This window comes from Ochlerotatus camptorhynchus, unplaced genomic scaffold, assembly GCF_037179485.1.
Source record: "Ochlerotatus camptorhynchus isolate MF236.1 unplaced genomic scaffold, CSIRO-AGI_Acam_v1.1 ptg000281l, whole genome shotgun sequence".
Lineage (NCBI taxonomy): Eukaryota > Metazoa > Arthropoda > Insecta > Diptera > Culicidae > Ochlerotatus > Ochlerotatus camptorhynchus.
The window spans coordinates 4270-148448 of NW_027040770.1; the positions used below are offsets into that span (position 1 = coordinate 4270).

At 38.5% G+C, this 144179-nt stretch overlaps 2 protein-coding genes and 1 pseudogene across 2 annotated transcripts; 2 read left to right on the top strand and 1 right to left on the bottom strand.

The window, feature by feature from the left end:
- The first annotated feature begins 45142 nt into the window (after nucleotides 1-45142).
- LOC135706463 (wee1-like protein kinase) lies at nucleotides 45143-62907 on the top strand. The gene is made up of 4 exons (XM_065228076.1): nucleotides 45143-45432; nucleotides 45507-47052; nucleotides 47137-47279; nucleotides 61586-62907. Exons 2-4 carry the CDS (start codon nucleotides 45515-45517, stop codon nucleotides 61729-61731), a joined length of 1827 nt encoding a protein of 608 aa, XP_065084148.1. The 5' UTR covers nucleotides 45143-45432; nucleotides 45507-45514; the 3' UTR covers nucleotides 61732-62907.
- Nucleotides 62908-62923: 16 nt separating this feature from the next.
- Nucleotides 62924-78129, bottom strand: LOC135706470 (cilia- and flagella-associated protein 251-like). The gene is made up of 13 exons (XM_065228086.1): nucleotides 78058-78129; nucleotides 77842-77997; nucleotides 77509-77776; nucleotides 76943-77452; nucleotides 76685-76886; nucleotides 75481-75620; nucleotides 75202-75353; nucleotides 75002-75136; nucleotides 74709-74945; nucleotides 74438-74643; nucleotides 74210-74369; nucleotides 63318-63392; nucleotides 62924-63252 (listed from the first exon to the last, which is right to left on the bottom strand). Exons 1-13 carry the CDS (start codon nucleotides 78127-78129, stop codon nucleotides 62929-62931), a joined length of 2637 nt encoding a protein of 878 aa, XP_065084158.1. The 3' UTR covers nucleotides 62924-62928.
- A 17618-nt stretch (nucleotides 78130-95747) lies between these two features.
- LOC135706461 (uncharacterized) lies at nucleotides 95748-102490 on the top strand (annotated as a pseudogene).
- The last annotated feature ends 41689 nt before the right edge of the window (nucleotides 102491-144179 follow it).

Genomic DNA, 144179 nt, shown 5'->3' on the forward strand with positions numbered 1-144179 from the left:
TATCCATACATATTTTTAAAACATGTCTATTGACCGTGGACATTTGTCATAGCCCACAGTAGTTTTCTATAGAGATATTTTTGTACTGTGCTTGTCGCCAGATTTTTGTACTACACGCTGAGAAAAATATTTTAAACGTATCAATATTTGACATAAAATTAATAACAAATTCATTTTATTTTGACTGCAAAAAGAAATTAATTATTGTTTCAACAATTCAGTATTTTTGTTACTCAAAACCCATGGATTGTTAAATCAAAAAGATATTTTTTTTTTCGAATTTAAAAGAGCTTTCATGGTTTTGACGTAAGCTGGGTCGACAAAAATATGTTTCTTTGTTAAAGAGATTTCTTGTTGATCCAATCATATTGATTTTATGAAGCCTGACAATACACGCAAAATAAATAAACATATTTTTATTGATTCAATAATAATTTGGCGATTATTTTTATGTTATGTTTTCTTTTTGTAACAAACAGAATTTCAATTAAAATTAGATAACCTTTCCTTCAAATGAATTGTTAAGGCACAGTTACTGAGTAAAACTATGTATATCGTTAATTTTTTTATTTTCTCATAAGTCTTGGTAACAGAAGTGAAAATTTATGAAATTTCTGTAGGGGTTGAAAAACAGAACCGCAATGTTAACAGAAACAGGTACAGCAGCAGCACCAGCAAGCAACAGAAGAAACAAAAGCGTAGCGCATTTAATCTTGCACTTATTTCCTAAAATTCACAGTTTAAAACAATATGTACGTGGAACGCGGAAAACTAGAGGTGAATTCGAACGAGAAGAGTTTTGTGTTGCTCAAGTGCAGACTTACTGCTGGTTATAAAGGGTGGAACGGTCAAAAATTGGTCAATCATGACTAAGTGCACACTGATTATGTTATTGTACAAATGATCAAACTTAATTTCTTTTTGAAGTTGAGTGACTACAAAATACAGGAAAATTAATTGATTGGGCTCTCGATTTTCCAAATGCGAACTGTCGGGCTTTACGTGTCACACCTTCCATCAGATTTTGTACCGCTGTTGTATCAACCTTATTTGATGCTGAACATCAATTGGCTTTAAGCTGTTTCTCATTTTCAACTATTTTGTGAGTTTTCTTGAGATTCCGCTTAAAGATTGCCCAATTTATTTTTTTCGATTGGGTGCTGCTCCGGTGAGTTTGGATGGTTTTTGCCCTTGGGTACGACTAGCACGCTGTTGGTGATATACCGTTCCTGAACCATTTTTCCGTAGAGACAGGAAGCGAGGTCTGACCAAAACAGCACGGAACAACTGTGTTTCTTCAAAAAGGCAACCATCGTTTTTGTATCAATTTCTTTTCATAAATATCTTGGTTGATAATGCCAGTTGTCACGAAAATTTCACTTTTAAGGCCTGACAAATCAAGTATTTTTTCGGGATCTTTGACAACTTTTTCTGCTTAAACTCATCTTAAACCTTTTCTTTTCCGTGTTAACTCTTGACCTGGGAGCTGCTTGAAATCCGCCTTGACGTATGTATATTTTGTCGTTCATTATTATATAACGCAGTTAAATTTCTGACGCAATCAATCTGCGTGGGAATAATTTAGATTTCGCTTATGCGCGAGCAAAATTTTGATACGTAGTTCCTCTTGCTTCAACGCCATTTTGAATGGAAAAAGCAAAACAAAATAGAGGCAACATTCCGTACACACTGACCTACAAAATTAGGGGTGCTCAAGTTTTTAAAAACCCACGATTAAATACTTTTCAGCGTTCCACCCTTTATTACTAGTTTCTGCGTAAATTACGGGCCGCACTAAGTTTTTATATTTTTTCTATGTTTTCCCAAGTGTTTTTGTTTTTAAGGCGTGATTATGGCGTTCATGCGCTTGTCAACAAACATAACAATCACAATGTTGGCCTGTGGAATATATGAACTTTTATTTTTAGTGGTAATCTAGTTCAAGGTTGCAAATACTATATGATGTATGATGACATGAAGAGGTTACACAGTATGCGTTTGAAACATAAAACCTGTAAATTTTGCTTTATAGAGTCACAATCAGCGATTTGCTGATCGCTGAGTGAGTGAGTGAGTGAGTGAGTGAGTGAGTGAATGGGTGAGTGAGTGAGTGAGTGAGTGAGTGAGTGAGTGAGTGAGTGAGTGAGTGAGTGAATGAGTGATTGAGTGAGTGAGTGAGTGAGTGAGTGAGTGAGTGAGTGAGTGAGTGAGTGAGTGAGTGAGTGAGTGAGTGAGTGAGTGAGTGAGTGAGTGAGTGAGTGAGTGAGTGAGTGAGTGAGTGAGTGAGTGAGTGAGTGAGTGAGTGAGTGAGTGAGTGAGTGAGTGAGTGTGTGAAAAATCGCTGATTGTGACTCTCATGAAGTGAAATAAACAGGTTTAATATGTCAAACACTTTCTTTGCAACCTCTTCTTGTATCTTACCTATTCAAAATATGATCATAGCATCTAATTATTTCATAATTAAAAAAACATTGTTTTAGCTGAACTGAGTATTTGCAACCTGGATTTAGTTGATACGTTGCATAAACTGCCTGAATTTTGTTGCAAAATATGAACAAAAAGCCCATATAAATTCAAGAATGAATATCTCCATAATACTAACTTGAATCGTGATGCTGCCTTCAGCAAAATTGTTCCTTATAGTTAAGCTACATATGCAACATTCCGAGCTTAATCGAGTTTTCTGAACCAGTTAAATGCACGAAAGAGTGAAAGAATGTTATTTCTCCATATATTTCAACCGAAATCCCCGTATGAACTTTAGACCAAAAGCGCCAGCTCGTGTTACATCCGATTGAGCTGAAATTTTCAGAGAGTGGTTTTCTCACCTAATGGGGTTGGCTAGTTGAAAAAATCTCCCATATAAATGTGGGCTAGTAGTTAGCCTATCTTCTAAGATTGTCTTCATTTTCAGATAAGTTGAGTGTAAATGCTATTTCAAAACTACCCAAATTTAGGTAGAAAATTCGTCCAGATCCGTCAAAACTGAACCTACCCAAAAATGGGTAAACTATGTTGGGAGTGACAAGTTGACTAATGAACAAAGTCGATCGGATTCAAAGATTAAAAAAAAGGATTCATGTCGATGTTGAAGGGATTGAAAGCTATCGATTGACGTATTAAAATAGCATGTACAAAGTCTATTAATTTTTTAATAAATAAATTTTCTTAGTTCCTCTACTACTGGCTCACCCAGCTTATACGCATCAATTTGTCACAAGATCATTTTTATGAGAAAGTACATTGATGCCTTCATTCACATTTTTGCAAAAATTCAACCATTTTGGATCTTGTATTTTTTTTTTAAATGGCGTCATTATCAGTTTTTAATAAATTGTAGCACGAAAACGTAACTTTTGACATCTGACAAAGTTGTAGAGAAAAATAAAGTCTTTCTGCAAAAATAATACACAGAGAAAAAATTTTAAAAAAAGTTTTAAAACTCAAATGTCTTAATAAATACATATATCTTTCATCTTCATATATTTTTTTAAAGCTCATGAAAATTGCAAACTCAATATTTCGCAAATCTCAAATCACTCTGGAATTGGGAAAAATTAATACCGGCTTAGGTTCCAAACAATGGTACCTCAATTTATATACTTCTGTTCAGATAGCCCAGGTTCCACTTCTATCAGTTCAGGTTCGAAAATAATGATAGTGTGTCGAACTTAAATTAGGAAACTATTTTGACGTAGGACTACGTCTGTGATTTCTATATGGGGGTACACTTTGTGAAAACCGAAAATGAAACATGAAACAAAATTGTGAAAGATTTTGAATGTTAATAACTCAGCTGCCCCTGGTCCAATTACAATAATTTTATCACCAATCGATCATAAATATGGCTTCCGAATGTTGATTTTCAACAAGAAACTATTGAAAATCTGGTAAATGTCCAGCATTGTCCAAAAGCGTCGAATTAACTAACAAATCCACCAATTACGTACATGCATATGCTGCTTCCCCAACACAGTCATCAGAGAATCATTCCTAGACGAAACATGTTGATGTAGCAATACGACTAGGTTCGGTAGTTCAGAGTGGTTACCGTTTCTGCTTACTGAACAGAAGGTAGGGAGTTCAATCCCAGGCCTGTCCCCTTCCTTGCAACTTTTCACTTTGCCTTATTCTGTCCCCACTAGATTTAAATAAAAACAAATTCTGCTTTAACCGATTGCATCACTTACCACAGTGAATCCTGATCCAAAAATAACCTACCTCACTAGCACAACTATCCTTCCCGAGACAGCCGTGGAGATGTAGAGGTATTCTCGGTCTCTAGCTAAGAGAAAGAGGTGACAATTGGCTTCTTCCTCTTTTATTTATATCTCTATCTCTATCTTTATCTATCTCTATCTCTATCTTACGCACATGAAATCGGCCAATCAGGAGCTGGTTTACGTTTGACAGAAAAGTGGTTCATTTTCGCCCCCGTATTGTCACCTCTTCTCTTAGGTCTCTAGTAACAACCGGACGTCGAACTAATCATCCTTCCCTCCGCAAAAGACCGTGAGGACGTGGTCGGTGCTGTGAATTGATCTATTGATTGAATTAATGTGCTTGTACATTTAAGATGGAAAGCTTATCTCATGCACCATCTATGTAGTTCTCTGTGCAAGTGGATTAGTTCTGATCATTCACGGAGGAGCAGCTACGAAGTGCATGGTCAGATAATGTTAACTCGACGGCAAACACATCCATTGATACGTTTGTTGTTGTGGATGATAGAAGAGCATAGCAGAAATAGTGCGAAATAGGAAGCCATGGTCATCACAAAAGAGGAAATCGATAAAGAGAATTGGCTTTCACCCTTCTGATTCTAAGCCCCTTATAGTCATCGTCATAGCATCGAACCACTTTTGGTTCTAGGGCACTTGCTGGTTGCAATGTTTAGATCAGGATTCACTGTGATACGATCAGTTGTAAGCAGCAGAAATTTCCTTCCCAACTCTCTTGTGGAAAATTTTAGTGGCTCTGAAAAGGACCGGTTTTGTTAGATTTCGACGGAGAAATTAAGAGCGTTCACCACAAATACGAAGAGCCAGCTGAATGTCCTTTGGCATAATTGTGACACGCTTGGCGTGGATGGTGAACAAACCCGACCAGATAGGCCTCGCTGGATTCCTGTAGGGCCATTAACGGCCGAGCTCCAAAAGCGCAGATCGGTCTTGAAGTCCTGGACGATTTCATGGACCAGACGCTGGAAAGTCAACTTGCAGTCAGCAGCTCGGTCGATTTCTGGTTGAATGCAATCTGTTGAATAATTTTTTTTCTCTGACTTCCATTCTCTTTTATAACATGCTTTTGCTATGTTCAACCAATCATAAACGATGAAGGAACAAAAACTCAACAACAAGAAGAATTTAACCCTCGAGTAGGTATAAAAAAGCAGAAAATTGGAATTTCTTGTTACATTAGTTTCAACCTTACCCGAAGAAACATCAACAGCATAAACAATGACTGGACGTGGCAAGTGAGGCAAAGGACTCGGAAAAGGAGGAGCCAGTTGTGTTGCATGATAACTTACAGTGTATTACCAAGTCCGCCGTCCATCGTCTGGCTCGTCGTGGTGATGTAAAGCGTATCTCCAGTCTGATCTAAAACCCGAGTGTGCTCAAGGTAAGGTGATGCTGGAAAACGTCATTCGTGGCGCTGTTACCTGAAGCGTCAGGGACGCACCTGAGGTTGAGCTTCGTTCATTTTCCCTATCCTAAACGGCCCTGTTCAGGGCCACCAACTAATTTGAAAAGATATTGTTTAGGAATTCTACTAATCTTGGCATTAATGAAATTCCAGGAAAATGGTAGCAACCAAGCTTCTAATCCTGAAGCAACTGGGCTCTCTGAGTGCCCATTTCTTGTAGCGATGAAGGCTAGCGCTGCCTTTCGAACCACCGGGTCAACCCGTGTCCAGCGTAGCTGTTGTAAGTGCTAGCTACCTCAGTTGGGAGCGATCCTGAAAATCCCTGACTACAATGGCCTCAGGGTCGGCACGCTTACCCAACTAGGTTCCACGTGGCAAGGAATGATCGCACTGGATACAGCAAAAACTCCTACAGCACTTCAATATTCCAAATTACCACTTTTTATTGTCGGATTCTACTAACACTTTTATTCCTCCCTACGTATGTAACACTCCCACTTTCTTAATTTCTATCTGACCTGTTTCGGTTGTCTTTCCTTTCTTCTGCGGGGCCCATTGCAGATCCACCACCACCTTCTTCCTTCTCTCCTTCGGCGGCGTTGGAAATCTCCTTGGCGCGCTATTCAACTTGTTATGCTGGCTCGGCCACCGAGTGTGTTGACGGACTCGGCTTCGGCGGTTCGTGCCGGAATTGTCCTTACTTGGATGGGGACTGGCGTAGCCTACCGGTACGTCTATCAGGTATACCTCAGCGATTCTGTCTCAATTTTACAGCGGGGTCCTAACAGACAAACGGTTCACATTAGGACCTTTGAACCAAAATGGTGATTCCGGGAATTTACCTGCTGTCCGTTTTTTTCCTCTCACTCTCTTTCACTTTCCTCTTACGATCTTCAACTATCTTCTATCTGCACAGTAATGTTTGGTATTTTCTAGGCTTTGTCTGGTTTCGATATTTCACCAGAGACTATCGACCGTTTATCTTGATGGTTCTTTGATGATAGACCTGATCGGTGTATGTAGCCTAGAAATACGTTCTTTGGGTCACTGTCCTTTGACTATTCGTCAGTGACCCAGGCCATTCGTTTTCCATCGCCAGTCATCGTGTCCGTTATGTCGTTTATAATGGCCTTTTTTGTCGTCACCTCTCATGGCCGCCTAAATGCTGCTTTTACTCCATCTGGTGGTGGGTTTTGTCGACTACGGTGGGTGGATGGCTGCGTAATACGGTAGGCTACTCTACTCTGGCCTATTAGGGAGATTTACTGACGGAGAAAAACTGCACTCATATACGAACATTACTTGCCATGATTTTTCAACATATTAACGAGTACTCTACACGATATTCTAAAAATTACTCGACACTGAAACGTGAACACTCACACTGTACAAAGAAGTAGTTATGGTGATCTTATATGGTTGACACAGAACAGCCTTATTGCATTGAGAAGATAGAAATTCAAACAGCCATAAAATTTTTGTGACCCTGAAAAGGACCGTTTGATTTGTCAGATAAGTTCTGTTGGCTCACACTCCGGTACGGTGCAGATTGGCAACGATGATTAACGCCCTGAGTTAAGAGCCTAGAAGTCGAAAAGTGACAAAACTGGGCGATGGTTTAACGTGTAAGAGTTATACTGTTTACTGCCAAGGCGGACGTTGCGAACGAAAATTAAGTCCACTCACGATCCATGTCCAGGTGCAAATATTTCTTCATGAACTCGACGAATTTCAAGTTTCCTTCGTTCATGAGGTCCATGTTAAAATTACCCAGCACAATCATGGGTATTGGCTCCAAGCAATATTTCGTCAGATTCCGCGCACAAAAGTATTGCTCTGCTTGTACGACAAATCTGTACGATAGTAAATAAAACAGAAGATCAAAATATAAAAATGAGGTAAGGAAAATAATTAAAATATGGTTGAGATTAATACCTGGGTCAATAAAGATACACATTACCATTTATTATAGAAGACCACGTAGTCCTACGTCATCATTGCGTACAACCCCATAGGGCTGTCCCTTGTAGTTTTTTTTAATCTTTATAAGCGAGATTTTTAGCTTTAAGAAGCTGATTTTAGTAAATATGGTCCCCATTTATGCGTATCTGACCTTTCTTTCATGGTAAAGCCATAGATTTGTGATTATACGGCTAGCAATTATTGAGATAACTCAACTTATAAAAAAAAGCAATCCTTAAGGAGTATTCTTGATTCTATCGCAACGTGGTAAAGAGCTTTAATTCATGTACGATTACGTGATACGATACTCCTTTAAGAGCTTTGATTACTACTGCTCATCCTGTTCTATCTCCTTTTCTATTTCTTATCGTCACCTTTCTACTGCCTTTTACGTTAAATAAATGACGAAGGCGAAGCACTAATCTCCCATCTGTAGGAAAACGTCAACGTTTTGATATTGGACTTGGTCACAAAGCCCGTTAGGTCTGCTTTGAAGGTATTTCGGATTTGTTCATTGACTCCTGATTTCACCAGTTGAGTCCTATAGACCTGCACTCAAGGTACACGAAGCTCTCAATCCCTAAGATTTTTCTTACTTTTCTTTTTATCTCGAAGATTCACAGGATTAGTACGCGTTTGAATATTGTTTTAAGCGTCTCAAGCAACAGAGAACATGTTTATATAACCTTTGTATGACTAGTATTGGTTGGATAACAGTTTACTCAACATAATTCTAAGAATGTGTACGATTTGGGGTTACAGGAGGTTTCTGATTATCCATACGTACCTAGTACAAAACCAAAGAATCAATCAACTCACTCATTCATCTAAATTATTTTATAAATAAATGCAATACAGGTGATGTCACATCTATATGATGGTTAAAATGGCTAATATTGAAATAACCGATTAATGACCAGTAAGCATCATTAATCACAAAGGTGTTTCATTTTAAGTGTTTCCTACGATTTAAATTCGTTATGCTGGTGCTCAGAAGATGAATGACCTATTTAAGGTATTTTACTGACGATGGCTATGATTCATACAGTGTGGATGGCACTGGAAAAATATTAGCAAAGGAAACAAGTAAACGCGTTCAATTAAAAAAAAAAACAATTCATCCTAATTGAATATTGCCAAAATAAATGCTTACCTTTTGGATAAAAATTGGGAATTAAAGATAAAGAAATTAAGATAAATTATGTTTCATAAATTTGCAGATGGAATTATCAAAAATTCAATTCAACTTACCTACTTACTCGTAGAATCAGTTCTACAGAGATTGAATATTTATTCAAAGTGTCGACCACGGTAAACATTTTTCAGTGTTAACCCACGGCTACGGCTGCCATGGGAATCGGTTAATTGTGTTGTTATTTATTGTCCGTAAGCAACATTTTAACCATGCACATTAGTTTCCGTAAATTAAATTATAAAGAGTGGGTTTTGCAAATTAAAGGCTCTCATTGATTTCTCCTCCCCTTGTTTTCTGTTGCCAAGCGGGTGCGCCTCGCATATGCAGTTTTTCGCTCTATCGGCGAAATGATCATCAACAGCATCAAAACGGGCACAGCATATGAAACATTAAAATTCGCTGCCCGATTGCCTGCAATGCCTGATTCTGGCAAATACATATAGTGGGACGAATCGTCTCACAACGACCGGTCACGCCGACTATCGAGTGTTTTGTAGCTAACCCTGTTGGGCTGATGGGAAAACAGCGCAGCGCCAGAGTGAAGATTTATGACGCATCGTAATGGGTTTTGATCTTATGAGACTGTGCGAGGAGGCACTGGATTAAAAGGGATAATTCAATTTATGCCATGAAAAATCGTGCAGTTCCATTTAACGGATTGCCTTTCCCATGAAGTGATACGCAAGTGCTCATTAAAGCAGTCGGTCTCAATTATAGCTGAGAAAAGGGCTGCTATTAAGGATTCTCCTCGGGGTCTCTGCTTATTGAAAGATTTTTATATGAAAAATATTGATTCATTTGGGATGAGATGTGAGTGTCATTTACGAGTAAATAAGTGTGTAATAAAGACCCTCCCTGAAAAATAATGTACACACATAATAAGCCAAACTTTTTAACCATGATTTTCTTTATTTGACCTATATATAGAAGGATCAAGACACCATATGTCCTAGAAAACCTAGAGATCCACGATTTTCTTTTCTAAATTGCATACAATTATGAGCATAGAGGAAATATACTATCACCATATCGATTTTGCAACCAAGTGGCCAGAAAACGGTCCGGTGGAATATCCGGAGCCACCGGGAAAAAAAGTTCATTCTTCAAAGTAGACATAGACATCCGTGTTTTTTTCTAGATTTGCTTACAATTATGAGCATAGAAGAAATTTGTCATCATCATATCGATTCTGCTACTTAGTGGCCGGAATACGGTCCTCTGGATATCCGGAATCACCAGGAAAAAAGTCAATTCTCAAAAGTTGACCTAGAGTCCCACGATTTTTTTTCTGAATTGCATATAAGCATGAGCATAGAGGAAATATGCCATCATCATATCGATTCTGCTGCCGGATGGCCATAAAGTGCCCTTTTGGATATCCGAATTCACCAATTCCTAAAAATGGTCCTAGAGTTTCACGACTTTTTTCTTAAATTACATATAATCATTAGCTCAGAGGAAATATGATATCACCATATCTATGCTGCTTCTGAGTGAACAGGAAACGGTCCTCTAAATATCCGAAATCACTGGAATCAAGGTGATTCCGGATATCCAGAGGACCGTTTTCTGGCCACTTGGTTGCAAAATCGATATGGTGATGGTATATTTCATCTATGCTCATGATTGTATGCAATTTGTTCAAAAGTACGGATCTTCAGGTCTACTTTTAAGAATTGACTATTTTCCCGGTGATTCCGGATATCCAGAGGACCGTATTATGGCCACTCGGTAGCAGAATCGATATGTTGATGTCGTATTTCCTCTATGCTAATGATTATATGCAAGTTAGAAAAAATCGCGCATCTCTAGGTCTACTTTCTGGAATTGACTAATTTCTCGGTGGATCCGAATTTCCACAGAGCCACCTTTCACGGGTTTTATCGTTCCGATTGGCCACCCACAACTCCAATCGGTTCCTTGTCTATTCCTTTTGAAAGTAGATAGTCATAACTTTCATGTAGTGGCTCAATTGTAAGATGTCGTAACCAAATTGCCGAGAACCAGTCATGTCAACATGAATCGACACGCATTTTGCTCGGGACTTTTCCGGGTTTTTCCGTTCCGGCTGGCCAACTACAGGCCCAATCGGGTTGCTATCTATTTAAAATCCTTTGATTTCATGTTTGCTTCTTCTTCTTCTTCTTCTTCTTCTTCTTCTTCTTCTTCTTCTTCTTCTTCTTCTTCTTCTTCTTCTTCTTCTTCGCATTTCAAGCTTATTGCATATCGCATATTAGCTTATTGCGTGCTCTCAACTTAGTTTTCTGGATGCACTTCCACAGTTATTAATTGAGAGCTTTCGATGCTTTTACCATTTTTGCATTGGTATAATTGTGTGGCAAGTCCAATCATACTTCTATGCCCAGGGAAGTCGAGAAATTTTCCAACCCGAAAAATTCCTAGACCAGACCGGGAAATTGAACCCAGCCACCTCCAGCATGGTTTTGCTTTGTAGCTGCGCCTTTACCGACTGAGCTAAGGGAGGTTTGCTGAAAATGGTTTTAAATAAATATATTGCCGTGTTCATACTACAAGCCTTGTTATATGTTATTCAGAATAGGACCATAAAACATGTATCATATAACTACCCACACACTTAGAAATAACTAATTTTACACGCAACGGAATCCATCGTTGATATAAAAGATGAGACGTGAACAAACATGTCAAGTAATATTAAGTACTCCGAGACTGAAAAGTTCGTTGGTCGACGAAAAGTACGTTTGATTGAGCTATATTTCGCGTCTGTTATGACTCAAATTTATGTCAAATTGACGCTCGTATATGTCACTCTCACGGCACCTAGATTTACATGAATTTTTCTAAGTGTGCAGATCACATGTTTCCAAGTGATATTTAATAACATTACAAGGCTTGTAGTAGAAACAAGACGAGACATTGAACAATAAATTTGATAAGTTTGAAAATGTTTTGTAATAGAACTTATCTGAATAATACACAATAATTGAATACAGAAACAATTATGTAATATTCACGCTCTAGAATGCAAATTATTTCGGGTGGAAATGGAGAATTATCGCTTTCCTGCTCTGATCTAATTTGTTGTTGACTTGTCAACTTCGCGAGTAACGTTTGGCATGTTTGTTGACATTTGCTTCCAAAAGCAAAACTAATCAAATTAAATGGATGAAAACAGTGGTGCCATTTCAAATGATAATCATTTTGATTGAAAAGGTGTTATACAGTACATCTTTTTCAACGACAAATCCCTTTGTTTCAAAACGTGAATCACTTGAAAATCAATGATAAATCACTTCGATTCGTAGTGCCGCATGACAGACTGAGTCATGTGCACGAGCATTTGGATTAGATGTGACAACTTTTTACCGTGTATGGACAAGATAACAAAATCGACCTCCATGCTGAGTTCATTACAAAACGTCACGATATGTGATAAGCAGTAAATTATAAAATTCTTAACCTTCATGTACCCTACCCTACCGAAGATTCATTACAGACTTCGCATAACTTCGCATAACAACTTGCATTTGAAAAAATGGCATCGATCACAAAATTTCAATAAATTATAGTATTGAGATGATTCGACCAATACGCCATTCTAATGTATCTATACCTCATTTAGATGCCCCTAAATTTACTCGCTGATCAATCCCATCCCTCGGAAACAGGAATAAAACAATCACAGCATATTTGCATCAGCCGGCAACGCCGCGGTACATGACTCATCCTGCTGCCAGACGATGGACCTCCAAAAGGACTCTACTCGTCGTCGTATCATCAGAAGGAGGAGGAGTAGACAGTCTCTGCAGTAGTGTACGAAGCCGGTTGAACGGTGCTTGACAACTGTACGAGAGAGAGAGGGGGCATAAGATAGAGAAGACTTGCATACTCGGTCCATTTTCCGTAGAGCAGTACCGGTTTTCGGAATGCGGAGAGCCAACATACAAATCGGAAAGGAGGAAGTGGCCGCAGAGACAGAAGCAACATCAGCATGCTATTCGAAAGGCGCTACTCCATGGAGATAAACCGAACTCATGCAACCCGTACGGCAGACACAAGAACAGCGGCGCCACATTAGTTCTATTTCTATAATATTTTATTTCTTTTCGTCTGGGAATATTTGCCAAAAAAGCGGTATATTATTTATCATCTCGGATGCTCAAGAAAGACCTACACCACCACGGTTTCAGTCAGCTTGCAGTCCGGCAGATCAGGACTGCGTTGGACATGTTGTAATCTGTGTATGGAAGAGCAATGATTGGGGGAAAAGAGGCACGTTCGCAAGACTTTTGCTTAGTCGTGTCTGTCCATTCGGCCATATTTAGTTGACCGATCAGTGTGTAGCTGTGATTTCTAGCAGACAACGTGCTGGGGTTAATGTCTGGTAAAGTTATTACTCGTATCAGACGTGTTAAATAAATTGTGCAGGTGTTCAATCCAATAAACACAGAATTTTGAAATAACATAAAATCTCTTTGATAGAAGACATGCTTGGAAATCATGCCATTCGTAAATTTCATTCGAAATCATGAAAGAAACCGAGCCAGAATGCTAAACAGAACATAACATACATTCCATTAAACCATCCCCAACTCCTATCAGACGAGCTGAATGGCAAACAAAAGAGACGCATAATTTATTTGATATTGTTTTGAATGATTAATATTTGCTTTTTGGCACATTCAGGACGTATGTCGACGAGAAAATTGCATTTCTACTATTTAGGCTCCAAACCGCTGCCTATGGCTCACTGTTCACTGTTCGAAAGCATCAATTTTTCATTCGAAATATAATATCATCTATTTGTCAGTTTATATGACTGTGAGTAATGGCGATTCATATGCACTTCATTGTCCGAACATGGGACAGTGGTCAGTGTCCGAGGCCCGGAGTTGAAAACAACTAATCCTGCAGGCTATTAAAACAACAAAAATCATTTTAAAAGATCTATTGGCCCTAGAGCAAATTTAGAGATAAAAACACACCCAATAGTATCAACAGCCAAAGAAGTCAAACAACTGCCAGAAAGTTTCTGTTTGGCAAACGACATGGCACAGTTTAGATTTGCAGTGTCGCTAATGGAACTACAAATCAAATTACTATACTGCTGGTCTTAGAAAGCGCCAGTAAATCAAATACAATACCGGCGCCAGTTTGGAAAATCAATGCCACACTGATGCTCATTAATTTATTTCACTACCAAAATTACGCAGAAATAGTAGCCTTTTTTGGTGATGCAAAAGCCAAAATTCAGGTCATCTGGATTATACATCTACGTTTCAAGAGGCCATGAAATGCCCAAATAACACAATCTTCGTGCAATTAAGTTGATCCAGTTATAAGGAAACATCGAAGAGTTTTCCGGAATTTTATTATTGTACTCGGACGATGACACGTCGTGTAGTACGGGATTTTCAAAGTTCACCTCCGACATCAGCGACACCGAGCGGTCCAACACAATCGACGGAGCGGGTTCGAGTGGGTTTTCAAATGCCGTTCCCGGGGCGGTCACTGAAGCTACGGTGGGAAAGCTATCCAACGGTGAAAAAGGAGAAGCTGAAGGACGGAAAATATAAAATATATAAATAAATATTGGTTTGACGTCACTGCAGGCGTCATTATCTGCGAGTTTGTTCTCTTATTCTTCCTCGTCGTCCGTACCTGTTGGCAATGTCATGCCACAACAGTTGCAGCCAGGCATGGAAAATCATTTGTATTCATTTCGTGCATTCATTTACATTCATTTGCCCCTAACTTTACTCTTCAACAGCATTCCGCAAAATGATGTAAAGAGCTTTTGTAGGTTTTGTTATTAGCTACAACTTTTGTTAACAAGTCAAATCCGTATCTCTTATACTCACAGCAAGTTCTCGGTAGTACCCAACAAACATTGAAAGTTGAATAAGAGCTTATTCAGGCAAAATTATGCTTCTTTAGCTAAAAGATAGCTTATTCAGCTTTTAATCAGCTCAAATTGTTTGCTGGGTACTTTCACTGGTACTTTCACTGGCACGAACTGACAGTGCCGGTATCAGCACTGCCAGTTCGAGTCTTCAAACGCAATCACCCGCTGGCGAGGAGCTACGAGTGCCCCATTTACACATCAGTTTACGAGGGAAAAACTCTGTGGTCATAAAGAATTCGAAAAATGATCGGAAAAATAGTCAAAGCGGTGGTGAAGAGGATAGTGATGGGAACAATTTTCAGCTGAGTAGGAAAAGCTCCATCAAACAAAGTAGTCATTCCACGGACAGCCGACTAACGGTGTTAATGACTAGCGATGTAAGCATTCGGTTAAAAGTCGATGACGCTGCATTGTCTGGGACGTCCGGACATTCTTCGATGCCATCCTCACCGAATCATCACAACCACAATAGTATTGGCAACAGTGGAAGCAGTAACTCGCTGATTACGTCGATAGCTGCTGTTGCCGGTCTCAAAGCTAAATCGAATAAAATGGAAGATCTGAATCAGCCATTGACGGCAAATGACCTGTTGGTCCCGTTGGACCTGCAACATAAACGTTCAGCGCCGGACTTATTTCTGAGTCTCAATGGAATGATGTGTCCTGAGAAAAAGCGACGTCTTAGCACTGGTTCTAGCACGAACCAACAACATACAAGCACAACGGACGAGTCGAGCATAAGTGCAAGGAATAGTAGCAGTAGTAGTAGTAGTAGTAGTAGTGCAGCCACCAGTATAAATGAAATCAATGAAATTTACGAGACACTGATCTCGAACACCATATTGGGTCGACAAACGTTGGCACGTTGCCACACACATCTCTGTTAGCAGCGGCAACGTCGTCAGCAAAAAACTTGAAGAGCTCCAGCACGAACAACAGTATCAACAACAGCGCGTTTGGCAAATGCATTAGCAAAAGGTAAAGCCAGCGCAGTCGATCCCAACGACGTCGTCCGTGTCATCGCCTGGAGCTCTGGTTGCTGCAACGAATACTAAGAGCTCGACGCAGTCCTCAACAAAACAACCATCGTCATCCCCTTCGTCAGAGACGGCAAACAGTGGCAAACCGCCGGGAAAAGGTGATTCCGACCTTACCACAGGGGATACCGATGAGAAGGACAATGAAAGTAACAAAACAAGCAGCAATACAGCAACCACTACCTCAGGTTCAGAAGTGTCCATCAATCAGCGGGTAAACAACACCCATCTACACCATCACAATCGTCCACCGGAAAAGACTGGCGATTCACCCGCTAATACGTTAGAACAATCCATCAGTCAACAGCAACCAATCACATCACAGCAAGGGGTACGTGGATCACCCGGATCTCAAGCACAAGGTGAAGACAGTGGAATTGAGTCTATGGATGCTTTATCGGAGAAAAGTCCCCATCAGTTGTCGCATAGTCTTCAATGCAATGATCCAAACAAGCTGCTTCGGATGGATAGTCCCAAGGATAAAGCGATACCTGCAGTAGAATCAAAAGAATCATCGAAAGATGACTCCATTGGCAATAATAACAACAACAGCCACTCAAATTTGGACGAATACACAAAAATCGAAGCGGAACGGTGCATGTTACCCCCGGTACCTACTATGAGCTCTTCATATTCGCTTTTAGTCTATCCGTATTCCGAAGCATGGAGAGAGCAGTGCAACGTTCGCAACGTTCGTGGTTTGAGTCCAGTCGGGCAACCTTTTTCTATTTTTTTTTTCGACATGATTCAATTCACTTTCTAATACACTCCACATTTTTCTTTCTCTATTTTCTTGCATTGGACCGCAGCTTGGTATATCTCATCCCCCGTTCATAAGGTCTTCACTAACATCCTGTAATGATGAATCCCTCATTATTGTAAGCAAATCTTTTGGGTTGGGTGTACTTTCTGTGAGCGTAATGCCGCAGATACACATACACACTTAAATTTTTTCGCCGAGATTCCAACAGCCGAGTAATTCTGCAATTTATTTTGCTGAGATTCAGTAAAACAATTGCCGAGACTCAGCTAACAAATAACATTTTGCTGAGATATCAGCTAACAAACATATATTTTGCAGAGAAATCAGCAAAAGTGAATGCCGAAGTAATCGGTTTTTGGAGATTTTACCGAGCTTGATTAAGTGTGTAGATGACAAACTACCCAACTAACATTTTCAGCTTTGTAAGCCAACTTTTGCAGCGTTGTACTGTAAAGTAGCTGAAAAAAGCAGCAGATACAGCTACCAACAGAATCTAGCAAAATTGTTTTGAAGAGCGTTTACTCAACTTTCTCACAACCATTATTCAATTTGCCAGTCTCACTGAATAACAACAACCAATAAACGCTAATGTCACTTTTATACACATCCTAATCAACTTTGAACTTGTAGCTGCAAAACAAACTGATTTGATGGCTTTTACACAACAAACCACTCTTGCTGAATAACATTAACATCAAAAGCGTTTTTTTTTTTTTTTTTTTTTTTAGCCGGCTCCGGTGGTGTAAAGCGTGACTGCTTTCTAACATCCCAATGGGTCTGGGTTCAATCCCAGTCGAGTTCGGTGGGATTTTTCTGAGGCATAAAAATCTCTGGTCACGACTTCCTTCGGAAGGGAAGTAAAGCCGTTGGTCCCGGCGCATGTGTGTTAAATGAATGGGTGCGATATCCTACGCAGGGGTGGAAGCTGCCTTCCTGCACATTCGATTGCCGTCAATGGATGGCAATCGATGTCCGTCGGTGATTGGCACTAGATTGCGGAACAGAGACCGACGTTAAATAAAAAAAATTGTTTTTTCAACAACTGAACAACCTGTACTCAGCTAATAAACTGTGTTAGCGCTACTTTGGACGCATTTTTACAGGCAGCTAGGTTTATTTTTAGACGTGTGCAGTTTTACAGCTTTTACTCTGCTCCTTTACAAAGGTGAAGTAACTAGTCGAGAGAAGTGAATCATGTGCACTCAGATTTGAAAAAAATCATGAAAAAATCATGAAAAAATCACCAGCATTCACTATGAAATGAATTTTTCATCCATAGTGAACTTTGATGAATTTTAGTGATTTTTTCAGCCCTGTGTGCACTATTATAAAGCCTCTACTCAACGATTTTGTTGTAGAAGGGCATGTGGATTTTTTTACATCAGTTCAAAGTGTTAGCGTAGCACAGTTCGTAGTGTGAAGGATTGCCAATGCGGTCGTCTCGAGTTCGATTCCAGATTCCGGTGCAGGGTAAATAATTTGGTGGTGTGTTGTGCTTGTAACTAATTTGGATTAATTTGAATTACAGCAAAATATAAACTCAATCAACTCCTCCATTAAAAAATAGCGTAAACAATATTTATTCCAGCTTCAAGACAAAGCTGTGTAGTGATTATTGGATAACCGGGAAAAGGTTGAATAAGCGCCTTTCAAGTCCACACATAACTAAACAGCAGGATAACAGCTGTATAGAAGCGTTAAATAGATATATATGCAATAAGAGCTTGTCCCAACAGTCCCAACAGCCATAAGTAGCTGACTAAGTTCACCAGATTTGCTCGTTTGTATAGAGATTGAGTAAAAGTTTCCTCATATCGTATAACGTTTGAATACAGCTTGAGGCTGTATAAATGACATTAGTTAAGCGTTTTCATTGTGAAAATTGTTAGTTAGGTATGAGCATGAGCATTATTTGTATAATTAATTCCCTAGAAGCACACTTGTCACTGAACAGCTGTCGTTACTTGTATGTATCTCATTTCAGTCACAATCAAGTTGCAGCAACTTATTATGCTGGATGTATGTTCCTTGGGTTATGACCACATCCATGGTCACACTTGTATAGTTTGGACACAGACAAACAGACGTAACTCTCACAATCACATTCATCGCAAATAATCTTTTAGTTGGGAATGTGCTTGCATTTGTCATCGTGGCACCACTGAAGCATTGAGCAAGCCACCACATTTCGAACTTATCAGTGATGCCAGTTATTTTTCACGTCTAGTTAGTAGATGTCAGCTTTTGAAAATGATAAGTGATCAAGGCATCCCACTGTAAACACATACCACATCTGACAAATACAGACAAAAAAGTTGTTGAATATTACATCAACACTGCTGCACATTAGTCATTCCGTTCGTAATATTACGTTGTACGATGTACACATAATTCGAGAACAAATCATGTTGATGACTGTAATATTCTATCTATTTTTACCAGTTATTGATCTGTGTGATGGCAAACAGTGTAGCTCAATTTGTTGTGCAGTGAAAAAAATATTTTTAATTACGTGTGAAATTGTGTTGTGTGCCGCGATTGATTAATTGCAACGCGTGCCCAATTGTATTTGATAACAGGATAAGTAGGAGAACAGGTTACAAAAGTAGCCGTTCTCGTAAAATTTTGCTTATTCTTCGATCCCCCCGGCGCACTGAAAGGAAGCAATTGCTTTCCTATAGCCCGCATAAACGCGAACCATAAATTGACCTTACCGATAATGGTTATAAATTGTTTATAACCCTAATAAAAAATTACCATAATCGAACGATAACACAAATAATTGAAATATTCCACAAATGATTTGGATGATTCCTCGAACACGTTGTTAAGCAAAATAACCTTAACAATTTTGTTAGGGAATCCCTCCTTAACTTTAACTGAAATGGTTTTGGAACCTTACATGAACGTTTGTGTGATAAAGTTTTAACCTTATGTATTATGGTTTTTAGGAAGCGGACCTTACAAATAATGGGTTGTTAAGAACCATTACCATTTCAAATTCTTGTTTTCTCCATACATTTTCGGAAAGAGAACTATATTAGAACGTTTTTACTTATGGTTTGAGAACATTAATGGTTATGGTTATGGTAGTCAGTAAGACCCATGAATGGTTTTGTAACATCGATCAACTTTATGTGGAATATATCGCGAATTGGTTGCCTGTAAATTAATAATTATCAGTTCGCGATATATTCCACGTAAAGTTGAGCGATAATACAAAACGATTAATGGACCTTACTGACTACCATAACCATAATCATTAATGTTCTCAAACCATAAGTAAAAACGTTCTAATATAGTTCTCTTTCCGAAAATGTATGGAGAAAACAAGAATTTGGAATGGTAATGGTTCTTAACGACCCATTATTTGTAAGGTCCGCTTCCTAAAAACCATAATACATAAGGTTAAAACATTATCACACAAACGTTCATGTAAGGTTCCAAAACCATTTCAGTTAAAGTTTAGGAGGGATTATAAACAATTTATAACCATTATCGGTAAGGTCAAGTGAGGGTTTGCGTTTATGCGGGAGTAGCTGCGGCGGTGAAATCGATATTTAATTGTCTCTTCTGTACCCTGTGTATTGTTGCATGCAGCGTCTGTTGACTGTGTTTAGGTAGAAATAAAATGTCCAAAATGCGAGTCGGGGGTAATGGCAAGCGATCTGCCGCTAACCTGTAGTGGTAAGTGTTCTCGTGTGTTCCACATGAGATGCACTACACTTACTAGGAGTACGGCAAAGGTTGTCATGGAGAATGTTAATCTCCTATTGAGTTCTCCAAGCAAGATCTCACGAACACTACACTAATAACATAATTTTACACACACTAACGTATACGGTCATGTGCACGGCAAGAATCAAACATCCCTTTATGAGTAAAAGTGAACCCATTGTAAATAAAAGTGACACTACTAATTAATGAGTTATTTTTTATGCCAATTAAGTAGTAACTTTAAACTACTGTTAGCAGAAACTCATTGTTGTTAAAATAACTTACTCATTAATGAGTAAAACCACTTTTATTAAAAATGGGTTAACTTTTACTCATAAAAGGGTATTTGACTGTTACCGTGCAGCCGTAGCGTTTGTTTTTCGTTTTGTTGTTTATTTTTACTTTAAAATGACAGTTCTTACAGCAAACACAAAATTTCTCACAGCTAACAAAAAAATTTACCTCACTAACACACGCAAATCGCACCAATACGAACCCGCCTGGAGAGGACTATACAAGTGTGACGATTGTCTGTCTAGTTGTTACGAGCCGAGTGATTCGATCTCGCATGTTAGAAATATTGAGGAAGAAGTGAAAAGAATATCTTCTATTTCGGCCTCGATCACAAACATGCGAGATCAGATTGCTGCTCAAATGGATCATTGAAGATGCTGAGGTTTTGACAGCACCGTACTGTGGCTACCACAGTATTTTACATTGGTTCGTCCGTATACAGTAGCACCAAATGAAAGCTGTGGTGGGTTCAAAACTCAGCCATCTAAAATGATCTATTGATAACGCGTTGAAGACCGGTATGGAAGCTATCCGTTTAAATGTAAATGGTACCCTGAAGGAAGCCGTTGGCGGACTTGAAATACATATTATTAAAAATTGGAAAATATGACTAGTTCATTTTCGAGAATTATTGCGGACAAAAATTTAGTTGCAATGAATAATAGCAGTGGATCTGGGCCGATTCCCTCTGAAGCGGGTCAAATCCCCGATGGTAATAGTAATAGTCATGACGAAGAGAATTCTACTAATGATAAAGTTAAATGTAGTTTCGCGGATGCTTTGAAAAACGGACAAGGGGACAGTAAAAGTAAGGATATCAGTAAAAATAAAGTTGAAAATGATAAAAGTAAGTTTGAAAGTAAAAAACTGAACAACCGTAAGGCTCGCCCGGTCATTGTGATTAAACCTAAAGAGTCCAAACAAGACTGCGAGGAAACTCGCAAGTTTTTGAAAACAAACCTGGATCCAAAAACACACAAAATCAGTAACTTTAGAAACGGGAAAGATGGCTCCATTATTGTTGAGTGTGCAACAGGATACAATGTAAATGAGGTGAAAAAGGGCATTGAAAGCAATTTGGGTGAAAACTACAACGCTGTTGTTCCCACATCGGTGCCAATGTTAAAAGTGGTGGGCATGAGCGATCAGTATTCCTCCGATGTCTTCATTGACTTCTTAAAAAGTCAAAATGAAGACATCGCAATTGATGATGTAAAAGTAGTTAACATGTTTGAAAATCCACGCTTCACTTACAACAAGTTTAGTGTTGTGATTGAAGTCGATATCGAGACGTATAAATGTTTGTTATGTGCGAAAAAAGTAAATGTAGGGTTTGATCGGTGCTCGATAGTTCTCGCGATTAATGTTTTGCGATGCTTCAGATGTGGAGAATTTGGGCACAAAAGCACGGATTGCAAAAACTGCGAACGATGCTCTAGATGCAGCAAACAACATAGCACCTCTAAGTATACGTCAACTGTATTGAAATGCGTTAATTGTTTAAATCTAATAAAGAGCGTAAATTAAATCTGGACGTCAACCACGCAGCATTTAGTTCTAATTGTTTTGTGTATAAAAAACTATATGATCAGAAAAAAAGCAGCTTACATTTCAATAAATAGCAACCAAGTTCCAGTAGTAATGTGAGTAAATTAGAGATTTTATATTTGAATATTGCGGGGTTATCTACAAACTACGTAACATTACGTCAGATTGCAGAAGAAAATCGTCCACTTTTGGTTTTGTTAGCAGAAACACATATTGTAGAAATTGAATCTTTTGATCAGTATAGCATTCCGGGATATAAAGCTGCTGCTTGTTTGTCACATTCGAGGCACACTGGCGGTGTTGCTATTTATGTCAAAGAATCAGTTCAATTCAATATTCGCCAAAACGAAGTTATTGATGGCAATTGGTTCTTTGGCATTACAGTTGAACGTGGCATGAAGATGGGTAATTATGGTGTTTTGTATCATTCTCCCAGTTCAAGTAATCAGCGTTTTATTGAAATTTTAGAGAACTGGTTCGAGACATTTTTAGATTCAAGTTAATTAAATATACTTGCGGGTGATTTTAACATTAATTGGCATGATACTAGCAATTCGAACCATCTGAAGCAATTAGCTGATTTCTTTAATTTAAAACAATTAGTAAGTGAATGTACGCGTATTTCCCGGCACAGTAGAACTTTGATTGACCATGTTTATTCTAATTTTGATTCTGTCAGTTCAGTTACTCAAGCAGATTTGAAAATAACCGATCATGAAACTTTAGTAATTAATGTCTTAGGCAGTGTTAACGATAACGATAATTTTGTAAAATTGAAGTGCTGGAGGAAATATTCGAAGCAAGCTGTTTCGAATCTTGTTGAGAGAAGCGTGGATTTTTCATTAGTTACCGGAATTTTAGATGAAGATGCAGCTGTTCTTACTAACGTTTTGAAAACTTGTACCAATAACTTTGTTGAACAAAAGTTTGTTTCTTTGAAAAACTCGAACAGCTGGTACAATTTGGATCTTTTGCGTCTTAAACGTAAGAGGGACAAATGGTACAAAAAGTTTTGTAGATCTAATAGTGATAATCATTGGAACAGGTACACGGTCGTGCGTAATAAATATTCACAATCGATTAAGAAAACTCGATGTGAATATATTCAGAGGAAAATTGATCAGCATCAAAACAACAGCAAAGAGTTATGGAAAAGTTTGAAATCTTTGTTGAAGCCTAGTAATTGTAAATCGCGGACCATAACTTTTGATGACATATTAGAACAGTCAGAACCAGTAATTGCTTCTAAGTTTAATGACTATTTCGTCGAGAGCGTTTCACTGATCAATCAATCTATTGAACTGATCAATGAACCGGACGAAATAAAACAGCCGATTAATAGTAATTGTAGATTTATTGCTTTTCACCCAATTACATTAGATGAACTTAAAAATATTTGCTTTTCATTAGGAAAAACGGCTGGAGTAGATAATGTTAATGCTAGAGTAATTCAAGATTGCTTTCATGTCATTCGACACACTCTGCGGGACCTTATAAATCAATCATTGCAATCTGGGCACGTGCCGCATATTTGGAAAGAATCTTTAGTTGTTCCTATACAAAAAGTTGCTGGGACGATTAAAGCCGAAGAGTTTCGTCCCATCAACATGTTGCACACATTAGAGAAAATTGTAGAACTTGTTGTTAAAGGCCAGCTGTTAGAATATTTAAATAGTAACTGTTTGTTGATACCGGAACAATCGGGATACCGGGAAGGCCATTCTTGTGAAACCGCGTTAAACTTAGTGTTAGCTAAATGGAAAGAAAATTTGGAGCATAAAGATACGATTGTTGCTGTGTTTTTGGATCTAAAACGCGCTTTTGAGACAATTTCTAGGCCCTTATTGTTAAGAACAATCAAGCGCTTTGGAATTTCGGGTTCTGCATACAAATGGTTTAAAAGCTATTTATCTGACAGAACACAAAGGACTGTTTTTAATGATTTTGTATCTTGTCCCGTTGACAATGACCTTGGAGTGCCTCAGGGAAGTGTATTAGGGCCCCTTTTATGTATTATGTATATTAATGACATGCGACGAGTTTTACGGTTTTGTGATATTAATCTTTTTGCTGACGATACTGTGTTATTCATTGCAGCTAAAGATGTAGAAGAAGCCGTTTCACGCTTGAATGAAGATTTGCGTTCTCTAAGTAGATGGTTGAAGTATAAACAATTGAAATTGAATATAAGTAAAACTAAATTCATGTTAATTTCGCGAAATCGTGTAGATGAGGATGTCTTTGTTGTAATTGATGATGAGACAATTGATCGCGTTCAGGAAACTAAATATCTTGGCGTGATTATTGATGACAAACTCAAGTTCAATTCTCATATTGACAATGTCATCATGAAAATTGCCAAGAAGTATGGAATTCTATGTCGCTTGAAAAACGATTTAACTATTGGCAGTAAAATACAGTTATACAAATCAATCATCTCCCCTCATCTAGACTTTTGCCCTTCCATTTTATTTTTGGCCAATGAAACACAAATATCGAGATTACAGCGTTTGCAGAATAAAGTAATGCGTTTGATTTTAAGATGTAATAGATTCACTTCCTCAACTTTTATGCTGGACGCTTTGCAATAGCTGTCAGTGAAGCAAAGAATTGTGTTTTTGACTATGGTGTTCATTTTTAAAGTAGTTAACGGTTTGCTGCCTCGATATTTGTGTGATCGGATTGAAAGAGGAAGTGATTTTCATAGATATAACACTAGAAACGCGGATGAAGTAAGAACACCACATCTTTTGAATAATGCTTCACAAAATTCATTATTTTTCAAAGATATAAATGTTTTCAATTCGATGCCTAGACACATCAAGCGTGCAACTACACTTACAGAATTCAAGAGACGCTGCATTTCACATGTAAAAGCTGTTTATTGAGCAGTTAAATTTTTATGAATGGATAAATCATGTATCTAGACAAAGTTATCTCTAACGGATTATTTTGTATGGAGACTGTCATATAGACATTTTAGTAATTGGTGTAGCATATACAAAAAACTACATTGTTTGCCTCGATGGTGATGAAGGATTTTTAGTTTTTTGATTTTGTAGTAGTAATAGTAAAAATAGCTTTGAGTAGTCTACAATGGTTTGAGCCTCGCGCGCGGAATACAGGTATAAATGACTAATACGTGGAAATTGTGGCAAAAGCCTTGGATTAGTAAAGGATTGGCTGGAAGTCGTTTCCTTGGATATAGTCCTGGCACTGCGGAAGCTTAAACGTGTAAATCCCAGGTCACGTGTAAATGGAAGTATTGTCGAGGACTATACTTGGACTTTTGATAACTAGTTACACCTTTGAATGTTTTTGGTTGATGCCTATAGCGTATATAACAGGACATTTATATCTGTAATTGTAACCAGCTCGATTTTGTTTGCAAACCTGGTTAAAATGTTTATATTTAATTATCTTAAAGATAACTCGTCCAGCTCAAACCTTTGTAGGGGTAAGAGGTGGGACCATCATCATCATCTTCTTCAATACTTCACCATGAATATCATTGATTGATACATTTTTTTTTCTTCTGTGTACACATTGAAGTGATGAGCGGTGATAGAAAGGGCACTAATAAGTGATGCATTACCTTGCTTCTAGCAGAAGAAAAAGCACACTAAGCAAACAAAACAAATCCCTAAAAAAAATCTTAGCTTCTGAGAATTTTTCCTACGGATCCGTTTTTCTGCAGAATTCAATCAATTCTGTAGATCTTCGGAAATATTTCGTAGAACCGACATCACTGACTTCCAACTATTTTGTTTTTATTCAACACAGCTGACGCGTTGACACAACGAGGGAAAAGCAACTAGTGAAAAAATTGCATGCACGAGGGATGCTCCGGTTGCAAAACATTGCTTGGGAATGTGAATGACAGATGGTGCTAGTGCGCATGCAAAATACGCTTGACGATATTTTTTGAAGAATTTTCTTCTAAGAGCTATGTCTGTCTGTCTGTGGTTTGGATATAGTTGTTGTATAGCGCTCATAATTATTATACAAATAATTATCATGTTCATAGTAGGTCATACAAGTGTATCCGCGGCATAAAGCTTAGTAGAGTAACCGGAAAAAAATGTTTCTGATAGCTCAAGATTCAAATTTAATGGCACCGGTGGCAAAGTGGTGCGCATGACTGCCGAGGTCGTTGGGATTTTATGAGGTGAAAAAATCTCTGGTCATATCTTCCTTCGGAAGGGAAGTAAAGCCGTTAGTGCCGCCCCCTGTGTTTGAGTGAGATATCCACCCAGGTGTGGACAATGGATAGCAATAGATGTCCGTCGTTGATTGGCACTAGATTTCGGAACAGACCGACGTTAAATAATAGAATCGAGAAGAAGAAGTAGATTCAAAGTTCATAAACTACTGCACAATGAGCGTGGTAAACATTGAGCCACGTCACGCCGACCGACACACATAATACCAGCTTGACCTAGTTTGATTGATATTAACTACCCGGTCCCCGATGGTGAGACACTTCATCACATCAAGAACAAGGAACATTCGCCGGATAAATTTATTAGTCTATCAAACGCTAGAATACAGTCTTGGTGACAACTTTATGAGTCTCATAAAATCCCCCATCTTTGCCTTGAACCTATGTGCCCGTGGTATGTATAGCGGAAGTGATAGTTTCCTGCATCCGAAGAGTTTTTTTTTTTCGAAACTCGGATATTGTTCACAACTTATCCAGGGAGATGGGCCCCTTTTCTATGATTTTTGGGCATTCAGTTTTAGCCCCCGACCTTCAACACCACAAGTCCAATTTCCATACTCTTTAATATTAATTCACTCTTTGAGAAGAGAACTCTAAAATCAAATAGTTTAGTCAATCATTTCCCTCTTGCAGCCAAACATGTGGTTGCCGCGCAAACTATATTTGAATAATCGACGTTTTCCGCAAATCAAACGCTTTCGATTATTATAAACTATCACATCGGCTTGATGTGTGTAGTTGATCCAATATTCGCGATTTCGTTTGGCCACGACTGCACTGCCTGTACCAATCATGCATACCTCTATCAAATTAACATAAATAAATTATATATGATTCTGACAGTGCACGTGTGAATCGATTCACACGTTATTTTGGGATCCTGTGGGCATTTGAATGTTTAAATTGAAATTCACTGCCGATTTTTCTCACCAGCCATGAATTAAAAGAGTAACATAAAAAATTAAAGTGTTGCGCTCCTAGGTGCACTTCGTTCTAGACCCACTATATCTGTTGAGTTATGAGATAATCGTCCATTCTAATTAAGGCTCAAGACACCGTCAATCAATTCGGATTCTTCTTGTTTTTGATATATTCTTCAATCATCATCATTAGTATACAATACACGCAAGTCATCCGAAAATTTAAAGCAAGTATTTTATGATTTTACATCGTATATTTTCTGTATAAAACACCATCACTGCATTTACTTACTTGTGTTCTTTGTAGCATACTACAATTTCACGTAATCGAATACACAAAATAAAACACCAAGAAAATCACTTCGACTCCACTTCTTCACTATCGGACGTAAAATAATCATTGAACAAGCGTTGCCAGATGTATTACCTCTAGAAGTGAATATAAGTTTATTAAAACATGCAAATACGAAGTTTCAACCAATATCTTAGGTAAGTGGATGTTTTTAATGATGAATAAATATCAAAAAATGAATACATAAAACTAAAAGGACCTTTTTGGAACTTAAACGTTCCAATTACAAAGGTAAAAAATATTGAATTAAACACAAACAGGGGTCATAGCACCATTGCATGTAGGGGGCTGTTCATAAACTACGTAGCCAATTTAGAGGGGGAGGGGGGTTGAAAATTATCCACGGCCCATACAAATTTAAATTTTTTGTATGTACAATTTTCTACGCAGGGGCAGGGGAGTCAATAATCCCAAAAAAAACTGTATACGTAGTTTATAAACAGCCCCTAGCCTGTTATTGACTTTCCTGCTCAGGGGTGTAAACAAAATGTCATACTGGCAGTGTGTCATGTCATGCGCTACCAACGAATTTTACCAATACTTTTAGAAAGTGATGATTTAGGAATACAAGAAGAAGAAGCAAAAGCAAATCGAGTGATGGTTAGTTGCCTCTTAATACCATCTCAAGTGGAACTTATGCCTGCCCTTGACTTGGTATTCTGTTTGGTTCCATTGGCTAATCAAAGTTGGCACTCGTGCATAATAGAAGAACTACACTCATAAAATAAATCACATAACCAGTGGAAAATATCCATGTGAATTTCACATAACTTTCATGTGATCCCATAATTGGAAATTGCACCACTAAAACACATGAACGTTATGTTTTTTTTTTTTTTTTGTTAATTACTTTATTTGTACAGGCTCAATCGAATAAACTTTACAGAGCCAAGTTATCATTTTGTTTATACATTATAAATGTCTTAAATCTAAAATTAAAGGATTGGAACCGATTGCTCGCGGTCTTCTCGAGGTTAGTGGATGACAATTGTTTGGATCGGGAGAGGGAAAAGGAGATTTGGAATATGATTTATGATTCAAAAATTTCACTATTTCTAAAACATATACTTAATCCTATCGACGTTATATCAACTCTGTATTTATACAATTATTACAGAAACAAATCTACAAAAAAAAACACACACACATACAAAACACAAACTAAACACAAGGTTAATCAAACTTACAATCTATGGTTAATATTCTTCAAGAAAACATATATGAGTTGCATAAACTCCAGATCGCGTCTAGCCAAAATATCCCGAACTGGAACATTAGGTTGTCTACCTCGAGCCCGAAGGGAATCGTACAACTCGGATCTGACTCCACGGTGCTCAGCACATGACCAAATAATGTGATCTGCGTCCTGGTAACCTTGTCCACATTCACAGAGATTGCTGTCTCCCAGCCCAACACGGAACAAGTGAGCGTTTAACGAGTAGTGATTGGACATGAGGCGAGACATCATACGAATGAAGTCTCGACCCACATCCAACCCCTTGAACCAAGGACACTTCGACACCTTAGGGATGATTGAATATAACCATCGTCCCAAACTCCCTTCACTCCATTTATTTTGCCAGTGACTGTTGACGATAAATGAAGAAAAATTCGTCGTAGGCGATTTGTCGATCGTAAATATCGCCTTCTATAGCGCCCACCTTTGCAAGCGAGTCCGCCTTCTCATTGCCCGGAATCGAGCAATGAGATGGGACCCATGCAAAGGTGATGACAAAAGATCTTAAAGATAAAGCACTTAGAATCTCTCGTATTTTCATGAGAAAATACGAGGAGTGCTTTACCGGCCTCATGGAGCGAATAGCCTCGATAGAACTGAGACTATCCGTAAACATAAAATAATGATCTGGTGCAAGTGAGGCGATCGTTTCTAGCGTATAATGTATTGCCGCCAGCTCCGCAACATATACGGAACAAGGAGCATGAAGCATTCGAGAGGCGCTATGAAATTCGTTATAAATACCAAAACCAGCGGACGCCTCTATTAGTGATCCATCTGTGAAGAACGATCTTGCGGAATCAACTTGGCCAAACTTTGCAGCGAAAATTGACGGAGCAATCATGGAACGATGATGCTCTGGGATTCCGCGAATCTCTTGCGTCATTGATAAATCAAAATGAACAGAACTGTCGAAGTCGGAGAAGCAAACACGATAGGGATTATGCTGCGAAGGGCTGACATCCTGTGTTATGTACACGTAGTACAATGACATAAAACGAGTTTGAGGGTTTAGCTCAAGAAGCTTCTCAAAGTTTTCGATTACCAGTGGGTTCATAATTTCACAACGGGTGAGGAGCCTGAGGGATAATTCCGAAAATCGATCAGAGAGTGGCAACATGCCCGCTAACACTTCGAGACTCATCGTATGAGTCGAGTGCATGCATCCTAACGCGATACGAAGACAGCGATACTGGATCCGTTCCAGTTTGATGATGTGCGTTTTAGCCGCCGACTGGAAACAAAAACTACCGTACTCTAAAACCGATAAAATCGTTGTCCGGTACAACGTTAGAAGATCTTGCGGATGGGCTCCCCACCACGTTCCGGTAATTGTTCGGAGAAAATTGATTCTTTGTTGGCATTTCCGCTTCAGATACTCAATGTGGGATCTCCAGGTGCATTTTGAATCGAACCAGACCCCAAGATATTTGAAAGACATGGAATGAGTGATCGGCTTGCCCAAAAGTTGAAGCTTCGGTTGTGCTGGGTTATGCTTCCTAGAAAAAACGACCAACTCAGTTTTCTCCGTGGAGAATTCGATACCTAGCTGGATAGCCCAAGTAGACAAATTGTCTAAGGTATCCTGTAAGGGTCCTTGCAGGTCGGCCTCTCTGGGTCCTGTCATAGACACTACTCCGTCATCTGCAAGTTGTCTCAGCGTGCAGTTGTCCCTTAGACAATTGTCAATTTCTCTGACGTAGAAATTATACAGAAGGGGGCTTAAACATGAGCCCTGGGGGAGACCCATGTAGCTAAATCGTGAAGCTGTAGAGTTTCCATGAGAAAAGCTCATATGTTTCTCTGACAGCAAATTGTACAAAAAGTTATTAATTAATGGAGAAAGGCCACAAGCGTGGAGTTTGTCTGAAAGGACTTCAACCGATACTGAATCAAAAGCCCCCTTAATATCCAAGAAGACAGACGCCATTTGCTCTTTATTAGCAAAAGCCAACTGAATTTCAGTGGAAAGCAACGCGAGACAGTCGTTCGTTCCCTTGCCCCTACGGAAACCAAATTGAGTATCTGAGAGTAGGTGGTTCAACTCAACCCATTTGTCCAGGCGAAAAAGGATCATTTTCTCCAACAATTTTCGAATACACGATAACATCGCAATGGGACGATACGAATTGTGATCTGACGCGGGTTTTCCAGGCTTTTTAATGGCTATAACTCTCACCCGCCTCCAATCATCCGGAACAATATTAAGCTCCAGGAACTGACCAAACAAGTTCAACATGCGCCTCTTAGCGACGTCTGGGAGGTTCTTCAACAAGTTGAACTTGATTCTATCAGCCCCCGGAGCCGAATTGCCACACGAAAGGAGCGCGAGTGAGAGCTCCAGCATTGAAAAAGGCTGGCTGATCTCGTCTACCGAATTCGTCGTTTCGCGAGGAATCATCTGTGCCGGCACAGAATCAGGACATACTTTTCGCGCGAACTTGAGAATCCAACTATCGGAGTACTCCTCGCTCTCGTTGTTTGAAGACCGGTTACGCATCCTTCGCGCCGCATTCCAAAGCGTATTCATCGACGTTTCGCGCGATAATCCGTCCACGAATTGCCGCCAGTATCCGCGTTTCTTGGCTTTGATGAGGCTCTTGAGTTCGCGTTCAAGAGCCGAGTACGCTTCGAAATGTACGGGTGTTCCACGTTTCCGGAAAAGCTTAAACGCGTCGGACTTTTTACGATAAACCTCAGTGCATTGCTGGTCCCACCAAGGGGAAGGAGGTTTCCTACGGAAAGACGTTCCTGGAACCGGCCGAGTTTGAGCTTGAAGCCCGCTGTCCAAGATCAGATTGGAGAGGAAGTTATATTCCTCCAACGGTGGAAGCCCTTCTACCGACGTTAGGGCATCTTCTATCACATTCTTGAACTTTGTCCAATCGATATTACGGGTAAGATCGTACGCGACGTTAACGGGTTCCGACGGATTGAACCCACTGGCAACTGAAACTTTGATCGGCAAGTGATCACTACCGTGGGGATCTTGGATCACATTCCACGTGCAATCCAACGATAATGAGTTAGAGCAAAGTGTGAGGTCTAATCTACTTCCATTCGAGGATGGGCCAGCCAAACGTGTTACTTCTCCATTGTTAAGAATTGTCATATTAAAGCTGTCGCAGAGGTCATATATCAAAGTAGAACGGTTGTCATCATGCAGTTCCCCCCAGCCTGTACCGTGGGAATTCAAATCTCCCATAATCAACCGTGGAGCAGGAAGTACCGAACAGATATCTGAAAATTGTTTGCGATTAACAACGGCTCTAGGAGGAATATAAACAGAAGCAATACAAAGGCTCTTACCTTTAATAATAGCCTGACATGCAACAACTTCAATACCTGGAAATTGTGGAAGATTCACTCTATAGAAGGAATGGCACTTTTTGATCCCCAAAAGTACCCCTCCTCCACGCGAATCCTCACGATCCAGTCGAATAATGTTAAAATCATAAAAAGGAAGATCGATATCTGAAGAGAGCCAAGTTTCACAAACAGCAAATGCATCACAATCATTATTGTGAATTAAAAACTTAAAAGAATCTAATTTAGGAATGAGACTTCGACAATTCCACTGTAGAACAGTGATCAAATCCCCGACCTCGTTTGGAAAATTATCCATCGAAGGAAATGATTGCTGCAATGAGGGGCCACTTCAATGTCAATTGCTTCAAGAGGGTCTTCACAGAAGGAAGCATTGCCAGAACAATGCTTTTGAGAGGATCAGAAATATTGAGGTACTTGAGAATATCGTCCACAATTTTATCAAATGAGAACAACCCGGATGAAGAAGGGGCTTCTGTTCTTAAAAATGGGCCATCAGGGGTTTTTGATGTCCCCGGGAGAGATGAACTTCCTTTTTTCCATCACTCCTTGATTTGGGCAAGCTGATTTGGGGTTCCTTATCTGCAACTTTCCGCGAACGGATGCGTTTTCGTTTCCGTGCAGAACCTTCCGGAAAACTGAAAGAAACTCCCTCCTCAGCCAAGTCAGAGTCAGACTCGTCATCAGACAAAACAGCAAAGGGATTTTTGTCGTTGGTTGATGGTGTGGCTGTTTTTAGCATTGCTGCAAAAGACTGCCTGGAACGCTCCTTAAGAGAGCGTTCTAGTTTCTCCCCGCGTTGTTTGTACGCCGGGCACGATGAGAGACCATGAGGAGTTCCCTTACAGTACACGCATTTTGGTGCAGTGACTGTGCAGGCGCCATCCTCGTGCTTCTCCCCGCATTTGGAACAGCGTGCCTTGCTGCCACAGTGAGAGGCCGTATGTCCCAACTGTTTGCAGTTTTGGCAGTTCATGACCCGAGGAACAAACAAACGCACAGGTAGCCGAAGTTTTCCCAACTCGATGTAGTGAGGAAGGGCTGAACCAGAAAAGGTCACCCGAAACGAGTCTGTGGGGGTAAAGCTCTTTTTACCCTCGCTGAAAGATACTGCGTTCAACTTCTGGACTTCCAGTATCTCAACCGTTGGAAGCAAGGGGTTCTTGAAACGGCCAACCGCTTGCTTCGCCAAGATCTCGGGGGTCAGACTCGCTTCGGTGACCACACCTTCGATCTCCACATTACGAGCTGGGATGTACACTCTATACTCGAGTGTAAAGAGCTGGGAGGCAGCAATCTCGTTAGCTTGTTTCAGGTTAGAGACGACAACGCGAAGTTTATTGTACCTCACCTTCGAGATTTCGGTCACGGCCGAGAACCGCTTCGTCAGATCATTAGTAATTTGCATTACATTCAAAGGTTTCTTTTTGGGCTGAAAGTAAACAACCCATGGGCCAGTCGAGTCTTCTGGGTAGGCTCGCGATCGGGGGCTTATCTGTCCCTGTCCATTACCAGACTGAGATGACGAAGCAGGGATGGCATCATCTGATTTCTGGGATGACAGACGTTTCCGACCCTTCTTGTTATCGCGTGGTAAAGTGGTGTCGTCTTCCGACAAAACGTCCATTTCGTCTTCTGACAAAATGTCCATTTTGCCGTACTAGTGGGAGCGAAAAACGCTCTACCACAGCAAAGATAATCAAAATTACTCGGACACAATACACGAAGAAAAAAAAAATACTAACACAGAAACACAAACTTAAAATTTAACAGATGGGAGAAAGAAAGAAACAAGAACAAAAACTTATCTGATAATCCTATACTACTATCACCGAGCGTTTACACAGCAGCAGCGGAGCGACGCACAGCTTGGATGATCTTCGATCCGCGTGTGCGGGCGGTCTTCGTTGGTGTGTGCTTGTATGAAGCTCGGCACTCAGCTGAACACACGATGATGGATGAGCGGTTTGAATGTGGAGACAGATGCTGACACTCGATGACGATGATCCGTGTGCACAGGTATGCGTGACCACGCACCGATGGTGCGCAAAATGATTGGCGAATTGCCAATCGCAAAAACAATTTTCGATGATCCCGAAAACACACTTTCTTCTCAGAAAAAAACTCACTTTTTGATAAATTTATCCGGAATTATGCTAGGAATCACTAAGCGAGAAAAACTGATTATTTACGTCAGATAATAGCGAGAAAACTTCCAAATTAACGGAGCGCGAAACAAGTCGACCGTACTTCTTGCTAGGACGCGGTGGTGTCTTGAACGTTATGTGTCCAATGAAATCTATATGATTTCTCATATAGAATTTCTAATGCTATGTGATATTCAGGTAAAAATCATTTTTTTTGTTTTTGGAAAAATACTATGTGCGTTCCTAATAGAAACTAAGTGAAAACTTTTCTCAGAGTAGGAAAGTGATGATGGTTTAAAAATTTTACACGGTGAGGTACACGAGTGCAATCTTTAAATGTATTTGCTATGCAAACAAATTATTTAAATAAAATCGGGTTAATGCTACGTTAGTAGAAAACTTCCGGGCTACTCAATAGACATATAATATAGAAAAAATAATTTCTTGTCAGATTTTAAGTTGTATACAGTGTATCTCAAAATTGAGCGTACAGATGTCATTAAATTTTAGAAAAACAGCTGAAAAGCTCAATTTAAAGAGATACGTTTCTGAATTTTTGGCTGCTGAATCATCATACATTTATCAATTATTGGTACAGTATTGGGCTTATTTGGTTGCTTTTATTAAAAATAAGAGCTATTTGACAAAAACGTTTTTTTCTTGATATACCTTAATATCTTGAAATGCAATAAACTAAACGTTTTGAAATTTTGCTCACATTTGTCATAATAAAGATCATCAATATTCCACTAATTTTACTAAAATTCGTCCACTAGGTAAAAATTTGAAAATCGAGCGTTTTACTAAAACAAATCTAACTTCATACAGGTTCTTCCAATAAAGTCCAACACTATAGCGAAAAATCAATAAATATCTGTTTAATCACCAGCCAAGATTTAAAAAATATATCTATTTACAATGTTTCGATAATAAATCCATTAGGATGTACGCTCAATTTTGCGATACACTGTACATAGATTTAAGCTTTTCTATCACAATAGCAGCAACCAGATTTAAATAAAATGCTCCATTTGCAAAATAAAAGCAATTTAAGATTCCACTCGTATACCTAATCTAAATAAATAGTTCATGGACTTTGTCATTCACTTTTTTCCTGGAAAATATTGTTAAACAAGCTGCAATAAAATAAAAAAAATGTTTTTTCTCCTACATTTTTCAACCGCTTTACTACTAGACTCCAGAAAGCCAAAAAATCAAATTTGAGAGAGAAAATTTTCTCTCACGAGTTCAACCTCTCAACACGCCATGTATTTTGATCACACTCGATTTGTGATTTCCCTTTCACAGTTTACAAAATAGAGTACCGTGCGGGACCGAAATCCGAACACCCTGTTGAATTTGTTTATTTATATGCATCATTACAATGTAAATATTATACATGAATACATATTCATGTTCATTCATGCATTAGCTTGATGTTTACGTCAACAATTAAGCAGTAGGTCATGCAATTAAAATAAAAAGAAGTAAAAACCTTATCACGTGTCGGGCTTTACTGTCAATCGGTTGCGTTTTTAACGATTTTCTAAGAAAATCTTTCTGATTTACGTATTTAAATGATTTTTGCAAGTAGTTTCCAGAAGGTCGATCGGAAAGGTTAGTGTTTATCGTTTTATATCTCAATTCTAAGCAATGGATCGTTCATATGGTATTTATTTATCAAAATTAGTACTGTACGGATTTCGATCCATATATAACAGCTGATTCTAAATCCGTACACTTGTGCATTAACAATGACGACCCTACTTTATCCAATGTTTTTCAGCAGATCATGGAAGCTAAATACACGCCGGAGGATTTGGAGAAGACTGTGGCAATGATGCGTGCGGGGAAATCTTACTGAGAAGCATCCAGGGATTTTGCCGTTCCATTCACCACCATAAGAGATGCCGTATTGAATCGCTTTGCTCTAATTTTATTCGTATTGTAAATGTTATATTATTAATATCTTTTAATGAAGAGCGTCAAGAACCAGCCAAAAAGGAAAACAACGCAGCTCCCCTACAGGATATCACCAACACGCCTATACAAATTACAGAGAGCAGACAGAAATGGGCAAGAAAGCATTCCCAGCAGTAGCCACCAGCGAGGAATGGCCGGAAATGTACATGAAAGTAGAGCGGGAGAAAATTGATAAAGAGAACGCAAAGAAACAAAGGATTGAGAACAAAAGAAAAAGGTTGAGCAACAGGAAGAGGAGGAAAGAAAGTTGGAAGCAAGAAAGCATTATAACTTGAAAAGGCAATGGCAACAATGGAGAAGAAGCAGAAGAAAGCTGCGGAAAAGAAGCAATGAAAGATCTGCATTTTTTATGATTATTACTCTCTTGAAGTTTTAAATTGAATTAAGCTATAGTCGTTAACTTACCAATTTTATTTCTCATGCACAAAACGAAAAACTAATCCTTGATGTCAGTTTATTGCCTTTTTTTTTTTGGTTTCTAAGATGGTTGTAATTTTTGTTTTTTTTTCACTTATCCGCCATTATAGGGCTACCATCTTAGGAAACGCTTATTCTATCGCTGAAGCGTTTCCATTATCGGTGTATTAAAGATGTTTCGGCAGTCTTCTCTTCAGTTTGCTATTATCGATTCGATAACATTTTCCAAGCTACACCACCCAGTTTAGTCTCGGTTAATAATGTTTTGTAGCGTTGCGCTGGAGTACCCCCAAGTTCCAAAGTATGGCGCATCTTGTACGTTATCACTCTTGGAGGTTAAAGAGAAGAACAACCTGCTTGGTTGGTGGTCTAACAGAAACTAACATTTATTTTCTGAGAGAATACAAATTAATAATAGCATGGCTTGCTTCAATGTCGTTCTTGTTTCTACTTCAACACTCCTTCTCATGGACGATGTTCTGCAAGCCAATCTCCTCCCGTATCTTCTGCAGCTTAATTCGGCCTAGTGGTTTTGTCAGCGCATCCGCTAACATCTCCTCTGATGGACAATACACGATGTTGAGGACTCCTGATCCGTACAAATCCCGGACAAAGTTATACCTGGTATCGATGTGCTTTGTTCGTCTCGTCACTCCTTCGGCACTCAGCATACTGATACAGCTTTGGTTATCTTCGTAGACGGTCACGGGTTGCTGAATATCCTCGCCTAGTCCTCGCATTAACTTGAGTAGCCAGAGAAGCTCTTTGGTGGCCTCCGCAAGTGCGAAATATTCCGCTTCGGTTGAAGACAAGGTCACGCACTCCTGCTTGCGAGCTGTCCAGCTACTTACTCCTCCGCCAAGTTTGAACAGAAATCCAAAATTGGACTTTCTATCCGTACGGTCACCCGCCCAGTCAGCGTCAGCGTATTCTTCAAGATTGCCTCTTCCTCCCAGTTGCAGCTTTAGTCCAGCAGTACCCTTCAAATACCGCAGGGCTCGTTTCGCTTCCGTCCAGTCACGTTCCGTTGGTTTGCTGACTTTGCGCCCAAGGATGGACGCCGTGATCGCTAAATTGGGTCGTGTGCAAACAGCAACGTAGAGCAAAGCTCCCACAAGGCTCTGGTATTTGTCGATGGTCAACATTTCCTCCTCCTTTTGCTCTATGGTGATGAACCCGGGGTCCATCGGAATCGGTGACGATTTTGCTTGTTCCATCCCAAACGTGGTCAGCATCTTCGAAATGTACGTGTCTTGACACAATAGGAAACTTCCATCAGCATCACGTTCAACACGAATCCCAAGGTAGTTGCTTACATCACCCAGACACGACATCTTGAATTTCTGCTCCAGGTGCTTCCGTACTCGTTCGTACTCATTGACGCCGTCGGTGACGATCAACATATCATCCACATACAGTAGGATGAAGGACAACTCACGACCGGTCTTTACGAATAGACAGCTATCGTCGACCAGCTTGGTTTTCACGAGCTCCAGCGTCAATTCATCGTCCGCCCGACTCTCCAACGCGGTCGTCAGCGTGTTGAACGATTTTGGTAGACTACTGAGCACCAACGCAACCTGCAGCTTTTCGTCCAGCTTCAATCCTGACACGGAAAGACGTTCGAAAACTTCCTCCATTTCGTTCACGCGCTTCTCCATGTCCTCGCCTTCACAGTACCGTTTGGAAATCAAGTTCCGCAGATACGATACCTTCGATGTCAACGTTGGCTTCTCGAAATGGTCCTTCAGCTTGTCCCACGCTTCACGAGCCGTTTTCGTCTGCTTGATGAGACCATGCTGGTTTGTCTCCATCAAAAGACCGATTGTCGCTCGTGCGCGCTGGTCCCCAGAGTTCCAGGCCGCATAGCGTTAGCGTTAGCGTTAGCGTTGTTATGATATACTTCGTAGATTGGATACTAGCGACACTCACGTCTCTTCTGAAATTCTCAGTTAGACTACTTTCAGGAATAATGCTGAGGAGTAAACATTGGTTCCAATCTAAACAAGAGTAACAGAAGCATGACTGTCGCTATTCCCGGCCACGCCCATCTTTACCATAACTAGGGATAGGGAAGGAAATGTTGATGTAGTACTTACTTAACGAGAGGCCACCGACTTAGCGACACCCTCATAAGTGCTACGGAGTTGGAGGGTTGGGTATGGTATTCGGTTAGGATTCACCTCAAGTTGGCGATGCAACCAAAAGTATGTATTGTTTATTTGTTGTTTTTTAATCTCTCGATAACCGGCTATCGAAAGAACATATTAATTTTGTTTAGTGATAATGAATTTTAAGAGTCATGACGGAGAGCTTGGGATTAAACCCATGATTTTCTGCTCAGTAAGCAAAAACGATCCCTCCAGGGTCATCGAGCATCTCAGAACCATAACGCTTCGTGACAATACAGGACTACGTTTTCGCTTGATATGCAAATAGTTTCTGAGGTTAATGTTCAATATCAAATATACAAATGATGGTGGCGATTTATTGTGCTGTGGAAGAGCTTGGGGTTAAATCCATGATTTTCTGCTCAGTAAGCAAAATCGATCCCTCGAAGGTCATCGAGCATCTTATAATCCACAGCGCTTCGCGTCAAAGTACGAATATATGCATGAACTATCTATTATTGAATAACTATTATTTACGATAATTACATGAAATAAATAAAATATAAACTACAAACAAAACGTGACTGCTAAAATCTCAAAAAGATATTCTCCCAAATATATATCACGCCACCAGGAATCTCAAAACCATTAGACGTTATAATGATACTCTGCACATGTTAGACACAAGAAGAGGCAAAAAAGCAAGCGTCCGACACACAAAACCCGTCAAATCCACTTGCAGTCACAATCAACGATTCTACGAATCGCGAGCGCTCACGAATCATAAAACCGCTGACTGCGACACTCTGAAAGCGAAATTGACAGGCTCTATGCGTCAAACACCTGCCCTCCAATCTCCTCCCGCATCCAACAGCACAAATCTCCATTACAACATCTAACGAATTCAAAACTCCGAAAATCACTCATCTATAGCAAGTGAGTGGAAGCCACCCTGCATGCAACCATTTTTCATGATACACTTTTTCTGCCTATCTTTCTATTAGGCCTGTGGACATGCGTTAGCTTCGAAACTTCTAACCAAACTGGGTAAATTTTCAGATCATAAAAAAAAACTTTCAAAGGTAATTACAAGTAAAATAAATATTGATTATTTTACGCAAAAACGAGCAAGTAATATTAAATCTCTTGTATCATATGCTAATGCAAATTGACTGTAACAAAAATAATATGCTTAAATAAAATAAAATATTAATAAAATTATATGCAAAATTTACAAAAAGATCATTACTTTATTGGTGAGAAGTTTTTAATAAGTCCTCCCAGTTCCTCTGCATACAGAACAAATCTGATACTCTAATCAGAATTGCTCAGTCTGCATGAAGCAGCCGATTTCATCAAGGAAGTTCTATTAACAACCAAGAATTAATCGTTTGAGGTATACTGAAGCATTAAGAAGGTGATATGTGTCACTATAGGAAATCATCATCGTTGCAAATATAAAGAAATTAAACATAACCCTTTGCTTCAGTACCGTCAACCTCCATGTCCATGGGGAGGGGCTGATCCCCAGAATTCCAGGCCGCATTTCCAGAATCACGTTCCGTCGCAGCTCGTGCTTCTGGTCTTGCCCCGGTGACGTATTTCAATAGATCTTCACGAATCAGCAGCAGTTCGGTGCTGAACTTCCAGCTGCTGTAATTCGTTCCGTTCAACTTTGGGACTTGAATTTTCTCCATTTTACCTGGCTTCAATGAAAATTTTCTTCCGTTGTTGATCCGTTTCTTGGCAACCCAAGCGCTGGGCCCATAACCTCTTGGAGGTTAAAGAGAAGTACAACCTGCTTGGTTGGTGGTCTAACAGTAACTAACATTTATTTTCTGAGATAATACAAATTAATAATAGCATGGTTTGCTTCAATGTAGACTAAATTTGCAGAAAAATGTAATTTATCAGAACATGCTTTGATAAGCAACTTGTATATAGTAGGTTAGGTGTATATAGTAGCTGTAGGTTAGTTGTAGTTGTAAATAGTAGTTATAAGTAGCCTCCTTTTTCCAATTCAAATCAAACCAATCCCACCAAGGTGGTCATACTTTAAAATAGGCCTGATAGGACTAGAAACTGTAAATAATAATTAAAATCTCACTGTACTAAAGTTGAAAAGACGCATCTGTGTCACTTGAAAAATGCATACATGTAAACCACACAAACACAAGAAATAAAGATCATTTAACTAAAACTAAAACTTTGCTTCAATGTCGTTCTTGTTTCTACTTCAACAATCACATGTCAAATTTCAACGACTCGAAGTTGTGATCGGAGGTAAACTCTAGTAAGAATATTTAACTCTCGATTTTTAGACCTGTGCAGTTTTACCATAGAGGTAACTCTAAGACAAGAAGGTCCCGAAATAACGTGCTCAACTTTTTGGCTCAGCTCTGGTACTCTCTTCGGTCCCAAGCTAATCGATTCACCCCTCGAAACATGGGAAAATCCACTAACCCCTCATTTTATCTGTCAAACTTCCATAGCGAATCAAAACAAACATTGTGTAGTAGTAGAATTTCGACTGGACCGAAGATAGTACCAGAGCTGAGCCAAAAAGTTGAGCACGTTTCTTCAGGACCTTCTGGTCTTATAGTTACCTCTTTGTTTATACCCCGAACATATTCCAGTGTTTCTAGTTTCCACCGGTTGGATTTACCATAGAGGAACTCTGAGACCAGAAGGTCCCAAAGAAACGTGCTCAACTTTTTGGCTCAGCTCTGGTACTCTATTCGGTCCCAAGCTAATCGATGTACCCCTCGAAACATAGGAAAATCCACTAACCCCTCTGTTTGTACAATACGTCGTATATATGTACACCTACCCTACCGGCGATACACACATTCACACAATAAGATACAAATGATACCGATGATAACAATAAATATATATCAATAGTTTCACTGCCTCTGCCATGGCAGGACGGCAAAGCAATCGGTGTTGTTTTATTTTATATCCGTAACACAACGTAGGGATCCCGCCCGTGCGCGATCACCCTCATTTTATCTGTCAAACTTTTATAGCGAATCAAAACAAACATAGTGTAGTACTAGAATATCGACTGGAATGGGGTACGTTAATCGATTTGCTTGGGACCAATAGGCTAGTCAAGTAGTGAGCCAATTCAAAATCGTTACTTTCCACCGGTTGGTATAAATTCGTCGGTGGTATAAACCTGGAAGGCGCTTGTTACACTCTTTCATGAGTCCCAATTAATCATTATACAGCAAGCGGTGAAAAGCGTTTATTGCACTTTTTAATAAATATCTAATAACCGTTGTGTAAACACTCACAATATTCGCAGTTTAAAAATTGTCGTGGAACACCAAAATAAGCGCTTGTTACTTGGATTATTTCAAATAAAGTTTTCGTGAATGTTTTACATCCCTAATAACCGGGTACCATACACTAACGCTATCATAGATGGTACGACCATACCACATAAATTTGCGATGATATCCCGAATTGGTGGTTAGGCGGTTATTGTTTATGCGGGATGTTTTTACATTCCATCGACCCTGAAATCTAAATATTTTAATTTTTATAATAATTATAATAATAATAAAATCATAAACCAACATCGCACGAGTTAAACAAAGTCAATACTTAATTAATAATAAACTCAATATTAATAACCTTTCAACACTACACCAATAAGCCACTTAGCTTTACAATTGGTCATATGAATAAAACAGTATATATGACCTAATGTCTGACCGTCTACACGAGACGAAAATTAATTACTTTATTCATGTGTTTCACTTATATATTTTTGCCAAAACATCAGCCTTATACATGCCATAAGACAACTACATCCCAACAATCCCAACAATTGCCTATTGTAGAAACGACTTCTTGACGATTTTATTCAACTGCATGCTTAATAATACTTGTATTATTTTGAAAAATAACTTCTGTTCAGGCTTTGTTCACACAAATCTGGAGAATTTATTCAACCACAACATCGAAATATTTGGTGTTGAATAAAGTATGTCGAGAAGCTTTTATTCGACTTAGAAGAGTTGTAACAGAGCTTATTCGATCCAATTTTTGATTATTCAGCGTTTATTAGACATCATTGCTTCCTTAAACAGCGATGGTATAAAGGTGTATTTAGACGCTTGATTCTCATGTGAAATAATGTTTAATTAGACACTATTATACATTTATTAAACGATTATTCAACTACGAGATAATTAATCTGAAAATAAGAACGGGACAAAGCAGGGTGGTTCTTCTCTTTAAGGATTATTGTGTCATTATTTCTGTCGATGCACGCACCCAGCACACAGATACTAGAAAATTTATTACATACATACATACATACATGTCGTTAAACGAGATTCGAACCATGACCTTCCGATCACCAGCCGCTTGCTTTACATTCTGAGCTATCCTAGAATACATCATGTGGGCAGCTAAATAAGCAATAAAAGCTTGAATCTGAATACCTATCAGCACTCCTAGTCGTAGCTCTAGCTAGTTCAAGGAGATGTGAGAATGATTAATTCATTCATAGTTGTTTAACATAAGACCAACGTTACATCTCCATTTCGATGGAAAGGGTGCTATTCTTTTCGATAGATCTATGAATTGGTTGCCGTGAGTGATACGATCTATGATTACGATTTAAATTAATTAGGCGTAGAAAATAAATAAAAAAAAAAAGGTTGATGTTGGGATTGAACTCGCGACCTTCTACTTGGAAAGCGGAAACGGTAACCACTATGCTACCAATTTCGTTTTGTTGTTAACCTGAAGCAGTGTTGTGCAATAATGAAAGAATACGCCATTTGTAAAGCATTTACAAAGCATGAAATTAAAACATGGATGCATAGTTGTATAAGAGCTATTTTGCTGACTGTATTCACCTTTATTCAGCAATATTAGTAAGCAATGCAATGAAATCTAATAATGGAGCTAGAAAACAATTATTATACGTATAATAAGGCATTTTATTAAATCAATGTATGTTATTAAATCAAACTTCGGGTGTTAAATCAGGAAGACAGTCATCGTTTGTATTGTTTTTAATAAGTATATTAATCAAATCAGAGACATCTGCGGAAAAGTTTAAAGAGCACATAATTTGGTAACCCGGTTTATTCAGCATTGTACACTGTTATAAAGCATTTATTCAATCTATATGTTTATTTGTGACTCTAAATTGTTTGCTGGACAGTGTTGTGGAATAATGAATCTAATACGCCGTTTATAAAGCATTTACAAAGCATGCAATTAAAACATAGACGCATAGTGGTATAAGAGCTATTTTTCTGACTGTATTCACCTTTATAAAGCAATATTGTAAAGCAATGCAATGGAATCTAATAATGAAGCTAGAAAATGATTATAAGACCAAAGATGAATACGTGAATACGTGAATAAGACGTCTAATAAAGCATTTTATTAAATCGATTGAAAACAGTCAAATTAAAGCGACAATGTATGGGCAAATTACACTTATTCAGTTTGTTATTAGATCCAACTTCTGGTTCTGAATAAGGAAGACAGTCAACGTTTATAAAGCTTTTAATAAGTAAATTAATCATATCAGAGCAAACGGCGGGATAAAGGCGCATCTATCGATCTCAATGAGCTTTTTTCAGCACATAATCCTGTTTTATTCAGCATTGTACCACAATTGTACACTGTTATACAGCATTTATTCAATGTGTATGGTTATTTGTGACTTTGAATTGTTTGTTGGGATACGTCCTATAAGAATGCATAAACGGTATGTGTGACGATTTATACATTTCATTTGACACATGATCTTTATTAACTTTTTGCAAGGCGTCTGCTTATTAGTTGACTTATTCATTTTATGAATAATCAGCAACGGAAATTTTCCAAAAGGTATAAGGGGATTTCTATCCGTGTAGCTAGACATATTTATTACCCGGTCGACTGATATCCGATACGAAGATTTGGCTGGCTACACTATTTCTCTTGCTTACCATCAAGTACTGCGCATCGCAGCTCTTTCACAACTTCGGATTGGTAGTGCGATGACAATAAACTACATGAACTAAACACGCGATTGTGTAATTAATTTAACGAACCATTCAAACAGATTCATACCCATACTTTTTTACCGTTCCCGCCACTAGATGGCAGTGCAGCAACTTCGCTTGCAAATATTTCGTCTCCATTTATTTTCTTGCAACCGGAAGTCCGTTGCACTTTGACAATCAGCTGTATTTCGCTCGTTTTGAAATTGAACGGCGAAAAGAGCGACAAAGAGAGAAAAACGGTTAGCAAATCAACACAATCGGACTCGCGTCGTATGCGAAGAAGAGAAAGAAAATATCACTAACTGAAACGGATTTTTTTCGCTGCTGCTGCTTAACCGTCGGATTTTTGTAAAGTTGTTTTTCAATAGTTCAAGTAATCAGAAGTGTACCATTTTTATCAGAAATTGTAGCTGAAACTTACTATCAGCAGTGAAAAGTGAAATTTATTGAATATTTGCCAGTTATTGCGTGGGAAATTGTGTGAAAAGTCGGTCGGTCGGTGGTTGTTTTCGTTTGCTGTTTTTGCTAGTTTGTTGGAAGCCGCTGTCCTTGAGTGAAGCGATTTTCTTCGGACGGTTGATATGTTTGTTTTGCCGGTTCGGCCGAAAATTCCTGAGCTGTAGTGTTTGGTTTTGCATGAAATTGTGAGTATTTATTGCTTTGAAGTCGGTCGTATTGGATTTTGTTTGAGGTAGAATTTTATTACTTCTGTCGGTAGGTAATTCGATGGATAATTACACGGAAAGCAGTGGAGGTGATTCATCACCCGACATGAACTCCAGCGTTGAACTGCCGTCGCCTGATCGTTCGATTGTGATGCCTCGAAAGTTGACTTTTGGGTTGTCTCCCGAGAATGATCACCTTGCAGGCGACTATCATCGTGCTACGTTGAATGTTAGTCCCCGTAAACAACAATCAATATCGCCTCCGTATCGGAAAGTCCGAGCGTTGCGATTGTTTGACTCTCCGGCAACACCGAAGACGATCATACAAAAGTCAACAAGTAAATTCATGAAAACACTCGCCAACGTTCCTTCCAATGATTTGGATTCCCTGGTCAAACCGTTCGATGCCAATGGAACCATCATCCATGAGAAGCCTCGCGCCGTCCCGTTGCATCGGAATTACGATAATTTGATTCCTTCGGCCAATGTGAACCCTTTTACACCTCCGGGAATGTTCATGCGAACGAAAAAGCGAATGCGATCCGGTCTGGAAGGTGGGGAGACACAGCTGAATTCCAGTTTTCCGTCGATTTTCCCGTGCAACAAAGTCAATCAGCCGCCGTTGCGGCAAACTTTCGGTTATTTCCAAAGGTCATGCAACGAATCCCTGAAATCGACAAGCCTGCTAGAAGACGATTTCGGAGAAATCCATCAGGCTCCGAAGCGGTTAGCTCTGCAAGATTCAAACATTTCCCGATACGAGAAAGAGTTCCTTGAGCTGTCCCTTCTTGGCGTTGGAGAGTTTGGATTGGTTTATCAGTGCGTCAACCGATTGGACGGCTGTGTGTACGCTGTAAAAAAGAGCATCAAACCTGTTGCTGGAAGTTCCTTCGAGAAAACCGCTCTGAATGAAGTCTATGCTCACGCAGTTCTCGGCAAACATGACAACGTAGTCCGATATTATTCTGCATGGGCCGAGAACAATCACATGCTGATTCAGAATGAATTCTGCAATGGTGGAAGCTTACAAACCTTGCTCCAAGAGCGCACTCTCAAAGAATCGGAGCTTCGTATGTTGCTGCTTCACATCTCCGAAGGCCTCAAATATATTCACTCGAACGATCTCGTTCACATGGATCTTAAAGCTGGAAACATTTTCCTCACCAAAGTGCCAATCCGGCCGTCTTGCTCCAGTTTCAGCCATCACCAGGCGGACAATGCAGACGACGGATTCGAAGATATTTTCGAAGATCTAGAAAATGAGTTCCTAGTTACGTACAAAATTGGTGATCTCGGTCATGTCACCTCGGTGAATGATCCTCAGGTGGAGGAAGGCGACTGTCGATACCTGCCGAATGAGATTCTCCAGGAAGACTTTTCCAACCTGCCGAAGGCGGATATCTTTTCCCTGGGAATAACGTTATACGAAGCAGCTGGTGGGGGCGCTTTACCGAAAAATGGTCCTAAATGGCACCAGCTTCGAAGTGGGGTGTTCCCTGATCTTCCTGCGATAAGTCGAGAGTTCAACGAACTGATCAAGGTGATGATGCACCCCGATCCAGAGAAGCGACCGTCATCGACGACGATTTTCAACCATCAGTAAGTTGCCATCATTTGCTTCGGGGTGAATTCAACTAGGTAAAAGTCTTCTAAGCTAAAATGTTTTCTTTTTTTTGTTTTTAGAGTGCTTTCGCCAATCGATTCTAAAAGTAAAGCGCAACTTTGTCTCGAGCTCAGCATGGAACGGCAAAAGAACGAAGTTCTGATGAGGAAGCTGAAGGAGCAGGGCAAGATGCTCAAGTCTTATGAGCAAGCACAAACTCCAAGTGAGTAGCATTTGTTTATTAACTATCTCACACCGATAATATATTGCGTAATAGTTTGATATTACGCGTTTTCATTTCTTCACTCAATTGTGTTGGCATTTTAAGGAAAATTAAGGCATTTATCCGTTTCCTTATTTCGTTTCTACTTTTTTGCTAGGTGTACCGGCACCTTCACGAGCTGAAAAACTCGGTGAACACTCGCCAAAACGGATCAACTAGCATTAATTAAATCTTTGTAAAAAAAAAACATTACAGTAAACGATTGTGGTCGTGGGGAAAATATCAATGTTTATTTTCAAAAGTCGAACTGAAAACTACCTGGATACATATCTTCTTCATAACACAGCATTCCTTTCGGAACTACTGCCAGTCCTCAATGTGACCAATGAGACCTTCCACAGTTACAACAAGATGTTTCGATGGGTTCTGTCCTGTCCAACTAGACCCAAAGATGTAACGGTTTACTAAAATTGTCTTCAAATCAACACATTCTGGATTTCAAACCAACATAATACAATGGATTGGAAATTTGAAGCTGCACTCTAATGGAGCCAATACACACTGCATTATGGTTGTACAATCGCTATGATTTTACCATGCAACGTATGGTTGTACCGTATGATATATGGTAGGTATAACCATACTGCCGTGAAATGACAATGTGACGTAAATCCATTTCATGAATTGTTCAAAAAACATACTTTTATTTAACCTCGTAATGATTGCGAAAAGTATCTAAATTATTACTGGACTTTTTGAATATGATCTTAAAAAAAAGAAGAAGAAGCCAACAATCTGAACCTTGATGTTTAAAAAAAGCTTTTAATTGTTCAGCACTTATGTATGGCTACCGTCACATTGCCACTTTTCTTCAAAATCAAATGTTATGCAAGTGTTAAGTGTTGTGAAAATAAATTTGAGTCTGATGCTGGATTGACAATCATCAGATTGGCCGAAAAGTTATGAATCACCTGGAAGGAGAAAGTTAACAATGTGTAACATTTTGTGGTGTGGTATTTATCCGGTTCGGGTACGAGATTCATCGGTCGGTCGATCAAGAAATGACCTGGTGTTAGCGCTTCACAGCTATCTGGGTTCGTCGATAGAACAAATCGGCCTAGAGTTTAGGCAAGCTTCGATTTGGTAGAGAATTGCAGACAAATTCTCGTACGTTAAGGCTTCGGCTCTTAATTCTGCCACAAGATGTCGCTTAGCGCTTTCGACCGCGTATTCCCATATATCTCCCATATGCGGCGCTGATGGAGGGATGAATGTCCACTTTATCCCGAGATTCGAGAGGAATCGGCTTGTTTCCTTGTTGTGAGTACTTGCTTGATCAAAAAGTGTGATTCGCGCCCACAAAGTTGGTCCCGCTGTCTGACCAAACTTCGTTCGGATAACCGCGTCTGGAAATGAAGCACTTCAAGTTCCAAGGAAGGTGTTAGTTGACATGTCGCCCGCTGCCTCGAGATAAACGGCCTGAGTTGAAAGACACACATACACCTCTATACATAGCCTTTGGTCACCTTAACTCCACGAACGCACGTTACCTTGATCTTCAGTGATCCAGCGTAATCTAGCCCTAGGTGAGAAAATGGACAAGTCGTCAACACCCTGGCTGGCCGAAGGCTTCCATAAGCTGACTTGCCATCCTTCCCTTAAATCGAACACACCGAGTGCAACATTGAACGATCTTGCGAACTACCGTCTGACATCCTACTATCCAGTACTGTTGGTTTATAACTGCTGTTAGTAGGGACGGTCCAGCGTGAAGTGTAATTCACGCATCAATAACTCCGTTGCCCGATGATTCTGCGCAAGATGATTAGGTACTTGATGTCGTACGGCTGACCAGAGTTCTGTAGTATATCACCTAAACGCAAAGTTCCTTGTTCATCCAAGAATGGGTGCAGGGCTGAAAGAATATGTTCTGATCGCATCGTTTCGCCCTTCCGCAACAGCTCGAGCTCAGACCCGAAAGCTTCTTGTTGGACAGCTCGAGTCAGTTATGCCCTCGCCTGATGCAGTTCACTCGGTGTTGGTTTCACTTTATCAAATCTTACGGTACGTACGGAAGCCATCAGTACTAATAACGTTCCGTTTGGTGCTAAACTACGCTAGATTAAGAAAGGGTAAGTGCGGCTTGTGCTTAATAGGCCGGAAATGGGGTAGTTAACCCTATCAAAGTACAGTACCAAACCACACCAAACTAAAATATAATACGACACTGTTGCCGAAGACCGTCACGTATTTATGTATTTTAGTTTTTCTCGTGAATTCTGAAAATGGCAAGCAACGATGTTCTAGTAATAATATTTGCGACAGAAGTCTGGTGAATATTTCCATCAATATGTTCCAGGGGGTCATCAATCAAGAGTCGCTCCTCACTAACATTGTTGTCGCTGCTGGCATCTGCCGAGTCAAATCACAAACACCTTGACAAAAGGTGCCAAAGAACAGGCCCCATCTGCTTTGAAACCGTACTGGTCTTCTGCAGGGTACCACAAGCACAAAATACCCAAGGCCTTCACAGAATCTGCTTGCTCCGAAAGCTTGGTACCGGTGATTATTTTCGCAACTCAAAACCCGCTGAACCTAGGGTCTTTTTTTTTTTTTTTTTTTTTTTTCTTTATTTTTGTGATTTTTAGCCGTAGGCTAGTTCATCACATCCTAGGGTCTCCGTCGCCTGTTCCTTGAGCTGCTTCGCTTCGGCTTCATCGTCTCCTCCTGACAAGAAATCATCAACGTAGAAAATCAGTTGTGATTCGCTTTACTGCTTTGATTCCGTGCAAACCTCCTCAAAACTGTACAGAGCCGATAATATTTGACCTGTCCTGCTTCGTCGATCCACAGAACTCGCAAGTAGTCTCGATCCTCTTTGGTCACCCAAACTTGGCGGTACATTTTTGCATTATCACCGCTGAATGCCGCTCGATACGAGCGAAAGAGCAGAGATACTGGCCAAAGATCTTCGTTGTTATTTGGCCCCGCTAGAAGTCGATCGTTAAATGACACTCCCGCCGAGAATACACTGAAAACGGCGCGAAGCTTTATCGTAGAGCTCTCCTTTTTGATAACCGCATGATACGGTAGATAGAAGCATTCCGCAGGATTTTTATTAATTTCCTAAGGTGGAACCTCCTCCATGTGATTCAGCTCCAGATATTCACGCATGAAGGCTTATAGCGAATTTGTTTATTATTCAGTTCCAACCTGGATCGGGTATCAAGATTGGGTCTGCTTGTTTTCTGACAAACGTCAGTTTGATCGTTTGTTTTTAAAACCTACCTCAGGTTGAGGTTCGCACTGACAAAAAGTTCGGTTTCGCACTGGGTTGGAACTGGTTCCAACCCCGATAATAAACAAATTCGCTATTGGAAGATTGCCGTAAAATCTCAACGCAGATGTCGCCACTGCATGATGATGATAATGTTGACAGACTGCATATAAAATTCGTGAAAATTAGCGTTAAATCATAATTTTCATCAAGCCTGTGTAAAATCCTTCCAATATAACATTCGAATTGAAGAAGAAAACGTTTTCACGATCAGACTGATATGCATCTTTGACTTTTCCAGTTGAACTTTCATTAGATATATTCATTTCATTTCGCGGCTCCATCAATGCTGCATTGTAAATATGATGTAAACAGAAGTAAATTGCTCAATTACTCAAAATAAAGATGATTTGTATTCTTGTTATCACTTTGAAGACCATCTAGCACCATTTTATAGTATGGTGCGTGTTGAGTAAAGCAAGTTCCGTTGCGTTTTCCGTCGAAAATTGTGAGTATCAATATGTTTTCTTAGAAAAGGCCAAAATGAACATTTATTTAATATTGGCGTCCTATACAACCAATTCTCCATTACCACCAGCATAATACAACCTTTCATAAGTAAATGAACTTAATTTCCACTTTCATCTTAGTGTAAATCTCACATATTTACCATTTTCTGAAAAATGCAGCTGCGCAGGAGGTAACCTCTCCCTGTGGGTGCAAACTTGTTATGCATAATTTGCCATGAAAACATCTCCGATCCATACCGAAATAATAACAAATAGTTTTCAAACACGTTTTCTTACACGATTCAAGCAAAAGTTTCCACGGGAAATTATTAGTTTTTCTTAATGGACCGATTTGCCCCAAAAAGCGTCTGTTTTACTTGGAAAATTTGGAAACTATCCTCCTTCTAGTAGTTCTCACTTCGAAATGTAGGTGGCGAAAGCTTGGAAAAGTTTCACTGCAAGACGCCAATTAGTAATCTCCGTAATCTCGCTTGAATTGGCGTTGATGGCACCGTCGAAAAATCGTCTCTTCTAGAAAACATTGACAGTTTCTTATGGGATTTCTCGGTGGAGTGAAAGGATAGTACAAAGTCCGCCATGTTTCACGCACAGTCTGACGTTTGCTTATGGATTTTACCATAGGAGTAAAGAGCTACAGAGTCGCCGTCAACGCCCATTCCGGTTGGATTTCGAATCGCTTCTGTATCGACTTAAGTAGAGTCGGTGTATAATGAGTCACGCCAAGTCTAGTCTAGTCTAGTCTTAAGCAGCTGTCATCGATGCTCCCAGGGGTGGCTTCGAATTGTGTTGTTTAACTTTGAAAAATAGAGCTTCGATTTCTCAGCACAACGATATTTTTATCGATCCCGTAGACATTCATCTCGATTTTTAAAGCAAGATTTAAATTTTTGATCATTGACACTAAATCTATTCGTTGACAGCTCGCTCCCATAAAAAGTCCCACCAAGGGGCGCTAAGATGGTGATTTTTGCTATTGTCGTTGCGTCTATTCTCATTACGTGACAAGGTCGATTTGAAATGTTCAACCTCCTTGATTTCAGAAGAAGTCAATTGGGTTCTTTAAGGGTATTGAGGTAAATGTATATTCGTAATCTGCATTAGAAATGGAACCCAAACCCAAAATTTCATCAATTTTGGTATACTGGAACTATTTTAAATATGTACGATTACATATGCAAAAATCACCTTATTAGCGCCCCTCGGTGTCACTTTGTATGGGAGCGAGCTGTCAGTTTGTCAGTTTAGTGCCAAACAGTGAAGTTATTATTTTGCTTTAGATCTTGATTTATAAATCGAGATGAAAGTGTGTGGGTTCGAAAAAAATATCGCTGTGCTCAGAAAACGAAGCTCTTCCAGATGATATATAAAAACCAATATATTTTTCAAAATTCAAGAACCCAATTGTTATTTGTTACGCAGCTCCGGCAGTTCCAATTTCCTATCGCTATCCTCTGACACTAAAGGCCTAAACACAATGTGGGCGGAAGCGGAACGGAAACGGAAAGTTTGACAGTTGTCACAAATGACCTCAAGATGCCTAACCGAAGTCGATTTGGTTCTAACTAGTTTTCAATCCGACAAGTTGGCTTACTCAGATCCGTCTTTTCCGCTGCCGCTGCCGTTCCGCTTCCGCTGTCATTACGATTGGACCTTAACAGAGGCGTTTCCTTAACCTCAATCTACCTGTACACCAAATCTCAAAACAAAAAAAAAAATATATATAAAAATATTGCTTGCAATGGATAGATATCGAGTAAACTAGAAGATTAATAGTGTATTTTTCAACCGATTCGAGTGTGAAATGAGAAATCCGACAAATATGACATTAAATCTGGTTTTGAAAGTTGGTGTACAGGTAAACAGTGAAGTTACGGGACGCCACTGGACACTACTGTAGCTTATGATCCGGTATCGATCAACACTCTCGCACGCAAGAAGCTTCCATCCATCTTCTGCACATTCACAACCGTCGTTAACAGCTCAGAATGGTGCGACACTCATCTACGGGGAACTCCGCCATCCGAACTGCAACGTTTTTATCTTCACTCTCCGTCACGATCTTTTCCGGAACCTCATTTTCACTCGGCTTTTCTTCGGCAAGTTTCTTCGCAACGGAACATAGCGGCAGTTTGTGCTCCGTTTGTACACTGATTTACCGTATGCGTGATAATGTTTGCACCATCGTACAAATAAGGTTCCCGTTTCACCAGTGCACACAATGCCTTGGTTTTCTTTACATGCACGTAACCTATAGCTCATACCGTAGTAGGCTGTGTATAAAAGAAAATGATTTACTTAGTTTGACAGTTGCACCAACCGGTGAACACTCGTGTTTATTTCAGTTACCGTGTGGACGTAATTTGTGATGAACGGTCCATATATTTGAAATGACGTTTCACATTCATCTAGTGATGGCCGATTTTCATTCGAATTATCGATTAATCGATTAACGAACCGAAAGTAAAATATTTGCAATCGGTTATATCATGCCGATATAAGCATTAACTTCTCCAGAGGATCGTTTCAAACATGTGCTGCACTCTCATTGGTGGAAAAATGGCAGCACAGCGAACAAAAAAAATCGATTAGTTGTTAATCGAGTAATTAAAAAATGGGACATCTCTGATTTTGGTGTGTTTGTTTTGATAAAAATGACCGCAAAATTTCATCTCTACCGAGGGGGCAGCAAAACCACAAAATTACCTTGCATACGAGGGGTATTCAATGGATGAAAGAGACCGTGAAAGAGGACACTAAAATAGAAAGTGTTTCTTCCGACAGTTTCATCTTAGTATTCATCTTTGGTTGCACCATGCCGAAGCGGCAGCGTATTCGTGATTTGTCGCAAATCACGCAAAAAGACATTTCAATAGCCGTGGGAGTGTCCCGGTGGACCGTCAAAAGGGTTTTAGACCGAGAAAAGAAAGGACAACTATCCGCGAAGGTGGCCACAGGTCGTCCGAGGTCAGCTCGGGTTCCGAGGGTTATCGCTGCTATCAAAAGGAAGATTCGGGTGAATCCAGTGCGTTCAATAAGGAAAATGGCAAAGGAACACGGGATCAGTGACTTTACGGCACGGAAGATCGTAAAGTAAGATTGCGGGCCGAAGTCGAGGGCACGGAAAAAACTCACATGATTACCAACTGAATCAGGGAGCTACGAGTCGAACGATGCAAGAAAATCCTGAACTTCCTTAAGCTAAAAAATCCGGTAATCCTGTTCACCGAAGAGAGCATGTTTACCGTCGATCCCGTATCAAATTCCAGAACCGACCGGTATATTAGTTCTCTTCCGGTAAAATACGTGGCCGACGAGCACAAGAACGTGTATCTGAACAAGCATCCTGCTAGCGTTATGGTGTTTGGATTGGTGGCTTCCGATGGCAAAAAAAAAATGGAACCGGTGTTCATTCCAGAAGGCGACAAGGTCAACACGGAGGTCTACATCGGGATTTTAAGTAAGTATGTTCTTCCGTGGATCAAAGAACAGTACGGTCCGAACCCAAATATTGTATTTCAACAAGATGGGGCTCCGTGCTACACCGCGAACCGCACTCAGAAGTGGTTGCAGGAACATCTTCCCTTCTGGGCGAAGGATATGTGGCCGCCATCCAGTCCCGATCCTAATCCGCTGGATTACTCAATATGGCACGTCATGAAGGCCAAGGCCTGTTCTAAACGCCACCCGAGTACAGCAAGCCTCAGACAAACATTGACCCGTACCTGGAGAGAAATGGATCCAGACTACATTATTAGAACCTGCCGTGCATTCCGGAAGCGTGTGGAGGCCGTAATTGTAGCAAGTGGAAACTCGATCGATAAAACATCCCCCCTTTGAAAAAATAAAAAAAAACTCGAAAACGAAATTTTGAGATTTTTTTTAATTTTGACATTGCTCAATGGTGCAAACCAAGGTGACTACATATAGGTGTTCTAATGTGTCAAATTCATGATTCAGCCATCTTGGATTTTGTATGGGACAGCGACCGAGTTTATTTACAATTTTCTCTAAACCGCACTTTCCCCCCCCCCCCCCGCGACCTCCTCGCTTATATAGAGACAAAGCTGTATCACCATTTATATACCCACCATGGTGCAAACATTATCACGCATATGGTAGAAGAACATAACTTGGCATAATCGGCATAATGGGACGGCCTCATGCAGTTAACATATTCTTTTGAGCCAGGCTTCGTCGGTCTTCTACACTCATTTGTTTAAACTCTTAACAGAAATACGTATTATATTCTTTTAAGCATTTCGCGCACTTTTGGCTCGATGCTACTGCATGTAGCGATTTCACTTTCTTCTCGACATTCACTGATATGGTTGCATCCTTTTTGAAAACTTACTTCTTCGAAAATGCCGAACACGTCTCCAACGGTTCATATCGCTTCTTCACGAACGACAACAAATTCTCGAATGTCGGTTTATCGTTCTCGATCAGCTTGTGTGCATCTCCTTGTCCAATTTCTCCAGCATCAGATGGATCAACCAAGATTCTCCAAGAGCGTCTAGTTGATGTACTATCTTATCGAATGTCGAAATCAACTTGATTAGTGCCTGAGGACTAGCATTTATGAATTCCGGTTGATCCATGAACACGCGAATCAAACAAAACGCCGTATACCGCTTCTTGTCGTAGTAGGCATACAAAACATCTCAAGCCTTTCCGTAGTTCGCACTGGAAATCATGAATTTGTTTACCAGACGTTTGGCATCTCCGTCCAAATACGAAAAAAGATATTGCATCTTTAGCAAATCCGAGATGTCCTGTCTGTTGTGAATGGTTGGCTGATTAAGGTCCTTGAACGTAAACCATCCCTTTACGATAGTCACTGAACGTTGAAATGTAGACTAACAATTGAAAAGGGCGTAACTCCAAAATGACCATATCGAGAAAATCGCTTCCGAATTGTGATGAACTAAAAATTAATCCTATTTCGCGAATTTCTATTTTCTGGATGATTTTTTAAGCTTGAAATATAGTTATTAGTGTAATCTATCGTCATGCATCATTAAAAACACACACAAAAAAAAAGTTTTCTTTGTCGTGAAATTGAGAATAAAACATCATACGCCCTGATAATTTTCTTACATGTTGTTACCCCCTGGATCTTCCATCCTTTGAACTGCCAACACTGGTGATACGCCGCGGAAATACACCCTCGGGATTTTTTGTTTGTTGTTCCGCCTTGTTCGTTCGTTTCTTCGTTCGCAAATTTTGTGAGAGTGGAATTACGTCCGGAGATTTTCTTTGATCTTCTTTTTGTTCGTTGTTTACACGTGAAATATCAATCGGATGCATTTCAAATTAATCGGGCGTGACTAAATAGAGTAGAGCACTACTTCGTCGTAATCGATCAGAAAAGATCAATAATATCAATGATTTCACCATGCACAAATCAATAATAGAGTTCTCCAGATGCACAAAAGTGTGCGTGAGACCGCGCGCTACCTTTTTAAGTAGTTGTGATATCGCGACACCTTTTTGTTTCTTCTTCTTCTTCGTTTTTACGTATGGATGTTGGATTCTAGTGTTCGTGAGATTGCGCTTGGAGATCTCTATAGGTTTGTTCTGATGCGTAAGTCCATTAGCTACAACATAAATCCAGTTAGAGCGCATCATATGAATATTTACGCTCATTGTTCTCAAAACAAAAGAAGCGCTCCTAGCGAATCCTCTTTTTCTACGTTTATCAGTAGGACGAAGAAAATCTAATGGCGTTTCAATGCGTTAGGACGGAACTGAAACTCGTAGAACGAATTTAGAATCAAGAAGCAGTATTAGATTTTAAACAATATCGCAACAATTTGTGACTCTTTATCAAATCCAACGGTACGTATGGAAAGGTGAATGAATTTAGAAGTCATCTTTGACAAAAATATTCCATTTTTTGTTTAAATTCGTTCAGAAAAGAGAGGTGAAACGCGGGTTGTGCTTAGTAGGACGGAAATTAGATCAAAAACCCTACTACAGAATCAGTTTTGCATAGTAGAACAATATAATTCGTAGTTCTGGTGCAAGGCGTAACAACCAGATGCATCATAGAGTTGAATGTTGGAAATACGCCATGTAAGAAGAAACGTTTTTGATGAACTGAAGTGATATTGTCTTCTACTTTTTCGTGTTTATCGAGTAGTTTGTGAACTGTTCTCTCTATGTGTGGCAAAATATGGTTTGTTTACATTTTGGAGCTACGCCCTTTTCAAATGTTAGTCTAGAAATATTGATCGCTGGGAGACGAACACTTAACTGGGGTGCAGCATTCGACTCCTGATCACCGTCCGGAAAAGCTTTGGCTCTATTCGACTCCTGAGCCAACACTGCATTCGCCGTTACTTGTTATAGCAATAATTGTCGCTGTGTTTCCATCAGCAGCTGCATTGCATCTTTCCAATCCTAGGATTCTGCATTCGTTCGCTGGTTGGGGGTCGACTCGATATCATCCAGAAACGTCTCGAACATATTCTTCGCTCGGTAGTAGACACCGAAAAAATCCTCACGCATATCAAATAGTTCTCAGCTAGCACTTTGATCTGATCCACCTGTTCTCTAACCTCACTTTGCGAGTTGGCATCGCTGAGGTTTTTCGCGACCACACCTGTGTAGGATATCGCACCCATTCAACACACATGGGCCGGAAGTGTCAATCGACTCGATTTACATAATACTGTTTGACTGAAACTTTCATGATATTTTTGGTTTTTAAACAAAATTTATTATATGTATTTACATAAATTAAATAACAATCTTCCATCTATTTTATGCAGATTGATTGTGCATATTTCAAGAATGTTAATGTCGGCGGTAACTGTTCTTTCAGTTGTTTTGTCAACATCAAATAACTGCACTGCCGTTCTACGCATATCTGTCCCATATTACTTTTGGACGTTTTTCAAATAACTTTTTTAGGTAGACTTTGGAATGAAAATAGAAAAACATATAATTTGTTCTGGGTTTTTGTATAAAAACAATATCAAGTCTAATTGTCCCATGTTGAAATTCTACGCATAACTGTCCCACAAAGATTTTCTTGACTGAATCTATCATAACGAATCGATTTGTGTACACAAATTATTGATCAAAAGAAACGGTATAAACCATTTTAGGATGTGTTTTATTTTATGAAAAACGGGATTTCACCAGCTTCTAATTTCAAACAATCCCCTATAGTGTCTACGTTTTTCATGAAAAGCCCCTTTTATAATATGATATTACGCAGCATAAAGTTCAACTCCGTACAGAAGAAATTTGCATGTGCATGTCAACTCATCCAAAGAATTTCTTGAAATCATCGAAGCCCACGCTCAACGATCGTGTAACTTATTGATCTTTTGTCCACAGCATGTCAGCCGCCATAAATCTATGGTTGGACTCAAAATTATTAAGAACAATCTCCTTTAGGCCTACGTTCATCTTGCTAAGGAGTAGAAGTTTATGTTCTAAATAGTGCATTCACCATTAGTTTCTTGAAATGCCCATACTTTTAATAGTTTTATAGAAGTAGCAATGTCAACCAATTTATTGTTGGTATAATTTAATTATGAAAAGCTATACAAACTATTGCACATGTCACACCAAATTGGACTAATAAGCGCGTTTTCACTTATTAAAAAGTGTGATAAAATTGCAAGTTTACATCATATCGTCTTGGTGTCTTGGGTGCACTTATTCCTTATGATGCAAGCAATAAGTGCTCCCAAGACATCAAAACGATTTGACGGAAATGTGCACTTCTATCACACTTTTTGCATTTTTGGGACAGTCCAGTTTCAGATGCAATCAGCAATATCTTCCAAAACTTCGCGGAGAACGTAAGCACGCTCATGCTAGAGTCGGTGTATAATGAGTCACGCCAAGAGTGAAGCCAAGTCTACCTATCTAACTGTCAAACCAGCTACCTATCGTGCAAAGTAAACAAACATTACGATGCTATGAAAGGTCTACGAAAGGTATTGCAATAAAAATAAAATATAATCGAAGAAATGATAATAAACACGCTCACTTTCAATTGTCATGGGATACGTTTGGTAATGATCATTAATGAGAATTTCTACTATTTTTTGTTAAGATAATTTGACAAAATCACTTATATAATGATTTACTACAGCCGCTATTATTTTTTCTCGCTAGAAGTCATTTAAAGTTGATGTAGAAGTCCTCTGTTGCCAAGTGAAAAGAAAGGGAATCTTTCGAAAACCGTGATGCGAGTTCAACTGTTTTTCTCTTGGCGTGACTCATTATACACCGACTCTATTTCCAATGAGCAGAAATGATTCGAAACATTATTTGCGATTTTCTCAGAAACAACTTTTTAAACATGGGACTAATATGCGTAGAACGGCAGTGCAAATGATCGTGAAATTTACGGTACAGAACCCTGAAGCAAATCAAGATCAGTTGCTCATCGTTATCTAATATTATATTTTCTCTAACTTATAAATGCTGATGCTTCCTAATGTAAACATACACATTTTTCATGAAAAACCATTCATTCCTTCCAGGCCTTGTTGTCCTCTGCTGTCCGAAGAAGTCGTCTCCACTCTATTCGATCCATAGCCACCATCGCCAGTCTCGTAGTCTGCAAAGAGTCTGTAGGTCGCCTTCTACTTGGTCGATCCACCTTACCCGCTGAGCGCTTCTTCTTCTTATTGGGTCGCTTTCGAGAACCATTTTCACTGGGTCGTCGTCCGGCATTCTTTCGATGTGCCCAGCCCACCTTAGTCGCCCAATTTTTGCAATGTGGACGATGGATGGTTCTCCCAGCAGCTGGTGCAATTCGTGGTTCATTCGGCTCCTCCACGTTCCGTCATCCATATGTACTCCACCGTAAATGGTACGCAACACCTTCCGTTCGAAAACACCTAGTTGGTCCTCCACGAGCATAGTCCAGGTCTCGTGGCCGTACAGGACCACCGGTCTAATCCGCGTCTTGTAGACAGTCAACTTCGTGCGGCGACGAATTTTATTCGACCGGAGTGTCCTCCGGAGTCCAAAGTAGGCATGATTCCCTGTCATAATGCGTATTTGAATTTCTCTGCTGGTATTATTTTCGTCACCGTCAATCTGAACCAGTGTTGGGAAAATATCAAAAAATCAAATCTCATCAACGCCCAAGATCACGCTTGATTTTCGTAGACAAAAATCCACAAGCAAACAACTGCGGTTGATTTTGCAAGCTGTGATATCGCAGCTCGGAATATCAAGCTAACAAAACTCGCCAACTGCAAATCTCACCAAACTGTGGTGAGATTGAGTATAATGATTTTTGCATTACACCCGAATGCAACCGAAACTTCCATAACGGCTTGCAGCAGTCCCTTTGCGTCTGCCATCGGTGAAGATTAAAAAGAGATAGCAAACTATGCTTTCTCTTTCTGAGAAAACGATGTGTAATGGAATCATTTTCGTGTCGACTCAACTCTCAGCTTGATTTTTGCACGTTGTGAATAGTCTCGCAATATCAAAGGAGCTTGTAAAATCAATATCAAGTATGATATTTTGTTCCAATATCACGCGTCGTGATATTACGAGCGCATGAAAGCGGAAAAATATCAATTGATTTTTGATTTTGCCAACACTGATCTGAACTCTTAGTGTGATGTTAACATTGTCTTCCCTAGAACCTCTTCCTCTCATGTATTTTGTCTTTGATGCGTTGATGGCAAGTCTAATCCGTCTAGCTTCAGCCTTCAGTCTGATGTACGTTTGCGCCATCGTCTCAAAGTCCCGTGCCATGATGTCGATGTCATCGGCGCTGGATGTACTTCTTGAAGATCGTACCTTTCGTGTCTATCCCAGCTCTTCTGATCACACCTTCTAACGCGATGTTAAATAGCAGACACGAAAGTCCATCACCGTGCCGTAGCCCCCTTCGATTCGACTCAAAGGGACTCGAGAGTGTCCCCGAATTCTCGAACAACGCACATGACTCAATCCATTGTTGACCAATCGCGTCAGTTTATCCGGAGATCCGTACTCGTGACAAATCTGCCATAGCTGATCTCGATCGACTGTCGTATGTGGATTTGGTGTTCAATTGGACTGTGTATAGAAACTGAGACCAATAAAAACAACTATTAAGGCCTTTTCTATCTAGGAATAATATCAAAATAGAGATTACACTGTGGAACAAAGGTTCTATTCACCTGCCCGGTGGATCAATATGGGTTTATTTACATTGAATCCGGTTGGTACAATTTACACATTTACTTGTATTATTTACATGTCTTATTCCGGAAAATGGGATTCCGCTAAACGGTTTTCCGCAAATGTATAATCGGGTTAACTAATACGTTTATTAATTTATTAGTTAGTCAAAATTAGATCGATGTCACACAAAATCCTCACGATACTTATAGGTTTTAGAAGCCAAAATTATCTTCTTAGATTATCTTAAACGAATAAGTCAGCTATCAGTTCTGTAGGAAAAATATCGTCACTCGGTTTTCTTAAAACAATCGCACAAATTTCATAACACGTCAATCTCATTGCAGGTACCCGCAAATGCCGAAGCAGTGCCACTCGCGAACTGACGGTATCAGACCGTAAGCTACGATCCTATTCACGCAAGAAGCGGTCCACGAACCTAATCACCACGCGACGCGGCATCCGGGACAACAGCAAGAGCAAGGAATACTGAACCTGGGAGCGCGATATTCGAGAAACAGAATAAGGATACCACCGATCGATAATAATACTGAAAGGCAGCCGACAAAATCATCGTGCACAAGCGAGAAATTCTCAAGAATGCGGACACTCATGGCGTTATAATCTAAGGATTCAACAATAACGCAATCGGATATATCACAAATGCAGCACCGCGCAGACGGACATCGAAATTGTTTTATAAAATTTTATTTTTGGTATTTTTATTGTTTTCGGAATTATCCTTCTACTCAAAATTTACATTTTACTTTTCTCACTTAGTTTTTCGAATTTTTTAATTTTCTAAATTCTTTTCTAGTATTGTTTTCTTTTCTTTCTCTATTGAACTGCTAAGTATTTGCAAACAGAACTCTTTTGTATTTTAGGTTTGTCAGGATTAAAGTGTTACACAGTTACATTATTTTGAAGCAAAAGTTGAACTAAATTAATCGTAAATTTTAAGTGTTCGAAATTGTTAATGGTAATCTAGAAATATGAAACCAACATCAAGATACAAATGGAAGCTGTGAAACTTGTTGATGAGAAGCGTGCCTTTCGAAATGCGAACGATCGGCTCGAACGAAGAAAGTATGTTAAAATGTGTAAATGTCAATGATCAAATAGCAAATCCAAAACAGAAGGAAGATACACGGTTCGCTCTGAGAAAATAGAGTCAAAATGCAGAATAAACTGCGGACGAAATCCAATGTTAACAAAAAGTGAAAAACGACGAAAATTTTGTGATTTTAAAATATAAGCACCATCGTAACGTAAGAAAAGAAAAGTCGATGTTCAAAAGGATAATTTCCTAGTTTGTTGTTTCTTTCAACTCATCGTGGAAGAATGCTAAGGTATGAGCAGGTTTCAGTAGTTTGTAAATAGTGTATTAAGTTTCTTCCAATATTTGCCGTTCAAGCAAATTTGATAGGTTTCTCCATCCACTTGCTCCATTGCCATAGAACTGATCCTTATTGACTAGTGTCGGGTAGGGGTTGAATTATGTCAACCATTTTTGTGTTAGTCATCGCTTCATGTCTAATGTTAGCTCGTAAGAAAACTGTTCCAAAAAGGGTATATTTTTGATAAGTGATTTTCCTATAGATATCTAATGAAAATGTAAAACCAACAAATGAAAAAAAGATTTAAAATAAAGAGATATGCCAAACACAAATCCTGCTTTAATCCTTTCTTATTAGCACAGTTTTTCCACCAATTCATCCAAAGGAACGAGAAATCCTTCGGACTCCTCGTCAGGGGTGTATTCGGGAAACAAGGTCCTACAGTAAAAAGTCATCGTTTTTGAGTCGACTTTTTCGCCAAGCGTTGCCAATTGTTCGTTGAATGCTTTGAGGTCTACTGGATCGAAAACCCCTTTTGCAATCAAAGTCAACGCAGCCCGTATCTCTTCGCAACCGGGGTTCATCAATGTTCGGTGGTTCAGGAATAGTTTCACAACCTCCTCGAAGGTAAGAAATAACATTCCCATTTGTTCGATTTCTTTACCCAGATTGTCCTCCTGCAATTTGGTAATGGTGGATTTTAGAGAAGGTTGTCAAGATTCTATAAAATAGGAAAGCTCACCTCGAATTGTGTCATGTGGAATCCTATGCTTCTCATGTAGTTAGGCACATCTCGAACGTCCATGGCATCCCGTATCTGAGGAAAGGTAAAAAAATAGATTATACCTAGGGTGAGTGTGCTAGTTTTCGACCCTATGTGGAATTTCACATTTTTTCATTCATTACAAAATTTTTGTCGATAATGGTAGGGGAAAAATGGGTACCCTAAGAAGATTGATGTTGTTTATTGTGAAAATAAGTGAATTCTGAGTATCTACGTGGCTACGTGTGCGCGTTTGCTTCCAAATGATCAATGGGGTTCTTTAATTTTGAAAAATATATCGGTTTTTATACATCATCTGAAAGAGCTTCGTTTTCTGAGCACAGCGATATTTTTTTTCGATCCAACACACTTTCATCTCAATTTTTAAATCAAGATTTAAAGTAAAATAATAACTTCACTGTTTGACACTAAACTGACAAACTGACAGCTCGCTCCCATACAAAGTGACACCGAGGGGTGCTAATAAGGTGATTTTTGCAATTGTAATCGTTCTTATTTATAATAGTTCCAGTGTACCAAAATTGGTAAATGTTTGGGTTCCATTTTTAATGCAGATTACGAACCCAATTTGGGTTGTTTAGGGGTATTGATGGTTTTGCATATTCGTAATCTACATTAAAAATGGAACCTAAATACAAAATTTCATAAATTTTGGTGCACAGGAACTATGTTAAATCAGTGCGATTACCAGGGCCCCACAAAGTCACATTCAATCGAAGATCGTCAAGCGACGATGAAGCTGTAAACCATCACTTTCAATTGAAAGTCATTCTGTCTTCTCTGTCAACATCAACAGAACCACTTTCGATCAGTTTTCATGCTGTTTGTGTTGGCTTGACTCGTGTTCATTTCTTCTTTCATTGTCAAATGAACTTACTTTTGCATTGAAGCGAAGCTGTTCGATTCAAACTCGCGCAGTTTTTATGACTTTTATTGATTGTTCACTCGGTTCATTAAAGCGTATGCGCATAGATCTGTGCACGTGGATGTCAAATTTATCATTGTCGGTGGCATGTTTACTCATCAATGTGTGTATTTTTTAATCGAGGTGACGTCTAGAGATCGAAAATTGATATGCGACGCCATTTTTAAATCCAATATGGTGGCTTCCAGTTTAATAGAAAGTAGGAAATACTGTCAAATACCTATCAATAAAAGTATTTTTGGAATCGGGATGCTGTCTAGAGGATGAAAATCGAAATCCGACGACATTTGAAATAGAAGATGGCGGCTTTCGACTTAAGAAAAAGTGGAAATATAGACAAATACACATCAATATTGACATTTTTGTAATCAGTATGTAGTCTACATATGCGATGCCATTTACAAATCCAAGATGGCGGCTTCCTATTTGACAACAAATGGGAAATATTGTCAAATACCCATCAAAATATAGGTATTTTTGGAATCGGGATGGCGTCTAGAGGCCGGAAATCGATATCCGACGCCATTTTGAAAACCAAGACGGGGACTTCCGATTTACGGAAAAGTGTCAAATACCCTAAAATATGGTTATTTTCAGAATAGAGATGAGGCGTAGATGCCGAAAATTGATGTCACACCGTCTTTAAATCCAAGATGCTGACTTTGGTTCAGAGAAACTGTGAAATACTGTCAAATACCGATCAATGTGGGTTTTTTTGGAATCCGAGTGACATCTAGAAGCCAGACATCGATGTCCGACGCCATCTTGAAATTCAAGATGGTGTCTTCCGATTTCAGAAGATGATGGCCTACAAATGGCACCGAATACCAATTTTCAGCATCTACGCGTCGTGGGAATCGGAAAGGTTCCGTTCCAAAAAAAAAACCCTGATATTAGGGTATTTGACACTTTATATGAAACCTGATGGCCGCCATATTGGATTCCAAAATGGCATCGGATATCGATTTTCGGCAACTACACGTTGTCCCCGTTCCGAGAATAACCATATTGTAGGGTATTTGACACTTTTTGCGAAACCGATGGTCACCATATTGGAGTCCAACATAGCGTCAGATATCGATTTTCGGCATCCATGCGTTGTCTCCGTTCCGAAAATATCTTAGGGTTTTTGACACGTTTTATGAAACTTGATGGCCACCATCTTGGATTCCAAAATGGCGTCGAATATCGGCTTTTGGCATCTACGGATCGTCCCTGTTCCGAAATTACCCATATTGTAGGGTATTTGACACTTTCTTAATCCTGATGGCCGCCATTTTGGATTCTAACAAAGCGTCGGATATCGATTTTTGACATCTACGCTTTATTACCGTTCCTAAAATACCCATATCTTAGGGTGTTTGACACTTCCGAAAACCAATTTTCACTATTATGAATTCCAAAATGGCGTCGGATATCGATTTTCAGCATCTACGTGCCATCCCCGTTCCGAAAATATCGAGGAAAATATCCTATTATGGCTGCCATTTTGGATTCCAAAATAGCGTCGGATATCGATTTTCGACACCTTCGCGTCGTCCCCGTTCCGAAAATACCCATATTGTAGGGTATTTGAGACTTTTGCTGACCCCGATGGCCGCCTTCTTGAACTCCAGAATGGCCGTGTTAATTTAATTTTCGTTTGACATAAAATAGTATATTATTACTACATATAATCCGGATACCATCCCTATCGGCAACCGATATTGTGCGGATACTATATTTTTATGCTTGACGACGCGATGCGTGACAAGTCGAATGAGCCAGAATGGAAGTGAAAGTGGAAAAAACGGAGGAAGCAGTTTCCGACTCATTCATTGCGTCAATTGAAACAAGTCATTGCTTCAAATGAAATGAACTGAAGCACTTGACGAACGAAACAAGCGATAGTCAAGTGATGTTTGAAAGGAGGAATGTTCATCGTGACTCGATAACAAGAAACACAATGACTTACACGAAAATTATATTGCTCGAAATGAAGCGATTCTGCGGAGAGTTCATTTTCTTTTCTTTCTTTCGAAAATGCATAGCACTGGCGATTACATTTGCAAGCATCACCATTTTAGCGCCCCTCGCCATAGAGCGAACTGTCATTCAATGGATATTAATGCCATTGAATGCAATTTATTGACAATTTAAAAATTGGTTTACAAATCAAGATGAATGTCTCCAAATGCACAAAAATGTGCGTGAGACCGCGTGCTACCTTGTTAAGCAGTTGTGATATCGCGATACCTTTTTGGTTCTTCTTCTTCTTCATTTTTATATGTGGATGTTGGATTTTAGTGTTCGTGAGATTGCGCTTGGAGATCTCTATATGGGCTATTAAATGTAAAATACTGTGTAGCCACAGCATAGTTCTGTCAAAACCTCAGCATTATCATTGATCCAATGGGAAAGTATGATAATGAGCCAGACAGCTGTTGTTTTTGAGGAAAGCGACACAAATCGGTCATGCCAGGAAAAGCGAGAATAAAAATTATGATTCCACGTGATTTCTTCATAGTCGGTTCGTGGCATACCTGTAGGTAGGTAGGACTACTTACCAACTTTCCATCTATTAATCATTTTGTGAAGCTTCTGCATTCATGTTCCATCAGATGTCACTGCTGTTGTTTGTGGTGACATCTATCGGAAACTACGCACAATCTGTTTTCCGTTAATTGTTCACAGAGGACAGTGCAGTGCAAAACATGTATGGTACCTATATATATGCAATGACATATATATATATATAAGGTCTGGGCCAACAGGCAGCTTGCTGGTGTTAGAAGCAAAAATGTTGTAAACATTGCTGAACATCTGCGAACAGATAGAAATACGTCACTGCCAACAGCTGTTTTGTGTAAAAAGATAAACATTGCAATAAAATACGAACACCACTAAACATTTGCACATTTCACTAACACCAATAAGCCCTTTGGCCCAGACCTTATATAAACGTCATTGATATATCTGAATTTACAGGTACTCTATTTGGTAATCTATGAACGGAAAATCACAAATCGAGTGTCATCAAAATACATGGCATGTTGAGAGATTGAGCCCGTGAGAGAGAATATTCTGTCTCTCAAATTTGAATATTATTGCTCTCTGGGGACTGGTAGTAAAGCAGGTAAAACCATAGAGGTAACTCTAAGACTAGTAGGTCCCGAAAAAACGAGCTTTACTTTTTGGCTCAGCTCTGGTACTATCTTCGGTCCCAAGCTAATCGATTCACCCCTTGAAACATAGGAAAATCCACTAACCCCTCATTTTATCTGTCAAACTCTCATAGCGAATCAAAACAAACATGGTGTAGTAGTAGAATTTCGACTAGAATAGGGTACGTTAACCGTTTGCTTGGGACCAATAGGCTAGTCAAGTAGTGAGCTAATTTAAAATCGTTTGTTTCGTATTGATTGTTGGTAAAACTGTAGCTTGTTTAACAATAATTTCCGGGAAAAAACTGAACGACAATGTCCCTGAATAATTTATTTAGGTTGTCGTTCAGTTTGTTTTTGACCAGAATATGCACCGAAAGTGAATTATTCCCACTTCTCTCAAATTCTATATGGGGATTTTTATCACTTCCTACCAGCGGAACAGCGCCATCTCTGCGGAAAATGGCCGGACGATACGATTAATTATTGGTTGTTTTACGACCGTGTGCGTTAATCTTAGACTATGGCTTATATCATGTAATATAGGCTGTCTTGCAATAAGCACTCATATACAGGATTTCCAGTGAAAGCTAGATGCATGAGTGCTCATTGCAAGACAGCCTATATGACATGATATAAACCATAGTCTGTACGGGGTATTACTGTTGTCACTGGAATGTCAGATTCCGGAAGCAATTTAGAATGGTTTGTCGTATGTTCCAACAGCTGAATTCATTAGAAAACAGGTGCTAGTTAATTGTTATTGGATCTATAGTTACCCGACCGCGAGCGGCGTACAAAATGTGTACAGAAAATATCAATTATCAAATCCTAGAACCAAAATTAAAACAAAATTTCAAGATTTAATCTTGCTAAGAAAATGGGTTTGAAAAGCGTCTCAGCATTTTCACAACCATTATACCATAGAGGTAACTCTAAGACCACTGGGTCCCGAAGAAAATCATTATTATTTTTGGCTCACTCAGTACCAGAACAACGGTCCCAAGCAGTCCCAAGCTATTTCACTCACCCCTGCATGTGCTGCATGAATCCACACACCCCTGATGTTATCTGTCAAACTTTCATAGCGAATCAAAACAAACATAGTGTAGTAATAGAATTTCAACTAGAATAGGGTACGTTAATCGTTTGCTTGGGACCAATAGGCTACTAAAGTGGTGAGCCAATTTAAAATCGTTAGTTTCGTATTGATTGTTGATTATACCGCGTTTACATTACAGCGTATATCACGTGATATACGCTGTCTTGCAATGAGCACTTATACATCTAGTTTTCACTGGAAATCCTATGTATGAGTGCTCATTGCAAGACAGTCTATATTACGTGATATAGGCTGTAATGTAAACGGGGTATATTCAATTTGTCAGTCGTACTGAAAAACAGAAGGCAGCAAATGCTAATTTCACGTATTAGCGTATATTAACTCCGCTCCTGAGCATGAGCATGATTTACCGCCACGGTTGATACTTATTGCCAGACCAGCTGTAATTACACAGCCAATCAATAGACGATGCTTGGGACTAGAATTCATCCTTAATGTGTAAAAACTGGTGATCTCAAACTAGGCGATACCATCGCCGGCCGTACAAACGCCTGAACGTAGGTTAAGAAAGGAATGGGTAAGAGATGAACTAGCCTATGGCTAAAAATCTCTTAAAAAAAGAGGAATGGGTAGGAATGTGTTGACGTGACACTCGCTTTGATGGAAACCGAGGAATTCAAGAGCAAATTTTCATTATGTCGTAAGTAACATTCGCACCAATCCGAGAAAAATAAAGTTTTGTTTTGATGACCGAAAAGTTATTCCTATTTCCAAGTAAACACATATAATCTCATAGTGATAGCAATGTTTAACATATTTAGCAGGGTTTTAATCATACAAAAGCAAATCGCTAGCTTTCATGCTAAAAAATACTGGTTTTTGAGTCAAAAGTTATTATACGTCGTTTGGTGGCCCCTATTGTTACTTAAGTCAAAGTGTATTTACCAGGATATTCAGGAGAATTATCAATTACGTCTCCTTACGTGCAGCCTATTCATCATTTTAGGACCACCGAAATCATCTTAGCAACAAACAGATCGATTTATTCACTTTAATAATGAGAAAGCGAAACGACGAACGTACACTTTTCACGGGTTTCTCAGCGCTGTTACTTAAGTCAAACGGCATCTCCATAGAAATTGGGTGACTTAAGTAACATCGAAAACTATTTTGATCGGAAGGTGATTACGTCAAAAAGCAATTTGACTGGTAAATAAATTTAAAAATGGGATTTGATCCTATATTCGGACAGTATATAGTGTAATAGCAGGAGAATCGATTGACACTGATAGCTCGACTTTGTTTACCTTTGTTACATTCCACGTAATGAAAATTTGCTCTTGAATTCCACGTGGAATCATTGGGATGTTGGGTAATACCACGTTCACATTACAACCTATATCACGTAATATAGGCTGCCTTGCAATGAGCACTCATACTTAGGATTTCCAGTGAAAACTAGATGTATGAGTGCTCATTGCAAGACAGCGTATATCACGTGATATACGCTGTAATGTGAACGGGGTATAAGAGGGTTGAGTTTGCAGCAGGGTTCGTTTTGGTAAACGATAAGCTGAATTGATGTCCTAACGATCATATAACGCCAAGGAGCTTGGGATTGAACCCACAGTCTTCTGCTCAGTAAGCAAAAACGTTTTCCACTAGGCAAACGAGCTACTTGCTTACCATCCGGTGGAAACTAACGATTTTAAATTGGCTCACTGCTTGACTAGCCTATTGGTCCCAAGCAAACCGATTAACGTACCCCATTCTAGTCGAAATGCTAGTACTACACTATGTTGGTTCGTGGATTTTCCTATGTTTCGAGGGGTGCATCGATTAGCTTGGGATCGAAGACAGTACCAGAGCTGAGCCAAAAAGTTGAGCACGTTTCTTCGGGACCTTCTGATCTTAGAGTTACCTTAGAGTTAATGTCGTGACTGGACCGAGGTTTCCAGCCTCAGTCACGGTTCCATGAATCTGCGGCTACCTCTGTTGGTCCGCTAGTGCCGCTATCCCTTCTGCTGGTGGTCCTTTGCTGGTCGTCCGCTCTCTCCACAGTCCATCATAAGAATGCCGTCAACGAGCTTAGGTACCTAATATTTGTACCTCTAGCTGTATCAAAATTCCCGAACCAATCAGATTCCGTTTACATACGGTCTATGACGCTTCACGCTCACCCGATTCTACTCATTTCTATTCCACACTAACTCTATCTACTACACGTAAGTTTTTTTTGCACAGACGAAGGGTTAAAAGATGGGAAAACACACTGATTATTTCTACCAAGAGATTTCAAAACAACCGAAGTCGCAAACGTAAACAATGGCTTCTTCCGCAAATGTCTCGATAGTGAAAACTCGCCCAAGCAGGATGATTATGGAAGAGGAGGCCCACACATTATTTGTTCATCGATTTCAAATCCGCTATGGCAGATTATGCACGAGTACGGATTTCCGGATAAACTGACGCGATTGGTCAAGGCGACGATGGATCGAGTGATGTGCGTTGTTCGAGTATCGGGGACACTCTCGAGTCCCTTTGAATCTCCAAAAGGGTTTCGGCAAGGTGATGGACTTTCGTGTCTGCTTTTCAACATCGCGTTAGAAGGTGTGATCAGAAGAGCTGGGATAGACGCGAGTGGCACGATCTTCAGGAAGATCTATTGAGACGATGACGGGAACGTACATCAGACTGAAGGCTGAAGCTAGGCAGATTGGACTTGCCATCAACACATCAAAGACAAAATACATGAAAGGAAGAGGTTCTAGGGAAGACAATGTTAGTCTCCCACACCGAGTTTAGATTGACGAAATCGAGGTCGATGAGTTCGTGTATTTGGGCTCACTGGTGACCGCAGAAAATGATACCAGCAGAGAAATTCAAAGACGTATTATGGCAGGAAATCATGCCTACTTTGGACTCCGGAGAACACTCCGGTCGAATAAAATTCGTCGCCGCACAAAGTTGACTATCTACAAGACGCTAATTAGTCCGGTGGTCCTCTACAGCCACGAGATCTGGACTATGCTCTTGGAGGACCAATGCACCCTTGGTGTTTTCGAACGGAAGTTGTTGCGTACCATCTATGGTGGAGTCGAGGGGGCGACACATCTAAATCTCAAGTTTAGATGCTCAACAAATCTCACACTAACGAATCAATCTTCGAAAAATCTTCTTTCATTTGTCGCATCTACTTGCATCGCTCATCATCTTTTTGCAGGAAATCTTCAGAATCGTCATCAATCTTCTTTCTATAAACTCAGCGTGCGCGCAGCTAGCCACAGCAAAACACAATCTTTTTTGCATCGTAGATAGAGTTGCCCCCCTCGGGTGGAGTGCAGATGGATGACGGAACGTGTAGTATGCGAATGAACCACGAATTGCATCAGCTGCTGAGAGAACCAACCATCGTCCACATTGCAAAAATTGGGCGACTATGGTGGGCTGGGTACGTCGTGAGGTGGATCGACCAAGTAGAAGGTTACCTTAGCTTGATTTGTAAGTAAGTAAGCTGTGGAAGAAGCCATTGTTTACGTTCGCGACTTAGGCCTTTATGAATGCTCAGTAAAGCTGGGTTTAGACAGGGCAAGTCAATTGATCAAGTCAGTTGAATTCAACTGACTTGCACACGAATTGAACTTGTTAACCATGCCATTCAATTGACTTGATCAACTCACTTGAATTGAAAAAAGTTTTTTTTTTCCTTGATTTGTTTTCCGTCGATCTTGTTTTCCGTGCTGAGCACCAATGCTACCGACGGCGACGCCAGGGAGGCAGCTCCCACACACCTGGACCCTACCTATCGACCCATCAACTCATGAACCGGGGACCAACTCATCTGAGCTATTCTAGAATTCATCATATGGGTAACTCAATAATCAATAAAAGCTTGCTTGAAAGTAAATACCTATCAGCACTCCAGATCGCAACTCTAGCTCGTTCAAGGCCCTGTGGGAATGATTAATTCATTCATCGTTGTTTTAAATGAGACCAATGTTGCCTCTTCACCAGAGCTGCAAAATCTCGACAGTACACGGTGATATTGACAATTCTGCTTTGGTCACTCATTTTAGCTAAGAGTCATAGTCAAGGCAAACCATGTCAATTGTCAATGACAATGGTGTCAGTGACGAACATGTGCAGATTTGTTTATTAGCTAAATTTGTAACAAAATTAAATGACTTGAGCAAAACAATTACATGGATCCATTTTAGAGAACAAGTATCTACGTCCTGAGCTACTTGGATAACAATAATGTGACACAGAATGTACTAAATTACACTTTTTGTTACCAGGTGAATCTTTGTCATTGACGAAAAAATGAATGAGATTTTGACGAAGGTTTTTTTGAGGATCAAGTCTGTCAGTGACTATGTGACGAACAATTTTGTCAATATCGCGCGAAAGTCTGTCAATGACAATGACAAATCTCAGCACTGCTCTTCACCTCTCCAAGTCGAAAGAAAGGATGTTCGGTTATATTTTAAACTAGATCAATGCATTCATTATCGTGAGTCATGTGATCGATGATTACTATTTAAATTAATTATGTTCTACACAAATAAAAAAAGGGTTGAGCCTGGGATTGAACTCATGACCTTCTAATTGGAAAGCGGAAACGGTAACCACTACTCTACTGATTTCGCCTTGTTGTTAGACTGAATCAGTGTTGTCGAATAATGAATCTAATACGTCGTTTATAAAGCATTTACAAATCATGTGATTACAACATGGAAGCATAGTGGTATAAGAGCAATTTTGCTGAGTGCATTCACCTTTATACAGCAATATTGTAAAGGAATGCAATGAAATCTAATAATGGAGCTGGAAAACATTTATAAGACGTTTAATAAAGCATTTTATTCAATCATATGAAAACAGTCGAATAAAAGTGACAATGTATGTGCAAATTACACTTATTCAGTTTGTTATTAGATCAAACTTCTGGTTCTGAATAAGGAAGACATTCAACGTTTATAAAGCTTTTAATAAGGAAATTATTCATATCAGAGCAAACGGCGGAATAAAAGCGCATCTATCGATCCCAATGAACTTTTTTCAGCACATAATTCGACATCCTGTTTTATTTAGCATTGTACACTGTTATACAGCATTTATTCAATGTGTATGCTTATTTGTGACTTTGAATTGATTGTTGGGCATTCCTTTGATCGTTAGCTGTTCTCGCATAGTCCATTCACAAACCATTTATCAGTATAAACTATAAAATGGAATTCACACTGTGCGCATCGTCCAATGTTTTCCTATGAAGAAGTAGACTAGTAAAAATCCGGAGAAGTAATAGGGTCGTAAATTTGAGTTTTCACCGGAATCAGCTCAATTACATTTTTTGATTTACTTTTTGTCACATCTATAAAAAAAACAAAAAAAATGCTTTTAATGATAACACAGTTGTCGTACTCTTTTCTTAAACAAAGACCTGTGTATATATGAATTCAAAATTGTGGCATCATTAAATGGCTAAATAAATAGAGATTTACAATTTCCGGTACAAAAAATCAGGGAATTGGTCTATTCCGGGAATTATAATTACGGCAAATGGTCGTTTTCTGAATAATGCTTTTTTGGGAAATGTCATACAATCGTTGGCGCAATATTCATACAGCAGGTTAATGTTGAAGAACGTAGGGGCAGGAAAGGTATAGTACCTAGGTTTGATGGGTAGTCCGTGATTGGAGACTTGATAAGTACGTACCGAAATATCCGTGATCTCTTCATTGTGCTTCGGTGATATCTGATTGTAGAAAAACAAACTCAGCATCTCTTTTACGTAGCACCCGTTTTTCCCTCCGGGGAGAAGAGAACAATATGGATCTAAACCGGATCCACAGTATTTCTGATTTTCAATCAATGGGCTGGTAAGTAAAACGTTAATTGTAATAAGTGAACTGTAACAGTTGATTGACCAACAAGACAGCCTTACATCGCATTGATTCTCCACGTACTGACCCCGTGGTCACCTTCTCCGTAGCTGAATAGGAAATGGTCTTCCATGTTCCGTATGGCTTTGAGTTTCTTCGGATGGGCAAACATTCCCAAATACTTAAATGGGTTGCCATCGATCGGGAGTTGATGAATGTAAATGTTCCTATCGGTCATGAATGCAAAAAAATGATCGCCAGGTAGAAGCTGTGGATGACAAATGATGAATCAAGGTTATTGTAATTTTACAAACGGAAATCCTAAATATCTACCGTCAAGTTTCGAATGGGTCCATCGTGGAATGGTGCAAGAAATGTATTCAAAATGCTGAAAGTTTTAAGATTAAATATTTTGAATTTGAATTGATCATTTGCCACCAAAAGTTGATCAGATGGCAGAAGGAGAAACGATGTACTGTGGGCTGATTGTTCTATTTTGAAACGATCGCTTATCGCTAAATTGTCCATTCGAGAAACCTCGCCAGAATCGATCGTATATCTAATCAAATGCTGAAAACACTCAAAGTTATATTTGTATATCTGAAAGAGGATTTATGATTATTTACTCTATCGTCTCCAATTGTTAGGAACTTCACGTTTGAAACGAACAGAATATCTACTATTTTGTGAGTTAAGCATTTTCCAGTCAATTTCCAGCATTCATATTCACGCTGCAGTAAGCCTATTGAGCCTTCGTCGTCCTGCAAGTTGCAAAAATTTGCTTTACAGTGAATTTATTTAAGCTAAAACTATAAACGAATCTTACAGCAAAAAGGAAAAACTTTGAATCTGGAGAGAACTTGAGAAAACGAATATTTTCGCTGTTGTACTGCAGGGGACTGTCTGCACTGATTATCATCGTTTCTGGATTGACGACCCAGATGTAACCGTTTTCTGCCCCGCCAGCCAGGTAGGTTCCTGTAATGTAGTAGAAAATGTTGTTTGTGAGTATAAGTTATACTAACAATAATCGCATAAAAGTCCTATATGGATTGGAAATCAAGCAAAGATGGGACAAATTAATATTTCATTAAAGTAGTGGTACCGCAAGGCGAATAACAGAGGACGGTAATTCTTCCACGTCGAGTCCTCTGGATCGGAACATTTAAGCTCATAATTGCCTGTCTTTCCTTGAGATCGTAGACCGTTATTTTGCCATTTCCGTCGCAGGAACATAGTTGAGCTCTGTAAACAAAATGATAAATTCAAATAAAGTGAAATATCTGTATCTGTATAGAATTTATTCTATAGACTTTTTACGATTCTCTAAACCTTGTGTTATATAATAGCACACAGTTTTTAATTGAGAACTTTTTATGCCAAATGCATGAATATGTTTACTGTGTAGCAAGGACAATGATACTTTATGCCCAGTAGAGTGATGCAAAATTTGAAATTTTCGCTCCACAATACTTAAACGATTCCAAATCGGGTCCTAACTAACCTCCCAAAATTTTAACCCATTTGGTGAGAAACTGAGATGGCACAAACCATTTGAAGTTTGTATGGGAATTACTATGGTAAAACCAAGATTTTTGTTTGTCGGTCTGCTTCAAAAGCTTTCAACTGTACTTGTAGCTACAACTTTGCTGCAGACCACTTTTTGATTAAATGCAAGGATCGAAAGTTATCAATGGTTCAATGCGCTGATGTCTTATGATCATGCTAAATCAACTGCTCAGCAGGCAAGACTGGTGTTTCTGAGGCGTTGAATAGGACACAAACATCATGGCTACTATGTCACACTGCAAAATACAGTGTTGCCAACAGAGCAGCTGCTTGATCATGTCATAAGTTTACCAATCTCTTAAATCATTAATAACCTTTTCCTGTCTCGTTTTACATAGAAACAATCTTAAGCAAAGTTGTAGCTGAGAAAATTTTCTATAAGAATAGCTATAGAACTGTTTCGCAGCTCAATATGGAAGAAGACTAGAAGGCAATGAACAAAAAGTTGAGATTTCCCATAGTAATTTACGTGTAAACTTCAAATGGCTTGTGCGAAGCCTGTTTCTAACCAAATGAGTTGTAACTTTGGGAGGCTAATCAGGACCCGATTTGAAACCATTTAAGCACTGTGGAGCGAAAACGTCAAATTTTGCATCAGTCTAATGCCCAGGTAAGTGAAGAAAATTTCTAACCCCAGTAATTTCTTCGACCGGATTGGGAGTCCAACTCGCTTTATCGTTGATTTCAAATTTTAATTTAACGAAAAGAGCGTTTATGTGCCAAACCAAATTTCCACTTACTCTTTTGGGTGAACATCAAACGAGGTGATGATGCTTCCCGACGAATAGTACAGCTCCTGAATTTTGTTCTGCACTATATCGATGTCGAAGATGTGTCCTGTTTTTGTAGCCATGATAAAGTTCCTTATGATAACCGGATTTCCTTCAAGTGAGACATCTCTCGGCAATGACTCGAAACAAAGCACTTCTTCATCAGTATCCTCTGAAATTCGACAACTTTGGGTTATGGTAGTCAATCTAACCAAAAATTCAACTTACCTGAACGATCTTGAACATTGTCCAGAACATACTTTCTCGGTAGAACGTTGAAAGAAATTGTTCGAATCGGCTCTGGGTCTTCTTGCTTGAACCAATACAAAATCCTCATATAGGTATCATAGAACCGAATCTCGCCATCATCATCACCCGTAATCAGTTTTTGATCGCAATACTTTATCACATTAATCGAAGCATACTTCAGGTGCAGATATTTGAGAAATTGCTTCTTGATGGGACTAACGACTTTCTTGTCATCACTCCAGATGATAGCCATCCCAGCTGCCGTGACTGAAACAGCTCTTGGCGTATCATCAACAAAAACAGAATCGTTGTAATCCTGAAAGCCATGCTTCCTGGGAACCTCAATGTGAAGTTTTTGATTTTTCGAATCGAAATAGCCAAAAATAACAGCGTTTTCCAGGGTGACTATAAAATGATTCTTCTTGCCAAGATCAGTACAAAAACGAATGTTTTTCGTTTTACCCAACCGAGGTGGCAATTCAATGCAATCTGTAAGACTTGATATAGCTTAAGAACAATAAAAGATAATTTAATCAAACTTATACCATCTGGACTATCGTTTCCTATTGTCCACTGCCACACTTTCAGTAGGTTTTGTGTTCCACTACATGCCGCAATCAAATATCGAGCGTCGTGACTCAATCCAACAGCGTTGATCTCATTTGACTTGAATGGTTCATAAATAGTACGAATGGCCACAGGGGATCCATCGGTAATCGCGTCCCGGTCCCAAACATTGATACAGTATGCATTATCTGATGACGCCACAAAACGGCCGCTACCATCGGTGGTAATCGTATTTATTGTGCTTTTCTGAAATACCATAAACGTTAGTTAATTCCATTCTGGAGAAAGAATTTAAGAAACTGCAAGCTTACATGACCGACCAACGTTTGGATCGATTCGGTTTGGTTTACGAATTTATAAAATATAATAGCATTGCCAGAGGCCATAACCATCTCCTTAGCCTCTCGACTTGCAGTAACGTTGACCAACGGGATACGAGGATTGAATCCAAATATCCATTCGAGTATCTGAAATTTTATTGTATGGTTTGCTTATTGAATGAATAATTTAACTCATTTTTATCCTACAAAAGGTTGGCACCGGTGTTGAAGGTCATCGAAAGAATCTGTCGTTTTGGTGTAAGGCACTATTTCACCCATTAGATCGATTTAAGATATTTATTGTCAAACACAATTGCATACACAATTTATAGACATTAACGAACAAACAATAACCAACGGTTGCTATGTGCAAGGAATATTTTGTCTATCGTCTACTTCAAATTGCAATTCCAAATTTGCGCATGCTCAAATTGTGTTCAAAGTTATACCCCATTCACATTACAGCCTATATCACTTAATATAGGCTGTCTTGCAATGAGCACTCATACATAGGATTTCCAGTGAAAACTAGATGTATGAGTGCGCATTGCAAGATATCGTATATCACGTGATATACGCTGTAATGTGAACGAGGTATTAGCATAGAGGTAACTCTAAGACCAGAAGGTCCCGAAGAAATGTGCTCAACTTTTTGGCTCAGCTCTGGTACTCTCTTCGGTCCCAAGCTAATCGATTCACCCCTCGAAACATAGGAAAAACCAATAACCCCTCATTTTACCTGTCAAACTTTCATAGCGAATCAAAACAAACATTGCGTAGTACTAGAATTTCGACTAGAATGGGATACGTTAATCGTTTGCTTGGGACCAATAGTTAAGTAGTGAGCCAATTTAAAATCGTTAGTTTCGTATTGATTGTTGGTATTAGGGTACTGAACAAAAAAGTCTATTGGGTGTGCAGTAACGATGATCTATGCTAAGGGTTTGTAAACAAATTACGTAACCCCGGGATGCAGCGGGGGGAGATTTTATACCCCGTACAGACTATGACTTATATCATGTAATATAGGCTGTCTTGCAATGAGCACTCATACATCTAGTTTTCACTGGCAATCCTATGTATGAGTGCTCATTGCAAGACAGCCTATATTACACGATATAAGCCATACACGGATAGAAATCGCCTTATACCTTTTGGCAAATTTCTATTGCTACCCAACAAGCAATCGTCTATTGAAGAAACGACTTGTTGGCCATTTTATTCAACTGCATGCTTAATAGTACTTGTACTATTTTTAATAATAACTTCTGTTCAGACTTTGTTCACACAAATCTGGAGAATTTATTCAACCACAAACATTGAACTACTGGTGTTGTATAAGGTATGTCGAAAAGCTTTTATTCGACTTATATGAGTTGTAACAGAGTTTATGCGATAAAATTTTTGATTATTCAGCGTTTATTAGACATCACTGCTTCCTTAAAACAGTGATACTCTGTATACGCTTGATTCTCATGTGAAGTAACGTTTAATTAGACATTATTATACATTTATTAAACGATTATTCAACTGTGGGAAAATTAACCCGAAAATAAGAGGGACGGGGACAGGGGGAAGTGTGTGTTTCTTAAGTGTATTGTTTATCAATATTTCTGACGTGGCTCGCACCACACAGATATTAGAAAATTTATTAAATACTTATACATGTCGTTGTATGGGATTCGAACCATGTACCTTCCGATCACCAGCCGCTTGTCTTGTCATCTGAGCTATCCTAGAATGCATAATATGGGCAACTCAATAATCAATAAAAGCTTGCATGAAAGTAAATACCTATCAGCACTCCCGATCGCAACTCTAGCTCCTTCAAGGCCCTGTGGGAATGATTAATTCATTCATCGTTGTTTTAAATGAGACCAATGTTGCCTCTTCACATCTCCAAGTCGAAAGAAAGGATGCTCGGTTATATTTTAAACTAGATCAATGCATTCATTATCGTGAGTCATGTGATCGATGACCACAATTTAAATTAATTATGTTCTACACAAATAAAAAAAGGGTTGAGCTTGGGATTGAACTCACGACCTCCTAATTGGAAAGCGGAAACGATAACCACTACTCTACTGATTTCGCCTTGTTGTAAGACTGAATCAGTGTTGTCGAATAATGACTCTAGTACGTCGTTTATGAAGCATTTACAAAAAATCATGTGATTGCTACATGGACGCATAGTGGTATAAGAGCTATTATGCTGACTATATTCACCTTTATTCAGCAATATTCTAAACCAATGCAATGAAATCTAATAATGCAGCTAGAGAACATTTATTAGACGTCTAATAAAGCATGTTATTAAATTAATTGAAAACAGTCGAATTAAAGTGTCAATGTATGTACAAATTACACTTATTCAGTTTGTTATTAGATCGAACAAAGACATTTAACACTTTCACAGCTTTTAATAAGTAAATTAATCAGATCAGAGCAAACAGTTGAATAAATGTGCATCTATCGATCTCAATGAGCTTTTTCAGCACATAATTCGACAACTCTTTTTATTCAGCATTGTACACTGTTATACAGCATTAATTCAATATATATGCTTATTTGAGACTCTGAATTGTTTGTTGGGTGGTATAAGAGCTATTTTGCTGAGAGTATTCACCTTTATACAGCAATATAGTAAAGCAATGTAATGGCATCTAATAATGGAGCTAGTAAACATTTATAAGACGTTGAATAAAGCATTTTATTCAATCAATTGAAAACAGTCGAATTAAAGCGACAATGTATGTGCAAATTACACTTATTCAGTTTGTTATAAGATCAAACTTCTGGTTCTGAATAAGGAAGACAGTCAACGTTTATAAAGCTTTTAATAAGGAAATTTATCATATCAGACCAAACGGCGGAATAAAGGCGCATCTATCGATCTCAATGACCTCTTTTCAGCACATAATTCGACATCCTGTTTTATTCAGCATTGTACACTGTTATACAGCATTTATTCAATGTGTATGCTTATTTGTGACTTTGATTTGTTTGTTGGGTAATTATTCATAAAATGTATAAGTCAACTAATAAGCAGACGCCTTGCAAAAAGTTAATGAATATCATGTGTCAAATGAAATGTATAAGCGGTCACACATACCTTTTATGCATTCTTATAGGACCTATGTGATTTGTCTTATGGAATGTATAAGGCTGATGTTTTGGCAAAAATGTATTAGTGAAACACATGAATAAAATAATTGATTTTCGTTTCCGCACGCGCGAACGAATGAAAGCTGTATTAGAACAGTCGCATCTATACCCGCTTTGCTAAAATCATCAGCCTTCACAAACCGACGACATCCCTCAGCTTACCCAAGTGACTGTCACGAAAAGGCTGTCACGAGAAATGATATACAATTGATATACGGCAGTGGAGTATGGAAGAAACCCAGAAAAATGATCCCGAACAGACAATATAAGGTCAATTTATGATCAACGTCGGCCAAATGGTGGGTCGATATCGGGTCTATTCTGTGTTTATGTCGGGTCAATGTCGGGCCAACATCGGGTTGGGGTTTGGTAGAAGTCAGGTTGGTGTCGGGTAGGCTTATATTTTTCGCCGGAATGTCGGAATGTCTGATCTGCTCAATACCGCGCGTTTAAAAAAAATGTCAGTTGAAAATTTTGCAATGGGCAGCACGTGATAGCAACGGAACGAGCTTCGGTGTCACACTGGTAGTGTAGTAGCAGTCTCACGACATACGAACAAAATTTCAAAGACAGCAGCAACGAATCGGCAGTTTGACGGACTGCTTGTTGTATTGTACGAAGACCGTTACGAATGACCATCCGAAGCTGTCATAGCCGAACGAACAAAATACATGAATAAGAACAAGCTGTCGTGTACTGCACAAGACGGCAAAGTTGCATGTCGTATGACAGCCTCACTGTGGGCTGTCACTTATAGCTCAATATCAAGGCTGTCGTATGAAAAAGAAAGCGACAGCCGTTGGAATACTGTCATGAGGCGGTACTGTTGGTATGCCTGGTTGGACCAGCAGAATAATTTCCAAGTATATATTTACTGGTAGTGTGGTTCTATTTTACCGTATGCGTGATAATGTTTGCACCATCGTACAAATAAGGCTCCCATTTCACCAGTGCATACAATGCCTTGGTTTTCTTTGCATGCACGTAATCTATAGCTCATACCTTAGTAGGCTGTGTATAAAAGAAAATGATTTACTTAGTTTGACAGTTGCACCATAACAAAGTGGCAACGTATTCGTGATTTGTCTCACGCGCAAATGTCGCAAAAATACATTTCAATCGCCGTGGGAGTGTCCCGGTGGACCGTCAAAAGAATTTTAGACCGAGAAAAGAAAGGATAACTATCCGTGAAGGTGGCCACAGGTCTTACGAGGTCAGTTCGGGTTTCGAGGGTTATCGGTGCTATCAAAAGGAAGATTCAGGTGAATCCAGTGCGTTCAATAAGGAAAATGGCAAAGGAACACGGGATCAGTGACTTTACGGCACGGAAGATCGTAACGGAAGATTGCGGGGCGAAGTCGAGGGCACGGAAAAAAAACTCACATGATTACCAACCGCATCCGGGAACTACGAGTCGAACAATGCAAGAAAATCTTGAACTTCCTCAAGCGAAAAAATCCAGTAATCCTGTTCACCGACGAGAGCATGTTTACCGTCGATCCCGTATCAAATTCCAGAACCAACCGGTATATTAGTTCTCTTCCGGTAAAAGACGTGGCCGACGAGCACAAGAACGTGGTAGCGTTATGGTGTTTGGATTGGTGGCTTCCGATGGCAAAAAAAATGCACCCGGTGTTCATTCCAGAAGGCGACAAGGTCAACACGGAGGTCTTCATCGGGATTTAAAGAAAGTAAGTTCTACCGTGGATCAAAGAACAGAACGGTCCGAAGCCAAATATTATATTTCAACAAGAGGGGCTCCGTGCCGCATCTCAAACAGCACTCAGAATTGGTTGCAGGAACATCTTCCGTTCTGGGTGAAGGATATGTGGCCGCCATCCAGCCCCGATCTTAATCCGCTGGATTACTCAATATGGCGCGTCATGAAGGCCAAGGCCTGTTCTAAACGCCACCCGAATACAGCAAGCCTCAGACAAACATTGACCCATACCTGGAGAGAAATGGATCCAGACTACATTATTAGAACCTGCCGTGCATTCCGGAAGCGTGTGGAGGCCGTAATTGCAGAAAGTGGAAACTCGATCGATGATTAACATAGTTTAAGACTCTGAGAAACATCCCCCATTTGAATAAATAAAAAAAACTCAAAAACGAAATTTTAGAGAATTTTTTTAATTTTGACATTCCCATCCCAACTAACATTTTCTGCTTTGAAAGCCAACTTTTCCAGCGTTGTGCTGTAAAGTAGCTGAAAAGAAGCTGCAGATACAGCTACAAGCAAAAAAGTTTTGGAGAGCGTTTACTCAACTTTCTCACAACCATTATTCAATTTGTCAGTCGCACTGAAAACATCAGCCAAAAAATGCTAATGTCACTTCTATACACACACTAATCAACTTTCCACTTGTAGCTGCAAAACAAAGCTAACAAAGTGAATATATTACTCATTTGATGGCTTCTACACAACCATCAACTCTTGCTGAATAACATAAACATCAAAAGTGCTTTTTCAACAACTAAACAACCTGTACTCAGCTTATAAACTGTGTTAAAGCAACTTCGGATGCATTTTCATAGTCAACTGTATTTATTTTTAGACGTGTGCAGTTTTACAGCTTTTACTCTGTTCTTTTATAACTAGTCGAGAAAAGTGATTCATGTGCACTATTATAAAGCCTCTACTCAGCGATTTTGTTGTAGAAGGGAATGTTGATTTGTTTACATAAGTTCAAAGTGTTGGCGTAGCACAGTTGGTAGTGTCAAGGTTTGCCAATGAGGTCGTCTCGAGTTCGATTCCAGGTTCCGGTGCAGGGTAAATAATTTGGTGATGATTTGTAACTAATTTCGATTAATTTGATTCACAGCTAAATTAACTCAATAAATTCCTTCATAAAAAAGCATAAACAGTATTTAACCCGGCTTCAAGAGAAAGCTGTGTAGTGATTATTGGACAACCGGGAAAAGGTTGAATAAGCGCCTTTCAAGTTCACACACAACTAAACAGCAGGATAACAGCTGTATAGAAGCGTTAATGGATATGCAATAAGAGCTTCTCCCGACCGTTCCAACAGCCATAAGTAGCTGACTAAGTTCGCCAGATTTGCTTGTAAGAGGTTGAGTAAAGGTTTCCTCATATCGTATAACGTTTGAGTACAGCTTGAGACTGTATAAATGAAATGAGTAAAGCGTTTACATTGTGAAAATTGTTAGTTGGGTAGGTTATCACTTTTTCAATTCAAACATAACACACCCCCCAAGGGGTATTCTGTAGACTAGTAGAAAAACGTGAATACGTAAATTAGAATAACAAATTAAACAAAGAGCCTGATTGATAGGCTAATCAATTAAAATGTAAAAAAAGGTAAAATCATAATTAACAGAAATAAACGTAATTTTACTACTAGCAATACACGTCGCAATCTTCTTCATCTTGGCCAGGTGTACGTGTGTAAGCTTCAGGGGATGGGCACTGATGACGGTGGGCTTCGTCCGAACTTCGTTGATGTTTTGCATGACTGATTCCCCTATGAGCATCATTTTACTCGACAGCACTAGGTATTTGGTACGTCTTCTAGACTGCAATCTACGAAAATGGAAATGTTTTATAGTAAATTCATCTGATCTAGGGATGGTGAAACTGCCAACCTGAAGTACACAACAAAAAATAAATTTTAATATTACATCCAAGAGGATGCACTTCAATCATGTCGAAAATGTCATGCAATTTATATCACTTTATGCACTGTATTAATCATAATTTTGTCCTTTTTAGTAAGAAATATTACATCATATTTTTGACACGATTGAAGGGCATCCACTTTGATCAAAATTATCAAAATTATCAAAATTATTTTTTTGCTGTGTAAGTACACAGAAAAAAAAGTTGTTGAATATTACATCCAAACTGCTGCAACCAGGTCAATCCATCGGTTGTGTAATATAACGTTGTGCGATGTACATCGATTTTGCGAACAAAATTACATCTATTGATGTAATATTGTATCTGCTTTTTGCTATTACATCATTATTTCATACATCAGCTTGAATTACATTGATCGATATTACATTTTTTTTGCTGTGTATACATTTTTCTAGCACATTGAGCGAATTTTTGGTAGTTTTGGGTTTTGGCTGTGACTACTACGTTTTCCCCGTTCTATTTGATGAAGAAACGAATGTCGATGTTATCCCGGATGAAGACGGAGAGTATCAGGGCTGAGCACTCCATGGGACTGATTCTGGTCGTAGGAGGGATAAACGGCGATGGCAAGGGTTGTGGCCGTTGGATTCCAATTTCAACAGGTCCACAATGTCTATCTTGTTTACTGATGGTCCAATCGGTGCGGTCTGCTCCAGGGGACTTGAAGTGGTAGTCGTTTTAGCGGTCTATGAACCACTGTCGATGGAACTGCCTAGCAGGTCCAGAAGGATGTCTTAATTCTAAAAAGGAAGTCCTTTCCAAATTCCCTGCCTAATCATTAGGATGAACCGATTTAGAAAACAACTTACTAGCAACGAAACATTGAAAAACACAAATCTATAAATGTGTGTTGTAAAAGTATAAACATGTTCTGATTGCTAACGGTTGACACCCGCATAACCAGCCCCGGGTGTTACCTGGTCACGCTACGCCAACTATGCCATATCACGTTCTTGGTAAATAACGAACACGCACACTGAACAAATTACTGTGAACGCCAGTTCAATCGATGCATCAGGTCACTGAACGCAGTTTGTGGATGATTTCATATCTATAATGATGTTATTTGTTCGACGCATTTACATAAAGCCGACAAATGGAACTGAACATAAAAACACATATTAATTACGGTTGGACAGATGAAAGTCTCGTTTAAATAATCAAACCGATCGCGTCCAGTACGAATGGTTTCATAACACGATGAATTACTAAACAGAACACTCATGAATATTCAGACCGATGTCTGACTATTTTTCCTTTTCAGTGACTTGAACTTTATTGAACTTGATCTTCATTACTGTCGTCAGCCGGTTGACCCAGAAGTGTATGAAATATGTATAGAATGATAACTTTTCAACTAATATGGTTATTTCATCACCTATTTGCAATTGTAAATGATGTTTAGACTTTCGAGTTCTCAAGAACGGTTGTACCAACAATGTTTCGGGACAGGAGGTTCCAAAAATAGTTCCTGTTATTTTAATTCCCAATTCTAAAATTACTTTACACGAAGACTTGGCATTATACGGCACTGGCCCACACTATTAATTCATTGTCGCCTTTACTGTGTAGACGTTTTGCATAACAACTTGAAGCATAATCATGCTACACATTGCAGGTAAACGTGACACCTTCTATACTCAGTGTAAATAAGGATAAAGTGAAATATGCAATAGATCTAGACACTGCCTTAGAAGGCTCCCAGACTTCACTCTAAGTTTGTCCCTACATTTTGGTGAACACGTTCCTGCTACATGCGATCTATTTTCGTCGCAGATATTGAGTAACCGTCAGGAACTTGTCCATTGTATCATAAACAATCAATAAGGAGTAATTATCACCGGCCCACTTCCATTTCAGTAACGCTATTACGCGTTATCAGTGAAAACATCGCCGCACGGTTTATGGTGGTGAACAGAGATTTTACACAACACGAATATATGACAGCATCCCATCGTTATTACGTTAGCACGGGAGAAAGTCGCATGAAAATCGCCTACGGATCGGGGAGCAATCGTGGAAAGTCTCGAAGAAAATGCAACATCTGCCAGCCTGCACACGCTGTGAAAGTGGAATCTCATTCCAACCAATCTCGGCAAATTAAAACCTTCACCAATGCCGCGAGCAAGCGATGCACGGAGTAAACCGGCAATCATCATCGCTAATAGAAGCAACATCGCCGTTGATTCGAGCGTAGTTGCATGCATTTCTCTTCAGTGAATTGGAAAGTGGAACAATTCGTTAATAAAAGCATAGCTCTGGCACAAAAGGCATAGAGAAAGAAAAAACAACATACACTAATCCACTTGGCAGTGTCATCTCCATCTAAAATGGAGATGCTTTAAAAAGTTTGCAATCCGACAATATGCTACCTATTTGGGTAACTCACAAGCAATTGCAATGTACCCTACCCTATGGTAGCGTAAATCCAGTAATTACTGTGCAGCTAAACCTAGCGCGTCTATATTTCTCAACTGTTGTCCCTGAGAGTACTTTTTTTTTTGTTTAATTCTAAGCTTTCATCTTGTAGAGGAATTAACGTATTCTCGTGCAACACGTATAGTCGCTATATTTATAGTCTAGCGGAATTTCAATTTATCGAAAAGCGGAGCCAATTCAATATATTGTAGACCAACAATTGAAAAGGTACTATCAAGAATTATAAACAAAACGTTGATTATTCTTTCCTCGCCAATCGAACACAAATTACTGATATCGGATAGGGGAAACTTTCCCCAGGCCAAAGATGGTGTTAATTTGCGTAGGCGTGCGAGAAAACGGTTTCGGAAGTTTTGTTCGCAATAGCTCTTTTCTGTTGTTGTTCGTGATTTGCTCGATTGGTTCCGCTATTTGACAGCTCAATTGGTTCCCGAGATTCTATCCGCCAAACTATGAATATAGCGATTAAGAAAAGGGCCTATCATTGTTGGTCGATTCTTTTCATCGATTTTCTCTTTCGCGAATGCAAATGAATTTCTCATTCAGTGTGTTGTTTTAGGTGCAAGCTAACATCATCTTCTGTCGAACTGTGCTGTGATCTTAAGGAGAAATTCGTTTAAGATGCCGTGGAAGTCGATGAAGAGAATCGATCATCGAGGATAGGCCCTTTTCAAATGTTACGCGAAATTGAAAATTACATTAGGTCCTAAGTAACATTGATCGATTCTCTTCGTCGACTTTCTCTTTCATTAATAACTTGAGCGCATAACCGTTTCTTGTTGTGTTTGTCGTATTAGATGCTAGATGAAAGCTTCTTTTATCGATATGTGTGCTGAAAATACCTGGGAATGTCTTACGATGGTCGTATGGATACAAAGAGAAAGTCGACGAAGAGAATCTGTCAATGTTACTTAGGACCTAATGCAATGTTCAGCTTGAATTGTCATGGCATAACGCGTTCACATGATGTGTGTTTGTTTGTATACATTTGCTTGCTGCTGCCTACTCTTTGCATTTCAATCGACAGTACTGTCCAAAACAGTCAGTCTAACACCAACCGATGAAAACTAACAATTTTAAATTGGCTCACTACTTGACTAGCCTATTGGTCCCAAGCAAACGATTAACGTACCCCATTCTAGTCGAAATTCTAGTACTACGCAATGTTTGTTTTGATTTGCTATGAAAATTTGACAGATAAAATGAGGGGTTAGTGGATTTTCCTATGTTTCGAGGGGTGAATCGATTAGCTTAGGACCGAAGAAAGTACCAGAGCTGAGCCAAAAAGTTGAGCACGTTATTTTGGGACCTTCTAGTCTTAAAGTTACCTCTATGGTATTAGTGTGATAAATTATTAGCTAGAGAATGATCTTTAGAAGAGGGTAGGTGGATAGTTCCGTTAGAGTACGGCAGTATGAAAATTGCATAGAAGTTGAAAATGAGCGAAGGGCCATTAATGCGACAGTATAAAGTCAAACGCACATCTTTTGTCTAACCCGTACGATGTATGCGGAGACTTGAAGTATGTCTTCAAGTCTACAGGCAAAAGATGTGCGTCTTTTTTTTGCTCATTACTGACTGTGGCTGTGGAATAGTTCTAGCGACGTTTCATCACTACCTAAAGCCCCACGTTGCGAGAGCATTTCCAGTCGATGGTGTGTTATAATGCAATTCTTCTTTACCCAACTATTGTGTTGCTCCTCTCGTCATTACGTAAATTATCACACTAAAGCTTCATGTTAGCATTTCCAACCATAAAAACACTTTGAATATAACAACTCAAGGCGGGAATAGCGGTCTGCTTTCTCTCTGAGATGACCAAGTTTGTAGATCTTCAGAGTAGAAATACAGAACTTCAGAAAACTCAACAGAATTTAAATGAAATTTTAGAAAGTTCAGAAAAGTTCAGAGGGTAGATCGTAAATCTACTGAAAAATCTGAAGATTTTTACATAAATTTTCAGAATTTGATTGAGGTTCTCGGATTTTAAGATAAATTTACAGAACTTCAGGTAAGTTCATTGATCTTTAACGATAATTGCACAACGTCAGAAAAATTAGCAGATCTTCAGAGAACTTCCTTAAACCTCCGGGAAGCTCAAAAATTCTTAAATAATTTTTTTATGCTTTAGGGAATTGTGTAGATGTTCAGAGATATTTGCAGATATTCATTGAATCATGAAAATCAACAGAAAACATTACAGAACTTTCGAGAAGTTCGTAGATTATTAGAAATTTTGTGAATATCAGAGGTAATTGTTAATGGCGACTTTTTTAGTCACAATTTGGAGAAGGATGTGGATTGACAACATAATGCCTGAGGGACTATCAAGCCAATTCCTAAAGAGTGGATAATTTCAGATGAATTAGTCTGTGTAATGTTTTATACAAACCATATGCAAAATGGGTAAAAAATAGATTGAGAGGTTTTACGGGAGATCCAGGACTACACCAAGCAGCTTTTATAGAGGGTAGGTCTACAGACGACCTTATATTTGTAACTAGAAGACTGATGGAACAATTTTGGAACGGAGGAGAAGCATTGTATATAGCAGCACTTGATATTAAGAAAGCTTTCAATAATGTGAGGTTGGATAAGCTGAAGGAAGTATTGATAGAATTGCAGGTACCCACACATGTAATTAACAGAGTGTTGTTATGCGTAAAGTAGGATAGGACCAGGATCAGATGGCAAAATCAGTGGTCTGAGGAAATAAGAAGAGGTAAGGGTATAAAACAAGGATGCCCTTTATCTCCTTTCTTATTTAATTTAGTGATTCAGCATATTTTGAGGAAAGTCGCAGAGATGGTGCCGGAAGTAAATTTGATGGGGATAGAAGTGTTGGTCTTACTATTAATTCTAGTGTTCATCATCTTGCAAAAAGTCAAGAGCATTTGGAAAAAATGATCAAAGCTTTTGAGGACTGTCTACCAAGTGTGGGACTAGAGATAAATAATGAAAAAAGTAATGTTTTAATTGAAGCGCCAAATTGCTTAGGAAACAAGTCATCAACTATAATTTTAAATGGGAAAAGGTATAATGCTTCTAAATCAGTTAAATATTTGGGAGTTAACATAACGGATACCTTAAACAGACCACCAACGACTAAGCAAAGAATCATAAACGTAGTTAAAGCTTCGAAATTGGTTATCGAATTTTGTAAACAGTTTAAGCCATCTTGAGAAATTGGAAAATTAATCTATAATACAGTATTAGCTCCAGCACTGTTATATGGAACCAAAGTATCAACACTTACAAAAAGAAGTCGTCAGCAATTAGCTAAATATGAAAAAATGATAGTGAAGAGCATTTGGATTAATTGCAATAGGGGAGCAATGAAAAAATTAAACATTAAAAATGAGTTCAAAGGCAAAACCATAAATAGAAGGGTACGAGTTGGTAGAATCAGCTATTATGGTCATATATTAAGACGACAAAAAGATCATCCTCTCAAAATAGCATATAAGTTGAAATTTAATAAGAAAAAAGAAGGTAGACCTAGTTTTACATGGAAGGATTTATTATGTCAGGACTTAGGAAGATACAATAATATGAACAAAGCGGATTGGAAGAGGCTAGCTGAAGACAAAGTCAAATTAAAACAGAAGGCAGAGGAGATATATAAGCAGGATGAAAGCGAGATTTCAGATGGGGAAGAAGATGAATAAATAATTAGTTTGAGAATAAAAGATGAAGATGTTACAGCATCAGTGTGCGGGTGTTAGGTGAACAACTGCGGAATAGGATGACAATAATAATTATAATAATTAACATTAACATTCAGTTATAAATAATTAAAAACAAATTATGGTAATAATAATATAAATTTGGTTAATAATGATAAAACTATGATAAAAAGTGCCTTGAGTTTAGAGAATTAATTAATAATAAGTATGAACTAATACATATTTAATAACAGCTAAAAAAGATAATAATCATTTATGATACTGATGAATAATAATAAAAATAATAAATAATGAAACACAGGGGAGAAGTTGCTAATGTTGGCCTAAAGGTTCCTAAGTGGAGCCCATACATAAATTGAGTAGTAGGTCAAATTTACATTAGAACCAAAAATATGCATTGGCACAGCCACATTAACACGTTCATCAAGATAAAATTGATAAATAGGAGATGTTTAGCGATGGGCCAAATCTTGGAGCCATGGGCCAACATTAGAGCCATTTGCCCTAATTATTGAAAAAATAACAATAAACGATAAAATTTTCGTGCAAATTTATTGGTAAGGGCTAAGATTTTAATTTAATTTAATAATAATAATAATAAAAATGGCAAATACATAATAATAAAGAAAGAAAAACTTTGAAAAGGGGACAGAGGTTCAGGTGGGGATAAAGGGTTTTTGCATGTTGGTGATGTTATTTTCAAAAGAACCGTAGTGACGAGAGGTGTGTAGTTGGGCGAATCGGCCCAAGCAGAGGTTTAAAGGAGTTGGGGTGAGTAATTCATTTATCACACAAATATTGGTCAAAAGTTTATATTAAAAAAAATACAGTGAATAATATAAACTTTTATATGACATGTAGTATTAACATATAATATCAATTTCACATTAAAATCTTTAATGACACTATATTCAATACAATGGGGAAGGGGGGATAAAGGGTATCAGACAAATTGTAGGCTGGAGGAGGGAGTCGTGGTTGCCAGGCCCAAATCATGGGAAATAGTTATGCCTTCTTTGATGGAAATCCTTGGATCGATATTATCGAGGGTATAGTTATCTTCTAACAGTCTACAGTGAGTCTGATGCACCCTATTTCGAACAAATCACCAGACGGAAATCTTAATGTGCATTGCATTCTATGTATGTCCTGTAATAAGAGCATTCCGTTGGAAGGAGATTCTCTATCCCTACAGTGGATATCGTGTAAGTGCATCAGCTTACAGGTCCATACCTCCGTTTTTGGCCCTTCACACAACGGAACAGTAAAGATTGCAGGGTTGCATAGTCTGATCTTGCCATTAAGAGGAACCGTACGTTATGGCAAGTCCTGCACTGGTGGTGGCTTCTAATCACATCACATCACATCAGAGGTAATTGTTGATGGAGATGGGGAGGGGGAGGGGGGGGGGTGTGTTGACAAAGTGTGTCTAAAGTAAAATCGAGTAGATTTTTCATTTTCGGCGGTCAAAATTAGACCAAGAAATCAAATAGTCTAAACGGATCTTTAGACAGCGATAATGAATACGAAAATCGAGTGATAATAACGGCCACACGATTCCGGGAAAGCGCTGTAATACTTACACCCTTCTTGCGATGTTGCTTACGAAAGGTAAGACACAGCGCTTGTCTATGCACTGCAACACTAACCCATTTCACCGCAACAACGAAGCAGCAATGCAGCCCACTCGACGGCCCACTGCCACACTCCGGGTCTGGTTGCTGGCTTTAGACAAGCAGCGCTTCATTCGTTTTTTATGCATTCCAATTTCGAAGCCGGTGCGAGGGGAACCGATCACTCTCACCTTGGCAATGAAGCAGTGAGTTGCATGTGTGGCTTATGTGCACGATCAATAATAAATAATAATAATAATAATTATTATTATTACATAAATACTTATTACAGATCGTTTCTATAGGCACAACCAAGGAGCGGCAAGTTGATAATTAAGAGCTTTCTGAGTCTACCGTTGCAATGAGTTTGCATGTTGTGTGGCTACTTTATGCCATGACAGTCGAGATAACTACTGAGTCGGTGAAAAATATCTCCGAGTTCGCCTTCGGCTCCATAAAAATATGTCAGGTGACTCTTACTTCGAATCCAATAAATAAGCTATTATGAAAGATGTTTAATAATTATCAGAGATTTATTCATGCAAGAATTTACATGAATTGTAAAGTTATTTGCTAGCAAAATATTTGAGATAAATGGCTCATATGATTATTGAATAAATATTAAAAAAATGAAAAAAAAATGCTAATATGCCTTGTACATGAAAGCGAGAAATGTGCAATTCTTTCTTTCCTTTATTTAACGTCGGTCTCTGTTCCGCAATCTAGTGCCAATCACCGACGGACATCGATTGCCATCCATTGACGGTAATCGAATGCGCAGGAAGGCAGCTTCCACACCTGCGTAGGATATCGCACCCATTCAACACACATGGGCCGGGACCAACGGCTTTACTTCCCTTCCGAAGGAAGACGTGACCAGAGATTTTTATGCCTCAGAAAAATCCCACCGACGTCGGCTGGGATTGTTAGAAAGTAGTCACGCTTACCACTACATCACCGGCGCCGGCAAATGTGCAATTCTAATAGCTTTGAAAATGTGCCTAAACTCTTCGTCTTTAATTAAATAATACCGGAGAATTGAAATGGGAAACAAATAGCAAATTTTCGTATGTGCTAATTTTAAACGCAGGTACCATTCCTTCATTTTTGACAACCGTTAAGCTCTTTTGACTAACGCATATATACGATTGTTTACGGGTTATTTCGGTACTTGTAAAATTCATTATTTAAATAAAATTTGAAAAGTCTCAAACATCCAAATGTGATCTAAACTGAGTGAGAATGATAAAATAAAGTAAAGAATGTCAATTCAATCAGTTTTGCTTCGAATCGGGAAGCTCACGAGACCCATTACTGACCTGATTACCAAAAATTCCGGAAACTACTATCAGAATAAACGTAAACCTTGTAATTACCCTAATTAAACTATTTAACCAACAGTCACTCGCTAGCTGGAAACACTAAATTGGAGTCAAGGGAGTTTGGGGCGATGGATAGATTTGATCATCCTCAAGGTGTCGACGAATCCTTGGTTCAAAGAGTTGGAGGCGGGACGAGACGTCATATGCATGATGTCTCGTCTCATGTCCAATCGCTATTCGTAGACAACCAAATTTTTCAGTTCGGGACATTTTGGCTGGACGCGATCTGAAGTATATGAAACTTATTTAAGTTTTCTTAAAGAACATTGACCTTAGGGTGTAATTCGATTGAACTTTGTGTTTATATTTGTGTTTTGCATTTTATTTTCTCTGTAATTATTGTACAATAACAAAGCTAGTTGATTTCAAATGTCGTTAACAACGTTTTAATAATAGTAAAACAATAGTTTCATAAATCAATTAACATCCTCTTCCTCTTCCTATCATCCATGAAATTGTAAATCTCCACTGACCTCGAGACGACCGCGAGTTTTCGGTTCAATTATTTAACTTACTAGCTTTAAGATTTTATGTAATATATAAACATAACTGTGCTCTATAAAGTTTGATCAATTGAGCCTGTACGAATAAAGCAATTCACAGTAAAAAAAACCTTAACATTAGATATAAAAATAACTAAAAAAAAACCGGTTTTTAGTAGATTAAGCCCGGTACAGCAGTATTGCTGAATTGTTCGGTATTACCGGTAATAATGGTCAAACATCCTTACCTATTCATCTTCAAGAACCGATTATCGCTTTTTTATAATATCAATTTATTTCAGCGCGTTTAAAAACGAACACTGCTGCAAACCAAACCCTTTTATCCATCGTCCCAGTGATTTCTCGTGGATGTACAGTGGATTTCTTGGCTTCCCTCAAAGCGAATATCATGTCAACATATTCCTACCAATTCCCTAATCGACCTGCATTTGGACGTGGCCGGCACTAGTATTGCGTTGTGAAAAGTATGATATAACCAGTTTTTACACATTGTGGATGAATGCTAGGCCCAAGCATTATCGATTGGAGTAGCAACCACGGACGGTCAATCATGCTCATGCATTAAAATAAATTTAAGATCATGCACTTACAAATATTACACTCAAAATAATCTACACGTCAATGCTACGTGAAAAATCACGTAGGGTCCAAAAATGCTTTTTTACTCCAGTTTATCTGACAAAGGTAACTATCATCGGACTTTGGTTGTATATGAAATGAAGCGCCAGTTACTTATACTGCAGTTGCCCCATCTCTCTTACGTGAAAATCACGTATTTTTTTAAATTCATTTTCCCAGCTGCACTCCGCGTTCATTTTGTGTACGAAGAATAAGCAAAATGGCTTCTGTTGAAAACAAACTGCAAGAGCTGCCAGTTGATTTAAACATTTGTTAGAAATATTTGATGATAAGAACGGTTTAATGTGAGCTTGATCCTATATTGATGTGTCTTTTTTTGTTTTTGTTTTCATTTGAATAGAATGTGGAGTCGATTTTGTCGATTTACTCAGGATTACGACTGATCAACTTCGCAAGTCTTTAGAACCAACAAAAATACCTTGGAAATGTCCAGTGTTGCATGAATTGATTTCCTCTTGGCGAACACGAAATGTAAGATAATCTAAATATTCTAAAAAACAACAATTCATCCGGTAACTTTTTTCCTCTTTTATACAGGAGTCCAAAATCGTTAGTTTACTAACGTCGCTGAAACCAGGGTACCACCCGCGACTTACCGGAGCAATTAATATTGCTTCTTCATCGGTTGCATCTACCGAGATCACAAGCGAGAGTAATCAGTTCGATCAAAATTTCTCTCAGTTCTCATCTAACGAGGCTTCCAAAGGAAGCTATTCGGATTATGGACATGGTTCAACCTCAACATCAAAAACTCTGGAATATGTATTAACATCATTGCCTGTTCGATTGAATAAACCAGCAGCAGTTTAATGGAAACCAATGAAAGCAAACACGAAAAGCAAACGCAAAACGTAAGTATATAAATCCCTATTTTACATGTAAATAAAAATTCATCCGCTTTTTTGTTTACTTTTCTGTAGGAATCCCAAATTGAATGTTTAATAACGTCTCTGGAGCCAGGATACCGTCTGCGACTTTCCGGTGAAGAAAATGTTGTTCGGTCCTCGGTTGTGTCGACGAGATCACAAGAGGGAGTAATCTGGTCAATCAACGGATCTACCCGGTTTCCTCTAATGAGGCTGCAAACCTAAACGAACCAAATCCGGTTACTTTGCCCAGGGCTTTGTCATAGTAACGTCGCCTGCTCATGTAAATCAACCAGGAACTGGTTATTCTGATGCCATCGGAACCACATCGTCAGCCACTGACAGTAATACGGATGCGCTAATTGTATCGTTAGCAGACGATACAATTCGGTCTTCAGAATCTGGAGACAGTTTGAACGAAGCAGAGCAAAATCAGCAAAAAAGTGCTCTTCCATCATTTAAACAGACCAATCCCAACAAATTCACCGAATCCTCTTCGATCGCTTTAGCAATAACGGTTTCACATCATGAGAGCAATGTTTTTACAACAAAATCCTTAGAAGAGTTACTGAGACATTCCGAAGAAGGAAAGGAAATTCTACAGTACGCCGCCAAAGGTGAACTTTCCGAGGCCAAGCAGCTAGAGCTTTCTAGCATTATTGCAAAGTTCCATTTAATCACCAAAAGCAAGCTACTAACTGAGGACCTCCGATCCGAACATACGCTCTGGCAGTAACATCACTTTTTAAAATTAAACGTATCGTAAGTCACAATCATAGAATTTAAGAACAACCAAAACGAATGTTTGTTTTTCTAGCAGAATTATTTTATTCAAAGGAGCGGGGATTGAAAAAAACCACGGTGAAAAGATAGCCAACCAGATAAGCAACCTGAAACAAAGGAAACGGAAGCGTGAAACAAGAGAGAACCAATACCAAGCATCCAAGCAATCAACAGTCGATTCCCAGCCTAATCGAAACGTAGTTGCCGAAGAAGCAGCTAAATGGTTAACGCTCAATAGTGAACCATGGTCAGTTGTCCTTGATAGGTGGAAAATTAGCTACGAAGCACGCAAAGTTGACTTGCTATCCAGAAAACGTATTCCCCAAATTTTTACGACATATCCGCAATACAAATGTCAGCATGGTTTTCAACTGGTGAGTTTTGTAAATGAAGTTAATAATCTATTAAGGAAAAATAGTGCACTGTAGTCACTGTTGAAACAAGTTGTCACATCAGAACACCAGCGGTGTTCTTCCTCTATCGCTTTGAAGTAATAGCACACATAAACAGACGTAACACCTAAAACATTTTGCAACCAAAAATATCGTTATCGTCGAGTGGGATGAAATTGTGCCTAACAGTAGTTTATTAGCGGCACTGGTGGTGTAGTGGTTGGCGTGATTACCTCTCACCACAGCAGGCCTGGGTTCAATCCCAGTCGGCGCCGCCGGGATGTTCTGAGGCATAACATCTCTGATCACCCCGAAAGTAAAGCCGTTGGTCCCCGGTCCATGAGTTGATGGATCGATAGGTAGGGTCCAGGTGTGGGAGCTGCCTCCCTAGCGTCGGTAGCATTGGTGCTCAGCACGGAAAAGAAATCAAGGAAAAAAACAGTAGTTTATTGAAATTAGAACACTACAGTAATGCCATCTAGTCCTTGCAGTGTGTTCATTAGATAGAATTTTCGTCACGATAGTTTTGATCGTTTAATGTTTGAAGTATGCGGTATGTGTGAAGTATGTGGTGGAGTGACTAATTCAATTTACTGAAAATAGCTTGTATTAAGTATTTGTTTCCAATTTAATTTTAGATCGATATTGATTTTCACGAAGCTTTTCCGAATGCTGAAAACGGATTGAAGAAATTACCACACTTGGTACCGCAGATTACAGAATACATTTCCAAGAAGGCAGGGGACCCATCGGCTGTATCATTAATCGAGCGATTGACTGATGAAGGAGCAAGTAATGGTAAAACATCCCAGCTGTTGATGTTAATAAGTATTACCTATTCATTTTAATGTCCTTATTTTTTTTATAGATACGAAAATCTGTACACTGTTGCTAGCGCTAAGTACCACCAATTCCGGTTGCATCTCGTTTCAAACCTACCATCTTGGTTGGCACTGGCGTGCACAGGGTGGGGCAAGGTGGGGGCAATTGCCTCTCCTTTTATATATAAGATTTTCATTTCCACATATACAAAATTATGATATAAAATAGCTTGATTTCTTGATAACTTGATTTGAAGGTAAAATAACTTCATTTCATAATATAAGGGCACTGAAAACCTTTTATTGCATCAATTCCTTTGAGATGGTGCCTGAAAATTGCTTCACAAAGGTGCATGAAGGGACAAACTTCAATGACATTTTTTGGTCAAAAAATTGCACCACAGTGGTGCATACAAAACATTTATGGCAAAAAAATTTTTTCAAAGGTTTTTCATGGAGGGCTTAAATAAGAGGGTAAATTGAAGATTGATAAAATTCACCTTCGTGGTGGTAAATCGAAGAAAAAGCTTTCTATTGAATATTTCTGGTGTATATATATCATCAAGGTGGGATATAATGGGATAATGAATAACTCTGGTGGAAAAATTGAATCACGCTAAAAATTTAGAGGTGCAAATTTAACTGAAAATTTCTGGTGGAAAGTTCGCAACACTGTGGTAAATGTAGAAACAAGGTTTAATAATTTTTCTGGTGCAATTTGCATCGTTCTGATGAATGAAAGCTTCATCGAAAATTTATGAAGAGGCAAAACCTGAAAATTTCACTACAAAGGTGCATGATGAAACAAACTTCACTGACAATTTTTGGTGCAACGTTCTGGTGAATTTAGGAGCATGATTTATTGAAAATTTCTGGTGCATAATTTATAATTGATAAATGAAATGAATAACAAAATTATGGTGGAAAACTTGCACTGGTAAATGAAGGCATAAGCTGTATATATAATTAATCTTTTTTTTTTTAATTTCTGGTGGAAAATCTGCACAGTTCTGGTTAACGGATGGGCAAGCTTTTCGGAAAATTTTTGGTCTTAAATTTGCATCCTTCTGCTGAATAGAGGAACAAACTTTAATTATAATTTCTGGTGTAAAATTTGCACCATTCTGATGATTGGAGGGAATATGCTTTACTGAACATTTATGATGGAAAATCTGAAAATAGGGGTAAGCTTTATTTGATGAAAAACTTGCAACATTCTGATGATAGGAGAAGCAAGCTATATTGAAAATATTTGGTGGAAAATGGAAAAAGGAAATCTTCACCAATCAGATGATTGGCGAACCAATTTTTATTGAACATTAACGGTGGAAAATTTGATTGTTCTGGTCAATTGAAATTTTGTGGTATAAAATTTTCTGGGGGCAAGTTTGCATTAAAAATTTCTGGTGCAAGATTTGCAACAATCTGCTGCATGGAGGGGCAAGCTGAAATGAAAATTCCTGATGTAAAAATTGCACAGTTCTGGTGAATGAAGGGGCAATCTTTATTGGACATTTCTGGTGAAAAACTACAACGTTTTGGTGAATCGACGGACAACTTAAACTTGACTTCCGAGAAGAACCTCAAGGGTATTGAAGTCTGAGGACAGTTCCAAAAGAAAAGATTTCTGGGGATGATTCCATGAAAATTCAGCGAATAATGTCTAATGAATCTTGCAGATAGTTCTAAGATAATTTCGAAAAGAATACAGAGAGAATCAAATTTTGAATTAAATTCCAAAGGGATGTTGGGGAAAATTTCAAGGATATTCCGAGGATAATTTCAAGCTCATTTTGGGAAAAATTTCTTGAGAATACTGAGGAAATTCTTCTGAAACTTTAGGGGAATTTTAGTTCCAAGGTATTTTGAGAAAAAGTTCAAAAATATTCCGAGAAGAACCTCAAGGATATTGAATTCCTTGGACAGTTCCAAAATATTTCTGGGGAGAATTCAAATAAAATTCTGTGGATAATTTCTAGTGCATCCTGCAGATAGTTTCAAGATAATTTCGAGAAGAATTCCGAGAAAATTAAATTTTGAGTGAAATTCTAAAGGGATTTTAAGCAAAATTTCAAGCGAATTCCGAGGATAATTTCTAGAAACGGGTAAGAAGTTCTGAAGGATTTTCTGTCATAAGGTGTTCTGAGAAAAAATCATGAGGAGTTTTAAATATAATTTCAGAAGACTTCTGAGAAGAATTTCAAAAGAGCTATTAGGAAAGTTCAAAAAAAAATCTGAGAAGAACCTCAAGGATATTGAATTCCGAAGACAGTTCTAAAGGATAAATTTTGAGTTAAATTCCAAAGGTATTTTGAAGAAAATGGCAAATGTGTACCGATAATTTCTAGCTCATTCTGGGAATCATTTCTGGATAATACTGAGGAAATTCTACTGAAACTCTAGGGGAATTTCAATTCCAAGGTGTTGTGAGTAAAAGTCAAGAAGAGCTCTAAAAGTAATTCCAGAGCACTTCTGAGAAGAATTTCAAAAGAGTTCATAGAGTTCTAAAAACTTCGAAAAGAACCTCAAGGAATTCTGATGATGGACTTTTTCGCAACAGTACAAAGTTTAAAGACAGCTTTTGGATTCCCTAATTGAAAAGTGGGTATTAGTTTGCCATAGAACCTTGGTCGATTGTCGTTTCACTAAAAAATCGTCTAAGAATCTTCTCTGAAAATTTCAAGTCATATGTTACCGTGGTTAAAACGTTACAGCTGCTTATGTGCGTTGCAATAAATTCGGGTTTGTCCTTTATATCATCTCTAAAACATATTGAATGTTCGGCATCATTTTCTGTCACCCTAACTGGCGGTGCTTAGCTACAGGGCTGATGGCTGGCAGCACTACTGGAGTACAAGCCAAGTGCAAGGACAAAAACAGCAATATACTTTAATGAAGAGCTTTGAGTGTGTTGGTTTATTTCCATTTAATTCCGTTATAATTGTTTATCTTTTGACGAATGCGCGTATTTCGTCTACTTCTTGCAGACTTCATCAGTGCCAAGTACTATACATCACTGATCAAGATTGGATTGATCAAGAGCAATATACTGTTTGTTCACTGCTATGCGCATTAGACTGATGCAACATTTGAAATTTTTGCTCCACAGTGCTCAAACGGTTCCAAATTGGGCCCTGATTAGCCTCCCAAAATTTGAACTCATTTAGTAAGAAACTGACTTGGCACAAACCATTTGAAGTTTATATGGGAATTACTATGGAGAAACCATAATTTCGGTTCATATCTATCTCAAAATTCACCAGTTCACTCTACTTTAGAAAAACTGAACTTGTTGAAAATTTTCTCAGCTACAACTTTGTTGAAGACCACTTTTCGATCAAATGTAAGGAGCAAAAGTAATTAATGATTCAAGTCACTGATGTCTTATGATTATGCTCAATCAACTGTTCAGCAGGCAACATTGGTGTGTATGGCGCGTAGAATAGAGGACACAAATCATGGCTACTATGTCACACTGCAGAATACAGTGTTGCCCACAATATAGTTGCTTAATATTGCCATAAGATTATCAATCTCTTAAACAATTAATAACTATTTAATTTGACGTTTGGTTGAAAACCGATTTTCTGCAAAGTTGTAGCTTGTAGATAGAATTTGTTAACAGTACAATATGTAAAAAGGCTAAAAGACAACGAACAAAAAGTTTTGTTTTCCCATAGTAATTTCCATATAAACTTCAAATGGTTTGTGCCAAGTCAGTTTCTTATCAAATGATTTTAAACTTTCGGAGGCTAATGAGGACCCGATTTGAAACCGTTTGAACACCGTGGAGCGAAAATTTCAAATTTTGCATCAGTATAATGCGCATTGTTTGAACTTTGTACTTGTCGACGCAGTGTGCATGCGAAAGAAGAATGCGATTCTTATTGGTCATTTATGTCGGTTTGTCGGTGCTATCACCACCATATGACGTGACTTCAGCTGAATCCAACCACCAAGGCAACAACATTGCAGCAAATGTATCATTTCAGTTAAAGCCCTACTATCACAACCATTTGACGAACCGATCGTCATCAACATCGTCGATGGGATTAAATTGTCAATTTCCATTGGCTGTCTGAAAGTAGTTTGCATTGAAGAAGATGAACCACCACCGGAGCAAAAAATAAATAAAATTAGCTAGATTGAACAGTAGGGAAATGGTGGGAGGTTAACAGCACTATACACCATGCACTTTGGAGTACTCCCTAGCCCCAGATTAAATGCACCATAGAAAAAAAATGCCCCTCCTTAACAAGATTCCTGTGCACGCTAGTGTTGGTTGGACAAGAGGATACGCTGATTTTCGTAGATTCTTTAGAGAAAGCGTAATCAAAAATTCAAGAAACCTACCGGAGCTACACAGAGCTGAATCTTCCAATCGTACCAAAATTAGATGCAGTGGGAGAAAACTTGGACCAGTTGCAAGGAACTTTTTTTGTCTGGTACGGCGATGTGTGCTATGAGTTTCAATCGGCATCAAGAGCAGTTGACTTATTAATTAAACAGAGTGCCGTCCTTGGACTTCCGTTTTCAAAAATTTCGAAATTGGTTTGGCACTTTCTCAGCGGTTATATTTACGGCATAAAACAACGAGAATCCTACGCTTCCATAAACAAACTCCAGGCTTATCTTGAGACGAAAAAAGTGGACAGTGAATTAAGAGCATGACTCGGATCACATGCATGATACCTGGATGTACAATCCTTTCTGCAACTCCAAGTGAATACCTTACACATCTTAAAGCCTACCATCATGTTCCGTCCGTATATAAATATAGATGTACAATATCCGGATGCCACCAAATTTTCTCTAAGGTATATCCATTCAAAAAACATGTTATTAATCATTCGGGAGTTCACAATGACAGCAAAACCGAACTTATAAACAGCAGCATGATTCAGCATGATCAGTCTTCGCTGCATCTAAATATTTCGACAAATATGACAGGTTCTTTATCATACCATTTCGAAGGTAGTTCGTCGAAAATAAGGTGTATTGAAAGCGGTGATGATCAGCCAGTTCATGTCGACCAAGATCCAATCAATATACTCGACCAAATGGCGCTAAAACTTACTCTTTTTATGCATAAACATAACAATTTCACGGGAAAGGATGTCTATCAGATTCCAAATGAAATAAGCCTCATGTTTTCAGAAATAGCAGATAAGTTAGAAAAATTCAAAAAACACATCTGATTCAGAAAATAGTTTTAACTTTCAAAAACAAATTGATAAGATGAAAACCATATTTGACTTAATAAGTACAGATCATAAGTTTAGTCTTTTTAAAATAGTGTAGGATTTGAACTACCAACGATAGTCACAATTGAGGAAAATGACAATACTGCTTCAAAATTGTTAGATATCGAAAACGACGGGGACAGAGTGCATGCCAATAATTACTTGATTGTTATGCCTATTGAATTCCAATTCAAAGCTTTTTTTTGAATGCAATGATATATTAAAAACCACGTTACAGAATACAAAAAAGCTACAAAAATCGACTGAAATCTCAAATTACATAAATGGAAGTACATGGAAAGCTATTGAACAAAAGTATGAAAATGAATACGTGTATGGTTATATGCCGATGAATATGAAATCAACGATTCACAAAGTTCACACAGTAATAGGCACAGTGTTTGTGGTATATATTATAAATTCCCTACAATACCCAAGGAATTCCAATCCAGGTTATGCAACATATTTGTGGCTGGAATGGTTAAGAAATCAGATATTAAGGTAGTAGGTATGAATATGCTTATGCATGTTTTAGTCGATAGATTCAAACGAATTGAGAGTGAAGGAATTCATATTGTTCTTGATGGAGAAACAAAACTAGTCAGATTTGTGCTATGTTTGATACAAGGCTATAATTTGGGTGTTCACTCGATGCTGCTTTTCGCGAATGGATTAATGCTGCATTTTATTGCCGCTTTTGCAGACGGCCTTTTAAAGTCGGATTGTCAAGAAAACGCTGATTGCCTCCGTCGGCGACAAGATTATGCTTTGGATTTAGAAATAGGACAGCCTAGTGAAACAGGAATACACGGTAATACGGTTTTCAACGAGCTTCCATCTTTCCATGTTACCGAAATTTTAAGTGTTGATGCGATGCACGACTTTTACAGTTCGGGTATTTGCAAATACGGGTTAGTTGAAGTCGTAGACTATTATATCTTCAGTAAAAAGTACTTCACTCTTAATGACTTCAATATGCACAGAAAAAGTTTTGAAAAAATGTGTATAGACAGCGAACTTTCTCGAATGCCAGATATAGTTGATGGTTATAACAGTAAGGAAAAGCGCAAAACAGTTCATATGCGTCTAACTTTTAGTGAAACGCGTGTACTGACACATTACATTACTTTAATTAATTTAATAAATTTGTACCAAACGATGACATGGTGTGGAAGTACTGCATAACGCTAGTAAAATTAGCTGAGTTCTGCCTAAGAAGTGCATTTTCAATAAATCTGGAGATTTTAAAATGTTTAATTTGGGCCAACGTAATTATTTTAATGAGCTTCTACAACCATTGAATATAGATTCAGATTTAAATATGCAGATTGCAAGTTGTGTCGAGTACAAAGGAACTCAGTATAGGGCTGGATATTTTATGACTCTGTTCGAAAATCATATAATGTACTTATTTGAAATCATCGAGTTCATCATGCATAATGACGAGTTACATTTAATAAGCCAACACTGGCAAGTTGAAAATTATTGCGAACATTTTCTGGCGTAAGAAGTAACAAGATGTTTATCTGTAGTAGATGTGCTAAAAATTGAGTTATTTGATAGTTCTCCAGTATCAGTACATAAAATCGGTGATCAGTCTAAAATGTATTTCTGAGTTAAAAATAGTTTCAATGTTAATCCTGTAGAAGCTAAGCATGTATAGTTTGTAATAAAATTTTATGTATTATCCATATTGTTTTATTGCATTAATATATGTTGCATTATTTTCCAATTATGTATTTTAGTTAGGAACATACGAATTGGAAAATAATGCAATCATTGTAATAATTGACTGTGAATCAATCAGACTATAAAAAGCAAAAGGTAAAAATCAACGCAAAACAACGTGCTATCCACAGAATTTTTTGATAAAAATTACTGGATTATCATCTAGGTTCTACTTAAACACTTCGTAAAAGATACGGGAGAAGTCACGTGGCTATTACGTGAAACTCCAGTGGGATGAGAGTTCATTAGTTCATTCTGGGCTACCGATCCACGTAAGAGCTACGTGAAAAGTACGATGGAAAAAAGCCACGTATGTTTTCACGTAGCATTGAAGTGTGTATTATTTTGAGTGTAGGTATATGGAGAAACTTTCTTCTGCTGCCTTGGCACCTAAATGCAAAAGAAAAGGGCAATCTCTTGAGGGTGATCTGATGAAATTAATTTGAGAAATTAATTTGGTATGCTCACGGATGATGAGAATGATCCATCATCCAGGCAGAATTCCAGTAAATTTACACGGCTTAAATGTGATTACCACTTCCGATTTCCATATTCTTCGCACCGAACTTTTGAACTTCGTTAAATTCAAGTTTTCACTGCAAATTGACCGTCGGAGTGAAAATTACTTAGAGTTGAGCCAGTTCAAGTAATCCAAATGAAAATGAAATCCCGTCCTGATGACTCGCACAACAGGATTTCCTATGATCTCTTTGCTTCATTAGCGGAAGAGGCAGCAGAACGTCAACATAAGCTAATTTGTTAAAAGTTATCCATAATTCTGGGTGACCCATAATTGTGATTTTTACAGCTCACAAACAGCGTGTCATTAACAATGATCTTAAAACCCTTGAACACTGTTCAGCAAGCAAGCGCTCTTGACTTCTCACATATTTTCATATAGGTCACTCTTGCGAACAAACGTGCAAGTTCCAAATCGTTGAAAAGAAAAGTCAAAACTAGTTATTTTTTTATTCTCTTCAGCTCCTCATCTCTTGGTTAACATGACCGGCATTTCTATAGTGGTACTAGGCGATCGTGGCCGTAACCTTAACATTACAACCGCTTGCTACCAGCTGCCTTTGGATACGGTTAGATACGGACAAACTCGTTCGACTTTCGGTGTTTTGGTTTGAAGGTTTCTAGTGTTTTTGTTTTTGCTTCTCAGTTGGTTTGTTTTTTTTTGCGCGGTTTGTTTATGATTTTTTTTTGTTCAGTCATCCAACAGTAGCTACTTATCTTAGTTACATTGTTCAATGTGGTACAGGTAACCATCACCTTAACATTGAGGTAAAAGTAAACCTTTCTCTCAATGAGCTTTTGGTGTTATATGGAAGCCTTGTGTTGTTGATTGTTTGGGTGGGTAGCTATAATGAGCTGCTGGTTGACTGTTCCACGTGGTAGGCTAAAAGGAATCGAGGCGAGATTTTTTCAAGTAGGTATTTTGGAATGCTTTTCATGAGTAGTTTTTGCGTGAAAGATATGTATAGAGGTTGAGTAGAAGCATAGAGAAGGTTAGAAACTGACTTCCCAAACCATTTGAAGCGTGTATGGGAAGTACTAAGCGAAATTCAAACCTTTTGACCATTGCCTTCTACCCTGTGTCTAAATTGCTATGAGAAAAAAGTTCGATATCTATTCGAGTATGATTTTTTTCAACTACAACTTTGATCAAAACCGTTTTTAAGTCGAACGACAAATGTGACAGTTGTTAATTGTTTACACCCATCTGGAAAATGTAAGATTCTCTTATAGATTTGCATAACAAACATGCAGACCTTGTGTGTCGTCGGAAGATTTTTTTGAAATAATTTTGTAACTCTTAAGGTAGCTTATTTTCGAACAATCTTTATTTCCCCAAATGCACTTTGGCTAGAAAATTATCTTAAAAATGGTTTTGTACGAAAATACTAGTTCTAGAAAAACTTGCATGTTCGCTACAGTTCATTGTAAGAACTGAAGTTATTTTTTTTTTGTAAGAAAACATGTTGAGCAGGGTTGTCTTAACCACCCTTGGGGCCCTTGGTCTATTTTTAATTGTGAGCCCCCTATGATTTGATATAGGTGAAAATATGTACTCGTAACAATCATTTTTCGATTAAATTTATTTTTCTAATTTGCTTTAATTTAACACATATTGAACTTAATCTGTTTACGAATCCTAATACTTGGGAATTTGTAAAAAGAAGTGTTGATATCAATATTAATAAATATTTCCTATTCAATATTCATGATGAGCAACAAATTTTGTCTGGTTTATATCATCTCTCAATTTATGTTTTACTCATTTTAATCTATATTGAGAAGTTGGTGGTCATTTAAACATCCTGAGGATTATTTTCATATTTAGGAAAACCATTTCCCAAACTTTAAAAAGTTGGTGCTTTGTAAACCGAGCAACTTTGTCGAAGACCGTACAGCTGTAGAAAATATGCCCTCGTCTCTAGAAATTTTGGCCACGCTACTGACCTAACTGCCCTAAAGTTCTGCTGTAATGTGATAGTATAGTGAGAGTTTTTATTTTAATTTTAATGTTATTGCGGTTTATTTTAATATTTAAACTTTCTCGACGAAATATGGAAGGTGCCAAAATATTCTGTGGCTTTTAGAACTCTTACCATTTCAGCTTTTCCTTGACGTTTTCGCGCGCAAACGAATTAACTAGCTGGTTTTGTTATGTAAACATGATCAACAGGAGCTTGAGAAGAAAGGGGTCAAAAGTAAACATCCGAAAAAGAGTCATGGAAACCAAGCGTTAGATATATTACTACACAGCAAAAAAATAATTTTGATATCACATCAAAGTGGATGCACTACAATCATGTCGAAAATTTCATGTAATTTTTATGACCACATAAATAAACAAATGCAATAAAAGCAGCGTAATGTCAGTTCATGCATTGTATTACTGATAATTTTGTCCTTTTTAGCCAGTAATATTACACCATATTTGCGACATGATTGTAGTGCATCCACTTTGACGTGATATCAAAATTATTTTTTTGCTGTGTAGCTGAAAACGGGAAGCGTGAAAGTCGAAAACGAAATATGAGATCGACGAAATTAAAACCACTCAAGTGTAACTGGAGAAAAAAAAAATCGCAATATCAACTTGTATGATTTATTGTCTCAAGTTTTCAACACGTTAGTTTTTGATACAAATACAAAACTAACCAACGATTTATTTCGTAAAATATATGATTGAGAAAGATATGATTGGTGTCTCTGAGTTGGAGGCCCTGGTTTTAGCCCTACCGTTGATACGGTACTGATGTTGAGGGTGTAAGAAATCGACACTTACATTTAATGTTCATGCTATTTGTTTTGCGTGTACGAGATTGGAAATCTTATGACATTATCAAGCGGTGATTTGGATTTGAAGAATGATTTAAAACCTCAATAAAACTTGCAATTTAGCTTGGGATCAGCGTCTTAAAATTAATCGTATAGTGGTCTTGAGCAAAGTTTTAGCAGAGTAAATTTTATACAAGTACAGCAATCCAAATTTGTTGTTGATAAATATGGTGAATTGTTATGAACATACTTTCCCCGCACAGACAAAAAATTGAATTTTCACCATCGCGAAAAATGTTCTTTTCTTTGGCATAAACAACTAAATTGTTTACCAGCTTGCATACAAAATTGCTGATTAATGCGATATTGCGCTTAAACTTATGAGAAATATCGTGTAAATTTCTGCCAAATCTAGCGTTAAATAGGTGTGCGCTAGGTACCACAGAAATTTACACGAATTTTTCAAACGATGCATAGTTATTTCCACATAGACTTCAAATGGTTCGAGCACAGTTTAATGAGTTCAAATTATAAGAGGATAATCAGGACCCGATTTGGAACCGTTGGAGCGAAAGTTTCACATTTTGCATCGGTCTAATAGGGCTTAGATCCAATTTTTGGCCGACTAAGCACAATCGTCCTTGCCTCTATTTTTCGAGTGGATTTTTTTTTTCACACAATGGTATATTTTCACTGCAGATGAATTCAAAATTTGTTTACCTTTCCGTAAGATTTGTTTATTTGAAAAATTGTTTAGATATCGTTAAAAATCTAACACTGCTTCCTAACCCCAAACTCGGCATACGGATTTTAAATTCAGCCTCACGCATTGAAAAGCCTTTGAATTCACTTCAGCCTATCAGATGAAGGAGGATGAAATTTATGTTACTATGATGCACATAAATGGAGCGTCATTTATCATATAAGTTTACATTGTAGATCGCTTAAGGTTATGAGAAATGTCATTGTATGCAACCGTCCATCTTTGTAAGAAAATTTTCTGGTAAGTTTCTGGTTTACATGAAAAGGAAGTTTACATGCATGAATGTTTGCATGCATGGATGTTTGCATCACCAGTAACATTCATATTTTTTCTGTGATTGATTCGGTCGCTCCGCTTCTTTGAATTTGAGAATAATGGGTGCAAACATTCATATCACGTTCACGGAGTGAACGTCAAGATAATTAGTTATTAATTAATTAGGAAGATAATATTCTTCTGACATGCTTCATCAACTGCTCAGCAGGCCACATTGGTGTAATTGGCGTGAATAATAGGGCAAACAATCCAGCCTACCATGTCATAAGTGGAATATTCAGTGTTGCCCTGAAAGCGGTCGATTAATCATTGGCCACGAAATAAATTAGTAACTAATTATCTTGAACTCTAATAAAAAGTTGTCTGTAACAAAGTCATAAAATTTCAAATTTGAACAGCTAGCAAGCTTTCCCATAAATTATACTGGTGAAGTGCTAGGACGTTGAGAACATAAAGATCAGTAATTCCCATATAAACTTTAAAGGGCCAGTGCGCACCCAAATAAACTCAAATTTTAGGAGAATGATCAGTATGTACTTGATTTAGAATCAATTGACCCTGATGGAGTAAAATCGTTATTTTTGAACCACCCTAATATACATATTCAATATATTTTCAAAGCATGCTTTGAAATCATTTACATGTTTCCCACAATTAGTATGGGAATGCATTGAGCTACATCAGCAGTTGTCTGATAACTATACAGTAAATGTTTACCGGGTGCCAGGACACTGTAGAGTAGAAGGTAATGAAAAATCTAATGAATTAGCCAGCCACGGATCATCGAAAATTGTTCTAGGACCCGTGATATTTTATGAAGTCTCTCCATGCTCTATCAAGATGGAATTAAGGAACTGGTAAAAGATGACGATCGAATTTGGGAATCGGAACCAGGGTTCTGCATTTTCGAAACAAAGAAAAGAAAATGAACTCTCTGCAGAATCGCCTTATTTAGAGCAATATTATTTTCATGTACGTCATTGTTTTTCTTGTTATCAAGTCACGATGAATATCCCAACAAACAATTTTAACTGAAAAATGACTAAATAAGCTATATTTTTACCTGATGAAGCTTATTTTTGCCTGAATAAGCTATTATTCTGCATGCAATGTTTGTTGGGATTCCTCCTGTCAAACATGACATGGCTATCGCTTGTTTCGTTCGTCAAGTTCATCAGTTCATTACACAGTACACAACAAAAGGCTGCCTGCAAGCAGCGAGCTGCAGCCCACATGAGCATTCATAGAAGGAGCATGAAGCCGTACCGCTATTGATCGGAATCAGTAGCCCTTCGTGAGTCGCTGAGGGCCATCCATGTCAAGCGCGTCATACAAAAGAGTATAAACAGAGAGAATTCCGCTCAAATTCCAATTCCTACACAAAACACAAGCTCCTGCTGTAGCTTGCTTGAGCTTGAGCTTGATTGACCGCCCACGGTTGCTACTTTGTTACTGCCAGATCAGCTGTAATTACACAGAGAACCAATAGACGATGCTTGGGACTAGCAATCATCCTCAATGTGTAAAAACTGGTGATCTTAAATTAGGCAATACCAGCGCCGGCCGCGCCCGAACACAGGTCAAGAAAGGAATGGGAAGGATTGTGTTGACATGACACTCGCTTTGATAGAAGCCGAGAACACCTCTGCACTTCCACGAGGAATCACTGGGATGTCGGAGAAGAGGGTTGGGTTTGCAGCAGGGTTCGTTTTGGTAAACGATAAGCTGAATTGATGTCCTAACGATCATATAACGCGAAGGAGCTTGGAATTGAACCCACGGTCTTCTGCTCAGTAAGCAAAAACGTTTGCCACTATGCAGACGAGCACCTTTTTAATCACCGAGTTGCTGTTATTACCATGTAGTCATATTAACAAATAAAACGATTGACGAATCTTGAATGTGGATGGGCCTGAGATTAGACTCGTGATGTTCTGCTCAGTAAGCAAAAACGGTTGCTCTAAAGCCACCGAGCCCCTCATATCACATAATACCGTTGCTCAAATTTGTGTATCCATTCAAACCCGGAACCAACGACAACAACGAGTTTCGCAAAATACACAATACACAAGCGATTTTACCATAAATCTCTTTGATATGTAAGGACCTGGGACCGCGTTTTTCTGTTCAGTAAGCAGGCCACTGTAACCGAGGATCTTTTAAATCCGAAAACTAAAAACTACGAAAAAGTACTTAGGCCTTCATTAAGTTCCACTTTCACGCGACGTTCAATGACAGGGTCCTATCCAGGATTACATCTGAAAAATCCAAATCTGGCCAACGCCCACCTAAACCTGTTCTAATCCACCTGAAATGACTAACGAACGGAAGACTTTGACTACCCAGCCATGCAATAGTCTCATTCCGTGCCTTATGGCAACTTGATGATTCTATTGCGCTCATCTTCTGGCACCACCCAGGGGAGACTTGGTCCTGTACCCAATGCTTAACTTATCTTCATTCCACTCAGCTACTCGCAATTTCTTGTGATATAGTGGGCGGAATATTATTATATGAGACAATTCAATGCAGACGTCTTTCCAAATTTGGCAGATCGACAGTTAATCGGTGAGTTACCACTATAGTTGCTATTCAACAACTCGACAACGTCCCATTGCAGACGCCAACGAAATGACGTCATCGAGCTATTGATCAACTACCCTGGTTATCGCCTGGTACCTTATAGCACGATGCTAGGAGGCGAACCGGAAGAATCGATGAGCTACCTCTCCCCCTACACAAAACACAAGCTCCTGCTGTAGTTAACAAATAAGATTCATTGTGTAAGACCACGTAGTCCTACGTTACCATTGCGTACAACCCCATAGGGCTGTGCCTTGTAGTTTTTCATTTAGGTTCTGCAGTGTGACGTCACAAATGAACTCAGTGTTCATCGTATGAACTTTTTGAAAGTTCAGTGGTGCTGTTTACAAGCACTTAGAAGTTTTTTTTTTTGATATTGTTTTTTAAAATATCCTAATTTAGTATCCGCACAATATCGGTTGCCAATAGGGATGGCATCCAGATTATATGTAGTAATAAATTGTTAGCTTACATTAAATGAGAATTATACTAACGAGGCCATTCTGGAGTCCAAGATGGCGGCCATCGGTCTCAGACAACGTGTCAAATACCCTACAATGTATGTATTTTTGAAACGGGGATAACGCGAAGGTGCCGAAAATCGTTGTATGACACCATTTTTATCCATGATGGTGGCCATCGGAGAGAATGTCAAATACTCTAAGATATTGGGTATTTTTGCCGATGCCGAAAATCTATATTCAACGCCATTTTGGAATTCAAGATGGTGGCCGTCGGAGTTCACAAAAAGTGTAAAATTCCAAAATTTGGTGTTTTCGGAACGGGGACGACGTGTAGATGCTGAAAGTAGATATTCAACGCCATTTGTAGGGTATTTTACACTTCTTCTGTAATCGGAAGCCAACTTCAAAATGGTCAGGACTCTATGTGTTACCCCGATTTTTATGCCTCAGAAAAATCCCACCGACCCCGGCTGCGATTGAACCCAGACCCATTAGGATGAGTAAGCAGTCACGCTAGCTATCACCCTGATTTGTAAAATATCCACATTGATCGGTATTTGACAGTTTCATACTTTTCTGTACAAAAACCACAAACTTAGATTTTAAAATGGCGTAGATTATAGGTTTCTGGGAAGAAGTGACGAACCAGCCAGTGGCTGAAAGTCACTCTAATAAAGAAAAAAAAAAGATTTACTGGGATTTCGAAAGTACTCATATTGATAAGTATTTGACAGTATTTCCCACTTTTTCTTGGATTTCAAAATGGCGTCTGACATTGATTTTCGGCATCTACGTGTCATCCCCGTTCCGAAAATACCTTTATTTTAGGATAGTTGACACCTTTTCCTAAATCGATGGATTTCAAAATGGCGTCGGATATTGATTTCCGGCACCTAGATTTTACCCCGATTAAAAAAAAACCCGTAGTACTGGGTATTTGATAGAATTTCCCACTTCTTATGAAATCAGCCGATTCCAAAAATACCTAGTTTGATCGGTATTGGACAATATTTCCCACTTTTTTGAACTGAAAGCCAACATCTTCGATTTCAAAATGGCGTCGCATATCTATTTCCAATCTCTAGACATCCCTCCGATTCCAAAAATACCCATATGGATGGGTATTTTACAGTATTTCCCACTTTTTCTGAAATCCATTATTGGCCAACCATTGAAGCATCTGTAGGATAATAGAAAGATTTATTTGCTGGACAAAATTGTGGAATTTTATTCGAGTTCTATTAGGGTGGCTATCTGGATTGCGATACATAGGGTAAGTGTGGCATGGTTTATAGCTCTAGTACTTCACTTATCGATTTTTTTTACATGGATTGATTTTTAAGATTATTGAAACATATTTCGAATTTAAAAAAAATACAACAACTGGCGCTCTTATCCCATGATGATCAGATACGTAATCATGCTCCACTACTCCACGACTTCGTACACCAACATTATGCATAGAAGCGAACTGTAGGCGCGAGGTATGCCAGATTGTATGATATACTTTCACCACAGTAAAACCAGATTTTCGTACACAAACAACTCTCTTTTTCCATCCGATCATTGCTGCTGCAGTGCTGGATATGTTGTTTTTCTTTATGCTCCATGGAAATAATAATGCTGACCTACATACTTTCCTCTTTCGCTCGCTTCCAATCCGGCGCTGTATTTTATCATCGGCTCTCTTATTTTCCCATTTCCATCTTTCACTCGGCAGCACCGCGTTCTTCATGCTCGGTTGCGCGATCCCAAAAGCCCCTCTTCCTCATCCTTCAAGCACCACTCACCGCACACATCACGCTGTGCTGTTCAAAACTGGTGAACGAAGAATTACAAAATGAATTAACATCATCGCCAACTCGGTGAACCAAACCACACTGCTAGCGATGACGGTGGCGACGGTGGTCGTGATCATGATCATGAACATGACAGTGAAATTTTCAAGTTGCTTGCCACTTAGCCTAGTGATCGAGCGAACGCGCAGCATGGAAAGTGCACAGCACAGGCTGATAGATGTGTGCAGTAGGTAGCTCGTATACATGCCAACTATGTATCCATTATCCACGAGACGAGATTAGTCTCCTTTCGTAGCGTAGTTGGGATTGTGACTGGAGTTGTGATCTTTGGGCATGCTTTGGATCGGTGAGTAAGGTTGAAGATGCATTGAAATAAATAAATTAATGAAGGGGAAATGGCTCTAAGATTGGGCCCATCCCTAAAAATCTGCTATTTATCAATTTTATCTATAGATGAACTAATGGTACTAATGGATATTTTGGTCACTATTTAAAATTTAGTCGATTGCTGAATTAATGTATGGGCCCAAATTAGGGGCATTTAGGCCGACATTACATCAATTTTCCCTATATACTGAATTCAACAAATAAAAAAAAAATAACGAAACAATTTTTTTCAGGCAATAGCAACGACGTAACGAAAATTAGCAGTATTTCTTTTAAAAACAGACCTCATGTTGACACATCGAATCCAATTCAATAGGTAAAGCCCACGGTTGATCAAAGGCAACGGCAATTGACCTCAAAACAGAATGCACACAAAACAGAAGAAAGCGCTTTAGCTTACAGCGAATTGGATCTCAATCTGCAAATGGGGCGGAAGCATTGCGCGGTAAGGGGCTGGTAATGTCATCGTTTCTAGGTTACTGCCATCATACGCTTTGAATTCATGTATCTAGTTAAAATCTCAACCCACCACTTCTACTACCGTGAGATATAAGAAGAAAGTATGAATAATTTGATCACTCAAAGAGCTACATTATGACTACATCTCGGCTGTAAGATATGCCAACATATGCAGGCAACAGAACAACGTGTTGCACTGTCTACAGGCAATGCAATAACTATCGTATGAGTTATTTGATTTCACGTTCGTTTTTATGTGGGAGCGGTTATGTTTCCCGCATGACCTAATTTTCTATCGTCAGTGCTGGGTGGAACGATATTTATAGCAGGATGGTCTAAAACGCACCTCTGTGATAAAATGCTACCTTGTTTTCCCATTGTCAATTTGTGAATTTTACAAGCAGCATTGCTTGTTCAATACTTCAAAAAAGCATTCTGACACATAAAATCCTATAATTAGTAATGGGAAAGCAACGAAAAATCGCGTGAAGTCATTTTACCTCAAGGGTGAATTGTGGGCTGTTCTCCTCTACATGATCTACATGAAAGGTTTGATTATTAGCGGCAAAACTAGTTGAGTAGATGCAAAAGATTCAACTGCACAGACGGGATAACATAGAATCAATCATACCTTTACTAGAGCAATACAACTTGTCATAAAGGTGTTAAAAATACTGCTTAATGACATATATGAGTGTTCAATTTGAAAATACTTCATTTTATACTTTTACATAACTTTCAATAAAACAAGTCATTGGTCAAATAACATATTTTGGAAAACATCGTAATAACCAAACAAATTAAATGGCAAAAACGTATTCTCTGAAGCAAAAAATAAGACATAGCTCAAGTAAAACAAATTCATAGAATTATGTTGTGAAAACTTCTTTACAATTAATGTGTTTCTTGGGAACCGAGCATGGGATTTGAAATCGAAATTCAGCGTGCTAGGCTTGTATCTTCTCTAGAAGACCAACACCGCTTGTTGGTTAACATTTTTTTACTATTCACCATGTTCTCACACATGGCATAAAACCAAGCGAGAAGAGGAGCTTGTAAAAGTAGATTATGGTCTTATAGCATATTTTAGAAAACATCATAATAACAAATAAATTGTAGTGGCAAAAATATAACATAAGAAACGGTTGAGGGGATTCGAACACTGGTCCTTGACGTGATAGATTTATAACTTCCTTACTAGGATAATTCCGAAATAAGACTAACTTAGTTTTATTATCTATGATGTTGTCGTAAATGACAGGAAAATCATATTCTAGAGCAAATGCATTTGATTCGCCATTACGATGTTTTGAAAAGCACTAGAAGCGTCATCTAAATTATCATTTCAACTCCTTTATGACAACCTACACTTTTTCAGTTTAATTAATGTATAGAAATAATGAAGAAAATGTCGATCATTGTAAAGCAAATTTTTAATCTTTTCATGTTTTGATAAGGTATTTTAAATGTAAGTTGCACACTCATGTGACTTTAAAGATCAAAGTCATAAATTATCATCTAGGAGGATGAAAAATCTTGGAAGCAGCAAGAAAACATTTAACGAATTCTTATTTAAAAAGATGTTGGTGTGTGTTACTTGAGGAAGTGTTAAAGTACCCATGCAGCATATTAAAAAGAAAGAACGTAAATTTCCATCTTCAATTTTCATTAAATTGAGTGAGGTTCGTTTTCATATTTTCTTTCACTCACTCTCACCTTTACTGTGGATACACTCTACGCTCGTGGTTCTCAAATTGACGTTGATTTCAACCCACTTTGAGACATTTCTTTGCCTCGCAACACTCCAATATTGAATATTGATATTGCAAGATCAATAGCTTGAAAACGCCTTCGCTCTGCATGATCGCCTAAAACTTGAAAAAAGGCCTAATGCGTTGAAATAACTAGCAATACCCAAAACATCTCTTTGCTTTTGAAATCAACAAGCTTGAACCTCATGTATTTTTTTCGAGTCCAGATTAACTCATATGACGGCTCTGTAGTATCTCCTCTTCATATGTACCATTATGTGTGTTACTGAAACTTAGGAAACACTGATTGAAGTCAGGTCTTAAATGCAACAAGATTCAGTCAAGCATGTTTGTTTTGCAGCTGTACAAGTTCGAAGAGCTTAATACACGAATGATCTGCAATCAGGCAATCAGTAGTCCATTTTCAAACTGCTTGGCAGTGATGGAAAAGTTCGCGAAAACTCACTATGACTCGCGAACTTTTTCCTTGGTGAACTTCGTGAAATATCGCGAACTTTTCCAACACTGCTGCTTGGATGATAATTCACTGGGTGAAAGTCCCAGTCATACATTTGTTTGCATAGCTAAACTTTTTCTTTATTTACCCAGTGAATTCAGATCACCGAAGATCGTAAAATTTTACCGGGATTTTGAATAGCTGCAAAAGTCGGAAACATTTGAAATGATCTTTACACGTAAGAAATCAATAAAATCTACAATAAATGGAGTTATCCAAACCAAGTCGGTACAAGTTTGGAATACATTCTTTAAATTTTAAAGTTTCCACCGATTTTTTAACTTTTATTACTTCCGTAGTTAAAAAATTACCGAACAGTGGAAGCCTGGATTAGTGTATACATGACAAATTCTCGTGAATGACACCCAGATTGTCAAAGATCATCAATAGCAGCGACACATTTTACGTGACGTTAAAATGGTTTATGTTTGCTTTTTGACAGCTTTTGTACTGGAACTGAAAAAAAATAAACTCTAATTATTATCGCAAATTTTAAAGGTGCATTTCATCTCCTATGAGAATTTATCAAGAGTTTCTGATTTGAGTAGCTCAAAACGCTTTGGTAAGTAGTTGTGAGTTATATCATTATACGAGGCTATCTTGATGACATTTTTCTTTTTGGTATAACTTTGTTGTCTGAACAAGAAATTAGTTGGAACTCCAAATTGTTTCTTATAGCACAACTACAAGCCTGTTCAAAAAAAAAATCGCGGAGGTCTAAGCTCCGTTTCATAAATCGATCACTTTTACGAATGTTTCGTATTTTCCGGAGGATATTTCGTTGCATCATCATGCTACGGTCATTAGTATTTCACAGTTTTAAGAATATTTAAGAAAATCCATGAGTTCTTGAATTAGTTTCATGGTTCAGTTTCATGCAAAATATCAAGCAGTCAAGAGTTTTTGGTCAGTACAGAGTTAAGTTCCGATGAAACCATTTAGAAGAACACAACAGACAGCTGTGCAAGTACTTGTGAACGACGTCAATGGTTGGATGATCGTTCGCTGCGGTTTTCTTCAATCAGGATACCAGCTGTAGAATGAGAAAGAGGATCAAGGGGCTTGTCAATTATTTTAAATAATTCTACCGTGGTTTATAATTCTATGTGTTCTTAGCACTCCTCAATTCATGTCTTACTATTTCCTTAACCATTTATGTGCTTTATTTATAATTATATAGCTAACTTTAACAAATTCATCACATTGATTCACACAACAAAACTGCGGTAAACTTAGAAGAAACATGCATGTAACATTTCCTTCTTTGGACATTTTCTAATTTTTTGGAACCAATTCCATCAAACTTTGATTTCATTAGGTTTCATAGGAGGAAAAACACGACCGCGTAAATGTGGAATTAAGTGTTTACATTTTGAAGTCCAGAGAGAAGCAGCAAAATTTGGAACAAGAGCCAAATGTACGATTTGAAAAATAAATATGCAGTGTTTTGAGCTGACTTTGCATTGTTCTATTCGCAAGGGTGGGACTATTCTAACACCCCAATGGGTCTGGGTTCAATCCCAGCCGAGGTCGGTGGGATTTTTCTGAGGCATAAAAATCTCTGGTCACGTCTTCCTTCGGAAGGGAAGTAAAGCCGTTGGTCCCGGCCCATGTATGTTATGAATGGCCCATGCTTGGCATACACAGTTGTACTCACCAACTGCTCATTTGCTAATAACTTCGCACACAGTTGACGTAACATAGTTCTTTTTGAAGCAGTAGATAGAATAGAGTTTAAGCTTGTTATAGATACGTAAAAAAGTAGATTTTAATTCTAGTAATAAACTGTATTTGTTTTTGCGTTGTAAAAATGAAGTGAGAAATGCTCGCTGCACATCTCGTACTTTACGTGTAAAAAATCATTGGCGTTGATTCAAATGTTAAGATTTACCTACTCTTTGCATATCTATAGTAAACTATGATCCTAATCTATCAATTACTTGAAAGAAAAATAAATTTCAACAACTGAGTGAAAAGTTATTAGCAAATGAGCAGTTGGTGTGTACAACTGTGTATGCCAAGCATGTGAATGGGTGCGATATCCTACGCAGGTGTGGAAAGCTGCCTTCCTGCACATCCGGTTGCCGTCAATGGATGGCAATCGATGTCCGTCGGTGATTGGCACTAGATTGCGGAACAGAGACCGACGTTAAATAAAGGAAAAGAAGAAGAAGAAGAAGAAAGGTGGGACTACCAGCTAGCTCTTAGATACAGCATTATTTGCTAACGAAAATAATCGATAATATGCATCAACTGGATATTTCGTGATGTAATCATAAGAAGATTCAGTGAAAGCACAGTTAAAAATATTTCAAAATACCACAGACAAAATGATAGTTTTACACCTATTCAATGTAATCATCAAATCTTCGAATTGTTTGCATTAAATTACATTCAATTAACATAATTTCCGCATTGAATCTAATGCAAACCAATAAGATCCAAGAGACGTTGAAATATGTAAATAAGAAATATTACTGATTAACAACGCTCTTGATTGGCTTCTGACCGACTTGAAAATACTAGGGTAAACGCTCCTATAGTTGCGGTACGTTAGAAGCGTTACACCGTTCGAAAAATTCATGTAACTTTCTGCGAGATATAGCGCACATAAAATTAACGCAAGATTTGGCATAAATTTACCCAATATTTCGTGTAAATTCAAGCGCAATATCGCATAAATTAGCAATATTGTATACAAGCTTGTAAACGATTTCGCTGTTTATGCCAAGTATAGCTCAAAATTAAACGAAGGGATATTTTACGCGATAGTTAAAAATCAGATTTTTTTTCTGTGTAGTTTCCTATAGTTATGCTTCTAACATACCGCAACTATAGGAGCGTTTCCCCTACACTCAAAAGCATTACTAAACAAAGAAAGATTAAAATTTAATCATTTAATAATTAATCAATGTTTATACATTGCTTCGATTAAAATGTATTTCAAAGTTATACTAAGTCAGAATAACTGAGAATAATCCGTTCAGTGTATATAGCTGTTCTTCCCTTTGACAGATTTAATATAAAAATGCAAATTTAGCAACGAGAAAAAGATAGACATCTTGCTAGAAGTTTTTAACTTTTGATGATAAATCTCGAGGGAAATAATACCAAATTCCAGTCGGTTAGTGCGTGAAAATAATGATCACATTTGTAGAACCGTGTGAATCCCTTCGAAAACTTGCCAATTCCTAAGTGGTGGAGGACGAAAGCAGCTTGGATGAGAGTGAATTCAGTTTAGCCGAAGCCCAGCTGTCCAAGTTCCATCGGACGGATGTGTCCATTAGCACCAATCCTCTCCCGAATGAGCCTTCTGATTGGTATCGACATTGATTCGACGGCCGTAGCTCAAATCTCCACCTAGGAAGGCTTACTTTGAAAAGTCCCATCTACAAAAACATACAATGCCAAACGATGAACTGATTTTTGAAGGTATGGTTGGTTCGTTGTGGGAAATTGTTGTTCAAATCTGGTGCTCTTGTTCTAGGTCTGCTTGGCGCAAAGCGTGTGTTCCAAGTGCAGTAATAGCTTCCTGTCTAGCTCAAAGTTTCGTTAGCACAGCAACATGGGACTGTGTTGGTTCAAATACCTGCTCATCAACTTCCTCATCTGGTTGAAGCACATCAATTACCGCACATTTGATCACGAGACCGGGAGCACCTAGACAGCAGTCCGGGTTTTTGTGACCATGAAGAACAATCTAGTTGAAAACAAGGACGTCATCGTTGTATTAAAGCAAGTAAAGAAAAAACCCCCGAAGGAGAAACTTCAGCTGAACAACAAGCAGGATAGCCATCCATTTTTAGGTGATAACTGCAATATTCACCTAAATTTGGTCTCCAAGGATAACCTGTTGTAGCCGCTTAAAATGGAAGAAATGGAGGACGTCCTTCTCTAACATCCCGGGTATCTAACGAAGGGGCACAGCATGATTTTTTTTTCACACTCAGCTAACCGTCACAACCACGTCAGCCAGTATGCCGTATAGCCCCAATAAGTTATTCGTTTCAATTACTTATTGTGATACCTAATTAAACTTGATAAAATCGTTGTTTTTTGTTTTGTTTGAAAACATCAATATTGAGCAAGAAATATGAAATCAAAAAATAATGCACTACCCTGAATAAACTGTATGTATACATTGTAAGAATACTTCTTTTTTATACTATAGCATGCATAAACCATTTTTATACTAAGTTCGTATTCTCTCTCTTTATACCGAGCTATGCGTCGGTCGGGAGAGTTGCGATTTAGCGTAACTTTAAATCTATTTAGATTTGAAAAACTTTTGAGTGTAGTTAAACAATCCTTTGAAAAGCTCCCTGTCGAGCTAGTCGAAAAAAGAATGCCCACATGTCAAACTCCGTAAACAGCGGAGGAACAAAAGAGACGACAAATTATCTGGGCCTCATCTGTTAACACTCCGAATACGGTGGGTAAAAAACTTTACGCCGACTACGAAACCTCCGAAAAACGTGTAACGGCAAATTTGCAATGGCACAACTTAGCCATTTCTTAATGAATTTCAAAAATTGTGGTGCCTGTAGAATTCCTAGGGTTTGTAGTTGATGTTTATTGAAAAAAGATTGAAAATAGAGTCGTCTACTTTTTTAAAAGCGAAAAGAGTTGTTACACGTTTTTTTAAAGGTGTGTTTGTATGGTTTTGCAAGTGGCGCAAGATCTGTAATTTATATTAATGGGTCCTCGAAAAATCCGGAACATCCGTAAACGTGGTCAATCCATGAAACAGATTCTAGAGCTACGCGTTTTTTTAAACATTAGGAACTGTGATATAAGAATGAATTTGTTGTCGTGACATAAACATGAACCTGGATGTCCATGGAACCGTCCCCCAGAAGATCCGGAACATCCGTAAAAGTGGTCAATCCATGAAACAGATTCTAGAGCTACGCGTTTTTTTTTAACAATAATATCTGTCATATAAGAATGAATTTGGGTCATGGACCCAGATGGCCAGCGGAAGATCCGGAACATCCGTAAAAGTGGTAAATCCACGATCATGATCCTAGAGCTCCGCGTTTTTATAAAAATTAGGAACTGCGATCATAGAAAGAATTTGGGGTTGTGACATAAACATGAACCTGGATGTCCATGGGACCGTCCTCCGGAAGATTCGGAACATCCGTAAAAGTGATCAATCCATGAAACTGTGAAAAAACCGTGGTTTTTTTTTTCGAAAACTCTTGGAACTGCGATTTAAGATAGAATTTAGGGTCGTGACATAGAACCGGATGGCCATGAGACTGTCCTCCAAAAGATCCGGAACATCCGTAAGTTTTTCATTCTGTGAAACTGATCCTAGAGCTCTGCAGTTCTTTTTTAAGCACTGTGATATAAGAAACCACTGGATCACTTTTACGGATTTTACGTATCTTCCGGAGGACGGTCCTAATGCGTCTTTGAATTTCTCTGCTGTTTTCATTTTCGGCGGTCACCAGTGAGCTCAAATACACAAACTCATCGACCACCTCGAACCTCTGTAGGCGGCGCTCAGCATTGTGATCGCGTGCTAGCTGCAGCAATACAACTTGTCGCCCTTTTTGTAGATGGGGCATACGACACCTTTCATCCACTCCTCTGGTAATATCTTCTCCTCCGGCAATTACCCAGTGTGGCGCTCTAGCCAGTGCTTCACCACCGTATTTTAATAGCTCACTTACTTGTTAGTTGATCTACAACAGTTGCTTTGTTGTTCTTCAGTCGACCGATCTCCTCCTCAACTTCTTGAAGATCAGGGGCCGGTAGCCTGTCATCTTCTGCGCGTGCTCCAAGCTCTGTCACCGTGCCACCTTCGTTTTCTGCTGCATCACCGTTACGGATGTTGATGATCTTCCGTCACGACCACAAATTCATTCTTATATCACAGTTCCTAATGTTTTTGTAAAAAGCCACTTTTACGGATTTTTCGGATCTTCTGGAGGACCATCTGGGTCCATTTTTATGTCACGGTCCTAAATTCATTCTAATATAACAGTTCCTAACGTTTTCAAGAAAACCACGGAGATCTAGGATCAGTTACGTGAATTTTCCACTTTCATGGATGTTGCGGATCTTCCGGAGGACGGTCTCATGGACATCAAGGTCCATGTTTATGTCACGACCCCAAATTCTTTCTATCATCTCAGTTCTTAGTGTTTTTCAAAAACTGCAGAGCTCTAGAATCAGTTTAATGGATTGACCACTTTTAAGGATGTTCCGGATGTTTCTAGGACCGTTCCGTTGTCTCCAGGATCCATATACAGGAACCATGGCTAATATTATGGCTGATTGGCTGAAAAAAACGTGAAACAACTCTTTTCGCTTTTTAAAAAAGTAGACGACTCTATTTTCGATCTTTTTGCAATAAAAAGCACCTACAAGCCCTAAGAATTCTATAGGTACCACCATTTTTGAAATTCATTCAGAAATGGCTAAGTTATGCCATTATAAACTTGACGTTACACGTTTTTCGGAGGCATCGTGTTCGGAGTATTACCATCTCATTACGCATTACCGTGCCTATTGACAATTCACCTTTTCGGTCACCCTTTAACTCTTTACTCCTATGGTAAAATCCCATAAGCAAACATCAGTATGTGCGTGAAATTTGGTGAACATTTCCTTACCCTTTCACTCCTGTGAAAATCCATTATGATTCTGTCAATATTTGCGTGAAGAAACTGGAGGAATAAAGAGATAAGACAAAGTCCGCTAGATTTCATGCACAGATTGTCAGATGCTTATGGGATTTTACCAGGAGTAAAGAGTTGTAGAGTCGCTGTCAACGTCAATACTTACTTTCGTAAGAGCCAATGCTGCAAACACAAACAATTATTTTTTTCGTGAATTTCTCGAAAATGAAAACTCATTCAAGAAAACCAACAACATGATTGTGTAGAGAAAGAGTCCTCCTATCCGATAAAATTAAAGGACTTTCATTGATTGACTTTGACCTACGAGACATTTAAGAAAGAAGCTATTTTTTATGTTCTCGAAATTGGTCCTTATGAACGCTCAGTGCCGATATCACGAAAATTCTATTGTGACAGATTGATGTCGAACTATACCAGTTATACCACTGAGGCAAAACCAAAAAGGGGTCAGCTGTGAGTCAGCTTTTTGCATGAAGTTCCACATATGTTATGTGGTTATTGTCTAATCGTGATAGACAGCACTGCTCGAGTTTAAGTGGTTCTCAAGCCAACTTAAATCAGATTTTCAGTCTAGGGGTAAGTACATAGTGGCTTGATTCTGTTTGGTATCGTAATATTTACTAATAACTGTTTAAGTGAAGTTCTGGTTAGTGCACTTTTATCAGCTCTGTTTCTAAAACAGTGCATTATTACTTGGTAGATATATCACCAGGTAAATAAAAATAACATAACAACCGACTGTAAGGAGAAACTTTATTACTAATTAAGCATCGCTAAATTTATCGACATTTGAAAATATAGCTTTTTACCTTTCATTTGACACCAGTGCTGGAAAGTATCTGTACCTGATGCCAGTATCAGTTCACATAGTTAGAATATCTATATTATTCGCCTCAATGTCAGAGTGCAAATGACATTGACATCGTAAAGGGACCACTGATATTCAAAGTTCTCCCTCAAATGCTTCTTATATAGGCCAGCTAATCAAGTACCGATCTTTAGAAAACTCATCAGTAATTATAAAACAATGCAACGGTTATACAAAAAAGTTAATTTACTGAGATAAAAGTAAAATTTTCAACTTTTCCCTAGTCATATTCATATGGATAGTAATATTAAAACCGTACCGCCTGACATCATGCCTACTACGCATATCAGAGTCGGAAGTAAAATTCAGTGCTAGACCAATATCTTACGTCAATTGACATTTTTGACAACACGCAGCACTGTTTGACTCGGAGGGATTTCGAACAATTTTTTTTTTTGCCACATAATCATAAGCATGGAGCAACTTTAGCGAGGTCTAATTTCCCACCGGAGAATCTGAATCAGGTCCAGGTTAGTTGAAGATGCCGTCAGGTTCATATGTTACTGGCATCGAAATTTTCATCTACACGGTAAGAAAAAAGTCCCCAACGGCCACTTCACTTTTACCTACTTTTGAATAGTTTGTCTCTTTTTCTCCTTCTAATGTTGTCAAAAACGGAGAAGCAAAACCACCCAACAAAGGTAGTAAAGTGTGGGAACCCAACGTTGAGTATAATCATGCCTTTTTTTGTATAATATTGTTCTTCCGTGAACACATCCAAAGCCGGCACAAGTGGCAGGATCCAGCCGATACTCTGATAGCAGTTATGATCGTATAATAACAGTCACCGATATAGGCAGGTGTATACATAATCTGCACACGTTGTTGCGTGGATCGCACGCGCGCTATCGTCCGGTCGGTTTTGAACTTGAACTTAGCGCGCCAAGTTTAAGTTCCAGTTGCTCGTTCGCTCACCAACGATCGCATCACACACAGATGTAAGCTTTTATTTACAACGGTTGCGGCCGTTTCCTTCATCATTCGCCTGACCACATGGAACTTGCGTTATAGTAATGATCGTCTTCGAATAAGCTCGGAATTCTCTCTCGCTCATTCACCAACGCTGTCTGCAGATCGCGCACGGAATAAAATAAGCTTCTCCGGCAGAGTCGCAGTGAGACCGGCTTACCACCACATCATTCAGCCAGCACCAACGGAGTCAACGATCGTTCATTTTCCGCGTACGTAACCTCGAACTCATAAAAGATGGCCGCTGACATTTACTCAATGCTATTCGAGCCGGGTCTAACCACACTTAGTGGTTATGACGACGACGACGACGTCGAGAAGCCAATGATCGCTCTCGCGGTTAGTCACACCGCTGGCCGCTTGCTCGCTCAATTCACAGCGCGTGTTGGAGCTGGAGAAGACCATCGTGGTGGTGCTCGTTAAAACTGGCTGCGTTCTGTCTTCTATTCTCAACTGGCTTTTCTCTCTCATGTTTATACAAACACTACGGCACTGCCGACTCGGCAATGTCGTTTCTTCTGGGTCGGTGCAGGGGTAAATTTGACCTAAATTCGACACCCTTTCGTTTTGTGTACAAAAAGTTGCTGTTTTTATTTCCATTTTGTACTGCGCTCTGGCCTACTTTGATACCTAGCTACATCATGCTTTTATGATCTTTTCGGTTTACAAGGGGGAATACTGCTGACACTGGAAACCGTGAGCCACCCACCAACTCAGTCCTTTGACACGCGTTCATCTAGCCTACTTAGATCGTGAGATGCGGATTGAAGAGTTTCCGCTTGTAGCAAGACTGGTCCTACCGAGTCACTTTCTCTTCTGACTTTTGACGATTGGATATTCTCATGCAACATATAGGTTATGTACACTAAAATTATGGGGATGCCCCATTTAGCATAAAGACGTTTCGCTCGCGCAACTAGAAAGCAAGACCATGCTGGAGGCCGCTGGGTTCGATTTTCGGTCCGGTCTAGGAATTTTTCGGGGTGGAAAATTTCTCGCCTTGCCTGGGCATAAGAGTATGATTGTACTTGCCACACAATATATACTAATGTAAAAATGGTACAGTCCGTGGAAAGCTCTCAATTAACAACTGTGGAAATGCTCAATGAACACTAATTTGAGAGCTGACGTAAATTCCCAGAGAGGCCGTAATAAAGCCAAAGAAGAGAACACGCTTCACATAAAATTCTTTATTCAAAGTGGATCAAATGTTAGAATGTCTAGATTGTGACCAGGCTGTCGGTTGTGTTGAACTTTTAAACTCAGCGGATCCGAAGTGAAAGAATGGGTTTTTCTAGCCTACAAGTGCGTTGCTTTTCAAAGGCGTGTGCCTGAGGAATCTCTTGCCATTTTTTGTTTTGGAATTTTCCATTGAGTTTTTAAGATGGTTACCAAACACGAGAACCATAATTTTCAAATTCTGCACGCGCATTTGATAAATTAAAATCTTTCTTTGTGAAGGCTGATTTTTAACAGCTTCTGGGTCAAGAATACGCCTTTTTAATAGAAACCAAGCGATCGCTTCAACCTCTGGTAGTGAATAAGAGAACACCAAAAAGAGTGTGGTGATCAGAAATGTTTGCCGTGAGACATAGAAAGCGGAACACTTTTTCACATTTCCTGTTAAATTGATTCATCTGAGATGCTCCAAATCCTGATCTACAGTTGAAAAATTTAATTCTTTATCGTTTTTAGAGGGATATCCTGTTAGTGTTCTGGAATATTTTTGTTGAGAAAAAATGGAAAATTAGAATAGTGCTTTAGTGGTTATGATCTTCCGGATTTCTTGTGTGTGACTAATTAAATGCAAATCAGTTGAGATCTGTGGAAAATCGTTAAAGAAGACAATTACCGATGGAAATTGGCAAAATGGTCAATGAAAAATGATTTAATTTGAGTGTGTAAAATCTTTATTCTGATGTAAACAAACGGTTTGGTTGACGTTTCCTCTCGAACTCGCCTGGCGCACTCTACGTTGGTGGTGTATTAAAAAGGTCTATTGTATACTGCTACTGAAGGAGAAATAGTTCACGGCAACTCAAATAATAACAATCAGTCTAAATTTCAAGAAAATATTTGATCGGTCAGGCGATTTTTACAGGTGAGCTAAATTATATGTGTGCAATTGGGCATCATAACCAGAATATTTACGTGAGCGAGTGTTTTGACAAATAATGTTTATTGCTTTGTGTAATAAATCACTGATACTTTAACCGGTATTGGCCAGATCTCACGCTATGTCATTGCGGTTAAGTTACGAGGAAATTGTATGAAAATCCCAACGATGCAGTTGTACCCAAAAACTAGAACCCGCCAAACTAATCGCATGGCAGTCATTTTAAAAATATTGAATAGTAGTTACGCACCATTCTAGGAAAATCATAAAAAATTATAAAACATAGTTTTTCGGTCATATCGTAAAACCGCAAGAGTAACCAATCGCAGTAAGCCGCGCTTGAAATGCTGGTTATTTTTGTTCCACGGATTTGGAATTCTTTGCATTAAACGTTATTTGTTTGTGCTGTAATTGAGTTTTAATTGTTCATGAAATTGTTCTATAGTGGATTAACTCCCGGGAGATCGAATTTCACACTTTCGGCGTATAGTTGTATCGAGAGTCTAGTCACCGTGGGCGAGTTTGAACCCGGTCCGGTTGGCGAATAAGCCCCGGAAAGTGCTGATAATGTGTCCGTTGTTGGCAGCGAACGGTTCCTGGAGAAAGCACTAGACCTCCTCCCAGATGACCATGGCAATGCAAGAAAATTTGTTTTCGTTGTAGGAAGTATTACGACCAGTGCTGCAAAATTTCGACAATACACGGTGATATTAACAATCCTGCTTTGGTCACTTATTTGAGCTAACAGTCACAGTCAAGGCAAACCATGTCAATTGTCAATGGCAATGCTGTCAGTGACGAACATGTGTAGATTTTTATATTAACTAAATTTTTAACAAAATTAAATGGCTTGAGCAACAAAATTACATGGAGCCGTTCTGAACTGCTTGGATAACATTAATGTGACACATAATGTGCGATATTACACTTTCTGTTACCAGGTGAATCTTTGTCATTGACGAAAAAATGAATGAGATTTTGACGAAGATTTTTTTTTGAGGATCAAGTCTGTCAGTGACTATGTGACGAACAATTTTGTCAATATCGCGCGAAAGTCTGTCAATGACAATGACAAATCTCAGCACTGATTACGACAATTAACTTATTAGATATTTTTGCAAACAGGGACAGATAGCGGACATGAAGATCCAATGGAGGTACCGGGCAAAGGGGTTATATCCCCTTTTTTTTTGGGCAATTGCTCATTACAGCTTAAATGATATTTTTAGTAATTATGAAACAATGAGATACTATAATGATAATTTTTATTTGTAAGATGCAAGAAGAGGTGGTAAAGTTTGTGTATGACATATACAATTTGTCAATTTTGCTTTCGCGTTGCTCATCGTTACAGCTAATCGCTAGTTGTGACCTTCTGAAAGCAAAATTGACAAATTTTATATGTCATACACAAACTTTACCACCTCTTCTTGCATCTTACAAATAAAAATTATCGTTATAGTATCTCATCTCATACGAAACATAGCATTTTAACTGTAATGAGCAATTACTAGCGTGGTTATATCCTAAGCAAATGGTAAGTTCCAAATTCACTGTTGTCGTCGTCGTAGTCACCGTCGGCAGAAACATTCGTATATTTAAAATTTATTATCAACCGCTGAAACTATGTGAATTATCGTGTATCTCTGTTGTTATTTACATACCAAGCGAAAAAAAAAATTGATCCAATGTTGTTCATTTGGAAATAGTGCAGAGAGTAAATTTGTTAGCCGCATTATCAAAGATACCCCGTGTTACGGTAATATTTGAGTTTTAGGAAACACGTTTTGAGTGGAGATCCATATCAAATTCTTCTCAAGAGAAGTTGTTCGTGACGCACTCGCGAACTTCCCAACAAACGACGGCGTACCAGGAGTTCAGGAAAAACACGACAGTTAAAACTTGGCGGAGTGAACTTAACTGACTCGAAAGTGAAACGCGGCGGACTGTTCAACCTCTTCGGATTTGGAATTGAGACTTTCGGTATACGTTTGATGAGTTGGATGGCTGTATTAATACTGAAGAATCGTTTTAAAAATTCATGGTTCTCCTATCTATCTTATCAGTGAGTATGTGTAGGTGAGCAAACGAAAAGGAAATAGATCAACGCTAACTATATTGGTTTCATTTTTATAGCGATACGTTTTCCCTACACGGAAATTTAGTTTTTATGAGTATTATTTCAATAAGTTTCGAAAAGTATAACAAACTTAAGCTCTCGACAGAAGTTGTTGTCATCGTCGGTGAGGTCGTCACCGGGATCAAAGCATAGTAACAACAAATTTAACGGAAACTTGATCGTAATTGTTTTGTGATATAAGGAGCTCAGTGACCTAGTGGCGACCGATTTTTCTTAATGAGCATAAAACTGTGGATTCAAACCCAAGCTCCTTCGTTAGGACATCAATTCAGCATATCGTTTACCAAAACGAATCCTGCTGCAATACCAACCCTTTTATCCAGCATCCCAGTGATTTCTCGTGAAAGTACAGAAGTGTTCTCGGCTTTCATTCCTTTCTTGACCAGCGTTCGGATGTGACCGGCGCAGGTATTGCCTAGTTTGAGATCACTAGTTTTTACACATTGGAGATGATTGCTAGTCCCAAGCATCAGGATTTTCCAGTAATCAAAGCATCACATTTTAGTCCTTGTTACTTTTTATGACTTGATAATAGTGACAAGACTCGGGTAGTGACCACCGCACCGTTCTGCATTTTTATATTGCATATTTCAAATCAAAAATATTGTATATGTTCATAGATTTCACATAATCCTTTTCCCTTTGTCCTTCTCCTTTTCCTTTTCCTCTTTTCTTTTCAGAAAGCGTTCTGCATTTTTATATTGTATATTTCAAATCAAAAATATTGTATATGTTCATAGATTTCACATAATCCTTTTCCCTTTGTCCTTCTCCTTTTCCTTTCCCTCTTTTCTTTTCAGAAAGCGAGTAATGGCGCTATAGCCATAAGTCATAAAAGGCTAGGACAAGAGTTAGTGCTCATGCCCCAACCGTCAGAAGAAAATGGAGCATCACTTAACCTTTCTAGTTTTGATGCTTCCAACGACCAACCAATCATATAATTACCAAAATCGTAACGTACGGTACGAGATGTCAACGTTTCATCCATTTATTGAATACTGAAGCATCGTGTTTAAATCTTCGATTTAAACAGGCCCGATGTTTTCTGAATCATCTTGTCCCTTAAATGCTGCACAGTAGGCCTGGCCGTTTTGATTTGTTTGACGCATCTTCGATGTGAAACATATATCAAATAGACGAGAAAAATGATGTAGGTATATATATCATTTTCCAGTATGCTTTCAAGAACTGGCTGTGTAGGCGTTAGATAAGATTTGATTAGATTAGATTGAAAGTAAAAAATACCTTTCTGAAATGTTAACCAATGAAAGATAAAATGCTTTCAAGTTTGTAAAAAATATTTAAGCATTTTTTAATAGTTTTCCTGGTTTTCCCTGATTCTCCTTACGTTTTTCCTCATCTGAAAATTTTAATGGGGTAAATGTTTTTCAGATTATATTTTTTTCATGGATTGCTGAGATAGTTGTCCTTTTATTTTACCATGCAAAGTTCTTTCTACGATGCTTGGTTCATAGTAAAAAAAATCCCCTAACGGAAGTTCTCATCTGCTTGCAAGATATTTGTTGTGTCAACGTCAAACTGTGATTATACTTTCTGGGACATCCATGTAAATTCAAAGATTTAATCTTAGAATTATATTCATATGATATTACAGCTTTTCCCTACCCCTAGGTGTACGAAATAGGTAAAACATATGATTTGTTTCATTGGTTGAAAGAATAGAATAAGATACTGATTTGAAAATAACCGATCATGAGACTTTAGTCATTAATGTCTTAGACCATGTTAACGATAACGATAATTTTGTAAAATTGAAGTGCTGGAGGAAATATTCGAAGCAAGCTGTTTCAAACCTTGTTGAGAGAAGCCTGGATTTTCCATTCGCGGACGGTAACTTAGATGAATCTACAGCTGTTCTTAATAACGCTTTGAAAACGTGTACCAATCAACTAGTTGAGCAAAAGTTTGTTTCTTTGAAAAACTCGAACAGCTGGTACAATTTGGATCTTTTGCGTCTTAAACGGAAAAGGGACAAATTGTACAAAAAGTTTTGTAGATCTAATAATGACAATCATTGGGCTAGGTACACAATCGCGCGTAATAAGTATTCACAATCGATAAAGAAAACTCGTTGTGAATATGTTCAAAGGAAGATTGATCAGCATCAAAACAACAGCAAAGAGTTATGGAAAATTTTGAAATCTTTATTAAAACCTAGTAATTGCAAACCGCGGTCCATAACTTTTAATGGCACATTAGAACAGTCAGAACAAGTAATTGCAGCTAAGTTTAATGATTATTTCGTAGATAGCGTTTCATTGATTAATCAATCTATTGAATTGGTCGATGAACCTGACGAAATAAAACAGCCAGTTAATAGTAGTTGTAGATTTGAAGTTTTTCACCCAATCACATTAGATGAACTTAGAGTTATTTGTTTTTCATTAGGAAAATCGGCTGGAGTAGATAATGTTAATGCTAGAGTTATTCAAGATTGCTTTCATGTCATTGGCCACATCTTGCTGGACCTTATTAATGAATCATTACAAACTGGACATGTGCCACAAATTTGGAAGGAATCCTTAGTGGTCCCTATTCAAAAAGTTGCTGGAACGATTAAAGCCGAAGAGTTTCGTCCCATCAACATGTTGCACACATTAGAGAAAATTTTAGAACTTGTTGTTAAAGGCCAGCTGTTGGAGTATTTAAATAGTAATAGTTTGTTGATACCAGAACAATCGGGATATCGGGAAGGTCATTCTTGTGAAACCGCGTTGAATTTGGTATTAGCGAAGTGGAAAAATAACTTGGAGTGTAAAGATACGATTGTTGCTGTTTTTTTGGATCTTAAACGCGCTTTTGAAACAATTTCTAGGCCCTTATTGTTAAGATCAATCAAGCGCTTTGGAATTACGAGTACTGCATATAAATGGTTTGAAAGCTATTTGTCTGACAGAACTCAACGGACTGTTTTTAATGATTCTGTTTCCAGTCCCGTGGGGAATAACCTTGGAGTGCCCCAGGGAAGTGTATTAGGGCCCCTGTTATTTATTATGTATATTAATGACTTGCGACGTGTTTTACGATTTTGCGACATTAATCTTTTTGCAGATGATACTGTGTTATTCATTGCAGCTAAGGATTTAGATGATGCCGTTTTACACTTGAATGAAGATTTGCGTTCTCTAAGTAGATGGTTGAAGTATAAGCAGTTAAAATTGAATACAAGTAAAACTAAATTTATGGTAATTTCGCGAAATCGAGTAAATGAGAACGTCTCTGTTGTAATTGATGATGAGACTATTGATCGCGTTCGGGAGATTAAATATCTTGGCGTGATTATTGATGACACACTTAAGTTCAACTCTCACATTGACAATGTCATCAAGAAAATTGCCAAGAAGTATGGAATTCTATGTCGACTGAAAAACGATTTAACTATTGCCAGTAAAATACAGCTATACAAATCAATCATCTCTCCTCATCTTGACTTTTGCCCTTCCATTTTATTTCTGGCCAATGCAACACAAATATCGAGATTACAGCGCTTGCAGAATAAAATAATGCGTTTGATTTTGAGATGTAATAGATTCACTTCCTCAACTTTGATGTTAGACGCCTTACAATGGTTGTCGGTGAAGCAAAGAATTGTATATTTGACTATGGTGTTCATTTTTAAAGTAGTTAACGGTTTGCTGCCTCGATATTTGTGTGATCGAATTGAAAGAGGAAGTGACTTTCATAGATATAATACTAGAAACGCGGTTGAAATAAGAACACCACATTTCTTGACTTGTGCTTCACAAAATTCATTATATTATAAAGGAATAAATGTTTTCAATTCGATGCCTAGACATATCAAACGTTTAGCAACACTTACAGAATTTAAAAGACACTGCATTTCACACGTTAAAACTGTCTTTTGAACAGTTATCCAGTGATTTTTTTATGAATTGACAAATTATGTATCTTGACGAAGTTATCTCTAACGGATTATTTTATATGGATAGCTGTCATAACGACTTTTTAATAATTATTGTAGCACTGCAAAAACTATTTCTGTTCGCCACGAGGGTGATGATGGATTTTTAATATATGATTTTATAGTAGATTAATTTAAAAAAAAAGTAGTCTACAAAGGTTTGAGCCTCGCGCGCGTATTACGGATATAGAGGACTGAATTTAACATTTGATAAAAAAAAATGCAATTTTGAAGCTTATTTGGAAGATACTTTGAGTTAGTAGTAAGTTTTCTGGCAAATGTTGGGGGTTCGTGAGCATTCCTGACATTGCTGAAAATTATGATAGCATCAAATTGCGGGGTTACTAGTGTAATAGGATGCTTTGTTGATTGTTCATTAACTCTTGATTGCTTGTAATACTTATGAATATTTTAGGTGGACAAAAAGGCGAACTAAGAGGTGGACGCCTGAGCTTTTCCACATTTATATCGCTGTGAAGCAACTGTAAACTTTAGAGGGAATCTATATCTGTAACTGAAACCAGTTCGATTTTGTTTGCCAACCTGGTTAAAATGTCATATTCAATTATCTTAAAGATAAATCGTCCAGCTCAAACCTTTGTAGGGGTAAGAGGTGGGACCATCATCATCATCATCAAAAAAGTTGGGCCCAATTGTACTGCATGTTGCTTAAGAAACATTCTCTCATTCCGAATATTTTTCCAAATTCTACCCCACTCCATACGAGCAATGTGCCGAGATTAGCTGCACGCAAAACAGATGGGATCAATGGTGGTGCAAAGGTGGATTTCTTAAATTCTATGCAATGGACTGCTGCAGTCAAGCGTACAAGCAAGTTTTTCCAAAATAATGCTGTTCGTATGAAATCTTCACATGATGATTTTCTAGCCTCATTGCATTTGGTGAAAGAAACATTTTTGAAAATTTAGCTAACGTAAATTTACAGAACTATTTTAAAAACCATCCGACGACCACATTACAGGATCTGTTCATACAGTGAAACATTACATATTCTGCATGTTTTTTTTAACAAATCTGTAATAGAATCATACATTTCCCGGATGGGTGTATGTAACGTTGTTGTTCCAATCTAACAAAAGGGGTGGTCGGTTGCAAGAAATACCTCGACACGCGCATCACCTTCCCGGCAATGTGACCAAAGTTCTTGCAACGTGATCGACGTCGTTGCCGGAATTGCTCAATAGTCCACACGTCACCACCCTCTATTATCCCATCGTGCATTATGTACTCCCGATTCTACATTCCGCATTGGTATGAGTTTTTCCTCTATTAGTATACGATTGCCCAACCATCGTCAAGAAACTTGAACATTGACGTAACATTGTTTGATTTGTTAAATTAGAAACCAAAGGGAAACGACCAATCCATATGATTGGGGTGGTTCATAACGATTGCATAAAAAATTAGATCAAGTAAATTCTGGTAACTTTGGGGCTGTTCTTTAACAGACAGTTTTTTGGGATTCTTACCTCCCCCTCCCCCTGCGTAAACAATTGCCATGCACAATTTTTTAAATTAGTATGGGCTGTGGATAAGTACCAACCCTCCCTCCTCTCATTAACTGTCTACGCAGTTAATGAACATCCCCTTTGAGGCAGCTATCTGGAAGTTATGAGTCGCATAAACAAATTTTTGGGATTACTTTTAGCACCCGAGCAATTCTCGCTGAAACCAGCCCACTAATTTCTCGAGGTTCTAAAATGTTGGATGATACAAATTAATATATCAATAAATTTTTTAGAAGAAACCCCGAATATTTGAATACCATTCAAAAGGGCAAGCCCTGACTTTTATTCGAAATGTTTAGAATGTGTGTCTGCCATATTTAAATTAGAATAAATGTGTTTTTCTTAAGCTTACCTCTCATGAATTTAAAAACTTTAGAACGCCAATTGAAAGCTGAGACTTTTTTTCCTTTAAGATACATATAAAATTATGATGGAGAAATTTGCCCATCGTAAGGAATCTTCTGTTTCATCTGCTTCCTTTCGAAAAACGAGGCACTCCATCATAATTTGATATCTTTTATACAGGAAAAAGTCTCAGCTTTCAAATGGCATGTTTAGGTATTGATGGGAGGTAAGCTTATAAAAAAACTCAAATCTTCAAAAGATCGAAGGAAAAATGGTAGGGTAGATTTTGGCTTCGGCACCCATTAAATGTTTTCGGCAATCAAAATTGAAACGAAAATTATACAGTATTTTCGCACCAAAACACTTCGTTAAATGTGTTAATTCAATTCCATAGTTTTTTTTAGTCATTCTGATCACATTTTTACGACGAGCAAATCAGGTTTTTATTTTAATGCTAGAGTGGTTCAAAATATCGATTTTGCCCCACCAAGCTCAATAGATTTTCAATCAGGTCCTGTTAATTCTCCCAAAATTTGAGCTCATTTGGATGCGAACTTATAGTGCAATGGCTCCATTCTCTCCTTGACCGTCAAGCAGTACAGTTCGATTTCTATTCACTCTCTCGATGGGAATTCATTGCTATTGGCAATAAAGCCTCTACGAAGAATCAAGTTGGCCGCAGAAGAGTGCCAGAAAAAACAGGCAGAACTTTCCTGCCATCCTGAAACGGCACCAAATCTGGGTGCTTCCGCCACTTCCACTCAACAATCGTTGTTTTGGTGCTGCATCGGTCTCACCAACAGCTGGGGTTAGACTGGCCCACAAAAATAAAAGTTCTAATTTTCCACGGGCCAACCTCTAGATTTGTGCCTTCAGGTGAGAAAATCATTCTCTAAAAGTATCAGCGCATTTGGTTGTAGGATGAGCTGGCGCCTTGAGTTTGAATTTTGTATGGGGATTTTGGTTAAAATACATGAAAAAATGACACGACAACTTTGCTGAAGACTGCATTATGAATCCGGTTACCCAACAAACAATTGCTTATTGAAGAAACGACTTCTTGACTATTTTATTCCACTTCATGCTTAATAATACTTGTACTATTTTTAATAATAACTTCTGTTCAGGCTTTGTTCACACAAATCTGGAAAATTTATTCAACCACAACATCGAAATATTTGGTGTTGAATAAGGTATGCCGAGAAGCTTTTATTCGACTTACAAAAGTTGTAACAGAGCTTATTCGATCAATTTTTTGATTATTCAGCGTTTATTAGACTTCATTTACTTCCATAAACAGCAATGGTATAAAGGTGTATATAGACGCTTGATTCTCATGTGAAATAATGTTTAATAAGACACTATTTATACATTTATATAAAACGATTATTCAACAACGAGATAATTAATTCGAAAATAAGAACGGCACAGAGCAGGGTTGTGTTCTCATTAGTGATTGTTGTGTCATTTATTTCTGTCGAAGCACGCACCCACCACACAGACAGATCTAGAAAATTTATTACATACATACATACACACTAGACTGATGCAAAATTTGAAATTTTCGCTCCACAGTGCTCAAACGGTTTCAAATCAGGTCCTGATTAGTCTCCCAAAATTTAAACTCATCTGGAAAGAAACTGACTTGGCACAAACTATTCGAAGTTTATATGGAAATTGCTATGGGTAAACCAAACTTTTTGTTCATTGTCTTCTACCCATTTTCCAAATTGCTTTTTCGGAAAGTTCAATAACTATTGTTACGGGAAATTTTCTAAGCTACAACTTTGCACAAAATCGTTTTTCAGCCAAATGTCAAATTAAATTGTTATTAATTGTTTAAGAGATTGATAATCTTATGACATGATAAAGCAGCTGTTCTGTGGGCATCACTGTATTCTGCAGGGCTACATAGTAGACATGATATTTGTGCTCTATTCTTCGCACCAGAAAAACCAATGTTGCCTGATGAACAGTTGAATGAGCAGAATCATAAGACATCAGTGACTTGAATCATTAATAACTTTTGTTTCTTACTTTTGATTGAAAAGTGGTTTCCACCAAAGTTGTTGCTGAGAAAATTTGCTACAATCAATGCTATGATTTGTAAAAACATAGTGATGTGCTGAATTGTTAGATAGATATGAACAAAAACATAAGTTTTCCCATAGTAATTCCCATATAAACTTGAAATGGTGTGTGCCAAGTCAGTTTCTTACTAAAGTAGTTCAAATTTTGGGAGGCTAACCAGGACCCAATTTAGAACCGTTTAAGCACTTTGGTTTGTTTTTTCCGTCGATCTAGTTTTCCGTGCTGAGCACCAATGCTACCGACGTGCCAGGAAGGCAGCTCCCACACCTGGACCCTACCTATCGACCCATCAACTCATGAACCGGGGACCAACGGCTTTACTTCCCATCCGAAGGAAGGCGTGATCAGAGATGTTATGCCTCAGAACATCCCGGCGGCGCCGACTGGGATTGAACCCAGGCCTGCTGGGGTGAGAGGTAATCGCGCTTACCACTACACCACCGGCACCGTTGCCGTTTAAGCACTGTGGTGCGAAAATTTCAAATTTTGCATCAGTCTAATACACACACATGTCGTTATATGGGATTCGAACAACCTTCCGATCACCAGCTGCATGCCTTGTCATCTGCGTTTGAAAAACATTTACAAAGCATGCAATTAAAACATGGATGCATAGTGGTATAAGAGTTATTATGCTGACTGTATTCACCTTTATTCAGCAATATTGTTAAGCAATGCAATGGAATCTAGTAATGCAATAGTATTGGAGCTAGAAAACAATTATTAGACGTATAATAAAGCATGTTGTTAAATCAATTGAAACAGTCAGATTAAAGCGTCAATGTATGTGTAAATTACACTTATTCAGTATGTTATTAGATCAAACTTCTGGTGTTGAATCAGGAAGACAGTCATCGTTTGTATAGATTTTAATAAGTATATTAATCAAATCAGAGCAATGAGCGGAATAAAGGCGCATCTCAATGAGGTTTTCTGAGCACATAATTTGACCACCCGTTTTATTAAGCATTGAACACTGTTATAAAGCATTTATTCAATCTATATGCTTATTTGTGACTCTGAATTGTTTTTTGGGCAGAGTTGTGGAATAATGAATTTAATACGTCGTTTATAAAGCATTTACAATGCATTCAACTAAAACATGGACGCATAGTGGTATAAGAGCTATTTTGCTGACTGTATTCACCTTTATACAGCAATATTGTAAAGCAATGCAATGAAATCTAATAATGGAGCTAGAAAACATTTATAAGACGTCTAATAAAGCATTTTATTAAAGCAATTGAAAACAGTCAAATTGAAGCGACAATGTATGTGCAAATTGCACTTATTCAGTTTGTTATAAGATCAAACTTCTGGTTCTGAATCAGGAAGACAGTCAACGTTTATAAAGCTTTTAAGTAAATTAATCATATCAGAGCAAACGGTGGAATAAAGGCGCATCTATCGAGCTCAATGAGCTTTTTTCAGCACATAATTCGACATTCAGTTTTATTCAGCATTGTACACTGTTATACAGCATTTATTCAATGTGTATGCTTATTTGTGACTGTGAATTGTTTGTTGGGTAGTTTCATGGAAATATTCGCTTTTGAATGTATATGAGGATTTTGTATATGTTAATTTCAACCAAATCCCCTATATAAACACCAGCACCAGTCCGAGTTACGTCAAAAACAACTGAAACATTCAGAGAGTGGTTATCTCATTTACTGAAATGAGTCTGGTCGTTGGCCTGTGGAAAATCTAGGGGTTGGCCCGGGCCAGTCTAAGCTGGGGTGCATAACACTTCGGTACACTCAAGTCGTCAGCCATATTCGGCAAACCTCCGGGGCTATCGTGACAGCATTTAGGTGCTCCCCATTCACCAGCGAACGAGAATGCTGACACTCTGCTTACAGGACCCCAGCATAACAGCTTCAAGTATGGACCGTGAAGCCATCAAAATTGCCAATTGGAACGCTTCGAGTTCGTTTGAACTCGAACGATGCCAATTGGAATGCATCGAGTTCGTTGAATTCCTCAACGAACGAAACATCGATATCGCCATCATCACCGAAACGCACCTGCTCAACCTATCATCTAAAAGGAACTCAGCTCTTGAACCACGAATTGCACTAGCTGCTAGGAGAACCATCCATCGTCCACATTGCAAAAATTGGGTGACTACGGTGGGCTGGGCACGTCGTGAGAATGCCGCACGACGACTCAGTGAAAATGGTTCTCGAAAGCGACCCAACAGGAACAAGAAGGAGAGGCGCGCAGCGGCCAAGGTGGTTCGACCAAGTAGAAGGCGACCTGCGGTCCCTTCGCAGACTACGAGGCTGGCGAAGTGTGGCCATGAATCGAGTCGAGTGGGACGACTTCTTCGGATAGCAGAGGACATTGGTAAGGTAAGTATCGCTTTCAAAATTGGGCTGTAAACAGTTATACATATGGCAGCTCAAAATGACAATTCAGGATTTATCGCTTGGTGGCAGGTCATTGGCGAAAAATGTCTACTTTTATAAATGCAAACGTTAGAATATCAGCCTTTGTGGGATGTTTACATTTATGCTAGTTCACTAGCTCAACCAGCTCAACCCACTAGCACGAATTTCAGTTGTTCCTGAAATCTCATGATGTTAGATTTTTTTCAATACTTCATTAGCGAGATTTTTAGCTCATTAGCTCTTCATGTTGGTAGATGCTGACGCCCTGTTTACTTTATGCTGGTTACTTTTTAGTACAGTTCTAGTACACTAGCGCTAGCAAATCACCACAGATGTAAACACGACATTAGCTAGAACCTTCAGGTACCTGTTGAATCAGTAATGAGTGTAAATTAGGAAAGATCGGTCATTTCATGCACTGGAGATAGTTACCGTAAGCCGGGTGCAACTTGATCATGATTTTCAGTAATATGTTAAAATTTCTTTGATTGTAGTTTATTTTCAATTAAAGTATTTAAAAAACCAGCGCTACTTTGTCGCAATCATCCATTTTATTTTTATCGAGCAGAAAACATCAATAATGTCAAAGATTTCACCATGCACAAATCAATAATACGTTAGTTCATAAGCTACAACACAAAGCGCATGGTATGAATTTTTACACTAATTATTCTCAAAACAAAAGAAGTGCTCAATGTTTCTGTCTTCATCCGTATTTACTTCATTAATCCGAGTTCCTTAATGAGTTCACTAAGACAGAAGAAGCCCTGCGAGAGCTGCATCTTATTGTAGCTAGTTCTACGTTTCTGTTATTTTCCGCTGAGAAGCTGTTCCGAAGACAAGTAGAACCTCCATGGGCGTTACATCATTCATCCCATCATAAGTTTCATCATTCGTTGAGTTGAACCTGACTATTGGCCACGAAAAGGCTTGCCAATGCACATCAAAAAGCGACTACATACATCCGAACATTTGTTTATCTCAAATCTACGGAAGACATTCCGCACAACTACCATAAACCGGACTAGTTCATGTTGATCTTCGTCAAGCTTCGTTTACAATTTGGACTTCTACATCAACACATGTAAAGCAGCCTTCAGGTTCAGGTTTAGGCTAAACTTGGGGAGTTCGTTCCATTTTGTAAATTTTTATCTTTTCAAACCAGTAACGTTGGGAGATCACCGTTTTGTGGTGCGTTACTGGTATAAGATCTATCACCGAACCCTAGTCGTGACAACTTCAAGCTAGGGAATCACGATTTTCCAGTAATCAAAGGATCACATTTTAGTCCTTGTTTCTTTTTATGACTTTATAATAGTGACAAGACTCGGGTAGTGACGACTCCCTTAGCAAATCAAAAATATATTTTTTTTTTCCTTTGGTTTGTTTTTTTCCGTCGATCTTGTTTTCCGTGCTGAGCACCAATGCTACCGACGTGCCAGGAAGGCAGCTCCCACACCTGGACCCTACCTATCGACCCATCAACTCATGAACCGGGGACCAACGGCTTTACTTCCCATCCGAAGGAAAGCGTGATCAGAGATGTTATGCCTCAGAACATCCCGGCGGCGCCGACTGGGATTGAACCCAGACCTGTTGGGGTGAGAGGTAATCACGCTTACCACTACACCACTGGCGCCGTTAAATCAAAAATATTGTTTATGTTAATAGAGTTTACATACTCCTTTTCCCTTTGTCCTCCTTTTCCTTTCCCTCTTCTCTTTTCAGAAAGTGAGTAATGGCGCTATAGCCATAAGCCATAAAAGGCTAGGACAAGAGTTAGTGCTCATGTCCCAACCGTCAGAAGAAAATGAAGCATCACTTAACCTTTCTAGCTTTGATGCTTCCAACATCCAACCAATCATATAATTACCAAAATCGGAACGATTGAATTCTGAAGCATCGTGTTTAAATCTTCGATTTAAATAAGCCCGATGTTTTCTGAATTATCTTGCCCCTTAAATGCTGCACAGTAGGCCTGGCCGTTTTGATTTGTGTGACGAAACATATATCAAATAGACAAGAAAAATGATGTAGGTATATATATATATATCATTTTCCAGGATGCTTTCAAGAACTGGCTGTGTTGGTGTTAGATTAGATTTGATTAGATCCGTAGAACGAAGTAGATCCAATGACCTTTCCCTGCGTTTGGACGGAATTGAAAATCGTAGGACGAATTTTGAATCAAGAAGCAGTGTTAGATTTTTAACAATATCTCTACAACGTATAACTTTTTTTTATCCAACCCAACGGTACCTAAGGAAATGTAAATATATGTTGTAGTCATCTATTGCAGAATTATTCTATTTACTTGTGTGCATATCCGTTCGAAAAATACAGAAATTGCTCGGGTTGTACTGGTCTATATCTATTGGTGCATAGGTAACAAATCCTTAGAGATCGATTTGTTAAATTATGTTCGTAATTTTTAGTTTCAATGATGTTATTATGGTTCGGAAATTTAAGGCTTCTTCCAATAGTTATTGCAGTTATTTTATTATCACTTTAACTTACAGTATATCCACAGTTGATGTGATTACAGCTCATACATATCATTCTTATGTGTGAAAAATAAGTTTATTATCAACTGTAAATGTGTGAACAAAAAAGAAGCTCAGATAAATGTAGAATTATCAATGATTTGAAGTCCAAATTATTGAGAAATGTTGGTAAAACGTGCCTTTGAATCATCTTACAATAAGACATCTTAAATAAAAACGGGTTTATTTTCAGCAGTTCCGTCGATCAATTTGTCCCCGGTGTTCAATTTGCCCCCGGTTTGAGGTACTGCTTTTTGTAGTCGAACTGCAAATCATTTCCCCATCGTCATGGAGCCTAACGTGCAACGAAAAGAGCAAAAAGAAAGCATACCTCAATAGAAATCCCAATGTGTGTCAATTCGTTCGTCTCGTTGTGGCCAACCCTGCAATGTGAGCCACGGTTTTGTGCTGGGCTCGCTGGCCATCCCACTAGTTGGTGGCAATGAGGCTACACTTTTTTATGCTCTGGTGAAAGTTTAGGCTAGAATTGAGGTAACGACGATGACTTTGTTTATGAAAGTGATGTAGCGAATGAGAACTCAAATCTTTACTTTACTTTTTTGTTGTTTTTAAGATATTTTCTGCCATAGACGTAAATTTAAGCAGGCGAAAGCCATCACAATGAGGAATCAGTTCCAGCATTTTTTTTCATACTCGTTATCAAATATTGGTATAGGAATACAGGCGCATCCTTGATCAAAAATATGGTTCGGACAAATTATGGACCGATGACAATTCTTGCTGTCTGCTGTAAACCAATGTTCAAATGTAATTTAAACGTAACCGTTTATGTATGTGATCAAACATGAAATCTTTAATCAATTCACACTGTTCCAAGCAGTAGAGACCGCTGGCCATTGACTTTTCTGTCGTTCATAACACACAACACCTGGAAATGATCCGGATACCACCTGGAAAGTGGCTCAAAATTGAATTTAGTTACATGGGTCAGATCTCCTCATAGGTGGGTGAATCAAGGTGGAATCTATTTTAATCAATATCAATATAATAATTATTATTATTACTTTTGCTGGTCAGCTCGGCTTCTCGCATTCACTCTGCCAACCGCGTTAGGTATTCCCTAGAAATGTTCTTCATAACAGTTTCGATTTTATCTTAAAAACAAACAGTTCTAAAAAGTAATGTAAATTGATGTTACAATGATGCACATAAATGGAGCGTCACTTATCATATAAGTTTATATTATAGATCGCGTAAATTTATGAGAAATGTCATGAGATATTCCAAAAATTGTATGCAACCGTCCATCATTGTAAGCAACTTTTCTGGCAAGTTTCTGGTTCACATGAAAAGGAAGTTTACATGCATGAATGTTTACTTACATGCATGGATGTTTACATCACCAGTAACATTCATAATATTTTTTTCTGTGCACTTACAAATTGCATCTAGGAAAGGGTTGGGATTTACTCTTTAATTTGTTTTCTTCTGATAAATTCTCGCTAGAAATTACATAAATTTTTCTCTATAATACTCCTTAAAGCTCCCTTAGTATGTTTCTCAGAAG

Coding starts and splice junctions, on each gene's coding strand:
- LOC135706463 (XM_065228076.1), top strand. CDS start 45,515: ATGGATAATTACACGGAAAGCAGTGGAGGTGATTCATCACCCGACATG. Junction 47,053..47,136: donor ACGACGATTTTCAACCATCA/GTAAGTTGCCAT, acceptor TTTTGTTTTTAG/AGTGCTTTCGCCAATCGATT. Junction 47,280..61,585: donor TGAGCAAGCACAAACTCCAA/GTGAGTAGCATT, acceptor ATCTCATTGCAG/GTACCCGCAAATGCCGAAGC.
- LOC135706470 (XM_065228086.1), bottom strand. CDS start 78,129: ATGGGTGAAATAGTGCCTTACACCAAAACGACAGATTCTTTCGATGAC. Junction 74,644..74,708: donor GACCCATTCGAAACTTGACG/GTAGATATTTAG, acceptor TGTCATCCACAG/CTTCTACCTGGCGATCATTT. Junction 63,393..74,209: donor AAGAGATCACGGATATTTCG/GTACGTACTTAT, acceptor ACCTTTCCTCAG/ATACGGGATGCCATGGACGT.